Source organism: Bos indicus, chromosome 8, assembly GCF_029378745.1.
Source record: "Bos indicus isolate NIAB-ARS_2022 breed Sahiwal x Tharparkar chromosome 8, NIAB-ARS_B.indTharparkar_mat_pri_1.0, whole genome shotgun sequence".
In the NCBI taxonomy this organism is placed as follows: Eukaryota; Metazoa; Chordata; class Mammalia; order Artiodactyla; family Bovidae; genus Bos; species Bos indicus.
The window spans coordinates 58,825,054-58,964,974 of NC_091767.1; the positions used below are offsets into that span (position 1 = coordinate 58,825,054).

The 139,921-nt window shown below is 40.7% G+C and overlaps 1 long non-coding RNA gene and 1 other non-coding gene across 2 annotated transcripts; both read right to left on the reverse strand.

The window, feature by feature from the left end:
- Nucleotides 1–31,606: 31,606 nt before the first annotated feature.
- LOC139184559 (uncharacterized) lies at nt 31,607–121,590 on the reverse strand. The gene is made up of 3 exons (XR_011568092.1): nt 121,345–121,590; nt 121,078–121,163; nt 31,607–39,369 (listed from the first exon to the last, which is right to left on the reverse strand). It is a non-coding gene; the product is annotated as an uncharacterized lncRNA (long non-coding RNA).
- LOC139184706 (small nucleolar RNA SNORA2/SNORA34 family) lies at nt 90,374–90,509 on the reverse strand. The gene has a single exon (XR_011568271.1). It is a non-coding gene; the product is annotated as a small nucleolar RNA SNORA2/SNORA34 family (small nucleolar RNA).
- Nucleotides 121,591–139,921: the final 18,331 nt, after the last annotated feature.

Sequence of the window (139,921 nt, forward strand, 5' to 3'; positions counted from 1 at the left end):
TATTAGGACAACAGTGCTCTGGGTGTCCACACGCATGCCCCTTTCTAGCCTTGGACAGCTGCCAAGGATGCTGTCAGCAAGCCCAATTCTAGAGTTACCCCAGGACAATAAAATCTGACTCTTCTCCCATTGTGTCTCTCTCAAAGTCACTTAATTTCCCCCTTTTTCCCACTAATTCACATTATAGAAACATTGTTCTAGTTTAGGTGGAATTTTTTTCCTGCTTCATTACACTTGCTTTTTTTTTTTTTTTTTGGACTTCCCTCCGCTATATCTGCAATGAGTACACACCACCTCCCTTGCAGCCTCTCTGCTTTTAGCAATAATTTGCACATAATGGAACAGCCAGAGGGGGTTTGATCAATGACCTCTGTCTCGGAGATGCTGTTCCTAGGGAAACACATCTGCCAACATAAAGTATTGGAGCAATCACAGCTCAGTGAACGCAGTAATAAGCAACTGTTACTCTGGCGCCATCAGTCATGTTCAGTTACAGACCTGAAAGGAAATGGCACCTCAGGGAGCAATGTCCTTCCATAAATTTGGGCAACAATGAAGAATGATTTGCAATCAAGTAATAAAAGGCCCCAAAAAGGTCCACCATGCATACTAACATCCAGTATAGCTGACAAAGGAAATAAAAAACCTTGGCATTGTTTGCTCGTTATGTAAACTACACAGCTGTCCAAGCAATTAAGATATGATTTTGGGAATTCTCTCGTAAAAATTTGCTAACAGTGCTTCCACTTGTGAAAGTGACATTCTTCTTTATCAGTAAAGTGCATTTCATTAAGGTAATGCAATTTCATCAAGCTTAATAGTAGGAATTGCTTAACCTTATGGCAAGAGTACGTAAACAACATAAAATTAATGTCACTCCTCATGTGGGGGAATAGATCTGCATCAGTGACAGTGCTGATCCAATAATAAAGAAAACCAATGGCAGAGCCTTCAGGTCCAGGGGCTCTGGGGGCAAACAGCTGCTCCCTAACTCACATGTTGGAAATCTGCCCCGGCAGTACCACAGTTAAATGTTAACCTTCATGCACTGTGTTAAGCTAGAAGGAAAGAAACTACTGAAGACTGGTGAGAAAAAGGGGCTGACTTTAGAACAAACAGGGCACTGATCTTACCAAGAAGAGGCGCAGGCTTGCTAAGCAATCAAAAGAAATGAAAAGGAAAGTAACATTCCCAACCGAACTGAGTTACATCCGTCCAAGAGATAAATGACCCCTTCAGTTTGTTGTAGACCCCACAGCCATTGTCTCTTACACTGGAGGTCTTCTCTGGACACTGGGTAGTGGATGGAAATAGGAAGTCCTTGCCAAGAAGAATTCCATTTGGACTCTTCACTTGCACCAATTCAAGCTAAGCTGAATTTCCCCCTCACAAAGCAAATGCTATTATAGAGTTCCCACAGGAGAGCTGGTACTTGAAAATCACTGTCAATAGAAGAAAGAGCCCTTCATCTTCTAAACAGAGCCCAAAAACATGGTTACCTTGAAAAGTTTCAGCCTTGTCCTCAATGTGTACTTTCATCAAAATTGTTTATGATAAACACAATTGATTCACTTCAAATCTCCTTCTCAAATTTCCATAGCAAAGGAGTGGGGAAGTAGAAAAAATGAAAGCAAATAATCTAGATTATCTCCAGATTATGCAATTAACAGCCAAATGATTAGATACTCATCCTGCAAGGAAGCTCACTCCCTCTCAACTGAATACATAGTCACTGCTCACTATGTGTTTCCAGATGTGAGAATGACGGAGGCCGTGCCTTCAGGAAGCAAGTGGTCTGATAAGGAAGACAAGCATGCAAATAAAGAGAAGGTTGAATAAAATGAGCGGCACTTTGATTTGGTATCAGCAGTAGAGAGGAGTGCAGTTTTAATTTTGACTGTGGGGTAAGATTGTGAGTCTCCATGACCACGGTAGCATTTGTTGATGAGCAGGCCATCCCAGCAAACGATGCTATCATGGAGTCCTTTGAGAAGAGGGTAGAGATTGTTAATGAGATGCACTGACAGATGTGGCTGGATTGAGAACTGAGCCAGATTATGGAAAGCCTTGAATGACTCAGGGTTCTTTGGGAGCCAGATGGCACATTCAGATGAGATCATCAAGGGAAGGTCAATAATGGGACATTTACAGAAGTGTGGGCAGGATTAAGGGAAAGTAACATGGGAAAGTGAAATAGTTTATAACTACCAAATACAGGGAGTCCTTATCACCCTGGAGGATACTGAAGATGGAAGAATTCAGAAACCTAAAGAAAAATTTATAGCTGTAGCTATCAGATTCAGTGTCCCAGAGAGAGCTGCGGTCTTAGAGGGATAAACCCAGCAAGGAGGAATGCACAGGAACAAATACTTTGATGACTCTCTCTCTCTCCCAAAGGGAAGCCAGAAAGCAAGGGAGCCCACAGTTTCAGTCAATAAATGCCAGTCCCAATGACAAAGCACAGGGGAAAAAAAAAAAAAGGATAGTGAGTTGGTCTAGAGAGGCACATGGTAAATATCTGGCAAAGCCTAATTACCATGATAAGAAATTTAGACAGGGTTTAACCACTTTGGTTATAATTCTGGTATTAATTCTATGTGAGTAGGACTGTAAGATTCTCATTTTAGATTATGAGCTATTTAAAAGCTCATAAATAGCTTTTCAATTTATTGTGTCTTTATCATCATTTTATCCCCTGCATCTCATGTAGGCAGGCACAAGTAGCAATGTGAGAATATTAGTGACTAGCAGTTAAACAAGACCAATACTGTCAAGCCTCAAATACCACAAAGAATTTTTGCTTATGGACTCAGGAAACTCACAATAGTTCCCTCAACAAGAACAACAACAGTATATGGATGTCAAAATTCATGGCATGCTACTTTTGCAGTACAATTTTAGGTCAGCCCTGAGTATATGACCAAATCCTGAATGGACTAGAGTTTTACCCTGGCCATGAGTCTTCTATTGCAAAGGGAAACCAAAAGCAAGTCACTGGGCTCTAAGGCCACCAGATCATTAAACTCTATATTGTATGCTATGCTTAACATCGGTTTGGGTCCACAGAGAAGATGAAAGCACACTACACCAGCTCCCTCTGCCTGCAGAGAACTGGAGACAAGGGTCACTTTTCCCTGGAGATGAAAAGGGAAGAATAAGGGTAGCAGCCTTGTAGTACAAAGAGCCTTGGGCTTGTTATGAGCGGCCCCAAGTTTGGGGCCCAGAGCCACAGTATATGACTAACATGACCATCAAGTCTCTGAACCTCACTGAGCTGGAGCTGCTCACAGGTCAGGTCAAGATAATTCCTACAACCAAGGTTGTAGCTAGCATAAATGAAATACCATGTAGGAAAGTGGTTTATAAACTGCCACGCAGCATGCAAGTAGAAGGTATTATTCTGGCCACTGCTTCCTAGCATTCAACAATTATTCAGCCTCTGCAGAGGCATCCTATCAACTCCTCTTCCCCCAGTAATAAGTAAAAGGGTAAAACTAAACAATCTGGGGGTTAACAACTTTTTCTTGGACATTTCTTTCATGACTTTTACAGCACATAGGAGAGAAAGTAATCAGATTTTTCAATTGTATTTTATTTATTCTACCTATAAATGAAGCCTGTTGTCTATTGTTTGATTTATTCAGGTTACTCTGTCAGTTTTGCTAAATTTTCCATCAAATCCACGTGGGCAATGAATAGCTAGCTACCACTTTTAATTTGTCATGAATGCCCACAGAATGCTGTGCTTCAATACTCTGTACTAGGATTCTCAAGGCAGTCAAATGATGGAGATGATGGACAATAAAAATATAGCTGTGGGAGATAACAATACTATGGGAAGTTTCGTCAAGTATGTTGTATGATCAGGGGCACTAGAATGTTAAAATGATGGAAGTTCTTTGTCAGAAATGTTCAGTCAATGCTATTTTTGTTTCTGTTTTCACTGAGATACAGCTGACATACAACATTGTATTAGTTTCAGATTTATGACCTAATGACTCAATATTTGTATATATTACAAAATGATCACAATAAGTCTAGTTAACACTTGTCACCATACAGTTAACAAATATTTTTCTTGCAATAAGAATTCTTAAGATCTACTCCCAATAACTTTCAAATATATAATACAGTATTAGCAACTATAGTAAATAAACACACTGTGTACTACATCCCCAGGACTAGTTGATTGATTTGTACTTACTTATTTTATCACTGAAAGTTTGTACCTTTTGATCTCCTTCACCCATCTCACCCATTCACCCATCCTCTGTCCCAGCCTTTGGGAACCACTAATCTTTGTAGTTAAGAGCTTGGTTTGGTTTTTTTAGATTCCACATATAAGTGAGATAATAAAGGATTTGTCTTTCTCTGTCCAATTTATTTCACTTGACATAATGCCTTCAAAGTCCATCCATACTGTTGCAGGTGGAAAGATTTTATTCTTTTTTATGGCTGAAATACACACATACACACAATTTCTTTATCCATTCTTCTATCAATGGATACTTCGGTTGTTTCCATATCTTTTCTACTATAAATAATGCTGCAATGAGCATGGGGATGCAGATATCTTTCTGAGATACTATTTTTGTTTACTTTGGAAAAATACTCTGAAGTGTTTTAAATTCTCTCCCCCTCATATGCTTCCACCACTATGACTTAGCTGCTGCTGCTAAGTCGCTTCAGTTGTGTCCGACTCTGTGTGACCCAATAGACCTTAGCAGTCAGCCTTTAATAATGGCAAATCTGTTGATTTTGCTTTCATCTTGATATCTGTCTTTATGAGGCAGAATAATGTAGTTTTAATAATTGTTCCCTGGAGCCATATGGCCTAGGTTCAAATCCTGTCTCTGCCATTACAAGTCACATGACCACAGAAAAAAGTTATATAACCTGGTTATGCCTTCATTTCCTCAAATGTAAAATGGGAATAATAAGAGAACCCACTTCATAGGGTGTTACAGTGCCTAGCACATGGCTTTACAAGTACTTTTTAATTTAAAAACTGCTTATGATTTTGAAAAATAAACATTTTTGACAGTTTTCTGGATCTCTGTAAACAATTCCTCTATTTCTAAATAAGAACTTGGAGACCTTCTTTATAAATCAGTGGTTTAATGCATAGTTCTCCAGGTATGTTGGTTTCCAATTCTAATGTTGCTAAAAAATTTGCTTCTAAAAATTTGTTCGTGGACTTTAATGACCACCATGGAAAATTCTTTCACCAAATCCACCAACAACTCTGTCAAAGACCTAGACTCTAGGCCAAGATCTCTAACATGGGGAATTGGGTCACTAACTAGCATGTGTGAGAAACTCATTTAACTTTTGCACTTGAATGTCCCTAAATTCAACAACACTGAAAGAGGAGGTGCTGGGACTTGGAAGCAAACCTATGAGTGCTTTCAAGGATTCAGACACGAACAAAAATGTTCAGAGATGACAATGGGTTTTGGAATTCCCTCATTAAAAAGTCAGCAAGACCAACAACGACCTACTGTATAGCACAGGAACTATACGTAATATTTTGTAATAACTTCTAAGGGAAAAGAATCTGAAAAAGAATACATATATATGTAGTTGTTTAGTCACTAAGTCGTATATGACTCTTTAGCGACTCCTTGGACTGTAGCCCACCAGGCTCCTCTGTCCGTGGAGGAGGTTCTAGGCAAGAACACTAGAGTGGGTTGCCATTCCCTTCTGCAGGGGATCTTCCTGACCCGAGGGTCAAACCTGCATCTCCTGCATTGGCAGGCAGATTCTTTACCACTGAGCCACCGGAAAAGCCCAAATCAGATCAGATCAGTCGCTCAGTTGTGTCCGACTCTTTGCGACCCCATGAATCGCAGCACGCCAGGCCTCCCTATCCATCCCCAACTCCCGGAGTTCACTCAGACTCACGTCCATCGAGTCAGTGATGCCATCCAGCCATCTCATCCTCTGTCGTCCCCTTCTCCTCCTGCCCCCAATCCCTCCCAGCATCAGAGTCTTTTCCAATGAGTCAACCCTTCACATGAGGTGGCCAAAGTACTAGAGTTTCAGCTTTAGCATCATTCCTTCCAAAGAAATCCCAGGGCTGATCTCCTTCAGAATGGACTGGTTGGATCTCCTTGCAGTCCAAGGGACTCTCAAGAGTTTTCTCCAACACCACAGTTCAAAAGCATCAATTCTTCGGCGCTCAGCCTCCTTCACAGTCCAACTCTCACATCCATACATGACCACAGGAAAAACCATAGCCTTGACTAGACGAACCTTTGTTGGCAAAATGTCTCTGCTTTTGAATATGCTATCTAGATTGGTCATAACTATTCATAGGGTTGGCTAAAAAGTTCATTTGGTTTTAAGTAAAACTAAAAGACACACTTTTCATTTTCGCCAAGAACTTGATTGAGCAACATATTCACTAACTGAATGAACTTTTTGGCCAATCCAATCATACGTGTGTGTGTGTATGAATTGCTGTGCTATACACCTGAAACTATCACATTGCAAATCAACTATACTCCAATAAGTAAATAATTTTCCCTCCTCCCCTCCCCCCACAAAAAAGACAAGAAGACATTTCTGCATAGCCTACCTAAATCTTCTGGGTAGAATCGCTAATTCAACATTATTATGCCCAGGTACTTCTCTTGCTTTACATTTCAGAAAGGATGACTAATATGGGATGGACAGAAGGGTGAGGGAAATAGCCTATGAGAGCAATTTGATTTGAAGGCCCTCATTCTTCTCTGCGTTTCAACAAGCAATGAGAAGTCATTCACTATGAGACGCATAGCATGATACCCCTTTCTGGGTATCCCTGCAACCTAAAAGAATAGAGAAGATACCCAGAAAACTCTTAACTGCCCTTAATAATGGAAGCACCAATGTGGAAGGATGTTAACCAAACCTGAGGTTATCGGCTCATTTAGGACAGCAGCCCTTAAGGCAGTCTCACCACAGGCTCCTGCTCCTGGGCAGCTCCAGTCCACCTAGAAGCAACTGTGATAGAATATAAAGGACACTGGACAGAGACTCAAAAGACCTGGATGTGAGGCCAGTCTCACAAGTTCACACAACAGAAAAGTATTTTTCAGAACTTTGGAGTCTAGAAAAAAATGGATGGACAGACTTGGACATAAAAGCTATGCATCTGAGGGTCTGTGATCCCTGCTGACTCAGCTTTATTCAGAGCTATCTATGGTATCATTGGGCTTCACTGGTAGAGAACCCACCTGCAATGCAGGAGACCTGGGTTTGATCCCTAGGTTGGGAAGATCCTCTGGAAAAGAGAGAGGCTACCCACTCCAGTATTCTGGCCTGAAGAATTCTATGGACTGTATAGTCCATGGGGTCACAAAGAGTTGGACACAACTGAGCAACTTTCTGTTCAAATTGATGCTTTTGAACTGTGGTGTTGGAGAAGACTCTTTAGAGTCCTTTGGACTGCAAGGAGATCCAACCAGTCCATTCTAAAGGAGATCGGTCCTGGGTATTCTTTGGAAGGAATGATGCTAAAGCTGAAACTCCAATACCTTGGTCACCTCATGCGAAGAGTTGACTCATTGGAAAAGACTCTGATGCTGGGAGGGACTGGGGGCAGGTAGAGAAGGGGACGACAGAAGATGAGATGGCTGGATGGTATCACTGACTCGATGATGAGTTTGAGCAAGCCCCAGGAGTTGGTGATGGAAAAGGAAGCCTGTCGTGCTGCAGTTCATGGGGTTGTAAAGAGGTCGGACATGACTGAGTGACTGAACTGAGAGACTTTCACTTTCACTTTTCATGATATCATTATTCTCATTTCTTAATCAAAGATGCTGCTGCTGCTAAGTCACTTCAGTCGTGTCCGACTCTGTGCGACCCCATAGATGGCAGCCCACCATGCTCCCCCGTCCCTGCGATTCTCCAGGCAAGAACACTGGAGTGGGTTGCCATTTCCTTCTCCAATGCATGAGAGTGAAAAGTGAAAGTGAAGTCACTCAGTCGTGTCCGACTCTGTGCAACCCCATGGACTGCAGCCTACTAGGCTCCTCCGTCCATGGGATTTTCCAGGCAAGAGTACTGGAGTGGGGTGCCATCGAAGCACAAAGACGAGACAAAACACAGGCTGACACATTAACAGGTATGGGGCATTAGGATTTGGACATCTTTGGGGGGCTATGATTCTTCCACACCAGTATTACGTTAGGGTGAGAGGGATGTTTAACAACCTTTCACAAAAAGTGTCAGACTACCATTCAGGGAGGTCTTTCTGCAAATCAGGCTACCGGTACTAAACACCTCTCCTCCACAAGGAGATACCAAGGGTCTCTCCCACTCCCATCATCAGGACACTCAGAACTCAAAGCCAGGAATAACAAGCCAAAATAGAAGAATTCAGAGAAATCAATGACTCACAGACAGTTAGTCAAGCAACTAGACTTAGGAACACATATTGAGCTAAGCATCCATAAGTTCTAACTAAAGACTATCTCCTAGCAAGTGACATTAGACAAAAGAATCTGGGAATATAAACCACCCCACCATGTCCTAGATTAATGCTAACCCCCTGACAACACTGTCAGTTTTATCACCCACTGCCTTTTTCAACAAAAACTATAAAGTGATCACCGATATGAAATCAGTGTAGTATTATTATAGTTCCAGAACTTAATATCCAACATAGAATGGATGCTCAACAAGCCTACAAAAAATACTGAATGAATGAATGCTATTTGGGGGCCTATTCTCTCATAGCTACACAAATGATAATATTTTATATGAGATTTTTTTAATTTCTATAATCGCACAATTTTTAATGAAGATCAGCAACCACTGTGATGAAACATATGCTATACATTAATAAAGCTGTACGTTCACATCATGGGATAATGTATACATGTCTAGATGTGTGTCTGTGTGTGTGTGTGTGAGTATTCATAATGTCATTAAGGAACAGTTAAATCCTGCTCTGCTGTATAATAAATGACTAACACGCCTGCAAATAGGCCAGGAGTTTTAAGTTCACACACCTATAGAGGGCAGACAAGCAACAAAGGCAGGAATCAGGCAGGACAGAAAGCAAAGCTGCCAAGTGTTTACTTCTCAACCAGACCAAGCTGGTCTCCAATAGCAATCACTGCACAAGGTTGTCAAAAGGATACAGAACCATAGAAAATGCTTTGCTAACCAGCTAAAATAGACAACAGAACACCTCCCTGGACTCTGTAAACAATATTGCATAGTTCCTTTACTCAGACCAGGAGAGGGGTATTGTCTGGGGTCCTCCCCAGACATCCTGTGATTCTAAAAAGAAAAGAGTTCTCCCCAAGTGAAAGCCAGCAGAGTAACAAGGGAAGTGGTAAGACAGGTGATTAATTCTTTTTAAAGCAGTAAACCAACAGATCTAGGGGAAAACAATCTGTAGTACCTAATGATCCACCAAAAAAATGGTAGCGATCTATTATCTATCAAGGGAGTAGAAGTGGAAAGTAACGTAACTTGTTTTAATTATGACAATTTAATTTTTACAAGGCAATAAAGACTATAGACAAAACAATTATTGAAGTGTAGTGCATGCATGCATGTGCATGAACACACCCAATATCATTAATTTATATAATGATACAGCAATGAGAATTTTGTTTTTGAGGGAGGAGACATTTAAGTTGTTTTTTTCTCCCTGTAATTTTACAATTTAGGACATTAGCAATCTAGGTTCTGAGGTGAAGATTTTAAATAATGGTCAATGCTACTATAAATTTTTCTCAGTCACTTATGCCATAAGTTAAGATATTGAATATTTGGGGGAAATTTGCAACTAAAGATCAAAATCTTCCAAGTCTCTGTACCTAATGAAAGAAGCTAAATGAGAAGGGTTTTTACTAATCAAAACTTACCTCCAAACCATTTATTCACTCACAGTCAAGTTTTTAACTCCGACTCTGATTATAGATGGTAAAGTGTCTGTCTGCAATGTAGGAGACCCGGGTTCCATCCCTGGGTTGGAAAGATACCCTGGAGAAGGAAATGGCAGCCCACTCCAGTATTCTTGCCTGGAAAATCCCATGGACCCTTACCATCCATGGGGTTGCAAAGAGTCGGATACGACTGAGCAACTTCTCTTTCACTTTTCTGATTATAGAATTTTTTGTAATTTTTTTTATTTTTAATTGAAGGTAATTGCTTTACAGAATCATGTTGGTTTGTACCAAACATCAACATGAATCAGTCAACTAAATCAAAAGGTTGATATTGTCTCTCTTTACAGTATTAGCAATTCCACCCACCCCTGGTATTAGAGACTATTTGGAGTACAGAAAAACTGAGGCCACTCATCTTAGACATTTGATCTTTTAACAATGCAAATTAGTTTCCAAAGGATTGTCCTTTAGGGTACAATGCAGTGTTTTCAATTAATTTGGTATCTATAGAAATTTGGGGACTGTTTGTTGCTTTTCCTATGACAAAATAACAAAGCTTTAAAATGGAAAGCTCTTCTGCTAAGACCCCATTTCACACTACAGTGCCGAATGTTGCCAGTCTTTGATGATGCGCCATTAGTATTTCTTTCCCAAACACAAAGCTATATACAAAGTACAGCCTTTATAAAATGTTCAAAAAATTTTTTTCATTTACCAGTAACTCATGACCCAGCTGATCCATGAGAAAAATGGCTTATCCTGGAAGAAACAAAAACAAAAATCACAACAAAAACCAGGGTGGTTTAGAAAAGGCAGTTTCAAAGCCTGGAGTTTTAAAAAGAAAAAACGCACACACAAAACAAAACAATTAATACATCAGAGAATTCAGTCAGGGTTTTGTAGCATTACAAGTTTTCTCAGCTATAAAGAAACATATTGAATGTTTAGAGCACAGCCCATTCTTCACTGCTTCAGTTGTTTCCTTTTGTTTACAAGTCTCTGCCATCCTTCTTTGTGAATTGAATGCTAAACTATCTCTGGAGAGATGTTATATTGCTTACAGAATGCTTCAGCAGATGGTGCTTCCTGTTGCAACAGAAGGCTGTGATTATACCTGAACTCTTCAAGAACTCTAACACCGAAAAACAAGATAAATGAAAGTCTTGAAAAGTTTTATCTCTTCCCTCCCTAGCTATATAGATGCTCAGCCAACCACCGGTCCTTCTTTGTCAATTACCAAATAGAAGCAACTCTCCCCACCTCATCCCATCTCCTCCAAACCAAGGAAGCCTTTTTTTTTTTTTTTTTTTTTAATGGCTTACATCTCCTATCAGCAGAGTTTGTTTAAGAATTATTAAGAGTATTGCTGATTCAGATGCCTGGTCACTGTGCATTCAGATATTTGAACAACCCATTATAAACAATAAAGAAAAGGGAATAGGTCTTCATCAGGAAGTGTCTATAAAAGTAAATTGAAATACTGAGAAGGCCACCTGGTGCCAAAAATTCAGGGCTATTGAGAAATTTATCTCCACACATTTTGAGAGAAATTGTCCTCTTCGAAAGACTCTTGTACGCATCCTTTGCAGTAATGCCGTCATCTTTGAAACTGAACAGCACTTCTTGGTGAGTCTCAAGGACCTGTCACTTTACCCTTGAACCTCTTTTCTATTTTTCTCTCCCTAAATGTCTTTCATGCATTTCCTGCCATGATCCATTTAGTTCACTGTCCAAAGTGAAGGGTAATTCCTAATTTGTCTTATCCTGCCTCTGCATTCAAAGGAAAAACGTCACAATATATAATAGAAGCAAGAGGGGAGAAACTATATACACACACAGTTACTTCATAGATATAAACTGGAAGATAGCAGAGTTCCTCTTTAGAACTCTGCTGATACACAGCATCCTGAAGCTTTAAGCCCTTTATTTGTATGACGCCCTGATCTGGCCTTCCGTTATCTCCACAATTAACCCATGAGCCAAAACTCTTACCTCCTGTAACACAAAACACTCACTCTTAGGGCTCTGCCTTCTCATATGACAATGGATGAGAAAGATTCAGGCAGGTTGTAGCCGAAGTGAAACGCAGCCTTCTATGGAAATTCATCATGTGGAATTTCAGAGCTGGAGACTATTCAAACAATCATCTCATTCATATCCCTCATCTCAGAGGGGAAATAAAACCCAAAATGTTTATTGATTTGCCCAACACCATATAAAGAGCCAAGACTGCCCTAGAACTTAAGTCTAGTTATTAAACATATCACCAGCCCTGGTCTTAAATATGCAAAATCTCACAAGTGCTGGAATGAGTAAAGCATTAAAAATTTCAATTGATCTCTGGGTTTGGTGCATCAGTACATCTAGCTACCACCTTTATGCACCTTTAGCTGGAAAAATCAACCGGCAGACCCTTCTTGAGTGACGTCACTATCTGCTTGCATCCAAGGTCACTGTTAAGGTCAGGAACTGGAGACATGGTGATAGTCTATTTATTTATGTTCAAGGAGAATAACAATTTCTATTAATATGGTTTACCCCAGTTAAGACTAGCAATATTTCAAGGACTCAGTAGCCATATTTGGGTAGTGGCTACTGTGTTAGCACAAGTCTGTAGACTTTGAATAACAGTGTCCAAAAGTTATAATGCTTTGTTCTGATACATTTTTTAGCTAGTCATAAAAAAGCCAAAATATGCAATGTCTGTGCTTTTCTTTTTTTCCTGCTTATCCCAATATGTCCTGGCCTTATGCCACCTCATGGTTTAATACCATACTCAGAGTATTTAGAAATTAAATCTTTTATTATTTTTGTGCTACAGAAGTTTTGCTTCCCTTTCATTATTGCAATAAAGTAGAAGGCTTTCCATTCCTGCTACCACACATCTTAAATCTTCTATCCCCTAAAAATGTATAGGCCCAGCGTGTGCATGTTGTCAAGCAGACTCTGTGCCATTAGAGCCTGAGCCAATAAAAAGGAAGTTTATTAATAACAAAGGGCAACGTGGCAGATGGGAGAATCTAGGTTCATCCAACTTGGAAACTAAAGACCAAAAGAAATGTCTTATGGGGCATGTTGGAAAAATGTCTCCAAACTACACCAGCTGACTTCCTTCTGTTCCCTGGTTCACCTGAGCTGCTGACTGAATGCGAAACTCGAGAGCTGCACGTTGGTGAGAAAGAGCTCAGGCTAAACCTTCTGTATTCATCGCAACTGCAGGATTCTCAAACAAGAAACTGTTAAATATCAAGGAATGAAGAGGAAGGGGCATTGAAGAATAGTGAGAAAGAGTGAGAAAGAAAGAAAGGAGGGAAAATAACAAGAAAGGATATAGAGAAATGACAAATAACGCAAAAAATACATCTCTAATCCAGAAAACAGTTATCTTTGCAGTACTGCCACCCAGCGATTCAGGGGACCTGCCCTAAGCCCCAGTACTTAGAGGCCCCTGATCTGTAGGCTTTTGGCTGTAACATCCCTCAAAGGAAATATCTGTGAGCCCATAAGGAGAGCCCACCTGAGACCCACCCACCTTCCTCCTTCCAGATAATGCTGTGTGTATTCAGGAGCCTAGAAATCCTTGCCGATAAGACCCTCAGGTGCCTGGAGGGTTCGTGAGGGCCTTTTCTTCTGTCTGCATGATGATGATGATCCCTGAGGCTGCTCAGGAGTGGCCAGAGCAGCTGTCTGGGTGGAGGAATGAAAGGGGGCTTGACAAGGTGGGGGCATCCCTCAGCGAGCACGCAAAACAGCTCAGGATATTCATGTTCTGGACCCACAATGTTAGGGCCTGGTGACCTTTTTCACTTAAGTCAGTCAATCCAGTCATGCAGTATTTCCACATTTCTCATTGGGAGAAAAAATATGCTGGATTAGACCTTCCTGTAATATTTTTTTTCATGGAAGGGTCTTTCTTTCACTTATGGCATCTTACAATTACAGGCTGCCCACCTGGATCTGCTAGTTCTAACTTCGATACACGGGTGAAGCGTGGGCACCAGTGTCTGTATTTCTCCTTTCATTGTCAGTGTGTAGTTTATGCAGAAAGGGTGAACCAAGCCAGGGAGCATTCCTGGTTTGAGAGCCTGAAATCACAATCAAAGAGCTACCCGAAGTCTGCATGAGTCCAATCACAGTAGTCCATAGACTGCACAGCTCCACTCAGAATGGAGCTAGAGGGGAAGAAAAGTTAGGCATTTATGCGGCAAATCTGTAGGAACCACTTAAGAGATGCAAAAAGAGAGCTATCTGAATCAGACAGAGAAAGCTGAAAGACCATTTTTATTTGGTGAATTACTTTGGCTTTAGGGATACAAAGGTAATCAAAAAAAAGATGGAGTCTTGGTGATTTAAGCATATGGAGTTCTCAGACATACATTCATTTTAGGGTTTTTTTCCTCCTCCCACATTTTTGGAAAATTTATCCTAGCAATTGCTTTCTTGATGGAGACATGAATTATGCTTTCTGAATAGTGATGAGTAAATTTAAAAGGGTTCAGGGCTGAATGCATGAATACTCAGTCAGCTCCTTCTTCTTAACTCATAATTTCAGCCTTCCCAACCATTAAAATCAAATGGGTAAGCTTGTAAGAATAGGCTTGCTTAAAATACAGTCAGGACTTCAGTCCAATTTGGCTTGGACCAGGTACATCATAAAATTATAAAAGAAAGAATTAAGACAAAAGTGAACCTCAAAAATATCTCGTTTAAAAGTTAAGATGATTGGTTAAAAAATTTTAAAGTAGGACTGTTAATCTCTAAGAAATAGTAATTTGATCTGCATGATATTTAGTTTGTAACAACTAAATATTATTCTGATTTTCACTTTTCTCCTTCAAGTTTCATATGTAAGAGAGAAAATACTGCATATGAAGTATTGTAGTATACTCCATATACTGCAGTATAGTAGTGTGAGTGTACTATTATATATTAGAGGTACAAGGTAAGTAAGACACCAGTCTTTTTACACACAAACATGAGATTTTTAAACCGACTGACATTCAATCCAAATTGTTTACCTACCACTGACAATGAGTTCATCGCTTATTGGCAGCCTAAGGAAAAAACTTGAATATCATTTGTTACCTGTCTTTTTAAATGTTCTGACAGTGTATGTTTGTGTGTACTTATCTCTGTAATCACTTTTGTGTGTCTTTGTTTCCCTCAGAGTAACTCTGCATGAAGGTAAAGACCCATCACCATAATCAGATCACCACTTAATCATTTTAAGTTCTACTTCATACCTTTACACTAACATGTCAATATGTGCTCGGTTGCTAAGTCATGGCTGACTCTTTGTGACCCCATGGATTGTAGCTGGCCAGGCCCCTCTGTCCATGGGATTCTCCAGGCAAGAATACTGAAGTGAGTTCTCCAGAGATATTCTCCACCCAGGGATCAAAGCTGCATCAGCAAGCAGATTCTTTACCAGCTGAGCCACCTTACACTAACATAGTTTCCATTCATCACTAAGTCTCCAGACAATCTAACCAGACTTGAGTTCCATCTTTATTAAGTTCAGGTACTAACAGTAGATACATGGGCGTTATTGTATGTGTGAAATGACTGACTCTAGTCAGAAAGAAAAGGGAAATTCTCAATTTAGAGAACAGGGACAGAATTAAGTAGGTATTACACACTTCATGGAGTTTATTTGGTTTCATTATGCAGTATCTACAGTTAGTCACACGGGAGAAAGGAATAAAAGAGGAGTGTGAGTTAGGTGTTTAAATTTGTTCAAGTATTACAGTAATGAGTTCCACAATTTACCTCCCCCCCCCAAAAAAAGTACAGTAAAACACTGCTCTAAAATAGCACAGCAAGCCCCATTAGTCACTGTGGGGAAAGCAAAGTGCTTTAATTCCTTCCAAACTGTCAAGAAGACAGTGAGAGATGGAGCACTTAAAAGTGCCTTTGTTAAGGATGTTATTGTTAACCCATCTAGAAATAAAGGTGGTGCTGGGCTGGGGGAACATAAAAAATAATCCTTTCTTTGTACATCATGTTATCTTTTCTCAAATGGGACACTCTATTACCACAAACTTGGTGGCTTGAAACAACATACGTTTATTCTCTCACAATTCTCAGGGTCCTAAGTCACTTCTACAGACTTAAAATCAAGGTGTCAGTGGGGCCATGCTCCCTCTAGAGACTTTAAGGGAGACGCTGTTTCTTGTCTCTTGCAGCTTCTGGACACTAATGGTATTCCCTGGCTAGGGTCACATCGCTCCAGATTCTGCCACCATGGTCACATTGGAAACTCCTCTATTCTGCATGTGCATGTGTGTGTGCATGTGTGTGTATGTTAGATCACCCTTGGCCTCTCTCTTATTTAAACACATGTGTATTTGCATGTAGGGCTCACCTAGAAAATATAAAATACTCTTCCAGCTCAAGATACTCAATGAATTGCATCTAAAAGAAAGTAAAAGTTGCTCAGTCATGTCTGACTCTTTGCGACCCCATTTATTGTAGCCTGCCAGGCTCCTCTGTCCGTGGGATTCTCCAGGAAAGAATACCAGAGTGGGTTCCCATGCCATTCTCCAGAGGATATTTCTGACCATGCGATCAAACCCAGGTCTCCTGCTTTGCAGACAGATTCTTTACCATCTGAGTCACCAAGAAAGCTTTTTTCTTTTTCTTTTCTTTTTTTGTTTGTTTTGTGGGGTTTCCTTTGCTTGGTTGATTTTTTGGTCATGTAAGGTCACATTTACAGGATCCAGAAATTAGAATGTGGATATCTTTAGGGAGTCCTTTTATAGCCTACACAGACACCACTGAGGTGAATGGTAGTATCTCAAGTCCTTGAGGGTGGTCTCCAACACCCAGCATCAAAATACTAAAGATGACAAGGAATAATTCCCTTATCTCTGCCCCCCAGCAATTCTAATGAAAGGACAACATGGGCAAGGGTACAAACACAGATCCCTGTACCCACAGCCACCTTACGTGGCCCAAAACAGCATCTCCTTCCGTAAGAATGTGACTCTAAAGGGCTTTCTGACAAGCACAGGTTTTCCTTACCTTGACAAACCATCTCTTGTGATGATGCCCCTTCGCATCGCCATCTTATTTAAATCCTCATTTTCATGTCTACATTTTATCACCGCCCACTCACTCCTAATTCTCTAAATTGTTTTCCATTTGTCTTCCTCCCTCAACTGAAATAGTTCTTCCATGTCCTCTAAGACAAGTGGCAGTCCTGGTCCCTGTCTTCCTCACCCAGTCCTGACCCTCCCCCTCTTCCATTTCCCCACTCTCCTCTCACTGGCCTCCCTTTTGAGTATGAGCTTGGACCTCACACTCTCATACACTCTTGCCGCTCTCAGAACTCTTAGTCTTTTGTGGCTCTTGAATTGATATCACCAACTGCTGCCCCTCACGTTCTCATCTGGTGACCCACAAGTACCTCCTAGAAAGCCTGATAAAATGCATATTCCTGGATCCCATCCAAGTTTCTAGCTCAATAGTTCTGAAAAGGAACTCAGAAATTCCATCTTACATGCACTCAAGTGATTCTGATGCATGTGGTCTGGAAGCCAGGGTTTAAGAAACGCTGTTCTGGAACCATATTACTATTGCCTCATTAAACCACTGAGGTATTTGTTCACCACCAAAAACTAAACTTACATAAAAAGCAAATATGACCTCACCAGACTGACCTTCCTGTTTTGTTTCCCTTAGTGACATTACCATACTTCCAGACATTCAAGAGGACATCTTTGACTCTCTCCTTGGCCCCACTGTACCCAGATTCCAATCCACATCTAGAATATTACAATGAACACCCTGGACACCTCTCACAGACTACAGAATCATAGAATTCTTGAGAGAGGAAGCTCTGAGAAGTAATCTAGCCATCCCAGTTCTTCCAGCTGTCAGGACCTTGAAGCCCAGAGAGGTTATATTAGAAGCTGCAAAGCATCTGAAAATACCCCTGGGGTCAGAGGTTCATAAAAGAGATCCCACAGCCCAGATTTTCTGAATGAGCATGCTCTCTGAAGCCAGACTGCTTGGACTTAAATCCCCAGCTCAGCCACCTACCAGGTACATGATATATGACACAGAAAAGTAACCTAACTTCTCTGTGCCACCATTGCAAAATGGAGATAATAGTAATTCCTACTAGTTTGCTGTGAGGATTAGTGGGTCAACATATAGAAAATGCATAGAACAATATACGGGCTTAGTTGCTCAGTTGTGTCCAACTCTTTGTGACCCCATGGACTGTATAGCCCTCCAGGTTCCTCTGTCCATGGGGATTCTTCAGGCAAGAATATTGAAGTGGGTTCCCATGCCCTCCTCCGGGGATCTTCCCAACCCAGGGATTGAACCCAGGTCTCCTGAATTGCAGACGGATTCTTTACCAGCTGAGCTACCAGGGAAGCCCCATAGAACAGTATATAGGTAATGGTAGTTAAGTGTCAGCAATCACTATTATAACCATAAAGCCACCAGGAGTATCTCTTAAATTAAAGTTTGACTTCCATTTCCAATACATGTCTGCTAACTCTATAGTTTTGCATCACACTTGTACTGCTCAGTCTAAAGGACATCATTTGATTGAGAAAAAGGTTGCAGACTCCCAGCTGTCACAATTTTACAGAAATGAAGAACATGCAAGCCACAGGTATCAAAAAAATGAGGTGCAGCTCCACCATTTGCCTGAAAAATAAAGGTTATCTATGACACATACTATATAGCTGGCATGCAGCTATTATTATAAAATATTCATTGGCACTACAAAATGCTGCAGGCACTGCACAAAATATAAAGTAACAATCTCTCCAGGCCCTAATTGATTATAGGCCATATATTTTTAAGGGAAGATGCTACTGAGTTACTTAACAGAGAATGAAAGACCCCAGGCTTTTAGGCAAAGGAAAAATCATATAGTCTTGAAGGACAGTGACGATTTATGGTGTGTCTAGAGGGTGTATCTGTGTTTCTTCTTCAGCAGCAGCACATCTGAACTGTCCACAGGCTTTGTACAAAGCAAGTGCGGTGCTGGTCCTTACACTGACCCAAGCGCAGCTTCCAGTTATAGGATTATCACATAGACTAAAGATCTCTCCTATTTGAAGTCAGACACAGGGGTACAAGACAACATTATGTGTTACAAATATCGGATCACAGCCACAGGACCACAAAATTTTCAATTATGTTTGCGTGGGATATGTTGGAAGGAAACAAGATCGCAGCTGAAACAAAATAAAATATTTGAAAATGAGTTTTCACTTGGGGAATTTCAAAGTCAAAATATTTCTACTCATTGTATCATTACTACTCTATTCTTTAACTGTGCTTTTCATCCCTATCCTTTCTCTTTCCTTTAAAAGAAGAAAATGCCCTTAAGATAAAATTTTGTGTAAATAACAGTAAACCTCAGGACAAGCCATTCAAGGCTTAATTTTTAAAAAACTAAAATCTCATGTCTTTTTCCACGAGGCCCCTGAACATATGTGCAAACAGCGCTCTTTTCAGCTATCCTTAAGAGACAATAATCCCCAAAGTCAGAGAAAATTCTTAGTTGACAACCTTGTCATTTGAAAGTGTGTATATGCATGTGTTCCACAGTCTTAAAAATAGCCAACACTAAGAAGAAATAACTGGGGAGAGGAATGCTGAATGTAAAAGTGTCACCTTTTTCTCTTTTCCTTTTCCATTTTACCTTTCATTCAGTAGAAGTTCACACAGTGACACCTAGTGCAGCTGGCGAGGCTATGACAGCCTAGGAGAGTGAATGAGAGAAGCTGCTTGGCAAACTCCAGGTTTAATTTCAGCTAATTCAGTAAAACTGAAAGGCTTGCCTTTCGTCTTAGACCCCAATGTGCATGCATATCCTAATTATCATTTGAATCTATTTAAAAATGTATCATGCTTATGGACCATAATTCCAGCTCAGTTCATTTCCTAACAGTTAGAAATGCTGGATCATTAATATCCATAATGAAGTAGAACTGCAATTAAGGGACTCAGCAAAAAAAGCCCCCCTCTTTCTAAGAGGCTTGCCAAGATAAGCTCGGCGGGTTTTGAGGACTCTTCCTAAGCATTACTATGGTGTTTTCTCCTGAAAGATCTCCCTTCCTCTGAGTCTGTTACAAGAAACCCGCCAGAGACCGGCAGACACTGTGTGCCACATTTTGCAAAGCAGCCTTAAGACATTCTAGTCAACTGATCTCTGACTCAGATGACCTTCTATATCAGAACAATCCAGAAACTCCCTCAGCGAGGTTTGAGGCTCTTCAAGTGTCAAGATCACACTGCCCAACCTTGGCATCCCCCCAACAGCTACGACAGCCTACAGCCTTACATACAATAAGTGCTCAATTAATTTTTGCTAAATGGATTTTCTTTTGTTCTGTTTCTACTAAGGGCTGCCTCTTTAAATTTCTCTCATTCCTATACTTCTGTGTCACCCATGTGCATTATTTTCTACCAGTTCTGTTTGGAGACTGGATAACAGCTAAAGAGAATCCAATGGTGAGAAATACATGCCACACACGTAGCTTTAACTTCTGCACTTGGGCGGGGGCGTTTGTCAAAGCTCCACTACTTACACTGACAGAAGGTAATGGGTGCAAGATGAAGCCATCTCCCCAATACTTGAGAGTAGGATTGCCTGAGGAATCTTTATCAAAAAATTTCACTGTTACTCACATTAAGTTTGAGTCCATAAGCTAAGCTTCCCCAAGACATAAATTCAAAATGCCATGCCTTTCCACAAAGGAAATTCAACATCTCAGAACGAATTCTAAATATGTACATAAAAATAGGTCTATTCATTACAGCTGATTCATCATAGCAAAATTAAAAGGATACAACTTAAATGTCCAATATTATCCATCCATTTAATTAGTGTGGCTGATTATCTACCCCAGTGTCCTGCTCCAAGTCCCAGGCCTGCCCTTCCCACTAAGTTCACCAGCTGTTGATACAGAATTCCCAGCCCCTGGCAGTTTCCTATCTCCGGTGCCTCTGTCTCTCTTGCTTTTTTGTCAGACAGCTCTCTCTGGCACCCAAGAAGGGCCAGGGAGTCAACACTCCCAGAGGGTCACTTCAAGGAGTGTGTGGTGAGAGACCACGGACATTCCACATGGTGTCTCTGTGGATCTCCAGCAGGACTGCCCTGCCCCAACCCCCGCTGGTGACCCCGTGATACTCTCATCAGTGTACTCCCTTCCCTGCCTCACTTTCCCCATTTATCAACTGTGGTTGTTGGGATCAGCTCTGAATACTGCCACACCCAAGTCCTTGTCTCAGGTCTGGAGAGCCCAAAGTCAGTCAATTAGGCTATATGCATAAGTGAATATGTAGTAATAAAAACTAATGCCTACGTGCCAGATTCATACTATTTCCAGAGCTCGAGTTGGTGACTGTGCCCACAGCTGAAAACCAAGGTACCATGCACCCTGATTTTCTAAAGGGACCACAGAGCAGCCACACAAAGTCAGAAGCCAGACGTTGTCTCATCTGGTTTACACAGAGGCAGCAGAATCAGCCCTTCTCCTCCCAGCTTTTCCCTCCCAATGTCCCTATGAAGACAGCTGGCAAGGTGGGACCATCCTTAGCCTCTGGGTGAGGTGCTGAGTTCATGCTGAGATGCTGTCTCCTCCCCTTCTGCAGGATGCTCCTTCCTGCCCAAAGCCAAAAGATGAAGCTCCAAAGGAAAACCTGTAAGGGTTGCAGGATGTCCTGAAGGAGGAGAATTGAGAATCTTGCTTCCCTGCAGGAAGGTTGCTGAGATGCAGCAGCCAACAGCTGCATCTGAAGCCAGGGAGAACTGTGGGAGGGTCAGCACGTGCTCTCTGAAGATCCAGACACAGTGGGCGCTGGAAATGGTGCTGAGTCTGATGGGGAGACTTCTAAAGGAGGAGGTGCCTACTGGAGTAGCCAAGATAGTAAGGCTCAAAGAGCCCAAAGTGCAACCTCTTAGGGAAGCCAGCAGGGCGGGTCCATTTATAAGAGTGTTCTGTGGCCTTGGAGAAGGCAAAAGTCACCCTCAGCAATTCCTATGGCTCCTCATAAAGGGGACCAAGATTTGGGGAAGGCCTGGGCTCTTGAGGAAAAAGAGGCTTACCTAAGAGAAGGCATCTGAGGCCTGGATAGCTTAGAGATCAGGCCCATGGAGAAACTGTACACAGCTGTCCCTCTCAGGAGGCTCCCAGGGATGGAGGGCAGAATGAAGCCAAATACCACCCCAAGGAAACTATCCATAGCCCCTCACTCAGAATAGACACATCCATCAAATCAGATGGAACCAGAAAGTGGTGGAGACCATCTCCTCAGCAGGCACCTTAGGACAGTACTCCTGCCCCAGGACCTGAAGTGACAGCCTGGGATTGGGCAGGAAACAAGGACTAGAGCCCGGTCATTCTCCCCACTGCCACCCCGGCTTCCCAGCACTAGGGTCAAAGAGCTATCCTGTTCTGGAGAGGAAATGAGCAAAGCTTTGAAACTTGAAGTGTTGAAATGAACACAATTCATTCAGCTTTAAAGAACTGAAAACAGGACTGTTACAGTAAGAGAAAGCAATGGGAAAGTTGGAGAATCTGACCAGGATGTCATTAAGAGCTGAGACCCCAGGAGGAGAGGAGTTTAAGCTAAAAACAGTGACGGGAAGTAAAACCATGTCACATGTACACCCAGAACACCGACTCTTCAATAAACCCATTACTTTTATGAAAAATTCTCAATGATGTCACAAAATACTTATGTATATAGAAAAATAGAGAGATATGTATAGATAGTGAAGGACAGGTAGGCCTAGCATGCTGCAGTCCATGGAGTGGCAAAGAGTCAGACGTGACTTAGCAATTGAACAACATATCGTAAAATACAAAATATTAAGTGAAAAAGTATATAATATGCCATTAGAGGTGATGGGAAGGAAGGAGAGAAGGAAATAGATGGATTGGTAAAGAAGGAGACACACTCACAATTTTAAGCAAAGTTATTTTTGAAAGTTAAAATTACAGGTGACTTTATTTTCTTTATAATACTCTATTGTCTATAAATTTCTTAAGGCAAGAACTTCTGAAATTATAACTTGTGAAACTAGAAGAAAACGTTAGAAGGATAAATAAGAAAATAAGTACCAAGATACAGTCTTCTTTTTAAAATATAAACTTCAGCTCCTGCACCTCACTCTACTTGCAAACTGGTACCTGCCCAGGACTAATGACTGACCACAGGCTGCCAACAGCCCTGAACAATGCTCTTGTCCCCTGCTCACCTAAGTAATAAAATTCTCACAGGGACCATGATTCTATTACTCAATATGTATTAAATAAAAGGTTAAAAACAATAAATTAGTGGGGGAAAGAACATTAAAGGAAAATTCCTTAACCTTATACTGTATTTACATGAATAACATTTTGTTACTGTGGACAGTCCTAAGAGGGAGGGAAGAATTAGATAGAAGACCCCCACTGGGTAATATGTTTCAAACCACTGTGTCCCAAAACCAATTATCCTTTGTGTTTTAGAGAAAAACCAGGGACCTTGAATACAATCCTAGACAAGACACCGAGGCAGAACAGCACAGTGCTGTGGACACTGCTCTGGAGCAAGGTCAGCCTGGGTTGATTCAAGTTCTGCTACTTCTTGGCTGTGTGACTTTGGGCAAATGACTTAACCCCTTTGTGTCTCAGTTTCCTTATTTAAAAGGGTTCTGAGGGTTAAATAAGTCAACACATGAAAAGATCTTAGAAGAATGCCTGATGCTCAGTGAGTGGTCCAGTGAGCCTCATGGGGGTAACTGAACCACAGACTCCTATTAAGAAATGACAGCTTTCATTCATTTAGGAGTGTATCAACCGAACAGTGAAATTTTCAACTTCTCTTTCGTCTGTCTTTGGGAAGCTCCATGACTTCAGCAACTTCACCCAGAAAAACAAGAAATCCCAGGTTCTGATGTCACACAAATATCACTGTCATTGTCATACAAGTAGTAAAGTCACCTTTTAACTGTGCCTTGGTCTCCTCATCTCAAGAGTGAAATGACTGTTGCCATTTGCCCCACCACTTTCACAAGACTGTCAAAGAGCAGCAAGCGAGAGAATGTATGTGGAAATTATTTGAAAAAGTAAAAAGCGCTATATAATACAAAAAATTTTAAATAGACCAATAATTAAAATATGAAGATAAGACTAAACTTGGGCCTTCCTAGTTCTTGAGAAGAACCCTCACAAAGACTAAAATCTAAATTATGTCTAAATTTTATCATTCCAGGCTTTCTGGGGTTATTGTTGCTATTTATTTATTTTTATTTTTTATTGAATATAGTTGATTTACAATATTAGTTTAAGATATGCAGTATAGTGATTCAGTATGATTCATTTATACATTATGAGAATATATGTGTATAAAATAGATAAGCAATAGGATATATTATACAGCCATTATCATGGCCATTATTTTGTAATAACTTTAAATGGAGAGTAACTTTTTACTTTTTGTATATGGCCACTAGAAAATTTTTAATTACATGTGTGGCCCACATAATGTTTCTATTGGGAAGTGCAGCCTTGGCCAATAACAGGTCCATTTGTAAGAAGGACTTGGAAACACGGTCTCAGTAAATGAAGTACCTGGAAGCACGTGAGATGGGAAAGAGCAGGATTCTGGCACTTACGGTTTTGTACCACGTCTTCCCTTTGTTACTAGTTGCCTGAACATTAACTCATACTAGAAAGGTAAATATAAATTCTAGTAGGCTGAAAAGAAACATTAAATTACATGACCTTTCTTAGACAGAGTTGCTATGAAAGAATCACAACCACAACCATGAGCATGCACTTGTGGTTCCATAGAAGTACCTGCCGTGCGCCGAAGACCACAAAGCCCCCAGGTGCGTCCAGTGTATGCCTCAGTTACTACAAAGCATGCCTGAACAGACATGGGAGTGCATCTGAGCCAGACATTCAGGGGCTACAGAAATCACAAGCCCCCGTGATGCCTTTTATAGATGGTGTGGTCTGAGAGATGTCAACTTCATAGAACAGAATGAGGAGATGCATGCCACATGCTGAGTTCTAAAAGAACATTTTGGAAGGACAAGACCAAGAGCAGCAGGAAAGGGCCTTTCTTATCTATTCAGTTCTGTATATATACACCAACAACTGTGGAGTTTCTGGACCGTGGGCAAACAGAACATAAAAATAGTTTGACTTTAGCCAACAAAGATCCTGGCGCCAAAGAACCAGCCACATCTCCATTTCGGGTACAGTTTACGTTTGGTGCCGGCCGTCTGAGTTCAAGGCACAGGCGATAACTAGACTGTAGAGGGCTTGGCTGCTTGCGGTGGATGCATTTGAGGCCAAGTGCATGATGCGTCAAAGAGAACAAGAGATGAAGATTCAATACAGTATGAATCAATTTAAAGTATATTTAATGTTCCATTGGTTTCCATAAAAAGAGGACCTAGAATTAGTAATGACTATTGATTTCCAATTATTGGAAGGGAAGAATTCAACAATTAAATGAGAAGTAAATAACTGTCCCACATAGACCTATTCTGAGCAGAAAAAAAATAGTACACAGAGCAATTACAAATATAAATTCAGAGAAATGTATTTTAAATGTTCAGTATCAGTAGTCAATTCTTAAAAATTTATCAAGGCAATATCCTTCTGGCTTATAAACAGACAATACAATTTGAAAAGAAATCATACCTACAAGTATTTAGAATTGAAACAAAAAATGACCGTTAAATATCCCATCCTCAAAACACTGAAATTTTATAAATATCTTTTAAAGAAATTCCAAGTGAAGTATCTTTAGTGCTCTTCTACCTTAAATTCTTAGCTTTACATGAAAAGTAGATTAAAAACAAACTGCAAATACTGGAGTACACAAGATGTCAATGCTGTACAACTTGTAAGGAGACCACTAATAAAGAGAAAGGCTATGGGAAATTCATTTGAATTCAGTTTTTTGTTTTTTGTGGGTTTTTTTTTTGTTTTGTTTTTTTGAGCCAGCCAGCTTGTCAGCTTGCCACAATTTTTTTTCAGTTTGTCTTTTTGGGATATTGGCAGGAATGGTCAACAAATTTCATCATGAAGGCTACCCAAGCTCTGTGATGAGAGGGACTCTGAGGTCATGTCTGTGCTCAGGCTCAGCAGGAAGGAGTACTGCCATTGATTAGTGATGTGTGACTAGAGGGGAAGTGGCTATCCTTGGGCCATATCTTTGCTTTCCCTCCAAAGGAAAGTACAGCTGTAGAAACACCTTTCCTACCTGCAATTCTGATCAGTGTCAGTTTATTTAGATGAGATGATTTCACAAGCTAATGATTATAGAATCAGACCACTCTACCCAGAAAAGCAGGGTGTAGGAAATATTAATTCCTGAGCTCACCTTTCTACTCTTCTGAGCCTCATTTTTACAAAAGGCACTTATACTTGCCCATTATCCCTCTTTTAAGGGCACGTTAACCTCTTTATGGTGATCCTGCATGGCTCAGAGGGTAAAGCGTCTGCCTGCAGTGCAGGAGACCTGGGTTCGATCCCTGGGTCAGGAAGATCCCCTGGAGAAGGAAATGGCAGCCCACTCCAGTACTCTTGCCTGGAAAATCCCATGGACAGAGAAGCCTGGTAGACTACAGTCCATGGGATCGCAGAGAGTCGGACACAACTGAGCGACTTCACTTTCACTTTCACTTTCACCTCTTTCACCTCCAAAACACAAAGTTCTTCTCCAACACATGAAAATTTCTTTGCTGTGTATAAACCAGGGGATGATGGAAATTCTGCAAAAGCAAAAACCTTCTGTACCCTCCCCCACCAACAAAATCCCATTTACCACCAATATAATGTTCTCTTCCCAAATTATTCAGGCCTAATTTTTTGACTTAATTAATGCCAGCGCTGCCCTTTCGCTCACTGCCATCTGCCAGGAGTCATCTCCCAGGCAGAAAGGTCACAGTGCTGAGCGTGACACGGGCACCAGAGACACGCGGGATCCAGGCTTCCCTCGCCCTGTCATTCACCTCTCCCGCACCAACACCAGCCAGCGTCAATTATCACTGCCAGTGTCGGACAGTCACATATCATCAATTAGCGGTGGCAAAAGCTCAGCAGCTTCTGAGCTTGCCCTAAGAAAAGCATGCAGATGCTTGTACCCACTTGGCAAAACAACTAAAATGTGTAGGAAGGAAAGCACATCTTTTCCAATTAGAATGCTATCTGTTAATGCAGACAGCACAGTCATAGATTGAGCCACATGGAACTGCCGTTTTTCTAAGCCAGTGACAGTCAATTACTAGCAATTCCAGATGGTTCAGACTAACAAGAGTACAGACGACTGTCTGCACCAGTTTGGCACGTACTTAACTCGGACCTGAACTGAGTTTGTTACCTGAGACATGTAACATGATAACCAAATATCTTATTTCAGAAGCATTTCAGGCTGTTACAATTACCTAATGAAAGGAAATATGCTTCTATGAACAGAATACCTATGTCAGGCTCTGCAATGGGTATCCAGTGATACCCCTGTGCTAGTGGAAGAGACAGATACATGAGGAAGGATCTGTGAGAGGGAAGCCAGGGTTCATAGGGAATACATCAGAGATCCACCCAGACTCCTCTGGAGGGGTCCAGGCAGGCTCTTGGAGGAGACAGCATCTTGGCTGGGTTTTCAAGGATGTGTCAGGAGAGCCAAACTGAAGTCCAAGAGTCGGTGGACTGAGAGAAGGGGGTGGTGAGGACAGAATCAACTTCTAGGCAGTCCCGCTTCCAAAAAAGTTTGGCAAAGAATGTTTCCATTCACAGCATCTCTGGCTTGTTTCTGCTATTCTGATTCATTATAACTGTCTTTTCCAGCATTAACTCAGGCCAGTGGTTGCAATGAATAAAGAGCAACATTAAAATACCACCAGGAAAGATTCATCATTTTCAGCTTCTGACTGGGAAGAGAAAATGTCTTAAAGCTTCATAGGTGTTTCTGTTTAATCTGGGGACCCATGTCATATTAACTAACTAGATAAATACCTGGGGTACTCAATCTTGCTACTAACATTTTAATCCCTCCCAGTCCCATTTAAATTGCGCCTAATATCTGGTGACTACGAATAACATAAAACAGATCTAAAATTCATTTTCAGGGGGGGAAAATGTGCAAGGAGCGAGGTCCACCTCTGCAATAACCTTCTCATTACAGGATTGCCATTTGAGATTGCTCGGCTGGCATTTGATTCCTGCAGTGTGTGGAGTCCCCTCTCTTGCTAATTTAGCTGCAGGTCAGACCTTGCTCTGCTTTAGAACTGCATTAAGGGAATTGTCTTCTCTGGCTGGGAAAGACCGCTCGAATCCAGAGAAGGAAAAACAAAGGGCGCCCTCCTCAGAGAAGCTGCCAAACGCTCAGACCTTTCATGTTGAATTACACTTGTCACCCTGGGATCTGTGTTGCTGGCCTCTTTCCCCTCCCATCTGCAGTCGTCAAACCCTCCCCATTCAGAATCCACAGCGAGCATTCAACTGCTGCAACCCAGGGAGAAAATCCAATACTTTTTCTACATCTCATTATTAAAGCAAAAATGGAACAGTAGCTGCCCAATTCAGCTTATGTAAGAAACTCAGTGAATTACATTGCCATGAACTAAAAAAACAAATCCAAATGTTAGCATCTCTGGGACTGAGACAGCAACAAGAAAGGTACCTTGGGCAGAATCATAGACCTCTGCACAGGGAGCCCAGCCTGGTATCTGAGTGATCCTGGCAAGGATCTTATCTGCCCCTCCTTTTTTTCTCGCATGGTTCCTTTTGCAACTTTTTCAGCCTTTGGGACCTTGATCAAGGAGCAGGCAGATCTACTTTGTCAGCTAAACGGAGCTAAAATTACAAGCTAAGATGTACATGCACTCCTCCTTCTAAGCTAAAGATCTCCTTTGGGTGAGGAGTGTGGAAGTTGAGGGAATAACGGGCAGAGTGTTAGGTCATTCCCCTGCTGGGACAGTTACAAAAAATCTTCTGACTGAGGCATAACACACATGCGAAGAAGGGCACAAATCATATGTGCTCAGTGACTACCCTTGTGGAACCTGCACCCAGATTAAAATCAGAACATTATGCCAGAAGCCCCTCCCTGGGATCCCATCCTGCTTCTCCCCACAGCCAGGGTATCCACTCTGTTGACTGCTAACACCATTGATTTATTTGACCTCAAATTAGGATACTTTTAAGAGATCCATGCTGAAGCTGAAGCTCTGATACTTTGGCCACCAGATGTGAAGAACTGACTCATTAGAAAAGACCCTGATGTTGGGAAAGATTGAAGGCAGGAGAAGAAAGAAGGGGACGACAGAGGATGAGATGGTTGGATGGCATCACTGACTCAATGGATATGAGTTTGAGCAAGCTCCAGGAGTTGGTGATGGACAGGGAAGGCTGGCGTGCTGCAGTCCATGGGGTCACAAAGAATCGGACACGACTGAGCAATTGAACTGAACTGAATCATGCTGGGACAACAGCATAAACCAGGCTGTCTGTGACCAACCCAGATGTATGTTGTATAAACATCAGTCACATCTGGTCTGTTTCCCAAGGCACTTTACACTGACCCCTGTTCTAACACGTGTCACATTCTGCATAGTTGCCAAGTTTTGCAACAAACTCCCTGCTTCTGGAGGTCAAGGTCAAGTCTGAGTCTTCTCTTTTTTTCTCCCAGTATCATTCAGTGACTGTCTCATGCCACCTGATGAAGGGTCCAATAGCACTTGGGTTTCCAAATTCCTATCCCTCATTAGTAGGTTGGGCAGAGAATATACCATTTTATCTCCATCCTGGCCTGATGATGGGGTCTTCTGGAGGAAGATTATGCCTGAGCAAAGTTTCCTGTCAGCCAAGAGTCTGTCTGGCCCCTTCCTTCAATCAAACCATCATATGACCTGTGCTCTCAGCCTGCCCATTTTTTGTGCATACCCACCACCACCCTCCCACCTGTATGTGTGTCTGGCAGGGGAGGGAGGAGGCGGGAGAGAGGGGAGAAAAAGATCCTGTCCTTGATTGTCAGGCTCCTCTCAGCCCTCCAGGCCTCAACCTGCAGTGTCCATCTTTGTAGGACCCACACTGCCCAGTTTTAGCAAGAATCTTGTTAGGTCAATCTAAAAAGAACACCCACCTTCAATACCTAACAATTCTCAGTGTCTGATCAAACTCCTCATCCACCACCCTTGGTACCTGACCACCCTGGCCAGCCTTCAGCAAGCATCCTGTCCAGTCCATTTAGCCGCAATGCCCCATACTCCTGATGTTTCCTCTTAGCAATTTTCCATCCATCACCCCCTGCCCTGCTCCTCAGCTATAAATCCCCACTTGTCCGTGCTGTACTTGGAATTGAGCCCAGCTCTAAACTGAGGTCTCTTTTCCCTGATTGCAATAATTCCTGAGTAAAATCTGTTTTTATGCTTTAACTACAGTCAGACTCTGGTTTTCTTTGGGAAGGAGGGCACATGCTGTGCACACATGTGTGTGTTTCTTCTTCTTGTTTCTGCTGCCACTGGTCTATGTTAAAACAAAAAGCTTCCTTTCCAGCCCCTACCCCTCCACTCCTCACATCCACCATTTGACCTGCAGGCAAATGAAGCCATTCAAATATTTGCTCATCATGTCATCTATTCCCACCCGACCTTGCAATTCCTGTCATGCCCCGCATGTCAGTTTGAAGCATAACGTCATTAATACCTCCAGTGCACTAATGGATGCTTCACACATGAACGCATTAATGAAATGTGTTATTGTTTTCCCTCACAGGACATTAACAATCTACCTCACGCTGGGTCCCGGAGCCCCTCAGAGTTGCTGAAAACCACTAGCTATCAAATGAACCCTCAGTTCCGCCTCAGTAACTTTAAGTTCAAGTTTATCACTGAAGCATCATTCATGTGAGAAGAAAATACAAGCCTCTGAGGGCTTTGGGGCCCAGCTTCAATTACCATAAAGAGTAACAGGCAGTCATGGCTGCAGGATGGGTGGGGGGAGCCAGCGCCCCATGGAAACAAATCCTGTCAAAATGAAATAGGAAAGATCTGGGTGTCACTGGCATGATTTGTTTCTTGTTTCTCCCTTTTGTCTATGGGCTGATGGTTTGAATAATGAAGATGGTATTAGTTTTCTTCCTGAGCTTGCTGGCACAGGAGGTCTGCTTTTCTGACGCACAGCTGACATATTAAGAGGGATTAAAGTTTCTGTACACAGGCAATGTTTAAATTAGCTTCCTTAAGCCCCAAAGAAATCTTTCCAGCTGATTTGCAAAATGAACCCCAGCACGGCCCGCAGCCACCCTGCACTGGTTGCCTAAACAGAGCCTCGGGTTTCTATTTGGCCAGCTGTTTTGCAAAATCGGAAGAAAAGGAAAGGTAATTCCCTTTCAACGTTGCCTCAGCCAGTATTTCTTCCGTAATTAAAATTGAAAGCTTTCCCCAACAGGTTCTTAGAGGCTCTCCTGGAGAAACAGATTTCTCTTTTCCTATATAATTAAGCGCAAATTGTAAGGTGTGGGGCTTTGCCATTGCGGAGGGATGGATGGTCAAGAGGTGTTCCATGCAAGGCTGGGGGACAGCTTTTGTGTTTGGTTAGCTGTTAGGAAATGCTAATTGCCTTTTCTCTTGCCATTAGGCACTAATCCCCTGCTGTGCCAGAAATTTTTTGCAGGCTGGGGCCAGAAAGGTGGAGGGAGATGTACAGCACAAACACCACACAGAGAATCACCTGCACTGGGAAATTGCTGCTCGGCCAGGAAGGTGATTGTTCGCCCAGCGTTTGTGCCAACAACATGCCCCCAAATTTCTTTTCTTCTTGTCCTTGGGAGCAGGCTTAAGAGTAGGTACGAAATCCAGTCTCTGAATGTTTCAGGTCACTAAGCGTGTACCCTACACTTAAAGCTTCCAAGAGCAATTAAGCATCTAATCAAAAACTCCTGGCTCAGGAACAAAAGTCAAGGCTTAACTCTTTCCTGAGCTTCTGACTGCAAGGAGATCCTTGTTGCCTGCCTGTCAGAGCTGTGTCCCTGCATCCCCACATCTATCCTCTGAAGGGGAGACAGCACACAGCCAGCTCCCAGAGTCCCCCAGCACAGCCACCTAGAAAGTTTAGGAGGCCAGTGTGTGTTCCTTCTCCCTCCCACAAATACAGGCAAAATGGGCTGGACCCACATCACCCTAAACACCTCTGCCTCTGCAGGTCTCATCCCAGAGATGCCTTTGACTTTTAAAGAACCAGAGCTGTGAGCACAGATGACAATTTTCTGTCATTTTACTTTAGCCCTATGCAAAAAGCCTCCAGGGCAGCCCTAAGACTCTGTTCCCCTGGTGTTGACACCCTGTATGGTCATCACCTCCCTCAGCATAGACAGAATCTGTGACTTTTTTCTAAACAATTGAGTATGGCGAAGGTGAAGGAGTTTGGCAGATGTTATGAAGGTCTCAAATTAAAAAGGTATATCAACAAAGGAGATTATCCTGTGGGGCCTCGTCACATGAAAACTCATCAAAGAGGAACCAGGCCTCCACAAGCCAGAGACCCTCCTTTCTGGCTGGCTGAACTAAGCAGCCACACTGAAGAAGCCTATGGGGAGGAATTTCAGGGCCTCTAGGACCTGGGGGGCCTCCAACAACAACCAGCAAAAAAGCTGGGGACCCCAGTCTTAGAGCAACCAAGAAATGAATTCTGCCAAGAACCTGAATGAGCATGAAAGTGCATTTCTCCCCAGGCCAATGTCCACAAGACAATGTGGTCCTCCCAACAGATTTATCAGAGCCTGGTGAGACCCCAAGCAAAGGACACAGTATCTGGACTCTTGACCCATAAAATGTGTAGTTTTAAGCCACTAATTTGTTACCCAGAAAATAGATAACTAATACAAGTTGGATACATTCAGATCCAACATTTTTAAATGACTACTGATTCAGCTATATTGCAGCCATGGTCTTCATTAATATCTTCAAATCACCAGGCAATTAATATGTTCCTTCTATGCACTGCCGTCTGGGGGCATGCTGCATATTTTGAGACCACTGTGTGAGATATTCTATCAGTCATTTCTCATTTCTTCTCAACCTTGCCTTTTTAGTCCCTGAGACAGCCCATGTTGCAAAGAAAGACCTTAAAGCAGGTGGAAAACTACATTAAACAAAAAGATATGGATTCTATGCTTGACACACATACATTGCAAAGATATATTCTTTTTCTTTCAAGCTTTCACATGTACAAATAACGAGAAAATCATATTTTATTCCTGTTTGTCTTAAGCCTCACTTAGTCTTCGGTTCATAAACTTCTGGACAACTTTCAAAGTTCTCAAACAGCAAGTATTGCAGTTCAGATCATTTTAGAAATCAACTGCCATATACCAACAGGACTTTTTCCCCATGAAGCTTGACAAGCTAAACCTATTTATATAGAAAAGCAGACCAAGAAAGATGAAGATACTTTTGAAGACTCTAAATATCGGATACAGTGATAATTTATAGTATATTATAAAGTGTGATACTTGCACAGTGATTTAAAGAAATAATAAACCAACAGAATAGAAAGAAGTGCCTAACACAGGCCCATGCATGTACTGAAATTTGATATATAGAAGATAGGACATTACAAACCAGAGGGAAAAAATATCCTGCATAGTAAATGGTACCTGATGATAGGTTTCCAATACAGAGGTGGGGATGACTAAATTCCTAAATGGAGATTTCTTCCATTTTCTTCCATTTCATTTAACCACCAAACAATGAAGAGAGAAGTAAAAAAGGTACAAGCCAATATTTTTAAACTATAACACAGAAAATAGTTACATAAATCATGTTACTTCACTGTATTTTGCAACCATTTCATTATTATCTTAAAATAATCTAAGATTCAGTGGGGCTGACTGACCTTTTAAAAAATATATTAATTACTGCCTATGATTCAGCTCTTAACACACATGCTAAATTTGTGATTGAGAAAGGGGATTTGTTTTCTTAAAAAACAGTTTTAACATGCCTTTGGCCTAACAAAAGCCAAACATAGGATACATTTCAAAATCGCAGGATTATGAAGATTTGATAGGATTATGAATGCAACAAGATTGGTCATAAATTGTTAAGTATTGAAGCAAAATAATGGGCATCTAGGGCTTTATTACGCATGTATTTTTAAACTTCTCCACAACTTTTTTTTTTTAAGGAAAGAAAGAGTATTTGATAAAGCATCTCAAGAAAGTAAGCTATACAGAACTTGTGTGCTATGATTTTAAGAAAATACACATGTATATGTGTGCATATATATAATATGGATATATAGGCATACTAAAATATATGTGCATAGAAGTTATGCTATATATACACATACATATATACATAAGTAACATAACTTTGGGGAGTAGGCAAGTCTGCATTCTTATGCCTTTCTGTTATAGGTAAGGATCCTAAACCCTCCTGGGTGGTTATCTTCTGTTTGCCCTCCAGATCCCCTCTCCACCCTTCTCTGGTGTCCTGCAAGGGTGAGGCTTACAGGATCCCAGCCCCTCTAAGTGGGTCTGGGCTACGAAGAGCATTAGAGAGACATAGGGCTTCCCTGATGGCTCAGCTGCTAAAGAATCTGCCCACAATGCAGGATACCTGTGTTCAATCCCTGGGTTAGAAAGATCCCCTGGAGAAGAGAAAGGCTACCCACTCCAGTATTCCAGCCTGGAGAATTCAATGGACTGTATAGTCCATGGGATCACAGAAAGTCAGACATGACTGAGCAACTTTCACTTTCAGAGAGACATATGGGAGGGAGGTGGAAGGTAAAGTCACAAGATTTGTTACCCTGACTCTCTCCCCACCAGACAGCCTCCACATGGGCTATAACCTTCCACTGAAGGTTACCATACCTCTCAAGAAGACCAGTTCTACAAGATCACTTTCTGCTGGGTTCCTGAAACTGATCCCTCTTTTCTCCTCTGGACATAGAATTTGCTTCAGCTCAGCTTCCACTATTCCCAGATTCCTGTACAATCCCTTGTATGGGGTTATCCTCACACCTTCATAATAGTTTTGTGTGCCATCTGTTTTCTTTAAGGACCCTAATTACCATACTCTTCATTAAACAATAGATGGCACACAGTTATGATGAATAGAGACGGGGAGATTTTATTCTCTACATGTGCAAGTATTTCCAATACTGCAGTTATATTCTAGGTGATTCCCAGGCTGAACACAGCATAGGTAGGAGTAAATTTTAAAAATTGTAGAATTGGGGGTATCGACTAGATATTTACTGGTCCACAAACTAGTTCCCTTTGCTAACAGACATGAAAGGAACTAGGGAACAGTCCTTTCTCTGAAAAGCCCAAATTGTGAGAGTAACTCAGCTCTTCTAACTTTCCCCATATTCAAACCTAGACTCAGTGCTATAACATTATTAAAGCACAAATATTACACTATAATTACCTGAGTACACGTATTTTTCTCCTCCAGTAGGCTGTAAGCAATTCAAGGAAAAGAGTCTATTCATTCAACTTTATATCCTCACCATCTAGCATAGTGTCTGGCACATAACAGACACACAGTAAATGTTAATTGAATGAATAAATGTCTGCTTGAATAAATGAACGCCATTGGGGCCAGTGTGTTCCATAGCAGGGCTCTAAACAGGGGCTCTTCTCACCTTCTAGTTGCCATCTGGCTTCCAAAAGCAGCAGCAAATCCAAATGTGACCTTCATACCATGGAATAAAGAATCTTTCTCATCTGAATCACTCCCATCTGCCTGGCTACAGTCAATGTAAGGTCTTGAGGCTGAGACACACCTTCATTCGTTAAAAGGGGATGGGGGAGCAGATGGCAAATGAAGGTACTAAAGCTCATTAATTCCTAATGGAGGCTTCCTCCTGGATGTAATTAGAACAAAAAGAAGGAAGAGCCAAAGGAGGAGTGTTTGGGAGATAAAGTGGGCAGCTGGAAGAGGTTTATGAAAGGTATAAACCCTCAGGGAGCTTTCCATTAGTGAGGATAATAATACCCACACTTCACAATGGCATAGTTTTCCATAACCAGCAAAACACGTCTGCATACATTATTTCATCACAGTCTCAGGAAAGGATTGTGAGACATCACGGAGAGTTTTATTTTTCCAATTGCATAGATTTAAAAAGTACTCAGAGAAGTTAGGCCACCTGCCCTGAGTAACGTGGCTAGAAAGTGATAGAATAAGGATGGATTTAAAACATTCTGATGCTGAATTTGGTCTCCATCTATTCTATGGCTATAAATGGAAAGAGACCCCCAGACCAGTTCTGAAAAGCAAGTGACACTCCACCCAGTTCAGCTATTGCATACCATGGTCTTCTTCCATGCCCATTACCAATCACTTAAAGACATCCCGTTGCCTTCTATTTATGATTGGCAAGTGAAACACAGGAGTTCTTATGGGCCCACAGTTTTTATTTCTTGATGTCCCCATGGAAGACCAAGACAAGAGAGAAAGGAACTCTTCCTATTAGACCTAGTTAACTGACTCCATTTATTCCCATTGTTCCCAACACAAAATAAAAGTATTCAAATATACAGTTGAATAGAAATTAAGAATTACATATTGTACTTAGATCTTATGGAAAGTGTACAGCATAGGTCTGAGATATCAGCATTAAATGCAGAGACTTTATTATCAAGGGTTTGCTAATCATACTCAACATCAGTTTATCCAAAAAAGGATTACATTACTTGAAAACTGACTCTTTGCATTAAAGTAAACTTGCCCCTTGAAGTCTTTTTCTTCCTCTCTCAAAGGCACACAGCTGACAGTTCAAAAGCAAGCAGAAGCGGAAAAGAAAAAGGAAGATGTTCTATTTAACCAGCATCAATTGCTTATAGCTATCCTGTTCTCAATATCCTTTCCCCTCAAGGAAGCATTCAGCCAACATTTTTATTGGACTGATGCCCAGATAGCTCCATTAATTCATGCAACTACCTTTGTTGGAGCACTCCAGGCATTATTACTCATGAATCCTACAGAGCACAAATATATCTCTAGAAAAACTGTCATTTGTATTACATATGACCTTAAAGCATCTTCATAAATTATACCTTCAAAGCAAACTAGAGAGCACCACAATCTTTTGCTACGTTAGTCATCTTAATTTCACAAGACCTACTGTCTTTTATTTACATATACAATGTAATTAAACTGGTTTCAGTGAGCTAGGTCTTTCGGCTTCATCAATATCATAAGGTACTTTTGATGATGTATGATCTTTAAATCTGTAATGGTATCTTTCTACTCTGTGGGTTTCATTGGTTCATACTTGTCCTCTAATTATGCCATCCTGTGATGTATTCTAGCTATGATGTGGACTTATAGGCTGTGGTTTACTTCTGATACTACATCTAGCATGTAACTGAACAAGAAAAATCATACTTTGATTTCATATACATTGGACCGTTTAGCATGAAACCTGTCCATTTTCAAAGATTTTTGGCAACAGAAATATAGTCAATTATTATATTAGTTACCTTATCCTAAAGTGTCAGTAGCCCACCATGGTAATAAGAAAATTCTTTCCCCAAATAAGTACCATTTTATTTCTAACTGATTATAAAATGAGCACTGTTTTTTACCCAAAATTTCCATAAAATCTTTTAATAAATATTCTTGTTTCACATTAGGAGTTTAAATGAATAAAGCATTATTCACATAAAGGGAAGATGTACTTTGACCTACTACACTATTTTCTAAAAGAAACTGGAATCACAGTTCATGTTAATATCCTGAAGATGATCTGGGACATACAAAAATTCAGTATTATCTGTGAACACTTTAGCAAAACTTTTTTGTCTGCAGACAGAAAGCAACGATGTCATTCAGCTATTTACATATGGCCCAGATATTAAAAAGGAACTGTTTCCTGCTCTCTGTGAAGGAAAACTATGAATAAATATCACTGGGGTCATTATCAACTGCACACAAGGTAACAGGTAGCTTGCAATAAAGTAGTGTCAGAAAAAAAATGGATGTGGAGCAAGAAAATCTGTCTTAAGGCATGATGGGGGGAAAATATTAACTAAGGATAAATATTTGTGTTGCCTGGCAAAGTTCCCCAAGTTCCCAGATGAGGAAAGTTCTTTCACACAGATATGGAGTTTTCCAGGAGAGTTCTAGAACCTTTCAACCTTAGAATATATCTGGCCTGTCCTCTTTTCAAAAGTTAAACTGGTGTGATCTTGGAGAAATGGGAGTTGAACCAACTCTTAGAGCTCTTCAGAGAACAGGAATTTCAGCTTCCTGACTTAAGCATGTTGCTTCTATCTATTTTATATGGCCACATTTACCACACTTAAAATGCAGCCCAAATCCACCTGTTCTTTTTTTTTTAAGCAGCATTCACTCATTTATTCAATAATTATATATTGAGCACCTCTTACATTCCAGGTACAACTTTAGGAGCTGGGATTAAAAAAGAAACCAAATTCTTCCTTTTGTGGTCTTTATTATTCTAGCAATAAACTATTCAGTTCCAGTAACAGCCATATTTCTTGTATGACATTGGGTCAACTACTTTGATCAAAACTAGTTTTGTTAGAATTCCTTTAACAAAAAAAACTCAGCTACATGAAAACCAACATTAGGTTTATACTCACAATTTGACCACATTTGGGGCTGGTTCTTTTCTATTATTTGTCATCCTCGTGTTTCCTAGAGGTGTACCCTGAACTGAAGAGCTGTTTTCCCTCATTCTGGAAGGACACCCAGTTCAATCCTATATGCCTCTCTGAAGGAACACAGGTGGATGGAATGTGAAGAAAGAGGGTGCCTAGCCAGCTACCGGCCCATTCAACCTTGGGAAAAATGGGATTGTCCTTACACCAAGTTTCCCAGGAAGGATACAAGGAAAGGCTGTACTGTAATTACTACTCCAGCTAATGTGTAACGACTACTACTACTACCACTGTGCTTTGACCTCACAAACATTAGAACACTTATGCAACTTCAGTACTTAGCAACTCCTTGAGGAACAGATGAGGAAACAGGCCAGAAAAAGATAAGTGACTTGTCTACAATTAAGAACTCTGGTAAAGGGTGGTGCTGGGATCCAAACTTGGGCCTGTCTGATTTCAAGGGTCCCCCTCTTATGAAAAACTTATTTTGTTATTTATCTAATAAAACCACAGAAAGGAATTATCAAACTTTAACCATCACTATTTCACATCCTATAGAATGACATAACCCAAGATGAAAATACAGAGTTTAAACATCAGTCATGTATTTTCAGTTCCTTCTCTGAATCTTAGCTATGAATCTATGCTTATTTTGAACATTGTTTTGTATGCAATCTCATAAGAAGACCATCTATGTCTGTATCAATTAAAATATAAAAGAAACAAATATTCAGTGCAGATATCTGGTTCACTTACCTTGAACAAAGGAGCTTCCAGTGCTTCCACTTTTGAAGATGGGGAAAGATCAGACAGGAATGAAGTTCACTTTAGTTTGGTCCAGGAAAAACAAAGATTCACAGTTCTGGGAATAAAGAAAGAATCAGACCTTGTCAGGACACTTGGTTCTAATTACTAGGGACAAAATATTTCTACAACACAACTACATAAAAATAGTTGAGTCATTTGAGCTACAGAAGGTCAAAAACAATGATTACGATCCAGATATGATTATTATTGCATATACTTTTGATTCTTGGGAATGAGTCTTCCTTTCTCTTCTCCTTATTAAAATTAAGATTTTATGGTTTATCAGTGTAAAGTTGATAAGTAAACAAGATAGTTTAATATTATGTTGATAATGAAGCATATTCTTTGTAAAACATAAATTCTCTGGAGTCTTAGTCTCTCAATTCCCCTTGCTCTATCCCAACAAAGCTTCCTCTGTCTAGCATCTAGCCATAGCTTTGCTCAATAAAGCAAAACAAAACACAAATCATCTAATGATAGCCATTAGAATGAAGACCTGGCTCAGAAGACAAAAAAATGCCATTTGACATAAAACAATAGCACGTCGTGGTCTAAACTACTCATCTGGCATGTACCATAAATCCCCGAGCACCATTAGTTAGTTGTCTTTTCAGATAAACTCAATGAAAGCTTATTGAATAATTTTCCATGTGCAAGCACTGTGCTAGATATTAAGAGCAAGGAGGCAAATAGAAGATTTATCACTGAAGAAAGGGATATATGCAAACAATCCTGACATCAAGTGATAATTTCAGGGATAGACAGAAATATAGCATACTTTTGAAGAATAATGCTAACTTGATATGATATTTTTTCTGATTTATTATAAATCCTTGCAAGCCATAAACTTGTATTTTCCAGGATCTTTGCATTCATGAGTGTAAGGACAGAAAATGCGATATATTCTAAAGTACATGTGTAACCTGATATCGGCTTCAGACACAGGTAGATCAGGCTTTTTAAAGAGGACATAAGAATTTCTTTATCTACTCCTTGGCTCTGGTTTTCTTTATATTGGCTTCATTCTTCAAAGATCCTCTAATAGTGGGATTAAAGATAGCCCCAGAAATACTGCACCTGGTTAGTAATCTTGGGAGAAAGAGCTTCTCTTCCCCATAGTTTAAGTCAAAAGTAATGGAATTCATTCCTAATAGACTGTTTTATGTTGTATGTCCATCACCATACAAGCCACTGGGGCCAGAGGGATGGGATACACTAACTGGCCAATCTGAGTCATGTGCCTCCTGCCGGAGCTCCTGGAAAACCCAAAGCACATGACTGAGAGCTGTAAGGGGAGGTTCACCTAAGGGAAACCTAAGTGTAGTTATCATACTAAGGGGAAACCTTTCCTGAGCAAGGCAAACACCATGCACCCACCACAAAAGGTACTCAGCAAATATTTGTTAATTGATGAATTGATTAGTAAGCCTGGGATAAGTGAGATGATGGTAAATACTATGTGTGAAAGGAAACAGAGCCTAGATAAATTGTGAAATGAAGCTACAGAGGTGGGCAGTATCCTGCAAGGCCTTTTGGAAATAAATCAACAAAAAGGAGCCGATCTTGACTGTTTTGCACCATTTGAGAATTAGCTGAGTCTGTAATCAAAAAACAATCCTTGATTTGCGGATATTGAAGAATCCTTGCATCCCTGGGATAAAGCCCACTTGGTCATGGTGTATGATCTTTTTAATGTGTTGTTGGATTCTGATTGCTAGAATTTTGTTAAGGATTTTTGCATCTATGTTCATCAGTGATATTGGCCTGTAGTTTTCTTTTTTTGTGGGATCTTTGTCAGGTTTTGGTATTAGGGTGATGGTGGCCTCATAGAATGAGTTTGGAAGTTTACCTTCCTCTGCAATTTTCTGGAAGAGTTTGAGCAGGATAGGTGTTAGCTCTTCTCTAAATTTTTGGTAGAATTCAGCTGTGAAGCCATCTGGACCTGGGCTTTTGTTTGCTGGGCTTTTGATTACAGTTTCAATTTCCATGCTTGTGATGGGTCTGTTAAGATTTTCTATTTCTTCCTGGTCGAGTTTTGGAAAGTTGTACTTTTCTAAGAATTTGTCCATTTCTTCCACGTTGTCCATTTTATTGCTATATAATTGTTGATAGTAGTCTCTTATGATCCTTTGTATTTCTGTGTTGTCTGTTGTGATCTCTCCATTTTCATTTCTAATTTTATTGATTTGATTTTTCTCCCTTTGTTTCTTGATGAGTCTGGCTAATGGTTTGTCAATTTTATTTATCCTTTCAAAGAACCAGCTTTTGGTTTTGTTGATTTTTGCTATGGTCTCTTTTGTTTCTTTTGCATTTATTTCTGCTCTAATTTTTAAGATTTCTTTCCTTCTACTAACCCTGGGGTTCTTCATTTCTTCCTTTTCTAGTTCCTTTAGGTGTAGAGTTAGGTTATTTATTTGACTTTTTTCTTGTTTCTTGAGGTGTGCCTGTATTGCTATGAACTTTCCCCTTAGGACTGCTTTTACCGTGTCCCACAGGTTTTGGGTTGTTGTGTTTTCATTTTCATTCGTTTCTATGCAAATTTTGATTTCTTTTTTGATTTCTTCTGTGATTTGTTGGTTATTCAGCAGTGTGTTGTTCAGCCTCCATATGTTGGAATTTTTAATCGTTTTTCTCCTGTAATTGAGATCTAATCTTACTGCATTATGGTCAGAAAAGATGCTTGGGATGACTTCTATTTTTTTGAATTTACCAAGGCTAGCTTTATGGCCCAGGATGTGATCTATCCTGGAGAAGGTTCCATGTGCGCTTGAGAAAAAGGTGAAATTCGTTGTTTTGGGATGAAATGTCCTATAGATATCAATTAGGTCTAACTGGTCTATTGTATCATTTAAAGTTTGTGTTTCCTTGTTAATTTTCTGTTTAGTTGATCTATCCATAGGTGTGAGTGGGGTATTAAAGTCTCCCACTATTATCGTGTTATTGTTAATTTCTCCTTTCATACTTGTTAGCATTTGTCTTACATACTGCGGTGCTCCCGTGTTGGGTGCATATATATTTATAATTGTTATATCTTCTTCTTGGATTGATCCTTTGATCATTATGTAGTGACCTTCTTTGTCTCTTTTCACAGCCTTTGTTTTAAAGTCTATTTTATCTGATATGAGTATTGCTACTCCTGCTTTCTTTTGGTCCCTATTTGCATGGAAAATCTTTTTCCAGCCCTTCACTTTCAGTCTGTATGTGTCCCCTGTACACACACCCCTGTATGTGTTTTGAGGTGGGTCTCTTGTAGACAACATATATAGCGGTCTTGTTTTTGTATCCATTCAGCCAGTCTTTGTCTTTTGGTTGGGGCATTCAACCCATTTACGTTTAAGGTAATTACTGATAAGTATGATTCCGTTGCCATTTACTTTATTGTTTTGGGTTCGAACTTATACACCGTTTTTGTGTTTCCTGTCTAGAGAATATCTTTTAGTATTTGTTGGAGAGCTGGTTTGGTGGCGCAGAATTCTCTCAGCTTTTGCTTCACAAATCAATCAATGTAATACACCACATTAACAAATTGAAAAATAAAAACCATATGATAATCTCAATAGATGCAGAGAAAGCCTTTGACAAAATTCAACACCCATTTATGATAAAAACTCTCCAGAAAGCAGGAATAGAAGGAACATACCTCAACATAATAAAAGCTATATATGACAAACCCACAGCAAACATTATCCTCAATGGTGAAAAATTGAAAGCATTTCCTCTAAAGTCAGGAACAAGACAAGGGTGCCCACTTTCACCATTACTATTCAACATAGTTTTGGAAGTTTTGGCCACAGCAATCAGAGCAGAAAAAGAAATAAAAGGAATCCAAATTGGAAAAGAAGAAGTAAAACTCTCACTATTTGCAGACGACATGATCCTCTACATAGAAAACCCTAAAGACTCCACCAGAAAATTACTAGAACTAATCAATGACTATAGTAAAGTTGCAGGATATAAAATCAACACACAGAAATCCCTTGCATTCCTATACACTAATAATGAGAAAACAGAAAGAGAAATTAAGGAAACAATTCCATTCACCATTGCAACGGAAAGAATAAAATACTTAGGAATATATCTACCTAAAGAAACTAAAGACCTATATATAGAAAACTATAAAACACTGGTGAAAGAAATCAAGGAGGACACTAATAGATGGAGAAATATACCATGTTCATGGATTGGAAGAATCAATATAGTGAAAATGAGTATACTACCCAAAGCAATTTATAGATTCAATGCAATCCCTATCAAGCTACCAACAGTATTCTTCACAGAGCTAGAACGAATAATTTCACAATTTGTATGGAAATACAAACAACCTCGAATAGCCAAAGCGATCTTGAGAAAGAAGAATGGAACTGGAGGAATCAACCTACCTGACTTCAGGCTCTACTACAAAGCCACAGTTATCAAGACAGTATGGTACTGGCACAAAGACAGAAATATAGATCAATGGAACAAAATAGAAAGCCCAGAGATAAATCCATGCACATATGGACACCTTATCTTTGACAAAGGAGGCAAGAATATACAACGGATTAAAGACAATCTCTTTAACAAGTGGTGCTGGGAAAACTGGTCAACCACTTGTAAAAGAATGAAACTAGAACACTTTCTAACACCATACACAAAAATAAACTCAAAATGGATTAAAGATCTAAACATAAGACCAGAAACTATAAAACTCCTAGAGGAGAACATAGGCAAAACACTCTCTGACGTACATCACAGCAGGATCCTCTATGACCCACCTCCCAGAATATCGGAAATAAAAGCAAAAATAAACAAATGGGACCTAATTGACCTTAAAAGCTTCTGCACATCAAAGGAAACTATCAGCAAGGTGAAAAGACAGCCTTCAGAATGGGAGAAAATAATAGCAAATGAAGCAACTGACAAACAACTAATCTCAAAATATACAAGCAACTCCTACAGCTCAACTCCAGAAAAATAAATGACCCAATCAAAAAATGGGCCAAAGAACTAAATAGACATTTCTCCAAAGAAGACATACAGATGGCTACCAAACACATGAAAAGATGCTCAACATCACTCATTATCAGAGAAATGCAAATCAAAACCACTATGAGGTACCATTTCACACCAGTCAGAATGGCTGCGATCCAAAAGTCTACAAATAATAAATGTTGGAGAGGGTATGGAGAAAAGGGAACCCTCTTACACTGTTGGTGGGAATGCAAACTAGTACAGCCACTATGGAGAACAGTGTGGAGATTCCTTAAAAAACTGGAAATAGAACTGCCTTATGATCCAGCAATCCCACTGCTGGGCATACACACTGAGGAAACCAGAAGGGAAAGAGACACGTGTACCCCAATGTTCATCGCAGCACTGTTTATAATAGCCAGGACATGGAAGCAACCTAGATGTCCATCAGCAGATGAATGGATAAGAAAGCTGTGGTACATATACACAATGGAGTATTACTCAGCCATTAAAAAGAATTCATTTGAATCAGTTCTAATGAGGTGGATGAAACTGGAGCCTATTATACAGAGTGAAGTAAGCCAGAAGGAAAAACACCAATACAGTATACTAACGCATATATATGGAATTTAGAAAGATGATAACAATAACCCTGTGTTCGAGACAGCAAAAGAGACACTGATGTATGGAACAGTCTTATGGACTCTGTGGGAGAGGGTGGGAAGATTTGGGAGAATGGCATTGAAACATGTAAAATATCATGTATGAAACGAGATGCCAGTCCAGGTTCAATGCACGATACTGGATGCTTGGGGCTAGTGCACTGGGACGACCCAGAGGGATGGTATGGGGAGGGAGGAGGGAGGAGGGTTCAGGATGGGGAGCACATGTATACCTGTGATGGATTCATTTTGATATTTGGCAAAACTAATACAATTATGTAAAGTTTAAAAATAAAATAAAATTAAAAAAAAAACAATCCTGAGGGCTTGCTAAGGTGAGTGCTGCCTTCCGTGATATGAAAAACATGTCATAGGTTTCAGAAGGTGAACATGGCTAACTATGATTGCCACAAAACAAGAAAAATAAACAGAAATCTTAATGAGTCCTTGAATCACAACAGATACAATTATGAAAACTAGACTATACGTTTACCAGACTTTCATTTTATTACTTTAAAAGACTTCCCTAAAAAGCCACAAGGAAAAGATATCTCTTATTTGAGTCATGGAATGATCTGAAATGGCAACAAACCATTGCTTCAAAAGAAAATCAATTAGTCCTATAAAAACAGTGTCTATAAAAATGCACATAACTTTGATAATGCATTATATTTGCAAGGTAGAGGAACCTTTAAAAATGCATCAGTGACTTAAATGACTTTTCATTGTTATACTACCTTGAACAAATCTTACTTAATGCATTAAAAGCTTTGTGCAGTTCTTACTTTATCCAACCAGGAACTAGAACATGTTTCAAGAGGTCTTCAAGTCCAGCCACCTGCCTCCAAGAAAAGCTACACATACAGTATCATAGACAATGGCCTCACATGTCCATGCTGGCATCTCATAATTCATGCCACTCGCCCAGGTCTTTGCAAAAGCCCATTTTTACATGGAAATAATTCATTTAGTATAATTAGAAAGCCATAAGTTTTCACTTATTCATTCAGAAACGATTTCTAGTTCCTATAAACACTGTGCTAGAAAATAACATGGAAAAATGAATGAAATACCTCTCTTGCTCCTAAGGAACTCACAGGCTAAAGACACCAAGGTGAGCCAAAGATCACCATACAGTCTGATGAGCACGGTGCAGAAGGAAATGGCAGCCCGCTCCACTGTTCTTGCCTGGAGAATCCCAGGGACAGAGGAGCCTGGTGGGCTGCTGTCCATGGGGTCGCAGAGAGTCGGACATGACTGAAGCAGCTTAGCATGCATGCATGCGTTGGAGAAGGAAATGACAACCCACTCCAGTATTCTTGCCTGGAGAATCCCAGGGACAGAGGAGCCTGGTGGGCTGCCGTCTATGAGTCGCACAAAGTCGGATACGACGTAAGAGACTTAGCAGCAGCAGCACCATGATGAGCACGGAGACAGGGAGACACATGCAAGGTAAGAGGGGCTACAAGCCCTCTCTGTACCTGGTCACACTATTTAAAAAGTTGGAGGAAAAAGTTGGCCACTCTGAAATAATTCTGCGTACATTATCTCCAAAGATTTATATGTTCCTAATTTCTCCATCATTTCCACACTAAGGAATTCCCTAACTGTCCCAAAACTAGAGTGTGTTTTATATGGAAAAACTGCTACAGGCAATCATTATTAACAGCGTTTACTAATATAATACCCAACCAGAGAAACTACTCTTTGCCATGATAAGTTTTTCAAACTATGAGGAGCAGTAGGGCTGAAATGAATCTAGTCATGAATGAAAACAAAATGATTGAATGAAAACAGTTTGTTTAAAAGTATACACTTGACATTTCCACTCCAGACACACAGATTAAGAGGCTGTCTATCAAGGTAAATCAATTTGAAAGTTGAGCCTGACTCTCTCCACCCTCAAGAAGTGATTTGCAGGTATTTGTGGCCTTTCTTTTTGGTTTGACTGTTATTTCATGTTTTACTGGTAATTCTTCTTATGGAACACTAAGAACATTTATTTGTTCTTCGGTCAGGTTTACTGAGGTATAATTTACAGTCAGTAAAATGCACCCTTTCTAGCACACAGTTCTGAGTTTTGACAAATGTATATAGTCATGCAACCACCACCACAGCAAAGATAGAGAATAGTTCTAACATCCTGAAAATTTTTCCCTGCCCCTTGGAAGTCAGCTTCTACCCCTCAAAAACCATGGTAAATAAATAGAAGCCCCTGTTTGGCAACTTTTAGCTATTCAAGTGCCACCTTTAATAATTGCACCTCTACCTGCACATCACCCATATCATTATTTATTTAACAATTATATGGCTTGCAGTTTTATTGAGAAATTTATTTTCAAATGGAAATTTATTCACTATTTTAAATGAGAATCCCTTGCCATAAATAAATAAAACTATGAACAATATCCAACAAATAAAACTCTATATGAGTAGAGGTACCTCCCCAGATCCTGAGTTCTTGAGTGTCCCTGGTGGGGCCAGTATACACACCTACGCATGCTTTTGGAAACACCAGTGATGGTAGCTATCCCATGCTCTAAATGCTTTCTCCTTGGCTGTGTATTCTGTGTATCCTCTAAGAGTCAGATTAGAGCTCAAATAAAGCATTAAAACCTATTTAAAATTACAAAATTAAAATCTATTTAAAAATTTAAAAACTATTAAAATTGCAACGTCATTCTATCTACATCAGGCCTTGCATGCCTACTGCTTATTTGCCAAACAGGTTGCTGCTGCTAAGTCGCTTCAGTCATGTCCGATTCTGTGCGACCCCATAGATGGCAGCCCACCAGGCTCCCCCTGTCCCTGGGATTCTCCAGGCAAGCACACTGGAGTAGGTTGCCATTTCCTTCTCCAATGCATGAAAGTGAAAAGTGAAAGTGAAGTTGCTCAGTCATGTCCAACTCTTAGCGACCCCATGGACTGCAGCCCATCAGGCTTCTCCGTCCATGGGATTTTCCAGGCTGGAAAATTTGGAGTGGGGTGCCATTGCCTTCTCTGCCAAACAGGTTACCAAGGCTGATTTTTATGGAAATACAGACAAGATGGACCTTCTTCCTCATCTCTTCAAAATGGTCCTTTCTAAGCAAGACGAAGGCCAGTGTGATTCAGCAACACCTATTTTTGTTACAGTTGACATATGGTATCTCCTTACTCTAGATGAAAAAATGGAATAGAACCTTGGCCCCCAAAACACTTAAACAATTTATTCACCAATTCTTATCTTTGTGTGAGTATTATCTTATATACCTGGTGATTGCTATAGGAATCTATGTAGATAATCACATTTTTAAAGGAAATACACTATTGAAATTTCTTCTAACCCAGGTCACTATGCTCCTTGACAACAATCGTTGACCTTCGTGATATTAATCATCTCTTCTGTCTGAAAGGGACTAAAATGTTTGTTCTGCTTCCTGTTTAATAAAGCCATAAGAAGGATTAATGAGGGAAAACCTCTAGAATACTCCAAGCACTTTCCAAAAAGGCAGCAGTAAAACAGCAGGTGCCTCTTGTGAACACACATTTGTCATCTTCCTGTAAACTCATCCTGAAGGACATCAGGCTTCCAGCTTATATTTAATTGGCTGATTATGTTGTCACTCTTGAGCTCCTTGCCAAGTTACAGGGAAGAGTTTTCTTGGAAACCATAGCTCCCCAACTTTCTCCAGCTATGCAGTTTAATTACATCTAGCAAAATGACAACAGAGCTCCTAATTAGCCTGGAGATTAATTACTGCTGAATCAGTCCAAACACCACAGCTACCAAATTCAACACAGGTGCTTAGATGAAGGGAAAGAGTTTTCTCAATACCCAACAGAAGGTGGACAAGGAAGGTGTGCTCTACGACTCTCTTCCTGTGAGCTTAAACACACAACCTGTGCAAAATACCTTGTGTCTTTAGAGCCAGGATACCCTGAAGTATTTGAAAAAGAACTAGACTCAAAAACATTTCAAATACTGATATCACATATTCTGAAATGTGCATACTTTCTTGCTACACAAATTTATGCAAACTAGAGCTCCATTTCCCCTTCTCATTTTACTGAGGAGTCTAAAAATCCTACATAATTCATCTACTTCTTCAAAACTATAAATGAAAGAGTGATATAGAGAAAATAAAAAGCAAGCAAAAAATTGTGCTGTATCTTGTGTTAATCTTGTGACTTCTAAGAGTGTCTATAAGCCTGTAGAGTGGATACCACAATACCAGGGTGATAAATGCATTGTCATATCAAAGTCTTGAAAGCCAACCACCACACAGTGGAAACTCCTATTTTCAATGGGAGAATGCCTGAAAGAGGAAAGGGCTAGATTAGCTAGGTAGAGAAAGGAAGGAGTTGATTCCACGTACAAATGCTATCCATTTCTTCTCTTTATGTACAAGTCACTTGAGGTATGTTTAAATATATATACACCTAGAATCCAACAAACATGAATTAAACCCCCAAGTGATTCTATATCTGGCCAGAGTTGAGACCAGCTGGTCTGGAGTAACCAAAAGTTTGCCCAGAGGGTGTAACTGTCTAAGACTTAGGAAAGTGACAAAACTAGAAAATGGAGAAGTAGACCAGAAAGAATGAAGCTACAAATCAGAATTCCAAGAGCTCAGGGACTTCCCTAGTGGTCCAGTGGCTAAGACTCTGAGCTCCCAATGCAGAAGGCCCACGTTTGATCCCTGGTCAGGGAACTAGATCCCACAGGCCAAAACTAAGACCCTGTGCAGCCAAATAAAAAATTTTTAAGTTAAAAAAAAAAAATTCCAGAATCTCATATGCAAAAGAAATTCAAGGCATGTGGAAATAGACTCATGCTTGATTCTTAAACCACATAAGAAACAAGCAAAGTATCCCCTAATTAGAAGTTGATGTGATAGTGCTGAAGAAGCACTTTTAAAGCATTGGTAGGATGCAAGTCTTTGTTGGTTTGAATTCCTGTTTGTTTCTTTGTGTGTTCAGAGGAGTTGTGGGATTTTGTTGGGAATTTAAAAAAAAATAAATAATCCTGATGTTGACTAAAAAGAAAAACTACTCAAATAACCCAAAGGGACATCCATGGGAGGAAGGAGGAAATGAAGTCTGAAAAAGACTTTGTGGAAAGATTCAAGTAAGAGAAATGTACACAAATGCATAGGCCTGATGCGTGTGCCTCACTTACACCAGGACTGGGCAAAGCTGCTGCAAAGCCATTTGCTTGCACAGGACTAGAGGAGAGAGTACATGGCTGCCAGGAGAGGAATGTTGTCAGAGCGACTTCAGAATGAGCTCAGCCACGCTCTCCAGCACTGGGAGGCCCGACCACTGTGCAAGCAGCCGCCCCACCATCTGTACAGGGTAGCTCCTCGGTGCTGGGCCAACCCAAGCTGGGCCACAAGGCCACCTCCTGGGACAGCTTCTGTGTGTGGACACACGCCCACATCCACACGTGGTAGGAAATGGCACTCAGAGAGAGGTGTCCCCGTCATTCCCAGCTTCTGTAGTGGCACTGCTCAGGGTGACGTGACTTGAAATCCAAAGATACATGTTCAAGACTCAAGCCTATATCTTACTTCCTGGATGACCGCTGGCAAATCATTTCACTTCTGTGAGCCATAGTGTCATCATTTTGTAAACGGACATAACATAGAATTTTAGAGTTCATTCAGTCTAACGGTTATCATTTCACAGCTGAAGAAATTAAGAACCAGAGAATATAAAGTGAATGCCCACCTTCAGCCAGCTTATGGATGGGTAAGCAGAATTCACACTTAAATTTTCCAACTTGAGTTACCTTTCTTCCCTAACCATTGGAATCTTCCGCCTCAGTACTTCCCCTGACTTGCAGGATGGTTTAAGAAAGGAGGTTAGGAGGGTAAGAGCTTCTGGTTCGTGATGGTGAACTGAAACCACATCTCACTTCCAATGCCTCCCCAAAAGCCCACAGAACTTATGGAAAATATTTTTTTAAAGGAGAAAGAGGAATAAACGGATGAGAAAGGAGGAAAGGGCACCAGCAATGAACTCTGAATAAATCCTAGGAGATTGCAACCACACTGGGATCGGATTGGGGGAGAAAATTTTTTTAAAGTAATAAAACAGTTTCAGTTAAAAAAAGAGTGCCTTCATCAGTGAAAACATTATTCCCCTCTCCAGGGTATCTTCCCAACTCAGGTATCCTAACTGGGTCTCCCACATCGTAGGCAGATTCTTTACTGTCCGAGCCACCACGGAAGCCCTTAAAAAGAATATATAACTTTAAACCTAATATTAATGCATTAAATATATTAATAAATATGCAATATTAAATATATGTTAATTCATACATATGATAGACTACTACTGTGCAGCATTTGGCATTCATAGAAGTAGGGAAGACCTTCACATACTGACATGGAAAGGTAATAATGTAATTTCACATGAACAAAAGAGGCATCAAAACGATACAAATAACACAAACCTATGAGTGCATGCTTTTCACTTTCATGCATTGGAGAAGGAAATGGCAACCCACTCCAGTGTTCTTGCCTGGAGAATCTCAGGGACAAGGGAGCCTGGTGGGCTGCTGTCTATGGGGTCGCACAGAGTCGGACACGACTGAAGTGACTTAGCATAGCATGAGTGCATGTCATATGTTCCTACAGTAAAAATAGAAAATGCCTAAGTGCTTGTCATGTAAATGCCTACCAGATTGTGATAAGCACCATTTTGTACATAAGGTAAATGAGAAACAGAGAGGTTAAGTAATTTGCCCAAGGTCACAAAGCAACAGTTGAGTAAAAGAAGGGGCTGGGACACAAATCAAGGTCATGTGGCTCCTGAGGTGACGTACTTCCCCGCAGCTCTCAGCCTGCAGAATTGCAGAGAGGGCTCTAAAAAGAGCTCTGGATTGAGTTAGGGAGGTAAGGAGTGAAGACTCCCCATTTTACTTTCACATTTCCCTATTGTTTAATAGTCTTCAATAAGAATGTGTTTTTCACTTTAAAATTGGCTCTTTTTTGAGGTACAGTTTTATGAATTGTAGCACATGCATGGGTTCATGTAACCACCAGCACAATCAGGATACAGAACAGTTTCATTACACCCAAAACCTCCCCATTGCTCTCCCCGCCTCAAACCCCTGGCAACCACTGACCTACTCTCCATGACTATACAGCTGACCCTACAGCAGTTACAGTTTGAACTACACAGGTTCAGATTATACATGCGGTCCACTTACAGATGAATTTTTTTATAGTAAATACTGGAGCACTACACAAGTTTGCTTGAATCTGCAGATGCAAAACCACAGGTGAGAAGGGCTGACTATAGTTATATTCTGATTCCAACTGGGAGGGGGTGGTTGGCACCCCTAATCCCTTATTGTTCAAGGGTTAACTGTAGTTCTGTCTCCTTGAGACCATCATGCTGTATGTAGCCTTCTGATGTTGGCTTCTTTCATTCTACAGAGTGCCTTTGCAATTGCACAATTAATTACATGCATCAAAAATATGCTCCTTTATATTACTGAGTAGTATTCTATTCCATGAATGCAGCAGTTAAAGCACATTTAGGCTGTTTCTAGTTTGGGGCGATTATGAATACAGCTACTGTAAGCATTTGTGTAGAGTTTTGTATGAACACAAACTTTCATTCCTCTTGGGCCAACACCTAGGAGTACACTTGCCGAGTCTCGTAAGTATGTGTCCTTCATAGACAAATGCCAGGCTGTTTTCTAGAGTTGCTAGACAATTCCCCATTTTCATCAATAATGGATGACAGTCCCTATTGCTCTACATTCTCATCAGCATTTGGTACTTTCAATATTTTAATTTTAGTCATTCTGAGAGGTGTGCAGTAAGAATATATTACTTAAACTTTTAAAAAAATGGAACAGAATTGAATGGCATAAGTATAAAACAGATTATCTCCTAAGCTGTTGGTAGGTAGAAACACAAATAAGAACTGTTTGGGGACATTCCTTTCATCCATTAAATATTTCTTGAGCACCTAACATATATGTCCACTAGGCTTTTCATACACATGTTTCAAAGGCTTAGGAATTCTCACGTACCGTATGATTTTATTTTGTCATCACTATCTATTTACTTATAATACCCATAGTCTGTGTCATATAACACTAAAATGTAGCTTTTAAAAAGCAGTAGAGCTCAAAAAAGATAACATATTAAACTCTTGTTTACATTAATAATTTGTAATTTTGGAAGACACTGTACTCTACAGATACACAAAAGGAAGTTCAGCTATAGAATTTTACCTGTTTCTTCCACCCTGAATCTCTTTGTTTTGTCAAAACAGGTAGAAGACTTAGTTTATTTCCTACCAAGGCCCTGTGAGTGCTTGACAATGAGAAATTAATTGAGAAGATATAAGCGCCAATTGATTTTCTGCTTGCCAACTGTGGACACTCTGCAGATTATTTACAAAAGCCAGAAAGAAAATAGGAAAAAAGGCAAAGATGTGTGCCTGGGTCAGAAAGCAGCAAGGGGCTGCCCAGGAATTCAATTACAGTAATCCCTGCTGGCTCAGGACTTCCCTGCAACTTTGCCACATCCTTCTTGCCAAACCTAGCCCACCTGGGCCAAAGGACTCCAAGTGTAATGCTTTAGCATCTCAAAGACCTCTTTCTCCTGGTTTGTATAGACTGTCAACAGCATCTTCAATGGTAGAGAGAGAATAGATGCAAGAAAGTCAGTTTGGAATATAAAAATCCATTACTACAAAGAGGCCGAACAACATGGCCCTGGACTGAAGGAAAATCAGGAAAAAAAATTATTCTTAGAAATTACTTTTAGCCAAAGAAAGTATTATATTCAGGGAAAGACCTGCATTTCTCCCCAGGGTAGTCTCATGTTGGTTCCTGACCCCAATTCTCCTGTGTGTGCTTAGTCGCTCAGTCATGTCCAACTCGTTGAGACTATAGCCCTCCAGGTTTCTCTGTCCATGGGGATTCTCCAGGCAAGAATACTAGAGTGGGTTGCCATGCCCTCCTCCAGGGGATCTTCCCAACCCAAGGATCAAACCCAGGTCTCCCACATTGTGGTCCAGGAAGCCCCAACTTTCCTAAACCAGGTTAAATTTAACTAACTGGCTAGAAATGCTTTTCATAATTCTTTTGTGTAGGGTCCTAATCATGGAGACCTACAATTTTAAGTTGGTTGAATATGTGATTCAAATTTTAGTTCAGATTCCACAGATGGGACCCCGAGCCATGGAGGAGCAAGAGGACAGCAGTGTCAGAGCAGAGCCATGACCAGAAGGAAAGTTTTCAGATACCAAGTCTAGAACACACGTTAAACTTACTTTACATAATTGTTCTGCCTCTTCAAGGAGAGCTATTCATATGCATTGCTTTTGGATATTACTGTTATCGCCTACTAAAAATGGTGTTCATATTGACATTCCTCGCAGATATGCCCCTCAAGAAAGGAAAAGGGGCAACAGAGGAGGAAAATCTTCAGAAAGAAACTGTTGCAAAGTAATGAGAATAACTTTTTCATTAAAGCTGGTTTTAAGCACAAATAGTTCATTCTTAATGAGATTCAGTTGATCCTAAATATTGTACAATTTTACCTCATCATAATCGTATTCTAGTCTTCCTGTCATTCCAATCAAGATGCATGATACAGCTTCAAATTAAGTTCAATTCCTCAATTTTTAAGGACTGTGAAATTCAACCCCAATACTTCAACTATCACTATCCAAGATTTACTAGTGTGGACTTGGCCTTCAAAGAGAGCAAGAATAAAAGGGACCCAAGAAAATGGATGAGATTTCTGGAAGCAAAGATAAGTAATGGATTTTCCATTTCCAGGGAGTTCATTTCTCAGGTATATAAAAATACACTTAAGTTATGCCTACTCAAAATCCTATCTAACTTTTATGTTCTTAGGAGCCTGGTAGGCTCCAGTCCATGAGGTCACTAAGAGTCGGACATGACTGAGCGACTTCACTTTCACTTTTCACTTTCATGCACTGGAGAAGGAAATGGCAACCCACTCCAGTGTTCTTGCCTGGAGAATCCCAGGGACGGCGGAGCCTGGGGGGCTGCCGTCTATGGGGTCACACAGAGTCAGAGACGACTGAAGCGACTTAGCAGCAGCAGCAGCAGCATGTGGTAAAGAACTTGCCTGCCAATGCAGGAGATGTAAGAGACTCAATCCCTGGGTCAGAAAGATCCTCTGGAGCAGGAAATGGTAAACTACTCCAGTATTCTTGCCTGGAGAATCCCATGGACAGAGCAGTCTGGTGGGCTACAGTCCATCGGGTTGCAAAAAGTCAGACGTGACTGAAGCAACTTAGGACAGACCCATATTTAAGGTCTAGAGCACCTAATATATCTGATGATGTGATCTGTCCTAGCAGAGTGATTGCCAATGCTGGTTAATGGTCCTGGTTTATCTATCTCTGCTTAAACTACCTGAATGGATACTTTTATTTCAAGACTTTACAAATAATTATTAAGCCCTAACTATGTGTCAGGTGCTCTTTTTAGCAAATAACATGTACTAATTCATTTAAATCTCAAACAAACCTATGAGATGAGCATTACTGTTATCCTCACTTTACAGCTGAAGAAACTGAGGCAATTGAGGCTAAGATACTGTGATCCAAGTCACAGTGTATAAAAGCTGGGAAATCAGCCCATGCTTGAAAAGAAGCAAAACCCATTCATGAACAAATTATGTCGAGTTTGAGAGTTAATTTAAGTATATGTGGGAATAGATAAGGATATATAGTAAATTATTAAGAATTAACATCAATGACCATGGTCTAGGTTTATTGTTAACTCCATCTCACTATTTAAGCTATTAGTGACAAGTGATAAGAATCAGATCTTTATCCTAGACTACACACATCTCGCTGAGTGTCTCGCCAGTTATATTACCTGATGCTGAGTGTCTCTTCTGTTTCCGGTAGCTCCACACCTCGCACTCTTCCATACTGCCCTTGCTTGGATCACCCAGTGCCTTTTTTTCATAACAAGCAAACATACTGCAAAGAGCCTTAACTCCTTTCCTACTGTTATGCCATTTCGTCCTTAAAGCAGAGAGCTTTCTTGCCTTAACTATAAAAATTTCATGTCTACAACACAAACGAACATATCTATGAGACAGAAACAGAGAGATAGACAGAGGAGGTGAGTGAGGGAGGAAAGGATTGGGAGTTTGGAGTTAGCAGATGCAAACTATTATTTATTAAACAATAAGGTCCTATTGTATAGCATGGGGAACTCTACCCAATCTCCTGGGACAAACAATAATGGAAGTTTTTTTTAATGAATGTATGTACGTGTATAACTGATTCATTTTGCTGTACAGCAAAAGTTAACACATTATCAAATATACTTCAATAAAATTTTTAAAAATAAAAGTTTCCTGTGACTGTCTACTGCTCCAGCTATTTGTTGCTCTCTTCACCAGCACTGAATGCATAATTCCTTCCACTGGCATGCCCTCTTTAAATGCCTTCTTAGAACCTGTTAATATCCCCTGGGTTGTATAGGTCTCCCTGGCTTTGACAGCACCCAGTTCAAGGACTGCCCATAGACTAGAGCTTCTTAAACCCAAATGTTCGTATGAATCAGCTGCTGTTATTAAAATACAGATTCCATCTTAGTATCTCTGGGGTAAAGCCTCAGATGCTACATTTCTAACAAGCTTCTAGGTGATACTTATCCTGTTTCAAAGACCACAATACAATCAGCAAGAACCTCACAGACTCGTCACCTCTTCCTTACCAGTTTCTTTTATCCCACCATTCAGTTCAGTTCAGTCACTAAGTCGTGTCCGACTCTTTGCGATCCCATGGTCTGCAGCATGCCAGGCTTCCCTGTCCTTCACCATCTCCTGGAGCTTGCTCAAACTCATGTCCATTGAGTCGATAATGCCATCCAACTATCTCATCCTCTGTTGTCCCCTTCTCCTCCCACCTTCAATCTTTCCCAGCATCAGGGGCTTTTCAAATGAGTCAGTTCTTCACATCAGGTGGCCAAAGTATTGGAGTTTCAGCTACAGCATCAGTCCTTCCAATGAATATTCAGGACTGATTTCCTTCAGGATGGACTTGTTGGACCTCCTTGCAGTCCAAGGGACTCTCAAGAGTCTTCTCCGACACCACAGTTCAAAGGCATCAATCCTTCCTTGCTCAGCTTTCTTTATAGTCCAACTCTCACATCCATACATGACTACTGGAAAACCATAGCTTTGACTAGACAGACCTTTGCAACTACCTAGTCACACAACCTTTGGCATAAGCCCTCTTGGACCATTAACCCCACTGTAGAGCTGCCAAGCAGACGACTCACAAACTGCAGAACAATTATACCAAAGAAGTTCTCACACTGTTAAGAAAGTTCTAGGACCCACAACAAATTTCCCAACCTGGGGATCTGGCAAAGGGACTGAGAATTCTCAGAGAACTTGACTTTGGAGGCTGATGGGACTTGATTACAGAATTTACACAGAACCAGAGAAACAGTCTCTTGGAGGACACAAACAAAACCTTGTGCACACCAGGACCCAGGAGAAAGGAGTAGTGACCCCACAAGAGACTGACCCAGACTTGCCTGTGAGTGTCCAGGAGTCTCCAGCGGAGGTGTGGGTCAGCGGTGGCCTATTGCAGGGCCGGGGCACTGAATGCAGCAGTGAGTGCATGGGACCTTTTGAAGGAGGTCACTATTATCTTCATTAACTCCACCATAGTTTGGTCTCAGGTCAAACAATAGGGAGGGAACAGGGCCCCGCCCATCAACAGAATGCCACTATTAATGCCCCAGTATCTTCCTTCCATGGAGAAGGCAATGGCACACCACTCCAGTACTCTTGCCTGGAAAATCCCATGGATGGAGGAGCCTGGTAGACTGCAGTCCATGGGGTCGCTAAGAGTTGGACACGACTGAGCGACTTCACTTTCACTTTTCACTTTCATGCATTGGAGAAGGAAATGGCAGCCCACTCCAGTGTTCTTGCCTGGAGAATTCCAGGGACTGGGGAGCCTGGTGGGCTGCCGTCTATGGGGTCGCACAGAGTTGGACACGACTGAAGTAACTTAGCATAGCATATCTTCCTTCCATCTCCTGCCTGAGCTGCAGCACCTGGGTTACACATAACAAGTGTCAGAGTTTTTTTCCTCCTGTTTCTATGGTCACTAAACATGTATGTTTCTCAGTTCTCCCAAGAATATAATCGACCAAATAATCTAGAGATTTTCTCATTCAGGGCAACTGAAAGAATGAGAAAAACATCACCAGCACTACCCTTAAAATTTTAATTCATAAATAGATAGGCTGCAAAGCTGCCTTCTTCTTAGCTCATATTTATTCTCCTCTAGCAGCTGGAAGTCTAACTTATGAGGAAATGGAAAATAGATGAGAGGAGGGCTTTGCCCAAGAGAGCTTTCATCAGTAAAGTACCAAAGTAATTACTGCACCTGACAAATTCCTACTCCTTGTTTTAGCCCAGTTTTAATAAAAGAAAGATTCAACAATGGTTTATATTACCTGGCATTGCCTTTAATTTCATCAAGCTCCAGCATGAAGACTTGCCACATTTACACTAAACTTCTTTTTACTCCTGAAGTTCATTTGTGAAGGCAGCTGCTGGGGCTTTAATCATCTTTTCTTCAATCTTTCATTTCTAACACACTGTGAGTGATAATGGCTCTCCCAGGCCCCCCTGCAAACTAGGCAAATTCTCCTTCATGTCACTCCCAGGTAGTCAGTGGTACAGAAAGCATCTACTAATTAAGAACTGAAAGGCCATTTCAAATGCTCTGGCTATAAAGACTTACCATTTCACATTCACGGTGGGCCCCATGCAAAGGTAAGGTCCTCCGACCTGCTGGACCAGGCAGTATTTCTCCTAACTTAGGAACAGCAGGCAAATTCTTGGCATTTCAGAGGTTCTGCAGAAATCTAGGGTAATGAAATGCTGCTCATGTTTGAGAGCACAAAGCCCTTAGAATAACCTTGTCAGTATTAAGTAGATCACAGGAGTTCAAATCTCAATCACTGAGGCCCCAATGTCTCAAGGAGTACTTAGAAAAACCTCGACAATGTTTTATGCCTCCAGGGTCATTCTTTTCACACTGATGCTACTTAAAAAGTTTATTTCCTATGATTTTCTCTAAAAACCTGTAGGCTGCAAGCTGTTGCATGATTTGAAGAGTGTTTAAAATTCCATCTGGCTCAGACTGTAAAGCGTCTGTCTACAATGAGAGAGACCTGGGTTCGATCCCTGGGTCAGGAAGATCCCCTGGAGAAGGAAATGGCAATCCATTCCAGTACTATTGCCTGGAAAATCCCATGGACAGAGGAGCCTGGTAGGCTATAGTCCATGGGGTCGCAAAGAGTTGGACACGACTGAGTGACTTCACTTTTTCACTTTAAAATTCCATCTAGAAAAGTTACTGTTCAAGATGGCAACACAGGAAGATCCCAAACTGACCTCCTCCCATAGACACACTGAGTTTAGAGCCACATATGGACAAGTTTTTCTCTTAAGAAAACCTAAAGTTAGGCTGAGTGGCAAACAAGAAACCACCCGCTCCCCACACAGCTTGCCACAACCAGAAGAAACTCAAAACCCAGGATTTCTCCCCAAGAGGAAAAACTTTGAGCCCCACATTGGACACCTTACCTTTCAGTACCTGCACCTGAGAGATGAGCCCCCAAAAGCTCTAACTTTGAAAGCAAACAGGGCTCACATCCTGAGACCCACAGGACTACAGCATCCTGAGAGCATGCTTTTAAAGGGTGCACGTGCTCAGCTCTACCCACTCCAGGACCCAGCTTGGAGGCAGCCAATCAAGCCCTGAATTAACTGAAGGAGACTCACCAGTTGATAAGAGTGTTGTCCTGAGGGGCGGGCATCTAATTAACATCCACCTCTAGGAGCCTGCTGGAACTCTACGGTGAGGGAGGTGGGGGAAGGGGCCATTTTCACACTCTCCCTTTGCTCTGGAGCACCAGCATCATCCAGAAGGGAGCTTTTACCTGTGTCTGGTGCCCAGATCTCTGTGACTGCCACCAGGGGCAGTGGGTACCTCTTGACTACCTGGCTCTGGAGGCAAACCGAGCTTGCACTCCTGGTCCTGTGGGACTGTAATAATCAGTATTACCCAGAAAAGAGCTCATACCCTAATTTTTGCAGCTGCTACCAGAGGACGCGTCTGTAACACCAGCCTCTGGCAGCCAGTGGGGCTTTCACCTGTAGGTCTCACAAGACTGTAACCAAAGGAGAAAGAGTTCTTAAGTAGCTACCACTCCTCAGGGCACAGCAAGAGGTAGCAGACCCAGAAGCCTGTCTCTGGGAAGAAGTGCTTAGTCATTCAGTCATGTCTGACTCTTTGCAACCCCATGGACTGTAGCCCTCCAGGCTCCTCTGTCCATAGGGATTCTCCAGGCAAGAATACTGGAATGGGTTGCCATGCCATCCTCCAGGAGATCTTTCCCAACCATGGTACCCAGATTTCCTGCATTGCAGGTGGATTCTTTACCATCTGAGCCACCAAGGAAGCCCAAGAATACGGGAATGGGTAACTTATCCCTTCTTCAGGGGATTTTCCCAACCCAGGAATCAAACTGGAGTCTCCTGCATTGCAGGTGGATTCTTTACCAGCTGAGCTACCAGGGAAGTCCCCTGGGAAGAAGGCCTATTAGCTTATCATCATGGATGTGGCCTGAGGGGCAGGCTTCTAATTAAACACACATCCAGGGGCTGACTGTAACCTTGGAGGACAGGCACTACCTCCAGGCTTTCCTGCTGCTGTGCTCCAGGGAGCCAGTGTCTCCTGGAGGGGAGCTTTCCACTTGGCCCCAGCCTTGGCTTTTGCATCCAGTGCCCCCAGGTTTGCAGTTGCTGCCTAGGGGATGCCCTTTGATCACCTGGCTCTGATGGACAGGGGATGGGGTGCTTGCATTCATGGATCCTAATTGTGACAAATCAAAGAGCCGGTTCTTGGAAGGCAGCCAACCCGGGGACTGTGCGGACAGACTGACGCCACCCCGCCCACACCCGCCAGTCTCAGGTTTCTTGGCTTGTCCTGGAGCTCTGGCCTGAGGGGCAGGTGTGAGATCCCCCACACATCTAGCAGACTCTGGAGCGACTCTCAAGCAATGCAGGCTGTGGGTACCATCTTGGCAATCTCCTTCTGTCTTGTTCCAGCTCCCCAGTATCTCCCAGAAAGAGCTTATACAGTTGTTTGGAGCTCCAATTGTTGTGACTGCCAGATCACCTGGCTAGCAGAGTACACACTTATGATCCCACAAAAAAAAAAGTATGTATTTTCATACTTTAAAAAGCCACTACCTGAGGGGTCTGGCTTCTAAACAGTCTGAATCTAGATGCTGAGATCTTCCCCCTAGAAACACTGACAGGTCTTGCCGCATCCTCAATTACTGAGAGTTACTAAAATTATAATAGGCTGCTTGGATAAGCACAAAGGTTTGAGAGACAACAAAGCATTGGGGCAGGGTTGAACAACAAGGTTCATCTCCTACACGAGGCCACTCCTTCAGGGCTGGGAGAAGTGGTTGTTTCATCGACTGTATAGAAGCCAACACGGAGTGTCGAGCAAAATGAAGAAACAAATGCAAGAACAAGGTAAAATCTCAGGGGAAAAAAAAAAACCTTAATGAAATGGAGGTAATAGGAAGAGCAACAGGATAAGCATCTCCAAATAAGGAGTGAAGATGGCAGGGCCAGCTGACAAGAACCATCTTTCTTGACAATTTCCTCATCATCCCCATCTGGATGGGGATGTATCCTGGGATAGAACTGATCCTGGGACAATGAAAAGCCCTGATCAGACTTCTACTTCTTTGAGATTAGCTTGAGGCATCATCTGGCCTGCTTTCCTGGGAGCTCTCTGGTTTTCACAAAGGAGAGCCAAGTGTATTGTAGAGGGAGTGGACGGGAATTTTATAATGATAAGAGTCAATCCAACAAAAGGACATAACATGTGTAAATATATATGCAGCCAACATAGAAGCACTTAAATATATAAAGCAAGCATTAACAGATCTAAATGGAGAAACAAACAGCAATATAATGGTAGGGTATTTTAAAATCCCACTTACATCAATAGATAGATGATCCACATGGAAAATCAATAAGGAAACATCAGCCTCAAATGACACATGAGATCAAATGAGATTAACATACAGAACATTCCATCCAAAAGCAACAGAATACACATCCTTCTCAAGTATACACAAAGCATTTTCTAGGATAGGTAATATGTTAGGTCAAAAAACAAGTCTTAATAAATTTAAGAGGGCTAAATTCATATCAAGGATCTTTTCCAGCACAATGGTATGAAACTAAGAATTACCTGAAGAAAGCTGGAAAAATATGTGGAGATTAAACCACATAGCACTAAAAAACCAAAGGGTCAAGAAGAAATAAAGAGAAAAACTTGAAAATACCTTCAGACAAACAAAAATGGAAATATACCAAAATCTGGGGGATGTTGCAAATGCAGTTCTAAGAGGGAATTTCATAGCAATAAATATCTACTTCAAGAAACAAGTCTCAAATAAACAACCAAACTTTACTCCTCAAGGGAGCAGAAAAAGAAGAACAAAGAAACTCAAAGTTAGTAGAAGGAAGGAAATAACAAAGGTTACAGTAGAAATAGAGACCAAAATGACAGTACAGAAGTTCAAACTTAGAGCTGATTCTTTGAAAAGATAAATGAAATTGACAAGTCTTTAGCTAGACTTAACCAAGAAAAAAAGGACTCAAATAATATCAAAAATAAAAAGGAAATATTACAAATGATACAGCATAAATATGAAGGATCATAAGAGGCTGCTATGAAACATCAACAAACTGAACAACCTAGAAGAAATGGATAAATTCACAGAAATATACAACCTACCAAGACATAATCATGATTAAATAGAAAATGTGAACAGACCAGCTACTAGTAAGAAGATTGAATCAATAGTCTAGAAGGACGTCAACATCATTAATCATGGGTTCAGTTCAGTTCAGTCACTCAGTTGTGTCCAACTCTTTGCAACCCCATGAATCGCAGCACGCCAGGCCTCCCTGTCCATCACCAACTCCCAGAGTTCACTCAGACTCACGTCCATCGAGTCAGTGATGCCATCCAGCCATCTCATCCTCTATTGTCCCCTTCTCCTCCTGCCCCCAATCTCTCCCAGCTTCAGAGTCTTTTCCAATGAGTCAGCTCTTCACATGAGGTGGCCAAAGTACTGGAGTTTCAGCTTTAGCATCATTCCTTCCAAAGAAATCCCAGGGCCGATCTCCTTCCGAATGGACTGGTTGGATCTCCTTGCAGTCCAAGGGACTCTCAAGAGTCTTCTCCAACACCACAGTTCAAAAACATCAATTCTTTGGCGCTCAGCTTTCTTCACAGTCCAACTCTCACATCCATACATGACCACTGGAAAAACCATAACAGAATGTGGTCCACTGGAGAAGGGAATGGAAAACCACTTCAGTATTCTTGCCTTGAGAACCCCATGAACAGTATTAAAAGGCAAAATGATAGGATACTGAAAGAGGAACTCCCCAGGTCAGTAGGTGCCCAATATGCTACTGAAGATCAGTGGAGAAATAACTCCAGAAAGAATGAAGGGATGGAGCCAAAGCAAAAACAATACCCAGTTGTGGATGTGACTGGTGATAGAAGCAAGGTCTGATGCTATAAAGAGCAATATTGCATAGGAACCTGGAATGTCAGGTCCATGATTCAAGGCAAATTGGAAGTGGTCAAACAGGAGATGGCAAGAGTGAACGTCGACATTCTAGGAATCAGTGAACTAAAATGGACTGGAATGGGTGAATTTAACTTAGATGACCATTATATCTACTACTGCGGGCAGGAATCCCTCAGAAGAAATGGAGTAGCCATCGTGGTCAACAAAAGAGTTCGAAATGCAGTACTTGGATGCAATCTCAAAAACGACAGAATGGTCTCTGTTCGTTTCCGAGGCAAACCATTCAATATCACAGTAATCCAAGTCTATGCCCCAACCAGTAACACTGAAGAAGCTGAAGTTGAATGGTTCTATGAAGACCTACAAGACCTTTTAAAACTAACACCCAAAAAAGATGTCCTTTTCATTATAGGGGACTGGAATGCAAAAGTAAGAAGTCAAGAAACACCTGGAGTAACAGGCAAATTTGGCCTTGGAATATGGAATGAAGCACGGCAAAGACTAATAGAGTTTTGCCAAGAAAATGCACTGGTCATAGCAAACACCTTCATTAATCATCAGGGAAATGCAAATCAAAGCTACAACAAGATATCACTGCAAACCTATTAGAGTGGCTACTATCAACAAGACAAGAAATAGCAAACACTGGTGAAGATGTGGAGGAAAGGGAATTGTTGGTGGGAAAATAAATTGGTGCAATCACAATGAAAAACAGTTGAGAGGTTCCTTAGAAATTTAAAAATATAACTACCATATGCTATGCTATGCTATGCTATGCTACGTCACTTCAGTCGTGTCCGATTCTGTGTGACCCCATAGACGGCAGCCCACTGGGCTCCCCTGTCCCTGGGATTCTCCAGGCAAGAACACTGGAGTGGGTTGCCATTTCCTTCTCCAATGCATGAAGGTGAAAAGTCAAAGTGAAGTCGCTCAGTCGTATCCGGCTCTTAGGGACCCCATGGACTGCAGCGCACCAGGCTCCTCCATCCATGGGATTTTCCAGGCAAGAGTACTGGAGTGGGGTGCCATTGCCTTAATTTCACTTCTGGGTATTTGTCTAAATAAAACACTAACTCAAAAATATATTTTCACCTCCATATTCATTGCAGCATTATTTAACAATAGCCAAGACATGGAAACAACTGAAGTGTCTATCAATGGATGAATGAATAAAGAAGTTATTGGGTGTGTACACTTATATGCTTGGAATGCAACACTGTGACAGAAATAACTGAACAATACACTCCATGCCTCGACCTCTGCACAAGACCTATAGTGTCCTTCACCCCAAGTGGCTGAATCCATGGAATATGATTGGAATTCATTTATAATCTACCTAAAACAATCTAGAAGTTGTTTTTTTTTTTTTTTAATGTATACAGCAAAGGGTAATGCCTAACTACTTTAATTCTACCACATGAACTTGCAGAGTGGTACAGAAATTTACTGTATGACTATTTCCACTTTGTGCCAGTATATAAATTCTTCATCTCTCCATTGATAGCTCATCATGAGATTACATGATCACTTAACACATCAGTTCTTCAAAGGGGGCAATTTCAATTACATGGAAGCCTCCCAACATTGTCATTAACAAGGAAACATAGTAGAAGGCAAAATCCCAGGCTAGATGTTCATACGGAAGAACTAATGATTACCTCCAAAGTCCACATTTCCTTAATTATAGCATCACATTCAGTAAAGTTAAAGCTTTGTCAGGCATCTCTGTGTTTATGGGGGAAAGGAATTTGTATCATTCAAAATTGACATGTTGTACAAGGGAAGGTTACCATCAAAGCGGAATGAAATAGATTGCACTGCAGTCTTCCTTTTTAGAACAACACATTCTCCCAAAAGGGAGAAAATAAATAGAAGGGTAAATCATCTCTGTTGTTACATTATTTCTAAATTCTGCACTCTTTTGACACCCAAAAAAGAATGCACTCCACAGAGTGTATACTCAAACATGAAGCAGCTTGATTGATAGTCCTGACAATTGCATAAATTAATGACAACTCTCCATCAAGATCTAATTTGATGATGTTTCAAAACAATGTCTAAATTTTTTGCAGTACCCAGATAAGATGTAACAAATCATTTCAGTTAGTGCTTCTTGGGCTAGATGTGACAAGCTATGACCTAAATGAAAGAAATATTCTTGTTTTCTGTGATTATTTCTCCTCTGAAGGATAAACTAAATCTAAATCTAGATCTTTTACAAGATACATTATTAAGCTGGACTCAATACTGCCCTATAAAATGGAGAAGGTTGACTCATGGGGTTAGAAAGTAGTGAAGAGGTGGAAGTGCTCAGTCGCTCTGTCGTGGCTGACTCTTTGCGACCCCATGGACGTAGCCCACCAGGCTCCTCTATTCATGGAATTTCCCAGGCAAAGAATACCGGAGTGGGTTGCCGTTTCCTTCTCCAGGGAGAAGTGAATGAGAAAGAGAAGGGAAGTACATCCTACTGACAATGATGGGAGAGAAGAAATTATCCAATCTCTCCATGTTAGTACCAGGTGACCTGGTCACTCAGCTGACCTATATTTCCTTTCCAGGTTTGTGAAGGGAGTGAGGAAGGCGAGAAATATTTGCCAGGGAAAGGATTCTAGCTAACATAGTGTTAGGTAGTACAGTTAAACAGAAAATGATATCAGCCTGAATCTGAGGAGTCTTGATACCTATCCCAGCTTCACTACTGATTTTGTCCGTGGCTTTGGAAATGCCCCAGTGCCTCTAGTTCTCCATTTTATCATCTGCAAAATGGATCATCTCTCAACTATTGCTCTCCAGAAAATGTACATAGTAGCACAAATGATTTATAGAGAATGCTATGCAAAGAATATTATTCGAGCTAAGTGATGCTCACCAAGAGAAAACTGTGTCCACCTCTCTATTTGCATTTATGATTTGATCATATATTTTTAATAATAAGGTCATAAGTTAAATTGGCCAAGAGGCAAATGAGTTACTCTAAATGTTCCTAATAAACCTGTATTAGAATCAATTTTTCAGGAGGGAAAAATCAAACAAGTTTTTCGATCCATCTCAATTTCTCTTTCTAGAGTCCCACACTTTCCACCATCTTCCTAGTTACAACAAGCCGCTGTCACACCTCGAGTGTGAACCAGCCAGTATGGCTCATGCTAGTTTCTCTGCCCTCTCCATAACAGCCCTTTACAAAATATCTTTGGAGGGGAGACCTCATTCCCCACCTCCACATAATCCTAGAATGTGCCTCTTACGTCCAACTTTCCCCTCTCCCCAGTGTCTTTCCCAGTTTCTCCTGCAGAATCAGCCTTCCTCGGGATGTCACCCCCACTCCCTCAGCACACACCAAACTATCCCCTTTGGTGCTCACCCCCAGAATGACAGAGTTCATCCCATGTCCTCCCTACAGAACTGTCTTTGGAGTCCACTGGTATTGATGGAGGCCTCTGCAGACATTCCATGGGGTTGCAAAGAGTCAGCCACGACTGAGCAACTTCACTTTCACTTTTCTGCAGAGTTAGTCTCAAAGAAAGAGTGTATTCTTTGTGGGTGGAAGGGTGCAATGAGCTCAGCTCATCTCTCTACAGCAGCGTTGCTGGGTTGGGGGCAGTGAGTCCTCTAACTGCAAATACAGCTGTTCTCCATTATAAGTCATCACGTTCTGGAGGATGTGGGCCCTGTGGATCTGAAGCCTAACCTCTCTACCTACACCCAACCTAGGAAGCAGTTCCTAAGACTGCTTTTACAAAGCCAACTTTAACCCAATGTCCAGAGTATTCCCCTGCTACATTATCCTGAAAGCGCTTTTGCTGCTTTCCAGGGTCACTTTCACCTACAGAAATTCGTATTAACTCCTGGAGACAACACAGATGTGGACTGGTACACAGTTCACTCCAGCTCTCCTATCACCAAATTTCTGCTTCTGTCATGGGGAAAGGAGCTTCAGTGCTTCCACAAATGAATCATGTGTGTGTTTCATAAGGAAGCAGATGACTCAAGTTACGTGAATATATAAATTAATTCCCCCCAAAGACCTAAAATGGAAAAAAAAATCTATGAATTCTCACAATACCTGGTGAATGGAGAGTCCCAGTGGGTTCAGCAAGGATGGGAATGGGAATCTGGGGACCCTACGTCCATGGTATCTCCTTATGCCCTGCCTGCCTGAGCTCAGAAAAGACTCTCTCTCGCTAATCTTTCATCTTCCCCATCACCAAAATGATGAGTCAGATTTGCTGTCCCTCAGTTCCCTGCCGACCCAGACACTTAAGGATTTCTATCATACTCTTTTCTTCCATAAACAGTGAAAGCAACTGCTTCATTTTACCTTACCAGCTCACTTTTTGTAGTCAGATTTCCAATGGTAGCCCAGAATTATTTCTATATACACTAAGTTGGGAAGCAAAGAAAACACTTACTTTTTTTCCTCATTATAAAAAATTCCACAATAAAATAATATGGAAATGTAACTTAGAAAGAGATAGTAACCCATTATCTTACTTCTCTTGGAAAATAAGTTGGTTACCGTTTCTTTCACAGTTTTATAAGATAAACGTGCATTATTCTTACTATTAATATTTTAATAAAAACAGATTTACACTAAATAGACTTATTACAAAATTGTCTTTGTGTTTAGAAATCCTTTTTTGTCAGCAAGTATAAATCTCTCTCTTTCTTTCTTATCAACTGCATTAGATTCCTCTGTGGGTCTGTACCATAATATGGTCATCCTTTTAATAAAATTTTTTGTTCAATTTCCTAATCACAAATTTCCCAAACACACAGTATCTTTATACATGTAAATGACTATTATAGAATAATTAAACCGAGACTGGAGCTTACCAACTCCTTTTAGGTTGTGTTTTGGTTTATTAATAAACCAACATGTCAGCATCCATCATTTAGTCAAATATGGCACAATACACTATCCTGGAAGGCAAATAAGAGGTAACCAGAATGTAAGTTATTATATATGATAAAACTTAATTAGCCATTTGCTTCAAAATGATTATATCTCTTTTAAAATGTCTGCCTCCTTTGTTTGCTATAAATATTCATTTAGATACATAAAATATACTAAGCAGCATTTTGTCTGCATCCCATCAAGCAAATTCACTGAGGCGTGAGGGCTATATAAGCAGTGGAGCAGAAGACCATGCTATTACATGGATAAATGCTCTGGAGTTACTGAAGCAAGACAAAAACAATCACGGGAACATGGATTTGGAATATGCTGAAGCAACCATGTTTGGGGGGATGGGGGAAAAAAGGAGAGTTGCTCATAAATAAGAAAATACAGATGTCATGATATTCCATAAAATTGAGTGTGTTTAGTCTGATTCAGACAGATTGTTACTGTTATGCTATCTGCCTATCAGATATTTTAAGTTCATCAAGAAGCCATGGTCAGTTAACAGACCTACATAATGGAATGTTTTATAAGATGATTTTCTTTTAATCACCCAGAGGTCTAATAGGGTGGTTGGCCTGCTTCCCTAATAAAATTTAAATAGCTTTGCCTCAGGTCAAAGTGAAGTCGGCCATCCTACAAGGAGTTCATCTGTGACATCCATAATAGCTGCCCAGTCTCAAGGGACCATTTGAGGTTACTGCTTCTGTCGGAAAATAGTCACACACACACACAATGCAAGCAGCAGTTTCCTGGCCAAAATGAATTTCAATCCATAGTCTATGTCTTTGTTTTTAAGGGCTGAGTAAGCAGACTAACCTCATTCTCTATCTTCCTGGCCCAGCACCCTTCATGACTTCCTCCTCACCTACTGCAGAGTTCCGAGATTCCCTGTGGCAGGTACCACAGCCAGAGGCCGGCAGTACAGCGCCTCTCTGCAGGCCCCATTCTCATCCCTTGGGCTATGGCCTTGGCTCTCTAGTGGTTCTGTGGCCTCCCCCCCCATTTTCTGCCCCCTTGCTGCATCCATGCCTCTATTGTAATTTCTGCTTGACTTTTAGTGGTGTCTTCAGCCTTGGGCCCATTCTCTAATGCTGAGCCCAGATCCCAGGGCCTAAGGCCCTTAAATGGGAGGAGATTGAACCTACACAGTTGATAGGCCTTTAACTGGTAATTACACATGGCACACATGTGCAAGGGCGTGCACACACACACGCACACACACACACATACACATGTTAATAAATGTATCTAACCACGTATGGGTAAACCTGCCCAGTTACTTTAAGTAAAGCTCAAAAGGCTTCCCAGGACTTGAGTTCTCTCCCTACATGTCTTTAAGTCCATTTTCTCTTTGTGGGTAACCTTACTGTGCACACATGGTAATAAGGTGAGATGACCATGGCAGCTCTAGTCCTTCAAGATCAAGCCCAGGAAAAAAACATCTCTGCCTCATCCTTGAATTCTCAGGCATACATTTGATTGTATTTTACTGGCTTTCAGTCTGTCTCGTGACATTCCCTGAACCAAATGTTTTCTGGCCAGAAAATCGTAAACAGGTGCCTTCCAAACGCACCTGAAGCACAGGTTAAGGACTGGAGAGAACCTCCAGAGATTCTGAAGATTTACTGCTGAAAGAAGAGAGAATGAATGTTGGGGTGAATGATCAAGTACCTGGACGTTAAGATAACCAAACCAATTGCTTCATATTTTTGTGCCAATTATATAAATTAAGAAACAGTTCAATTTGAGCTCACAGGCTCAAATACTAGGACGACTTAGCAATCACGTAGCTCCTGGTTATTTAAAATGTGCTTCCTGGACCAGCAACAATAGCATCACCAGTTTTAGAGTTGCAGCATCTCAGACCCCCTGGCCCTGCTGAATCGGAATCTGCAGTTTAACAAGATCTGCAGTATATACAGTAATGTTGAAAATGAATAGTCCAAATTTAACTCTCAGTTTACAGATATGGAACCTGGGATGAGGCAGATGAAGATCCTTGCCCAAAGTCATACATCCAGTAAGTGGGATATTAGAATCCAGGTCTCTTGTCATATGTGGGAGGCTTTACTCCAAATTGACGCTACTTTGCACTGTCAATTTTTCAACCAATCACAATTATATTTTCAATGATGTATTTGTTATTAAAACATACAAATCAGGAAAGAAGTCAGCATAGCATAATGGTTCAGAAGTACAACTCTGAAATCAAAGAGGTCTGGATTCAAATCTCAGCTCCAGCATTTATTACCTCAGAAATTTGGGAAAGTTATTTGACTGCTGTAAAATGTGGCATCTCAACTACCTATCTTACAGAATTATTGTAGGAATTAAAAAAGGCATATATATATATATACACATATATACACACATACATATATATGTTAAAAACTTAATCAGCATGTTAAGCATGTGAAGCTTAAAAATATTATCTTTAACATTTTTCATAGAATAACATTTTCCATCCATTTATTCTATTCATCTCTGTCTTCACAGGTATCAGCAATACAAACATGGATAAAAATGAGTGCCTGCCATCAAGAAGACTACATTCTATCAGAGGAGGTAGAGTAGCAACAAACTAGGTTGTGACAAATGCTAAACCATCAGCACGCACAAAGTGCCACCAAACCACAGAAAAGAAGCAATTAATTTTGCCTAGCAAAGGAGAAGGCAATGGCACCCCACTCCAGTATTCTTCCCTGGAAAATCCCATGGACGGAGGAGCCTGGTAGGCTGCAGACCATGGGGTCTCGAAGAGTCGGACACGACTGAGCGACTTCACTTTCACTTTTCACTTTCATGCATTGGAGAAGGAAATGGCAACCCACTCCAGTGTTCTTGCTTGGAGAATCCCAGGGACGGGGTGGTGGGCCTGGTGGGCCACCGTCTATGGGGTGGCACAGAGTCGGACACGACTGAAGCGACTTAGAAGCAGCAGCAGCAGCAAAGGAGAACAGGCTCCTCAGAAAAAAATCATATAGCTTGCACCTGAAGGGGGCCTGAAAGTGCATCAAGGTATTCAATTGCAGTGAGTTTTTGAGGAATTAACATATATGTGGTGTTGAGGGTTGAGGGCATTAAAAAATTAATAAGATCCCCAACAGCATCATAAGATCATCAAGTGCAGAGCTATATGTGACTGCTGTTGGAGGCTGTGAGGCTCAGCCAATTATCTCCCCACACCCTTGCCATTATATGGGGCCATGAAATTAGTTGTAACAAAGAAGGGGTAGACATAATGTGTATCTGATCCAGAGCAGAGCATGGGAGAGAGGGCCCGAGAACACACATTCCATCTGGTGCAGTTACAAGATGGTAGAGCTTTGTTCATTGGAAGGACTGATGCTGAAGCTGAAGCACCAATACTTTGGCCACCTGTTGCTAAGAGCCAACTCACTGGAAAAGAAAACCCTGATGCTGGAAAAGACTGAAGACAAAAGGAAAAGAAGGCAGCAGAGGATGAGATGGTTGGATAGCATCACTGACTCAACGGACTTGAGTTTGAGCAAACTCCGGGAGATAGTGAAGGACAGGGAAGTCTGGCGTGCTGCAGTCCATGGGGTCACAAAGAATCGGACACGACTTAGTGACTGAACAACAACAAGAACTTTGTGATGGCTTCACAATAGAGTTTCCTGCTGCCCGAGTTAGTCATGCTGTGTGGGCTAGAAATACACTTTGGTGGAGTAAATCGCTCTGACTTGGGGGTTGCTTATTATCATAGCATAACCCAGAACACCTGACTCACGTGGGATGATAATATTCATGAAGGTGACTCCAAGGAAACTATGACTTCAGAAGGGGTAAAGGGAGGGAACTGGCTTCAAATCAAGTGTGTTTTGGGGGGTGAGAGGGGGGGCCAGAGGAAGTTTCTTACTAAACCTATCAAAATGTGTTACTAAGTAATACCTGCTAATCATATTTCCCTGCTCAAACAACAGTATTTTTCAGAATTTCATCTTGAAATCCTCCTCAGGATGCACCCTCTCTCATGACTAGTGAAACCACCATACGTCACCGGGTCATCGTGCATGTCAGTGTTACAAAAACAGCTATGAATCGCTTTAAACAAAGCAAATCCATCTGTCCGTCTTTCCACGCTACTTCAAAGCCGCCCGACCATCTAAAGTCAAACTTCTCTGGATTAAATAGGCTACAAGGCTAAAGCCCAGCAAGTGTCTCTTTTAACCTCTAGCAGATTTTCACAGCCCAGTGGCAAACTCCTCCCAAACAACATTTCTAATGGGAGGCTGACAGACTTCTAACTAAAGCAGTTCCAATGTGCCGCTATAATAACCTACTTCTTTTGATTGCATTTATTTTTAATGATTATTTTCCCTGCGTGCCAATCCAACCTGTGCTTCCAGCCCAGAAAGAGGGGGGAGGGGAGGAAGCCAGGACCGAGAACGTTATCTTGGGCTGCACTGTCACCTAGAGGTACTGCGGAAGAACTGCCGCATTGCTCTTCTAAGAGCAGTGGCCGCTGTTGAAACAAAGCGGGACCTTCCTCCCTCTGCATAGGGTTGGGTAAAATAACTGAAATGAGCCCCTCAGTTTCGCTTAAACAAAATATAATAAAACAATCATAAAATATATAATAATTTTTCACTAAACACACCCAAGGTGGTCCTAAAGAGGGAGATCCTTTAAGAAATGGTTCTGAGGAGCTCTTAGAAAAGAACAGTTTTCAGTATTACAACAGTTAGATTTGATTTGCAGCTTGAACTGCATAGATGGAAAAATCATTTGGAAACGGATTGTTGCCAAAGTCTGAATAGGTCTATCTGGTCAGAACTACACTTCGATTGCAAAACTGAAATTTATTCAAAAGTTATTCAGGCTCAAATCAGAAGCCAAGGAGTATCATGGAGATAGAAAAAAGGACAAGGCTAATGATGTCTTGATTACTGAAGTTCTGCAAGTGACAGAACTTGACAGGTGCATTCCTAATTGTCATTATTTCAAGGGCAAAGTCAAAAGTTTGTTGTTGACAAGGTCTTTGACGTTCTCCTTAGGCAACATCAGCGTGTACACAAACACAAGCTATTTTAAATAAACCTGAAGAACTTGTATTTCAGGAGGATGTTATTTCCAAACGATTAGTACAATGAACACACAAGTTCAGGGAAAAGATAATTTGGGCAGGCTTCGGGAGAGGTAATGATTTAGTCCACATTAGTAATGGCACTTGCAATGAAAGAGGGGCAAAAACCTGAGATGAATCATTCAAGGGCTTGGAGATTTTCAGCTGCAATCTCTCTGTGACATTTTAAGCCAGGAATGATGGGCTGTTCTTTGAATTTAATGAGCACACACACATTCAGGAACACATCCCAGGACCACAGACTGTGTGGTTCCCTTCGTTTGCATCACTTCTCTGCAATCAAAAAACTTGGGGTTTTGAAGTTGAAAAAACAAGAAAGCAAAGAAACAGAAAAGGGGAGAAAAAAGTTATTTTGCAATGCAAAAAGCCTATTACCCTTACTAGTACAAAATTCAAAATTAGGCAAATTATCAGTTCCACTCACTGGAAGAGGGTTATTTTGGGAAAGTCAAAACAGCTCAGTTAAAATAACTGTTTACATTTTTGAGTACTTAGAATGGTCCTGGTGCTATCTTAGGGCTTTACTCATTTAGTCCTCAAACCACCATGTGGGGTGGATACTATCACCCCATTTACAAATGAGGACAGTGAAATCCAGAGAAGTAAAATAAGATCAAAACCCAGGCAGTTATTCTGACTCCAGAGTATCCATTCTTAAAAACCATGCTATTAAGCTATCTCATTAAAGAACATTTTCTATAGGACAATGCAAGAAACTACTGCTTTTTCCTGTGGGATTTTTCAAGACGGTGCCTCTTGATGACTTGATGAAAGTCATTGCCTTCCTGGACCATTCCCGCTGCCACTCTGTAGGTTTCCTTTCCTGCTCAATGCCCATTCAGGTCAGATCACCTCACTAATAGAAGAGGCCATAACCCTGTTAGTGTTCAGGACCTAGTGGCTTTCCCTCTTGGACCCTTCTCTGGTTGGAGCTGAGCCAGCCCGTTCTTCAGTCACCCCATGAGGAATTTCCTTTTCCCACCCAGAGTCCACATGTGCCCTCCCCTCCCAGGCCTTGGGTGAAGGTGACTTTTCTGAAGTCAATCTGAGGTAGGTGTTCAATAAACAGTTGAATAGGATCGATGGAGGTATTTCCGAAGCTTAATCAAGCTGGAGGCATTTTTCAATATTGATGGGGTTCCTGGCAGCTCTTCTAACCTCACCCAAGATCCCTGATGGCTAAAGGTAGAAAGTGGTCGATGGTCTACAGACATTCTTTGCTTTCCCTAAGATGCCCTCTGAAAAAACTGGAACACTGAAAAGCCTCAATAATAAGGATTTTTATTGGTTCAGGAAAAAAAAAAATCAGCCAAGAGAAATAAAACTCGCCTGCAAATGTCATTAAAATGAACATTTCTTTGTTATAGGTCATTTCCAGTGAGCATGAAAGGAAGGTCATTTAATTGTAACCCCCAGAAACTGCCTCTGTTAATGTAACATGTTCAATTGGTTTAATTATTCAGTCTTTTGCTATCAGAATGTGATAAAACCTAAATTATCCATGCAATTGGGGAAAAGGAAAAGTAGAGGGAAATGAAATTCCCAGGCACGTCTCTAATATTAATTCCACTGAATCATAGCTTGTTTCTCAGGTTCAGAAGTATTGAACGAATGAATGAATAAATGAACCAACAAATCAACCTTTGAAGAAACAAGTGAATGAAGAAACCAAGATGGCCCGGGCTAATCAAAGGTAAAATGTCACCACAGAGAGCCCCAGTAATACATCTACACAATGGACAACCGCATAGACCATTCCTTCCCTGTGCCTCAGCAGGGTCTGTGGCCAGGAGACACATGTTGTCTAGTGACCTGGCTGGCCTGGCCAGGAGTCAGCTGGCTCCAGAAGGCTGAGTCCCACAGAGCCAGAGAACATGCAAGAGAGAGAGCACCAGAGATGGAAGCCAGAGGAACCTGTCTGAAATGGGTTTTCAGGACAAAGGAGGCTGGTGGTGGGTATTGGGAGTCAGGAGAGAGCCAAGGTGAAGATCCAAGAGGCCAGTGAGTCAAAGGAGCTTGGTCCAAGCACATTAGACTAGATGAGTGGGATCGCTGTTAGTGCCAGCACTGAAACCACAAGAATTATATTTGTTTGGCTGGCCTTTCTATTTGCTTTGTGTTTATTTTTTCTAAATAGGAAATACATGTACATTAAGCAAATCTCCAAAAAGATTCCAAAGGGTATACTAAATGGTAATCCCACTGTCACCCTTGGCTCCCAGCTCCCCAGTTCTCCTCCCCTGAATTTCTTCTGGGTCCTTCCATAGGTAGCCTGTACATATATAAGCATAAATGTATTTACATCCTATGTATCACAAATCATATCATATTATACTTATCAGTTCTTTATCTTTCTTTTACATTTACCAGTACATCTTAGAAATGGTTCCATAAGTATATGGAGAGCTGGTTCATCTTGATGGCTGAGTAATATTCCTTTGCACAGACCCACCAAAATTAATCCTGTTAAAATGTCTATTTAGCTCCTCTGTGAACTTTGCTATAACAGAAAATGCTGCAGTGATGGACATGTTGGGCACATGTGAATATATGTGTAAAAGTGAAAACAGGTTAATAAAGTTCATTTTAAGTTTTGATATGTATTGCCAAATTATTCTCCAAAGAAGTGATACCAATTAATATTCCAAACCATACTCTGGTATCCAAGACATCTGGGTTTGGAGTCTGATGTTGATGGACAGGGTTTGATGGAACACCTACTACCTGCAGACACACTTGTCCCTCACAACAAGCAGGAACTTGCTCTTCCACAGTGTATTGTTTATCAGAGAAAAGTTGGTTAAATGGTTTTTCTAAAGCTACATGACAAAGCTGTGCAACCTTGGGTAAATGATAACTTACCCAAGAGAGGTCTCAGGTTTCCCAAAGAATTTGTCAAAAAGCTGGAGTCATTATCTTCTAGTCTTCCAGTTCCCAGTCTGCAGTACCTTGTAATATGGCAAAAATTCAGATGTCCCATAGGGAAAAGAAGAAGGCAATGGCAACCCACTCCAGTACTCTTGCCTGGAAAATCCCATAGGTGGAGGAGCCTGGTGGGCTGCAGTCCATGGGGTCGCAAAGAGTTGGACACGACTGAGCAACTTCACTTTCACTCTTCACTTTCATGCATTGGAGAAGGAAGTGGCAACCCATTCCAGTGTTCAGGCCCAGGGACGGGGGAGACTGGTGGGCTGTCATCTATGGGGTCGCACAGAGTCGGACATGACTGAAATGACTTAGCAGCATAGGGAAAAGAAAAGCTAAGGTCCTGGCTCATGAACATGCATTAACATAACCAGCACAAAACCAGAGTCACTATGGATCCCCTCCTCTTTTATGACCAGCTCAACTCTTCATATGAAACAAGAGCTAGGGAAATGGTCACAACTTAACTCAAGCCAACCCAGTAGGAATTTACCATGTACAAGAGGAGCTGGGAAGGGGTGATGCTAGAGCTATGTGGGTCCTCAGAAGCTGGTGGCCTCTGCACCATGTTTCCCCCTTGAATCCCAGCTCAAAGTATTTTCAGACAGAATTTTCTTACCCTCTACTCTCCGATTTCTTCATCTTGGCGAAGAACCTCCAAACAACTCCAAACAACTCTAAATACTACTGTTGTTCTTTCAGTGGTTGAAAATTCTGGCCTCAGTTCTCATTGAGGCTGACCTCAGTGATGGCCTGACTCCCAAGACTCACTAACATCTCCTCTCCCAACAGTGTTGCCTGCAATCACTTCCTGCATGGAAAGTGTAACACACAGATGTCACCATGGATGTCACCTGTCCTTAACTGCTGTTCTGAAAAGTGGATAAACCTGTGAATGGGATGGGGGCATCACTAAGGTTCCTAACAATACTGCCAGACTCTGAGTGCCTGAAAGTAAAAAAAAAAAAAAAAAAAAAAAACTGTGAATGGGATGGGGGCATCACTAAGGTTCCTAACAATACTGCCAGACTCTGAGTGCCTGAAAGTAAAAAAAAAAAAAAACTGTTCTCTGCATCTCTTTGGTCCTCTCTTCCCCACCATGCAGGCTTCTCAAAGCTTCTAGCTCTAGCAGGGATTCTGGAAATGTCTGAGGACTGTGTTTGTTTCCAAGGGTAACTGGAACAAATGACCACAAACTATGTGATTTAAAACAACACATATGTATGCTCTCTCAATTCTGGAGGTCAGAAGTCCAAAACCAAAGAGTTGACAAGTCCAGGCCCTCTATAAAGGCTCTCGGGGTAAATCTGGTCTATGCCTGCCTCTTAGTTTCCGATGTTGCTGGCTATCCTTATGGTTCCTTGACGTTGCAGCTGCATTGCTCTCATCTCAGAGTCCATCATCGCATGCTGTCCTCCCTGCCTGCCAGTCTGCCTTCTCTTCTGATGCGCATGCCAGTCACATGGGACTAGGAGTCACCCTAGTCAGGTATGACCTCATCTTAGTTTGAGTATATCTGCAGGGACCTTATTTCCAAGTAAAGTCACATTCATCAATACTAAAAGTTAGAATTTCCACATATCTTCTGGAGGGGATACAATTCAACCCACAACTGTGGTTTAATGGAAAGTGCAAGTACATGAGCAAGTTCGTACTTTGCAGAAAGAAGAAAGGAAGGAGGAAGGAAAAGAAGAAAGGAAAAAACTGAATTTTTCATAAGATACACATGATAAGAAAGTATCATAATTTATGTATCTAAGTACCACATCAGGAGGAAAAAAAGGCCATTTTAACTTGGTTTTCTGAATTTATGTTCTGCAGAGTCATTATGTGATTTGTAGTCCTTTATATAACTGAGGACACATGAACAGATCTTTTCCTCTTAGTTAATTTCTTCTTTTGCCTACTAGCTTGCTTATTAAAAAAAAAAAAATTACCTGACAGTGAGAGCTTTGCATTAAATACTCTGAGTATTTTAGGTTAAGGTCTTAAGGGGGAAAAAATTACTTCTAAGTTTAACAGGGGCTTCCCTGGAAGCTCAGTTAGTAAAGAATCCACCTGCAGTGCAGGAGACCCCAGTTCAATTCCTGAGTCAGGAAGAACCACTGGAAAGGGGATAAGCTACTCACTCCAGTATTCTTGGGCTTCCCTGGTGGCTCAGCTGGTAAAGAATCCACCTGCAATGCGGGAGACCTGGGTTCAATCCCTGGGTTGGGAAGATCCCCTGGAGAAGGGAAAGGCTACCCACTCCAGTATTCTGGCCTGGAGAATTCCATGGACTATATAATCCATGGGGTCACAAAGAGTTGGACATGACTGAGCGACTTTCACACACACGTGCGCGCATGCACACGCTCAACAGGGGAGTCACTAATGATAGGGCCATATGATTCTAGTTGTCCTTCTTTCCTTCTGGGCCTGAAACAAAGCCCCCACATGTCTTGTGCCTTTACCTCCACACTCAAGAGAAGGAAGGGAGGGAGGGAAGGAGGGAAAAGCCAGCCCCACTCTCAGCTCCCAGTCCTGCAAAGGAGGAATAAGTGTGTTGGCTTGAAGACAGGAACCCTGGGCTCTCCATCTGGCTCTGAAACCACACCAAACCATCACAAGCTGTCCAGTTACTTCACCAATTAAATACAAAGTGCTTAGGATGGATAATCTCTAAAATCCCTCTCAGCAGGGCATTCGTTCTATCCTGGGTGTCCACTCACTGGATTAGGTCCATGGAGAGGTGAGTGTTTCTTCTGCTCAGCATCCAGTTGAGAAGTCATGAACTGGTTCTTCGAAGAACTTGAGAGCTTCCAATACTCAAGAGGGAGGGAGAAAAACCCTATGGAAACCAGTCATTCTAAAACAAAACAGCAAGAGACCTGGCCTGCCATAGGGTAAATGCCATTGAGATGACTCAGAATGTGAATCTGAGCAAGGGTCACATTATAGTCTTTTCCCTCCTTCCAAGGAGTCAAAACAACAGAAAGCTGTTTCCTATCATTTTTAAGACATATGTATATATATATACATATATATATACATACTTAATAATAATTAAGTAGTGAAATATTTTCTTCTCCAAAATCATCTGGACTCAGTAAATCCAGTATTCTTTAACACACATTGTCTGAGGCAGGGTGCTATAGTGGAAAGACTCAAACAGGCCTAGGTTAAACCCTATCACTACCCTCAGGCCCTCAGTCAACTGAGCTAAATCACTCACCTTGGTTAAGTGTGTTTCCTCTTCTGTTAAAACAGGGGTTCTTGAAAGGATACCATGAGAAGATTTGTGGAAAGTTTGTGGGACACAGTATTTAGGAAATACTCGTTTTTCACACTAAAATAAGAAATATATGTCCTCTCCATACCTTGCCCAATCTAAGCGAGCCGCAGTCTGGCTGATGCTCTGCAGTACCCTCTGGTATCACTCCCTTTATGATAGTGCATCTGCACAAGGTCAGCCGAACACGCTGTGATGTGTATTTTCAGTTGTTCATCTGTGTACTTGCCCAGTGCTCCCACTGAAATCCCATCGAGTCTACAATCTCCAGAGTTATAAACTCCTCAAAGGGCCATATCCATTTACAGCCATTTGAACAGCCTCTAAAATGACAAGAGGCGCAGAGTACACATTAACCCAGTGGCTAGCGGAGAAGCCCATGGGAACGCACATTCTCTCAGGCACTGCACAGCTGGGATTTATCAATGGCTCCATTTTCTCCAGCGCAGAGGAGATGGCCTCTTCTGTGATCTTGTCAACTAAATGACATGTTCCTCAGGAATAGGGAGCATACTTTTGTTTTCTTTCTGCCCAGGCTTTCAGAGAGCATTTCCTCTAATCGATGCTTATGTAAGTGTTTAGTTGGCCAACTCTAAGTCAGGTTGTGTTCATTTAGATGAACTTTATGTTTGAAATGATAAATGCTCATTTCCTATTTTCAAAAAGCATCCATGAATTTTTAAAAATCACTTCACATGTAAGTATTAAAATAGGTCTCAAAATGTTTGGTTCTGTGCTTCTATTTACGTTCTCAAAATTAGAAGATGAAAAGGCAAACTATGGAAGAGTGTAAAAGCATTCTTCCTTTATAACATTTAAATCACTTAATAACTTACAAAGAAAAAAAAATAAAGGTACAAAATTATTGTGTTGTGGCAGTAGTGAGACTAATAGCCCACCAAACTACCAATCCACAGAAACTGTAATATGTTTTTACCTTACTGGCAAAAGGATCTTTGTGGGTGTGATTAATGATCTTGAGATGCAGAGGGCATTCTGGATTATTCAGGTCATCTCAAGAAAATCACAAGGATCCTCAGAAGAGAAGGAGCAAGGGAGGAAAGTCAGAACAAGAAAGAGATGTGAAGGCAGAAAAGGAAGTTGAATGATGTCACTGCTGGAGGGCAGGGGGAGTGATGTCATGCCAGGAGGCACAGAACGTGGGCAGCCTCTAAGGAGCTAGAAACAAGGAACAGATCCTCTCTGCAATCTCCACAAGAAATTCCATCCTGTTAACATTGTGATTTTAGTCCATGAGACCTACTTTGTACTTGTGGCCTCCAAAACTGTAAGATCACTTTATGCTGTTTTCAGTCATAGGGTTTGTGATTATTTGTCAGATCAAGAAGAAAAATAAGATGAAATACATATACTAATTATTAGGGGGAGTTGATACCAAAATTAGGAGGTGTTACTTGTAAACAAACTAGAAAGGTTAATGGATTAATTGTATTTACATCTTTTTAGTATTAGCAGAAAATAATCTTATCTATAGGCCTTGGGTAACTCATAGGAAGTGAGAAGGCTTAAGTGCAGATTACAAGCAGATATCAAGCAAGGGGAGCTCAGTCCTGGGGAGTACAGCCACGGCCATGCCCCAGAGGGTCCAGGGTAGCACCCCCTCTACCATCACTGTGGGGTGAGTGATTTAATAACTACCTTTAAGTCTGTATCACTCCTTTAGAGATAGGTACTAAGTCGAGGTTGTACACATAAGCCTGGGTTTTAGGAGATGCAGAGAGGAATGTTTGTTCCTTTAAATTTCTCTCAGGATCTGTGGAGTTCTGCTTCCCACTAACATCCATGGTGTGGGATTCCAGCTAAAGAGGAAGGGTACTCAGATGCTGGTAGTATAGAAAGTGACAAATGGCTGTCAGAGAGTCTGATAACCTGAATTATCTAGCACAGTACTTAATTAAGAAATTTAAAATTCTATTGTGAAGACCCATTTGTCTGTAGTAAGGAAAAACAGAGGCAGATGAGTAAAAAACTTTTGAATGAAATTCAAGTATCTAAATTAGAGAATATTTGAAAATTGTGTTCCATGTAATACTAATCCACCTCTTCCATCCCTCCCTTCCTCTTTATTTCCTCCCTTTCTTCCTTTCTTTCTTCCTCCCTCCTTCTGGATACATCAGTTGAAAGTCCAATGAGCTACTCTCTGGAAATAAGGCTCACTAGAGATGCGCAATCTGGGAGGATCTAGTGAGAGTGGGCACAGAATGTCTGTGGCAGTATAGGAAGGGAGAGTGTACAGAGCTCTCTTTCCCTCCCTCTCTCCTTCCTTGCTTCCCTTCCTCCCTCCCTCCTTCTCGCTTTTGTTTTATAGTCCATGCAGTCTCCCATCAAGAGGCAGAAACAGAATAATCCTATGAGGCAGAATGAACAGCTAATCTAAACAGCAGGGTATGAAGGGAAGGAAGCAGGACTCCATCAGCATGTGGAGGCAAGGACAGGAGAGCACAGCTGAGATAGAACTGGGGTCAAGCTCTCCCCACGTTCTGTCCTCAGACAAAAAGATGGTGTAATGGCGCTTGATGATGACATTTTCTCTTTTTTTATTTTAAGTGGACTTTTGTGGGGTTTTTTTCCCTTCAGTATTATTGAGATATAATTGACACGCATTGTTTAGGCTTGCAGTGTACCGCATAATGACTTGACTTACATACATCATGAACGTCGTATCACAAATTTAGTGAACGTCCATCATTTCATTTAGATAAAAAAATTTAAAAAACAGAAAAAAGTTTTTCTTGTGATGAGAACTCCTACATCTTCTCTCTTAACTTTCATGTATAGCATTCAGCAGTGTTAGCTATATTTAGATTACAGCCTTCTTAAGTCACACGGCTCCAATTTGGACCAGTATCCTTTTGCACCTGGCAAAGTCTCCCTTCCTGGGATCTCCCTTCAGTATCTTTCTCAGAATATTCCTGTGCTGAATCTCTTATGTCCTGTATTCTGTGTCACTTACTCTTCCTTTGTTGGAACAAGTTCTCCAAGCACTTCTTTTAAAAGCATGTATAGTGTATGAAGGAGTTTTCTGAGATTGTGAATGTCTTGAAAATGTCATCATTAATGACATTTTACTGACAGTTTGGCTAGGTACGGAATTAAAATTTAGAAATTATTTTCTTTCAGAAATCTGAAAGCATTGTTTCCCTGCCTTGTGCTTCTGGTGTCTCCATTGAAATGTGAACAGCCATTCTAATTCTTGTTTCCTAATTTTATTTCTTCTTTTCTCTGGAAACTTGCAGAGACCCTAGGCATAGGGTCCTAAGAACCTTGTACTCTATCTTCATTCCTTCTGATTTCTAGATAGGCTGTTTCAGTCTAGCAACATGTTTTTTGGTTCTGAAAGTTTGTCTTGAGTATTTACGTCATTCTGATTTTTCTGCTGTTGCCTTCTGGAATAGCTATTTTTGAATGTTGTCCTTCCTTTCTCTCCTGGTTTCTCTTTGTGCTTTTCTTTCTGAAAGACTCCTTGAATCTGTATCCCAAACTCTGGTGTAGATTGTTTACTTTTTAAAACGTTTACTGTCATATTTCTAAGAGCTTATTTTTGCTCTATGAATGTTCTTCATTGATAGTACCTTGTTCTTATTTCATGGCTGCAATAGTCTTGTCTCTCTCTAAATATATTAATGATAGCTTTTTTCTCTGCATAAGCTCTATTCCCCCCACCCACCCCAGGTTGATATTTTTCTGTTTATTTGCTCTCAATTTTACATGTTAGAGCCTTTCCATAAAAATCCAGTGACCCTTCAATTGTTCAGAAGATCTAAAATCCTGATTGAAAGCTCCAAGTAATGGGAGCAACTTGCCAACTTTGAACTTTACTGTAGGGTGAAGAGGACAGGGCCTATTTCTTAGAAAGAGGTCTTTCCTCTTAGCTGACCAGTATTACAGGGAAAAGTCTTTCAGTCTCTAAAGATAAAGGCATCGGTGTCCTGAAAACTGAGTGCATATTTTCAGCTTTTAGCACTGAGCACTCAGATAGTGTCACTTAACTCTTCTGCTTTTTGAATAGTACCAACACAGTCAACAGTGCCCGGCCTAGCCCCTAATCTAGCATCCCTCCCTTTCACTCCAGAAAATACATCTCCAGACTTTGGTCACAGTAGTAGTGGCACAGCATGGGAGAATATTTAAGAATAGAACTGCTTCTCAAACTGCTTTCCCCTGCCCACCTTCCCTTTTAAACCCCATGCTTCCACCAACTCCTGAGCTTTGGGAGAAATCTGCAGTGTAAATCTAGAGTACTCTCAGCTTTCCCCCACTACTGGCCTCAGATTCAGCTTTCTTGGGCTGTTAGCTCATTTCCAAACTTTAATCTGCTCTCCAGTTTCATAACTTTGTTGCTATTGTCTTCTGTCTTTGCAGGTTTGTACCTTTAAAAGAAATATCCATTTGACTCTAGTTTCAATGGAGGTTTACAGAGAAGAAAAATTATATACCATCTCACCCCAGAAAACATTCAATATTTCTGACTCTTAACCCAGTTATCTTCAATCTTTAAACCTTCCTTACTTCCTCAGCCCATGCTCATGACTGTAAGAGGGATGATTAAATCAGGTTAGTTTCAGAGCTCCAGTCTTAAGGCAGGAGTAGACTATACAACACATTCCTGCAAGGGCCAACACATTTTATCCTTAAACTTCAGCACACTTGATGGTCAAGAACTACTGGCCACATGCATCTTTTTCTTCTTTGAGATTTAGCTTGCTAACATATAAAACAGCATATATGGTGTGAGCACCAGGCTCCCCTTGCTTGGAGCCTCAAGGAATATCTATGTATTAGCAGTAAGCAGTAAATCAGAGGTGCAGGACAGAGCAGGGAATCAAGCCCTCCTTCCCACAGCAGGCTTCCAGGCTGAAGCAGCCCTGAATGAGAGCTTATAAAAAACTAACATCTCTAAATCAAATTTGGAGTTTTGATTACTACATGGGAATTATCATCTGAATATACTAAATTTGCAGCTTCTCACTCAGGGTAGGGGTTCTTATAATACTTGCGGTCATGGTCTCATTGGGTCTATGGATAAAAATCCCTATTTCTGTCTCAGATGGGAAAAAAATTACATGTTTTTGATCAATGCCCACAAGAATGTAGTCTGCTTGAGAATCTATCTTACCGCTACACTTCCCCAGTGTCTAGAATCATATCCAGGATATAGTCGAGCTCAATAAACACAAGTGAATTAGTGAGGGAACAGTTAGGAGGGAGATCACCAAGGGCCTGAGAGATCATGCTAAAAAGTTTTGGGGTTTTATCTGAGACAAAATATCTATTTCTGGAATAACCAATCAAGAAGAGATGATATTTTTGGGAAATTAATGGACATGGAACAGACTGGTTCCAAATAGGAAAAGGAGTACGTCAAGGCTGTATGTTGTCACCTTGCCTATTTAACTTATACGCAGAGTGCATCATGAGAAACGCTGGGCTGAAAGAAACACAAGCTGGAATCAAGATTGCTGGGAGAAATATCAATAACCTCAGATATGCAGATGGCACCACCCTTATGGCAGAAAGTGAAAGAGGAACTAAAAAGCCTCTTGATGAAAGTGAAAGAGGAGAGTGAAAAAGTTGGCTTAAAGCTCAACATTCAGAAAACGAAGATCATGGCATCTGGTCCCATCACTTCATGGCAAATAGATGGGGAAACAGTGGAAACAGTGTCAGACTTTATTTTGGGGGGCTCCAAAATCACTGTAGATGGTGATTGCAGCCATGAAATTAAAAGACACTTACTCCTTGGAAGGAAAGTTATGACCAACCTAGATAGCATATTGAAAAGCAGAGACATTACTTTGCCAACAAAGGTCTGTCTAGTCAAGGCTATGGTTTTTCCAATGGTCACGTATGGATGTGAGAGTTGGACTGTGAAGAAAGCTGAGCACCAAAGAATTGATGCTTTTGTACTGTGGTGTTGGAGAAGACTCTTGCATGTCCCTTGGACTGCAAGGAGATCCAATCAGTCCATCCTAAAGGAGACCAGTCCTGGGTGTTCATTGGAAGGACTGATGCTAAGGCTGAAACTCCAATACTTTGGCCACCTCATGCAAAGAGTTGACTCATTGGAAAAGACTCTGATGCTGGGAGGAATTGGGGGCAGGAGAAGAAGGGGACGACAGAGGATGAGATGGCTGGATGGCATCACTGACTTGATGCACATGAGTTTGGGTGAACTCCAGGAGTTGGTAATGGACAGGGAGGCCTGGCATGCTGTGATTCATGGGGTCACAAAGAGTCGGACACAACTGAGTGACTGAACTGAACTGAACTGAACTGAAAGAACATTAATTTTACTCCTAAAACCACACTGGAACTACTCATAAGACTCCCCGTGCAGAGATCTTTATCCGGCTCCTGAGTTGTATCCTGCTGCACAGCAATGGGATGATGTGCCAGAAAACTGGGGTTGAAAGGTTTTTAGAAAGCCAAAATCCTAACAACAGCATAGGACTCTATGAAAATATATTTCAAATGCCATGGAACATGGTTTATGCACTGCCACCCTGCAAGGTCAAAAGTTAAAGGGTCTTACAACTAAATTTCCACTCTCTGAAAATATTTAAGAAACATAAATTCACAAATAAACCTGATACACAGATGCAGAAAAAAAAATTTTAATAAGTAATTAATCCTAGAATTTTGCACATGAAAATTTATCTTGCCCTGCAATTTTGAGTTGAAGCATTTGTGCCTCTTTTCCATTTTCAGCTATGAAGACATATCTTAACATCTAGATCTGGATAGAAGAGATGTTATTTTTACTTTAAGGCTTGCAAAACAATATGCTTTGCTAGGGATGTATTCTCATTTTGTGGTGTTTTGGGTATATCCACTGGAGATCCCTGTTGACAGGCTACATCCTATTATTAACATAAAGGTTAACTTCCATGTAGTTAGAAATCACCACCACCATTTACTGTCATTTAGATTCAAAATCTTGGTCAGAAGTCTTGTATATTCTTAATCCCTTCAACTACTTCATCTAATCAGCCCTTAATAACTGGAAATTCCATACTTATAAGTACTCCATTCACAACTTTACATTCTAACTCCATGGGCCTCATTTTTCTTTGTGATTTCCTTCTCTTTTAATCCACTCTACACAATATCCTATCCTGTATGATACACCAACTTTGTGTCCATCGAAACACCAAGAATATATGTGAGAGGTGAATGAACTTATGTCACAATGAATCCTCTCCAATGCCCCATCCCCCAGGTAACACGGTAAATTTCAGGAGTTGTCATGTACTTATGGTAGTACCCAGGGTCCTGAACAAGACAAATGCAATCAATTGTGCTTCATATTTTTCTTTTTTAATTGACTGATCAAAGTGCCAGGTACTGTTCCAAGCCCTTTTCATACATTAACTCATTTAGTCTTCATATTGAGAAAGCTGTTATCATCACCCCTATTTTACCAATGAAGAAGCTGGGATACACAGAGGTTATGCCCCTTGCTCATAGTTACCTACCGGTAAGTACATGGGGCCAAGTTCAAACCATGCAGGCTGGCTGCAGAGTTCATGCCCATGGCCACTACACATGCTGTCTCTTATTTATACTATTCTTGTCCACTGTGTATGAGTGTCTCTGTGTATGTGCCTGCAAAAACTCTGTAAATCCTGCCTTAAACAGTTCATTTTTGAAGGACTGTGTAAAGCAGAGTGGAAGCAGCAGCAAGCAGGGATAAAGCTCAGGGCATATGTCTAGCTGAACAAATATAAGAACAGTGAGGATGTTGACCAGTTGGAAAGGGTGCTACACAAAGATAGCAGGCGGCATCATCCTGGTTTGGGGTCAAGAGGGTAAACTTCCTGAAGGAAGTGATGTTTACGCTAAAGCAAAAGGGGACTTCCCCAGTGCTCCAGTGGCTAAGAATCTGTGCTCCCAGTGCAGAGGGCTCAGGTTCGATCCCTGGTCAGGGAACTAGATCTCACATGCTGCAACTAAGAGCTCACGGGCTGCAGCCAAGACCTGGCTCAGCCAAATAAAAAAATAAACATTAAAAAAAATACTAATACAAAAGGATGAATAAAAGCTATCTGGGGGACACGGGGCAGGCAGTGGAGGCGGGGGAGGTGGGTCAGAGAAAGGGACTAACCCCTGAGATCGTGAGGATGACCAGAGCACATCCTGAAACTTTTCTATGACAGCCTCACTATTCCTAACCATCACACTCCAAGCTGGTCAGCTGGCTGAGATGACAAGGCTATGCCACAGCACTGCAGACCATACGTTCATCCTCTTCTCACCCAGGCCAGAAAACAACAGTGCTTTAAGGCACGGTTTCCTGAAGGCACATCCTAGAACTAAAACTGCTTCAGGGATGCCTGCAGCCATGCTGAAAGGGAACACCCAGAAGGCCCAAGTAAGCATGCTGTACTGAATTTATAATGCAGAAAACATTTGTAGTTCCTTGGACATTTGCATTGCTATAAAAATTATACTTTATGGGATAATTATTAATGGTTTGAAGAGACATAAACAGTACAAACGAAATATAGCTGATACTATGAAAATGTAAACCATGTAAATCAAAATCATAAAACAATTATTCAATACTCAGAGGCCTACTTAATATATACATATGAAATTCTTACACACATATGCAATAAAAGCCCACAAAAACCATCACTCTAAAGTCATTCACTATACAAATATGAAGATAAATCTTTATCTTTAACCTCAGTTTTATCTTCAGCAAGAGGGTTGTGTGGTTTGGCTTTATGCAAATCACATTTAGTATTAAATAATCAAATGTCACATATGTCATATAAAGCAGCAAGTGGAAAAAAATAAATTATGAAAATGTATGAGGCTAAAAGTTAACAGTGAAAAATGTCTCCATATTCAATGTTCTTTTCCATGATGAAACTAAAATATTATCCAATGTATCAGGATACATAAAAGAGTGTAGCATAATTGTGATTTTAAAAGCTCTCAAAGGAAAAATTGAGCCAAGATGAGTTACTTGCACAGAACTATGCAAATGTATTGAATTAAGTCTAAGTTAAAAACATTAGATACTTTTGTTCTTACCAAAAACATTATTTAAACTTGTGAACACCTTCATGAAATCAAATGTTGGTAATAATCTTGATTCCATTGCAAGGCAACAGAAAGAGCTTTTGTTTCAACAAGATTGCTAACTGGAACTTTAAGTCTCTAATTTGGATTTTGTTGCAAAAATATTTATCCAGGTTCAAATAGTTAAAGATGATGGCTTTGTCTATCAGAGGTACCGTTGTAATCTAATCAGTTTGGGTAAGCTGGTGGTAAAACCCAGAAGCAAAGAACAAGATGATTCTTCTATATCAAAGGTACATTCTTATATATAAATTGTAAGACAAATATTGACACTTTGCTACATGGAACTGTTTTAATTCAACAAAAAGGGATGTTCTTAGATTACTTAGTACAATAAGTAAGAACTATTATTTCTGTTTTTCTCAGCAAGCTACTTGGCCTGGCCCTATGAACCAAGGTAAATTCAAGTCTCTGTCTGGGAATAATTTGATTGGTTCAGGTCACTGAAAACCAAAACCTGAATACCAGGCCTCAGTGAGCCAGCCTGGGGTCAGGCGTTGACTCTTTCAGCTCTTAAAGACATTTTGGTGGGGAAGTCTGGGAGGCAACATAGCTTCCAGCAAGCAGGACCCACCAGGCTGTGTGCAAGAGTAAGTCATCAGTCACCTCAGACAAAAGACTCCAACTTGCCTGTCCCTTAACCACAATACCCCTTCAAAAGAGATGACTTTCCAAAACCACACAGAACATTTTATTCACTGTTCATTATTTAAGAAATAGAATGCAGGGAGAGTTAGGAAATTTGCATTATATTGGAGATTATGCTTCTAAACCATGGAGAGATTCAAGCATGCATACTTTCATTTGGCAAGATGTTAAATCATTCTAAGTACTAGTGTATTTTTTTTTCAGTCAGTTCAGTTCAGTTGCTCAATCGTGTCCAACTCTTTGCGACCCCATGGACTTCAGCATGCCAGGCCTCCCTGTCCATCACCAACTCCAAGAGTTTACTCAAACTCATATCCATTGAGTCAGTGATGCCATCCAACTACCTCATCCTCTGTCATCCCCTTCTCCTCTTGCCTTCAATCTTTCCCAGCATCAGGGTCTTTTCCAATGAGTCAGCTCTTCACATCAGGTGGCCAAAGTATTGGAGTTTCAGCTTCAGCATCAGTCCTTCCAATGAATGTTCAGGACTGATTTCCCTTAGGATGGACTGGTTGGATCTACAAGGGATCCAAGGGACTCTCAAGAGTCTTCTCCAACACCACAGTTCAAAAGCATCAATTCTTCTGTGCTCAGCTTTCTTTATAGTCCAACTCTCATATCCATATATGACCCCTGGAAAAACCACAGTCTTGACTAGATGGAGCTTTGTTGGCAAAGTAAGTCTCTGCTTTTTTTTTTTTTTTTTAACATTATTTTAATTTTAATAAAAAGTTAAACCAGGGATCTCTAAATTTTGGAATCCTAGTATTAATCAACTATAAATAAGTATTAGCCCCTATCACTAACGACTGAGATGTTTCTTTCTAATGAATTGACCATTACATTTCCAAGATCTGAAATGGCCAACAGACCATAGAAAGAGACTTCTTTAGGCTCCTGTTTGAAACCAACAGCTTCAGCAAACTGCTGGCCTTGATTCAGGGCCAATGTCTCTGCTTTTTAATATGCTGTCTAGGTTGGTCATAACTTTTCTCCCAAGGAGTAAGTGTCTTTTAATTTCATGGCTGCAGTCACCATCTGCAGTGATTTTGGAGCCCCAAAAAATAAAGTCTGCCACTCTTTCCACTGTTTCTCCATCTATTTGCCATGAAGTGATCGGACCAGATGCCATGATCTTTGTTTTCTGAATGCTGAGCTTTAAGCCAACTTTTTCACTCTCCTCTTTCACTTTCATCAAGAGGCTCTTTAGTTCTTCTTCACTTTCTGCCATAAGGGTGGTGTCATCTGCATATCTGAGGTTATTGATATTTCTCCCAGAAATCTTGATTTCAGCTTGTGCTTCTTCCAGCCCAGCATTTCTCATGATGTACTCTGCATATCAGTTAAATAAGCAGGGTGACAATATACAGCCTTTTCCTAATTGGAACCAGTCTGTTGTTCCATGTCCAGTTCTAACTGTTGCTTCCTGACCTGCATACAGATTTCTCAAGAGGTAGGTCAAGTGGTCTGGTATTCCCATCTCTTTCAGAATTTTCCACAGTTTATTGTGATCTACACAGTCAAAGGCTTTGGCATTAATGAGATATAATTCACATACCATAATATTCACCATTTCAAATACACAATTTAGTGGGTTTTAGTATATTCACAAAGTTGTACAATTCCAGAGCATTTTCATCATCCCCCAAAGAAACTATACCCATTAGTAGTCACTCTGTTTCTCCTTCACCAGCCCCTGGCAGTCACTTGCTGGTGTGTGCTTTTTAAGTGAAATGTGACAACTTTCCTGCACATTATGCTTTCAGTAGTGTGTTGCTTTATATGTTCTCATCAGAACTTTTAACACAGAATTCAAACCATGAACTTTACAAGTATTCTGAGATTTAAAAATACCCTCTTCTATACACAAACTTTTTCTCTTGCAAAAATATTTTCATTCTTTATACATAAAAAATAGATTTTTCTGTCTCCACTGAAGTTTAAAACATTACTATTTTTCCTCTCAATTAAATTCTGTTCTTGTATAAAAAGTGAGAAGAATAAATGCTCCAATATTTAAAAAGCATGAAGGACAAGAGTCCTTATTAACTGTGGCCATCATGCTGTCCTTCCCGCTGCTATGAGCCAAGAGGGTCCAGGTCTGAAAGGCCATGCTGCCTGCTTACAGAGGAGGAAAACGGATCTATGTGGGCTGGTGACCACAAGACTAGTTAACAGTGCAGCTAGGCTGGTAACCCCCATTTCCTAGTTTTCCAGTATTGAATGTTGGAAGTAAATGTTATAGGTTATCTACAAAGTCAGCAATCTTCTATAGCTTTGATCTGAGCATATGATTTTTTTTTAACCACTTTAAAAACATTTACATGCCATCTGGTAAGATTTTGTAATGACAAGACAGGTATATTTAACCAGAGGGTCCAAATCATTCATTGAAACACAGCAAAAAAAAAAAAAAAAAAAAAACACAAAAAGAGCCAAGGTTCTGGAGGGACCCCAGAGCACTGCTCAGATTCCACACATGGTAACTCTCCACATGACAGTGTCCACAGGATTGCACCACTCTACATAAGAAGCAAACAAGCCACATACATTCAGTTCTCTGAGAACAAAGGCTTCACGGGCTAAGGATGTTTGGGATTTAACCACTGCAATGATTCTTATCTGGGTTGACTTTTTGGAACTGGTCCCACTCAGATTGGTAATTGTCATCCTCATTTTCATCTTTTTTTTTTTTTTTTTACTTCTCTGGAGAGAGAAAAAGAGAGAGAAAGATTACTGAGGTATAAAACTGAACCATAAACAGAGAAATAAAATAGCACTGCTGAGCACTTACTATGTGCTACCCAGACAGCATTCTAAATCCTTTGTAGGTCCTGACTTATTCCTTGCAACAGCTATGCAATTTTGTTGTGACCCACATTATATGTGAGGAAATGAAAGAAAAAAAAGTGAAGAAATTTCCCTTGGGTCATAAAGCTGGAGAAGTGGCAGGGCTGGGATTCCAACCATGCAGGTGGATTCCAGTGCCTGCATTCTGAGCACCAGACCACACACTCATGCATGCATGCACACACACACACCCAAATGCATACATACATGTGTACACACTCACATGCACACACAGGCTACTCCTGCCCTCTCTTGTGGTTTCACATGATTTATATATAGTCTGCCACACACAGCTCACTCCTTAGGACCCTGGAACATGGCTCCCATTCCCAGCTAATGCTTATGATAAAAGTCATTGCTTTATTACCATTTATGATCATGGAGATAACAGATGTTTAAAATTCAGGGGGAAAGGTCTTCCTCTTGCCTCTTCCTAAATTTCTTGCAGAATTAACTTCTAGAGGCAATATTGGACCAAAAATATCCAAAATCTTAAGAAAAAGAAGTCTCCTACCCCTGGGGATGCATGGGAAATACACCCTCAGACAAGCTGAACCACAGTCTCTGGGTGAGGAGAATGTGACAGCTCGTCCCCAAGAGTTTTCACCTCCCTGCAGTGTCTGGCACTTCCCACAAAGTGGTGAAGCTTCTGCCGCTCCCCCATGGCCAGTACCTACCTGCTCTGTGACTGCTCAGACCAGTAGAAAAGTGAGGAAAGGCTGTGCTGACACTTTCAACCCAGGCATTAGTAAGGTCTAGAGACCTCCCTGGTGACCAGTGGCCAAGACTCTGTGCTCCCAGTGCAGGGGGCCTAGGTTTGATCCCTGGTCAGGGAACTAGATCCTGCTTACCACAACTAAGACTTGGCGTAGCCAAATAAATAAATACATGTTTTTTAAAAAGAGGTCTGGCTACTCTGAGCTGCGATAAAAGCAGCCCAGGGATCTTCACTGGAGAGAAGCCAGCAGAGAGGTCCCGAGGGCTGAGATGCACAGGGAGGAGTATCCTGGCAGCAGACAGGCAAACCACGTCTAAGTCCCTGTTCATCTGACTGCAAACACATGAGGGAGAGGAACTGTGGACACTCCAGTGAGATCCAGTCAACTCCAATAATTATAAAAACTAAAAAGTGGTGCTCTAGGCAACTACAGTTTGGGCGGTTTGTTACAGAGCAGTAGATGCTGATTCCTAGGACAGTGACACTATTGAAGAGGAATAGACTGTAATCTACAAATGTCATTACAATGTTTCAGCAGCCACATCCAAAATGTAAAGAGAAATAGGTGAAATTAATTTTATTAATATATTTTAACTCAGTATTGCAAAGATATTATCATTTCATCATGTTACCAATAAAAATATCAATGAGTTATTTTACAATGTTTATACCATCTTCAAAAGCCAGTATTTATTTAATACATCCAGCACATCTCAGCTTGGATCAGCCACACGTCAGGCAGCCAATGGCTACTAAACTGGTCAGCATAGCCCAAGAAGGAGCTGATATGCGCTAATCTTTGAAAACCACTGCCCTGTGAGTAGGGGAAAAAGGAAAAGCTTGTTCTTACTCTTTAGTGTTCATAAACACTATGCTACTATTTTCACATATTCCTTATTTAATACATGCAAAGCACACCCACAAAATCCTGATGGGTAACAGATGAGCATCAGTCTACTTACTTCACAGATGAGGAAACAAAGACTCAGGAAAAGAGAGAGTTGAACCTTCTTCACAGTTCAACCCATAAACCATATCAGACTCAGTTCAGAATTTTAACCTCCAGAACTGTATGATAATACATTTCTATTGTTTAAACCACTAGGCCAATGGGGATTTGTTACAGTGACAATAGAAAATTCACCCAACTTTCCAATGCAAAATAGCAACCATTTGGTCATTAAACAAATGTCTGATTTATGCCAAGCTCTGGGACCCTCAACCAGTGAGCTTTGAAAGAGAGAGAGACAGCTGTCTTCTAAATAAATCATTAGCATGTGCCTGAAAGAAAGTTGCTAACACAAAAGCACAGCTTTTGCAGGAACACAAAGGGTGCACTACAGCCATGCTGGGGTGACGGGAAGACAGGCTTTGTGGAGATGCAGTTTCATGGAGACTTTGCCAGTGGAGCAACCTCTTGATGGGATAGGAATTCACCTCCATTTAATGAGGGAGATCCTAGGTGTAGGAAACAGCACGCATGAGGCAAAGAGGTATAAAAGAACGTGGCCATGACAGGAAGCAAAGTTTGCTGTGTCTATAGATTATCAGTCATTTGGGAAGCAAGATAAGAGATTCAAACAAAGGTAGGTGATGCTGGGCTCTGAGGGACTATTTGCCACTTGCTAGGGAACTTGCACTTTCTGTTGTAGGTAGAACACCAATGTCGGGGTGCGAGAAAAAAAAGTATGAACTGGATTTTCACTTATAAAGATTACCCTGATTACAGGGTAAAGAATGAACTAATGTTGGAGAAACTCTGAGGCAGAAACTTAGGTGCCTCCTGAACTAACTGGGGTAGGAAATTCTCAGGCCTAAAGAAGAACAGAGAGAGAGAAAAAACATGGACAGATTCAAGAAAGATTACAGAGAGGTCACTAAGTCAATAGGGACCCAGAGCCCACTAAAGGTAGGTGATGGAGAAAGCCAGGAAGGAGTCAAGACTGACTCTGGGTGACTATGTTTTAGTGATAATGCTGGTAGTTCCTGAGAAAGGGAATGTAGACTGAGGAATAATTGTAGAGAAAAATGAACACTTTAGATTTTAGATATGTTGGCGGCAGTCATGCCTATGGAATTTCCATCTGTTGGTGGGTGGGAATGTGATCATGGAATTTTTTAAAAGATGGAGATTAAAATACAGAAAAATACAGAAATTGGAAGTCATCAGCTAGACAAAATTCTAGAAACCATGAGGGTAGAAAACAGTCAGAGAGAGAGAGTAAAGAGGAAGAGAGAACAGAATCTTCAGATTACCAACATTAAAGACAAGCCAGAGGTTCAGAGTAGCAAAAAGTCCCAATTTTGCCACTTAGTATTAGGTTGCTGCAAAAGTAATTGTGGTTTTTCAATGTTGAACTTTGCTGTTTTGATATTGGATACATTCTTAAATAAATGCAGCTCTGTTATACATCATTTTAATGTGCATTTCTCGCTTTATGTTTTTTACTAACCACTTATTACTTGCTGTTTATTTTATATTTATTTTAGACTATAGAAATTATGTTAGACAAAAAGCAAATTCAAGTGATTTTCTTATTCGAGTTCAAAATGTGTCATAAAGCGGTGGAGACAACTTGCAACATTAACAATGCATTAACTGCTAACTAGCATACAGTGCAGTGGTGGTTCAAGAAGTTTTGCAAAGGAGTGGAGAGCCTCAAAGATGAGGAGCCCAGTGGCTAGCCGTCGGAAGCTGACAACAAATTGAGATCATCTAAGCTGATCCTCTTACAATTGCACGAGAAGTTGCCAAAGAACTCAATGTCAACCATTCTACAGTTGTCTGGCACCTGAAGCAAATTGGAAATGTGAAAAAGCTCGATAATTGGGTGCCTCATAAACTGACCGAAAATTTAAAAAAAATCATTTTGAAGTGTCATCTTCTCTTATCCTATGCAACAATAACAAAACCATTTCTCAATCGGATTATGACATGCAACAAAAAGTGGATTTTATAATGACAACCGGTGACAACCAGCTCAGTGGTTGGACCAAGAAGAAACTTCAAAGCACTTCCCAAAGCCAAATTTGCACCCAAAAAAGGTCAAGGTCACTATTTGGTATTCTGCTGCCTGTCTGATCGACAACAGCTTTCTGAATCCTGGCGAAACCACTACATCTGAGAAATATGCTCAGTAAATTGATAAAATGCACTGAAAACTGCAATGCCTGCACCCAGCATTGGTCAACAGAATGGGCCCAATTCTTTCCCATGACAACATTCAACCGCATGTCACACAACCAACACTTTAAAAATTGAACGAATTGGGCTATGAAGTTTTACCTCATTCACCATATTCACCTGACCTCTCACTAACCAACCACCACTTCTTCAAGCATCTCAACAACTTTTTGCAGGAAAAACACTTCCACAACCAGCAGGAAGCAGAAAATGCCTTCCAAGAGTTCAGTGAATCCTGAAGCAGGATTTTTACACTACAGGAATGCGTGTGTGTTCAGTCACTCAGTTGTGTCCTGACCCTTAGTGACCCCATGGACTGTAGCCCACCAGACTTCTCTGTCCATGGGGTTTTCCAGGCGAGAATAGTGGAGTAGTCTTCCTCCTCCAGGGGATCTTCCCGACCCAGGGATCGAACCTGCATCTCTTGTGCCCCTTCTTTGTCAGGTGGATTCTTTACCATTGCACCACCTGGGAAACCCAAACTACAGGAATAAACAAACATTTCTCGTCGGCAAAAACTGTGTTGATTGTAATGGTTCCTATTTTGATTAATAAAGATGTGTTTGAACCTAGTTATAATGATTTAAAATTCACGGTCCAAAAGTAACCACAGTTACTTTTGTACAAACCTAACAGCCATGTCAGTTTGAGCAAGCTGATTAAGCAGTCTAATTTCCCATTTTCTTATGTACAGTGGGTATAATAATCACAGCATCCTCACAAGACAACTCACATCTCTCCCTTAGGCCTCTATCAGCTACATATCGTATGATTGCCTGGTCATATAGTTTCTTTTTTCTCTAATGTTAAATTACATGGTCTATCTTATATACCCCGATATACAGGGCTTTCATGCCACATAACTCATAACAATGGAGACATTACTGAACCTGAATGCAAACATAAGAGAGAAAAGTACCCATATTGTTCACCTGGCCTTCAGTTTCTTTAATCCACCAAAAATGCGAGCACATTCCATTTTAAGAAAATCAGGAAGACACAGTTCTAAACATCTAAAGCAGGTTAAGGCTGGGAAAATTAAATTACCTCACCAAAAAATACCATATGCTTAACAATTGCATTTTAAAAGACTCACTCTTACAGACAGATTTACACCCAGTGGGGTCAACAATGGAGCTCCACTGATACCTCCTCCAGATTTTTTTTCTTTTTTTCAAATTTCAGGTCATTGATCAATTTAATGCCTGTTGAACTTGAATTTACTGCAAAATATTGAACATTTGTGGCTCCAGTGACAGCATATGTACTTACAGTGGTTAGGATAAATGTCCTATTAGCCATACAGGAAACTGCATTTCAAGGAGAAACTTTCCCTGGGATTGAGATGTTTTCCAGGAAAAAGCAGTGTTCAGGTTATTAAGCAAACATGTATGACTTTCCTTCCAAAATGAATTCTGTTTCAGACAGTGAAAATCTTCAACTCTTTTAGTTCAAGTTCTTTATGACATGACATGGTAGGAAGTATCTTATGAGATCTTATGAGATCTAAATCAAGAAATTAACATGTTTTCCATTATACATAAAGTTCTAAAGGCTGTAAAACTTTTAAATGGTAAAGTTACCTGTGGAAACTATATTGTTTTCATTTAAGAAAATTTGGGTACTTTGCAAGTAAATCTGATGCCACAATAATAAAGCAAATTAAAATCTTTACATGACTATTTATTTTTAATTTTCATATTTAACACATTGTTAACATAACTTAGAGGCCTCAAGTCAGGCCATAATACCACAACAACAATTTTTAAAACTCCTGGATAAATGGTTCACAGGAAGTGCTTATGTTACCAAAACACTTCTGCATAAGGTGTTTTAGGTAAAGAAACGTAAGCCTGGGTGGAAGCTACACTGTAAACAGCATGGCTGCCGAGCTAACCCAATTCACCCACAGGAGCAGGTGAGGGAAGGGCATAGACAGCCTCCAGCTCTCCTATCTTTATGATATAATAAAGAGGATTGATCCTGCACTCTGGGTATGACAATGGCAATCTGGAGTCATTTAACTGTAATATGATTCCACAAGACAACTCAGTGTTAAATAGCGATTATGTTATTCAGTGGAGTCCAGGCTGTTAAACATACAGAAGCATACACCATCAGAACTAGAAAGGGCCTTAGGCACCATCTTCTTCAGCCCCTTCCCTCACTGTACAGATTCAGTTCAGTTCAGTTCAGTCGTTCAGTCGTGTCCGACTCTTTGCAACCCCATGAATTGCAGCACGCCAGGCCTCCCTGTCCATCGCCAACTCCTGGAGTTCACTCAAACTCATGTCCATTGAGTCAGTGATGTCATCCAGCCATCTCATCCTCTGTCGTCCCCTTTTCCTCCTGCCCCCAATCCCTCCAAGCATCAGAGCCTTTTCCAGTGAGTCAACTCTTCGCATGAGGTGGCCAAAGTTCAGAGATACCGAAGGAATGATGCTAAAGCTGAAACTCCAGTACTTTGGCCACCTCATGTGAAGAGTTGACTCATTGGAAAAGACTCTGATGCTAGGAGGGATTGGGGGCAGGAGGAGAAGGGGACGACAGAGGATGAGATGGCTGGATGGCATCACTGACTCAATGGACGTGAGTCTGGGTGAACTCCGGGAGTTGGTGATGGACAGGGAGGCCTGGCGTGCTGCGATTCATGGGGTCACAAAGAGTCAGACACGACTGAGCGACTGAACTGAACTGAACTGAAAAAAGACTAAGAGACTTAGTCAAAATTGCACAAGTGTTCAGGGTAGACTTTAGACTGGACTTTGAACCTCCTGACACCACACTCCTCCAACATGCTGGGCAGAAGCCAAGGGCCACCCATAGGGCCTGACCTGCAGCATCCTTTCCTGCTCAGTAGGGGCAGCAATTCAGCAACCCCAGCTTGAGGCCAAGGTAGCACTGAGCCCCTTATTCTACTAAAGTTAAGATTCTGATGAAACCAGAATCTCAGAAATAATCAGGGGAAGAACTACATGCCTAAAGTTACATTTTTGCTTTGTCAGCAACTAAAGATCACTATGCACGGATGTGAGAGTTGGACCGTAAATAAGGCTGAGTGACAAAGAATCAATGCTGTCAAATTGTAGTGCTGGATAAGACTCTTGAGAGTCCCTTGGACTGCAAGGAGATCAAACCAGTCAATCCTAAAGGAAATCAACCCTGAATATTTGATGGAAGTACTGATTCTCAAGTTCCAATACTTTGGCCTCCTGATAGGAAGAGCTGACTCACTGGAAAAGACCCTGATGCTGGGAAAGATTGAGGGCAGGAGGAGAAGGGGCTGGAAGAGGATGAGATGGTTAGATAGTACCACTGACTCAATGGACATGAATTTGAGCAAACTCTGGGAGATAGTGAAGGACAGAGGAGCCCGGAGTGCTGCAGTCCATGAGGTCACAAAGAGTCGGACACAACTTAGCAACCGAACAAAAACAAAAAGATCATTAGCCTAGATTTTGTTAATGCACATTTTTTTTATATTTAATTCTTTTAGACCAGCAAAGACTCATCTTTTCATTTGTGACAGAAAACTGTACAGAAGAAATAAATCCAACATAAAACACTGCTATTAAAAAAACAACAACACTGTTCTTTCTTAAGAATACTGCAAGGATTAAAGTATAGTTAAATCCAAATTCCTCAATGATGCAATTTTCATTCTAATCCACATCCTAAAATGTTATTTATTATTAACACCATTGCCTTAGCTTAATAATTACCTGAGTAATAATTTAAACAAAGTGCTTCCAACTGGCATGATATACAATTTGCTTTATTGAGTTTTTTCCTCCCTTTATCTTGGAAAATGTCATAATAGACAGTTATATTCATAGTAGTCTCTTGTGTTTAAAATCTAGCTCCTGGAATTGATTCATACACATCAACTATTAGCTTTGTGATGACATTTGCAGAAATGTCAACGATTTCTCAGATGCACCTGCTCTGTTTGGCAGCAAAGGTATCATATTTTGCCAGAGTCCACAGTGAACAAGCAGCACCACCAGTTTTTATAAAAACTACATTTAATTGTTTCTCCAACTACTACTGAAAGACTAGACAGTGTTTTCTGGTGCAGACTCATGTTAGGGTCAAGAATCTTGGCACATGCAACAGCTAAGCGAAAATTCTATCTTGCATCCAGTTTTCTAAATACAAGGTAAAACTTTACCAAACTCCCACTATATTCAAACCATCTTTTAGGCTGTTTTACAAAATAATGCCCCACAGATCTATAAATACACATACACACACACACCATTAAGTGAAGGCTTTGATTAGGTTTCCTGGAATGTTAGCTTTTAAAACTAATAAAAGAAAATAAAAATATTCTCCTGTTGGGTTTGGTAAAACAAACACTTAAGAAATCGGATTCAATTTTTTACTTAAAAAAAAAAAAAAAAAGGTTTGAGCCTAGTTATTCCAGGAACAACTCCTAACTAGATTTTTATTTGTATCAAAAAAAAAAAAAGACCCTATAGTACAAAATTTCGTGATTTAAGCTTCTTACTTCTAAGAGTCACCCAGGCTACCAAGTGTTCTCTACCAATAATTTGAGAGAGAGAAAAATGATAGCTTAAGGGAAGCACTGAGGAATTAAATGTCCTTCAAAAGTACATCTTCTCGTGGCCAGAAGCTAACACAACCTCCCCCTTCACCCTATCATCCCTATCATCGTTTTCTATCAAGATTCAGCAGCCTATGTTGCTGCTGTCCGGTCCACCATATTTCAACCTCCCCCAGGGGTTATGCACACGATCATCCATCATACTATTCTCCTGCTTCAAACCCTTTAATGCTTCCCCCATCCCGCTCAAGTAATGTTGAAATGCTTACTCAGCTGATAAGGCCTCACTTGTATGTGGCCCCAGCCAACCTTCCAGTTTTATCTGCCACCTCTCCCCCTCACTCACAAGGCTCAAGTTACCCTGGCTGTCCCCCATCGCCCCAGTGCTCCAAATTCCCTGCCACCTCAGGACCTTTGTACCTGCTGTCCCCACTATCTAGGTTATTCCCTGCCCCCATAACCCCCTTTACCAGGCTTTTACCTACCTTCTAGATTTTTAGGTAATCCTCTCTTGAAGTTCAGTGTTTTCTAACTCTGAAAAGCTGATATTAGATTTTCCTATTATTAAACATCTTGACTTATGTATTTTCCCAGCACAACTGTAACTGACAAAGTTATTCATGTGTGTTTTTGTTGAATCAGCTGGAGATAATTTCCCTTAGGAAAGAAGAACTGGGTGTGTTGTGGGGCCGGGTGTGGCTACACAGTCCAGTGTGGGAGATGGGGAGGGTGTGGTAGGTGCTCTGGAGCAGGGAAAGAGGGAAGAACCAGGTAACAGGGACAGACTACTATGAAACCTCTATCCATGAGCCCCCAAATCCATAGAGAACCTTAAAAAACTGAAACGAATGTATTTCTAGTAGAATGGGTAGTGCTGCTAAGTTTCACAATCAATATGCTATGGGGTTAAATAGAGACCCCTTTGAAGATGCAAGAGGGTGGAGGTCAAGAGATGCATAATAACCAAATCTGAAAAATTGTGGTTAGGGAATAAAACTGGCATGTAGCCAGGAATTACAAGATCTCTAGGGGGACATGTGCATTATATGAGTTTAATATCTGTCTGCCCCTGAGAGCAAACCATGTGAGGGCAAGGACAGTCTGCTTTATTCTTTACCCTCTGTTCAGATCACACTGAAGTGCTTTTCATGTGGTGGATACAATTAAATATGTGCTGAATGAATCTGTTCTGTATTTCATTGCCTAGTTTTTGATTCTTATTATATCAGGTTCACAGTTCTAAAGCTTAAAACAAGGAATAATTCCAACTTAAAATAGTGAACTCAGAACTTCCTTTTAAAGTTCATGGGTATATACCACAAAGCGGTCTTTTCATGGTGGTGAGGACAGACATCAGTGATCACATCAGGTCAGATGCTATATTATGAACTTCTTATTTGACCCATCTGGTTCCTTGTTCAGGTTGTTGTTCAGTTGCTCAGTCGTGTCCAACTCTTTGTGACCCCATGGGCTGCAGCACACCAGGCTTCCCTGTCCTTCACCATCTCCCAGAGTTTGCTCAAACTCATGTCCACTGAGTCAGCAATACCATCCAACCATCTCATCCTCTGTTGTCCCCTTCTCCTCCTGTCTTCAATCTTTCCCAGCAACAGAGTCTTTTCCAATGAGTCGGCTCTTCAATCAGGTGGCCAAAGTATTGGAGCTTCAGCATCAGTCTTTCCAATCAATATTCAGGGTTGATTTCTTTTAGGATTGACTGGTTTGATCTCCTTGCTGTCCAAGAGACTCTCAAGAGTCTTCTCCAGCACCATAATTTGAAAGCCTCAATTCTTCAGCACTCAGTCTTCTTTATGGTCCAGCTCTCACATCTGTACATGACTACTATGGTTTATAGCTTTGACTATACGTACCTTGTTCAGGTAGGACAAGTCATAAGAGACCCACGTAGCATTCTGACACAGTGACATAATAATAACAAGAGAATAAACACTGCTCACAGTAATAATGGGGACAGAAATGGTATTCAACTTCAATACAAACACATAACCAAAAATAATTGTATACTGTTCCAACTGAGTACGAATCCTGGAGAAAAGAACAAGTTTTCCAACTCTCTTCACCTCTTTACCAAGATGATACACTGCACCATCTACTGCCCCCTGGCACAGAGATCTTCCAGAATCAAACCCATCTTTTCCAGATAGGATACCCATTATTTTTCCTTTACCTGGATTCCAGGGCAAGAAAAGAATTTCAGAAACGGGAAGAGCGAGGAGGAAGATGGGATAATTTTGCCTCCTCTTTGTCATTGATACTCAGCAGGGGGAAAAGATCATGTGATGGTTTTATCTCTACAAGGGATTTAATTCTTGGTGCAATTACTTACCTTCACGGGGCAGAAGGGGGCCACTGGGAGTACTGCCTGTATAAGGACAAAAGACCCAACAAACAGAGTGGAGGTTTGTCAAACAACCTCTTCAGTAAAGTTAGACAACAGTGAAAGACCCCTTCCAGTTTGGACCCACTCTCTCTCTTATCACAGCCAGTTTTTCTCCAAGGTATACTGGGACACATTTTTGTCCCTCTGCTTCAGCAGCATCATGAAGATCAGCCTTGTTTCATGCCAACACAGAGGAATCCTCTCATGGGCTACATCTTACCTCAAAGAGAAGAAAAAAACTGTGCACATGTCGAACATTTCATAAGTTACCAGGATGATGATGACAACAGCTACCATTTCCAAAAGCCCTTTATGTGCCACTTGATTTATAGACAATATCTTCAAACCTCAAACTATCTGTAAAAGGAGCCCAACTTTTTCCCACTGCCAGGTGAGTTAAATAAGACCTTGTAAGGCCAGGACCAGGGTCTAAACTGACTCTATCACCCCTGCCACTGCACAAACAATACAAACTCAAGAGGCGTGCCCACAAAATTTTATTTGGCTGCAGCACCCACATAATTTTGAACAATTTTCACTCCAAATAGTGGTGATTATGAGTCAACTTCATTATTCCAGATACAAAACACACAAGAATTCCCTATGATGGGGCAAAATTGGAGTTTGAAAGTTCCACACTTGCTGTTATCTGGTTTATAACAAAAGCAAAATACAAAGGCCCTAAAGGTCAACTTTCTCCTTGTGAGGAGTCAATGAGCAATCATTCAAAGCTACAGATTCTCAGGATAATGCTCCCAAATCAGCACTGCACTCTGTCCCTCAGCCCTGGCATGCACAGAGGAGCCGGCAGCACAGCGGGAAAATGTGAGAGGCGGAGTTAAGCTGGAGACCCCGCCCCTCCCACCACCTCGCGGCTCACTGGCTGTGTGAAATCAGGCAGGGGTCTTCCTGTTTCTGCCTCCATTTCCCTATGTGTAAAATTAAGGCGTCAGTAAGGGCACATTCTCCGCTCAGCAAGCGGGATGAGAACAGAGGACAACCTGACTAGAAAAATAGGTTTCTGGTGTCTGAACAAGAGAGGCAGCAGCCCTGACTGAGATGTGGGGAATGACTCTTTGTGGTGCCAAAAGGCATCCAAGTGCTCATCTACTCTGGTGCCACACCTGAGACAGCATCAAAAAATAAGCCTCAAAAGCAATGAAACTATATTCGACTTCCTTTCTCTTCAGACCATTTTCCTCCAATGGAAGGCACCAGAGTGAAGTAAAAGCAAAGGGGAGAAGGAAATGAATGGCCTCCCCCAAAACTAGATCCCCTACCCATTAATGTTTTAAGTAATTGCATTTGGTGGGGAACCACTCAAGATCCAAGGGGGCATCACATGGAAGCCATGAGTCAAACATTCACTTAAGTGAGCCAAAAGTCTGTGCGTCTAAATGACTTCCCACAGGCATACAGGTAAAATAAATCCTGGCACCTCCTCCAAGTCCTGACTCAAATGTCACCTTCTGGTACGGCTACCCGTCAGGGGCTACACTGTCTTTAGCCCACTGCCTCACTATGAGGCCTGTCACCTTTCCCTCTTTTTGTTTCTATAACATTGATCACTTTCTATCATTCTATGTATTTTACTTATGTTTGCCCTGTGTTATGTCTCCCACACTGGAGCATAAGCTCCATAAGGGTAGGGCTCCTTGCTTTGTTAGTGGATATACTGCGAGCACTAGCCCAGTACATGCACAAAACAGGTATCCCAAAAATATTTTTAAAGATGTAAAAGTCAGAAAGATATCTCACATAAATATTCAAACAATAAATTATTCATGACAGGTAAGTAAATGGCCTTAATTTTATTGTAAGATTTTATAACTTGGTTGTTTTCAATCAAAGTGTATTAATTATTAATTCAGAGGGTCCATTCACCACTAACATTCGACAGCTTCTCAATCCTCTGGCCTATCCCAACGATCTCACCATGAGTTTCTACCCACTTATAGTGACCATACAAATCATCCCAGTACAACTGCCTCAAATCAGAAAATTTAAGCCATGGCAAAGTTTCATCGTGATTAGTGAAAGTCAAATGCCAAGTGGCATCTAATTTTTTCTCCATAACAAATTCAAGAATTCATTTTGAATACAGTTTTCTTCCTTTTCAGACTATATGAAAGGTAATACAAATAGCTAAAAAGGTCACATCACATGTAGATGCTTATTTAGCAAATTATGGCAGTGGGGCTCCTGGTACAGGCCATGACAGCTGGTCACTCAGGGCTATTTCAACCCAGGGGCTGACCCTGTCTTCTGTGCCTCCTTTCCTTGAATATAATCTAAAGTCTTAAAATGAACCAACAGTTTCAGCAATAAAAGGTTTTGCTATAAAGCTTATATATCTGTGGGTATGAGTGAGCAAGAGTTATCCATTCTCACTGGGTTCTCTGAACTCACTCGTCTATCCCAGGAAGGTCTTCTATCCCCTCGGGCAGATCCCTCTCAGCTACACACTAACGACCTTGGAGATCCTTTCTTGATAGCAAAATCTGTTTTTTTCTTAATCTTCTGCATATTCATGTTTAATCAAAGGAGCAACCAGTATTGAATCAGGAGGTCAAATTCCCCCTTCCACCCCTAACCTTTCAATAACCAAAAACAAGTGTCATACACTTTCTATGCCTCAGGTTTCTCATAAAAAGTGAGAATAGCATTATATTTCTTACTTTCTTTCTCATACAAGTTACAGAGATGAACACAACATGGGGAAAATTATGTGAAATAAAATACAATATAAAAGTCAACACACTTTCATTGTATTTACAATCATTTTAAGTCATATTTCAGTTGAACAACATGCATTATTATTGCCTGAATCTTATCGTTAATTTCAACCAGTCTTTGCTTTCCTTTTTTTTTTTTTTTTTAATTGGCCATATCTCAGCATTTGGGATCTTAGTTCCCTGACCAGGGATTGAACCAGCGCCCCCTGCAGTGGAAGCACAGTCTTAACCACTGGACTGCCAGGTAAGTCCCTGAACCAGTCATTTCTTACTTCTTTAGTTAAAAAGAATACTCATTCCAGTGTTTCACAGGGTATGAAACAGGACCAACTGAAGAATCTAGAGGCTAACTTGAGATCAGATAGCAATCAGTTCTCCGTTCAGCCACCTCTTCACTTAATGCCTGTTAAAAAATTACAGACAATAGACTTACTTGAAAAATTGTATTAGCCACGGGGTTTGGTTTTTTTCCCAAGAGAGTATGATGAACCATGGCTTGAACTCTAGTTTTATAGTGATTAATGACTGTTGGTAGCACACTAACTGTGGTCAAAATCATTTCCTACTTTAAAAAAAATATTTACCATGAAACCAAAGGATATGAAAGCCTCTCAGATGAAAGACACCATCTTACCAGAGCAAAAGAAAGCACAGATAGTCACCCACATATCCTTAAAATACCAAAGGTATTTCAGTGGTACCTTGGGATGTGTAAATCACCCAAATCACTACCTCAAAGAATAAAATTGAAAACATGGCTGTTATGGAATCTGGACCTGGCACAAGCTCACACCCAGGGAGCTTTTCATCTATGCTTCCAGCACATGTGGAAGCCCCTATTACACCTCCAATCACACTCCACACTCAGCCCCACTGCCCCCTTGTTTGTGAGAGGTGCTGCTCCTTCTTGGGCTGCCTGAATTTTTGCTTACTGCCAATGGGATTCTGATTTTATCTATAAGGAAATTAAGAAGTTATTTTTTTTTTTCCCCAGAAGCTCACTTTAGTAGCGTCCTTGGCTCTGTGGGAACTTCCCCAGCTACTAAGGCAGAGGTCAATATGGCCAGATGCCCCTGGGAACCCTGCTTCTCACACCCAATTCTTTTTGATAGTCTGGATCAGTGGCTTGGAATCAAGTTCATTTTGACAAAGGAAAAAAATAGCATTCTCCAGGACAGCCTGTAACTCTCCAGTGTAACTTTTTTGCTTCTCTGTTTGATTTCTCACCTCAATCATATCTACCCATTCTTGTACATTAAGAGAGATTTTCTCACACATAACATCATACACCAGCAAAACACCATCTGCACTTCTGAAGTAAGACTTGGCAATACTTATGAATCTGGAAAACAGAAAATCTCATTATGTAACAGTTCTAATCAATCAGTTTGGTGCTGCCTCATTCTTCATCTCTTTTATGCTCACTTTTTTTTTTCTCATCTTCTAAAATAAGCCCTGATTGAGAAGAATCTAATGGCAGCCTATTATTGTTGAACAGCCATCCCTAAGGCCTAGAGTAACCTGGTGAAAGGGAACAGGATAAGAATCTGGGCTACTGATTTAGAAGAGCCATCATTCTCTCCACCAAATAATTCCAAGAATATATACAAACCCCAAAGCATAACTAGAACAAGGCTGAAAGCACAATTTTTAAAAAACTTTCAGCCTCAGCAACAAGCTGGAGAAGGCAATGGCACCCCACTCCAGTACTCTTGCCTGGAAAAATCCCATGGACGGAGAAGCCTGGTAGGCTGCAGTCCATGGGGTTGCTAAGAGTCGGACATGACTGAGCGACTTCACTTTCACTTTTCACTTTCATGCATTGGAGAAGGAAATGGCAACCCACACCAGTGTTCTTGCCTGGAGAATTCCATGGACAGAGGAGCCTGGTGGGCTTCCGTCTATAGGGTCGCACAGAATCAGAGACGACTGAAGCGACTTAGCAGCAGCAGCAAGCTACCAGATCCCATATGTGGGACACAGAGAAAGATGGAATGAGATGCACATCAGAGACAGATTATTTAGGGGGTGGTGGGTAGGGAGTATTGTGGGTGGGGGGAAGAACTAACCATGTGGAAAATCACAGGGCACATGCACAGAGTATGGGACGGGGCGGGGGGCGTCACCAGAGGAAGGACATACCTCCACCCACATTTCCTAACTAAACCTAGTGCAGCATGTCACAGGATCTTAAACAGGGCCATGTCAACCACATGTATTTTTTTTAATTGGAGGATAATTGCTTTAGAATGTTGTGTTGGTTTCTGTCATACAACAATGTGAACGAGCCACAAGCGTGTGTGTGTGTGTGTGTGTGTGTGTGTCCCCTCCCTTTCGAACCTCCCTCCCACCCCATCATCCCACCCCTCTAGGTTGTCACAGAGCATGACATTAAGCTTCCTGCATCATATAGCAAATTTCCACTGGCTATCTGTTTCACATATGGTAATGTTTATGTTTCAATGCTACTTTCTCAGTTTGTCCTACCCTCTCCTTCCCCCACTGTGTCCACAAGTCTTTGCTCTATGTCTGCATCTCTATTACTGCCCTGCACATTGATTCATCAGTGCCACATTTCTAGATCCCATATATATGTGTTAATACACAATATTAGTTTTTCTCTGACTTATTTTACTCTGTATAATAGGCACTAGGTTCATCCACCTCACTAAAACTGACTCCAATTCATTCCTGTCCATGGCTGAGTAATAGTCCATTGTGTATACGTGTACCATGATTTCTTTATCCATTCATCTGTTGATGAATATCTAGGTGGCTTCCATGTCCTAGCTATTGTAAATAGTGCTACAGTGAACATTGGGGTACATGTGTCTTTTAGAATTGCGGTTTTCTCAGGGTATATGCCAGTAATGGGACAGCTGGGTCACATGGTGGTTTTGTTCCTAGCGTTTTTAAGGAATCTCCATATTGTTCTCCATCATGGCTGCATCAATTACCTATTCCCGCCAATAGTACAAGAGGTCCCTTTTTTCCACACCCTCTCCAGCATCCACTCCAGCATTTATTGTTTGTGGATTTTTTGATGATAGCCATTCTGACCGGTGGTGAGGTGATACCTCATTACAATTCTGATTTGCATGTCTCTAATAATGAGCGATGTTGAGCATCTTTTCATGTGTTTATTGGCCATCTGTATTATTTCTTTAAAGAATTGTCTGTTAGGTCTTCTGCCCAATTTTTAATTGGGTTGTTAGTTTTTCTGATATTGAGCTGCATGAGCTGCTTGTATATTTTGGAGATTAATCCTTTATCACTTGCTTCATTTGAAATTCTTTTCTTCCATTCTGAGAGTTCTTTTTTATCTTGTTTAGTTTCCTTTGCTGTGCAAAAGCTTTTAAGTTCAGTTAGGCCCCATGTCTTTATTTTTATTTTCATTATTCTAGGAGGTAGGTGAAAAAGGATCTTGCTGAAATTCATGTCAAAGAGTGTTCTGCCTATGCTTTCCTCTAAGAGTTTTATAGTTTCTGGCCTTACATTGGGTATTTAATCCATTTTGAGTTTTTTGTGTGTATGGTGTTAGGAAGCATCCTAATTTCAATCTTTAACACGTAGCTGTCCAGTTTTTCCAGCACCACTCATTGAAGAGACTGTTTTTTCTCCATAATGTGTTCTTGCCGCCTTTGTCAAAGATAAGATGCCCATAGGTTCATGGTCAACCACATACATTTTTTAAATGGTTCGTCTGTCTCAACAGAACTCAAAGCATCTTGCCTATCCTGCGCAGTGGTATCCCAGCATTGCAATATGGTTCTTCTATAATAAGAGTTTTCATTTGGAAATCAGTTTCTAAAAAACTATTCCATTGGTTTTCACTTTCAAGCTCTCTTTGGATTAGACAAGGGCCAATAAGTCAAAGTTCAGTGAAGTAGAGAGGAATGAACCTGGCTTTCAAGAAGAGTGACCTTCACAAACTATATGTCAGATCACACATGTACACACAGACACACATCTGCAGGCTGGCTGACCTAGGGAAGGAGTTAATCTACAGATAAAAGGAAAATCCATGTTCTATTTGTCCATGTTATTAGATGGACTCAGTTATATCTGTGTGTGTACATGCACATAAACATGTCTATGTGTATACATATAAATGTATATATGCAAGAATATTCTATGTATATATGTACATGTATATGATACGTATATATGCCATGCTCTCTAGCAACTGAACCAGTATCTTTTCACGAATTAAATTGAAATGAACTTTCAACTTTGGTATCTTGAAGGATATAACAGGGAACCACAAATTTACAAAAATACCCGTTGTGAAGAGGATAATCAATCTGTTCTAACATTTCTGGTTATCAAAATAAGAACTCTTTAGATGAGAAAAAATAAATGATAATTTGCATATTTTCAATGCCTTTTTCAGATTATGCAAATTTGGGAAGTCAAGACAGTACTTTTTCCTGGTTCTGAGAGGTATTACTCATATACCCCATTGTAAAGAAGTGGAAGGAACATACATGCAGCTACAGTTTTGACCATAATGGCAAACTGGGCATCAGTAAGATAACATTACCAAGAAAAGATGACACCTGATCACAAAGTCTTTCCTTAGGCACCCTGTGTAGAACTATACCTCTCCCAAACTTTATTTTTTTAATTTGCTTTTCATCCAATTCCCTCCTTTGGGATGTAAGTTCCTTTCAGCCTAGGATTTAGCCAACTTTGTTTATTGTGCATCCACAGTCCTACAACAGCACATGACTCACAGGAAGACTCAGGGAGTGCTGCTGCATAAGCGAATCTGTCATCTCGGGCTCTAAATTTGGTTTGGTTGATCTCACTGGGTAAATATATATCTAAGTTATTTGTCAGTCTTCCTTTCCCCAATTTAGGCCTTAGCCAGAACAGAGGAGGACTATTCTATACACACGCCCCTACTTATATACACATGTATCATACCAAGAGAAAAAGCAAGACCGGTGTATGCATGCATGCTGTGCTTAGTCCCTCAGTCATGTACAACTCTTTGTGACCCCATGGACTGTAGTCCGCCAGGCTCCTCTGTCCGTGGGATTCTCCAGGCAAGAGTACTGGAGTGGGTTGCCATGCCCTCCTCCAGGGGATCTTCCCAACCCAGGTGTCGAACCCAGGTCTCCTGCATTGCAGGTGGATTCTTTACCACCTAAGCCACCTGGGAAGCCCATGTATCATACAGAAAGAAAAAGCAAGACCTGTGTATGTGTGTATATAATCCCTATAGAAAACAGAATCAAGCTAAAGAAGGTCTTCTTCCCATTATTCACTGAAAAAGGAACCGTACCCAGGGTGGCACCTGTATTTCCTCAAAGTCATCCTTGCAAAGTCTCATGAGGAAACTTGGCTTCCCCACTGCAGCAGCCCCAGCCAGCACAATCTTGTGAGGCTTCTGTGAACCACAGCATTTGTGGTTATCATCCACCATCCGTTTAGGGAAAGAAAGCCACCATGGATGACAAAGGTAGTGTCAGCTTTCTTCCTAGTAAGTTATGTGGCTCAAAAATTAAGTGTTCATGAATACAAGTGCCTGCAAAACCAACTACCTGTGATGAAAGAGCTAAGATGAGCTTTCTTGAAGAGCTAACAGCGCTGTCTTCACTGGCAGATCCCAGGGCTTCCAACCCAGGATGGAAGCTGCACCTTCTGATCCATACATCTCTTCATCCCTTATATTCAGGAAGCTTTTTTTTTTTCTAATTTTTAGTCAGCTATTATAAAACAGTCTTTCATTACACATATATATCACAAAGTAAAAAGAAGAAATATATGTACCTGAATCTACAGTCAATGATGTTATGGAACAAAATGGCCCCAAAAGGAAACCCGTGAGTTTTCCCTAACTTGGTAGAGAAAAACACACTCCTGTGTTTCATATGTATAACCTTTAAAACAATGCCCATGACAGATAAAGGTCAAACAGGATGATACATGCTTTTCTACTGAAGATGGAACCTAGGTAAGCAGTGATTTAAGGGCTTATGTCTGTGTCTCAAAATCACCTTCAAAACTCTCCTGCAAACCCTGTGATCTCTGGAATCCCCTCTGGTGCTGGTACTCCACCTCTGAGTCCTACTCATTGTAGTCTCTCAGGGTAGACAGCCTACTGTCAAAGCAGTTTTTGGGCAGGGTGTCAACGTCACAATTCATCCTCTGCATGGGATCCCAGAGGGCCAGAGAGCCACAGTCCTCACCCATGCAGGGAGACAGAATGACCTGGTGACAAAGGAGAGGACCTTTGTACCTGAAGGCCAGCAATGTTGAAGACAACACAGCAGTGAAATCAGACAGCAAGGGAATCAAGAAGACTGACATTTTCATTCTTGCCAAGAGCCACAGTGTATTCCATGGTTAAGCATCAGGGGAAATAAAATGCTCAGAGCAATATCAGTTCATTCTATGCAACAATCAATTAAGATAAAGACATTTAAATCAAGCAATTAATAAAATAAACTATTTTTTTTAATTACCTTCTTTATTTCCTGATACAAAAAGAATTAGAATGTCCAGGACATAAATGCAATCTCAAATTGTGTAAGAAAAAGGCACACAGAACATATGAACCTTTCTCCTCTAATGTGATCAGACCATATTCTGAACAGCTATCCATTTCTGGATATTATTTCTACTGAAAAGGGATGCCGAGAACCTGGATAAGAAACTCAACTGATGACATGATACTTAAAGCCCTCAGGTCAGTGCACTGAGTTTAAATTGTAATGGTTTCTCTCTCCAAATACCTGAAGAGCTGACACAGAAAGAATACACTGCCTCAGGCTGCACAAGACAAAATAAGGGTCAACTGAACCTTTCTGGGAGTCACATCTCTAATCAACATGGTAAGAACAGCAGGCAATTAGAAATGAGGCTCTGGAATGGTTTGACATCTGAGATGAGTTTTCTGCCACTAAGTGGTGACGTGTGTGGAAGACTCCTAAGGGAGAGACTTAACAGGGAGGTGCCTCACGCAGAGGCTGGAACTCCTAACTTCTAGAGTTGGGAAATTCTAACATTTTATAAGTGAGAGAGAAGTTAACATCAAAGAGGAGAATAAAAGAATCAAAGAAACTGCATTTTTTAAATTTACTTTTGCTTTTCCATTTGATTCCCATAATTAAGTTTATATTGAAATAAAAACAATGGCTACAACTTATTTAGTCCCCAGTACACACTGGGCACCATCCTAATCAGCTGGCATACATGACGTCATCAGAAAGAGGCGGGGTACACAGGTCTCCAGATATAATAGTAAGACATGGGTGTTATTAGAGAAGAGAGGGTAAATTAGTTCATTGGTATCTTTTCTTTTAGAATCCACACATAAGTGGTATCAAATGATATTTGTCTTTCTCTGTGTGACTTCCTTCACTTGACATGATAATCTCCAGACTCATTGACTTAGGGAATGAATTTATGGCTACCAGGGAGGGGTAAGGATGGAGGGGAGGGATAGACTGGGAGTTTCGGATTGGTATGTACATACTGCTGCATTTAAAACAGATATACAGTCCAGGTTCGATGCATGATACAGGATGCTTGGGGCTGGTGCACTGGGATGACCCAGAGGGATGGTATGGGGAGGGAGGTGGGAGGGGGTTTAGGATGGGGAACATGTGTACACCCGTGGCAGATTCATGTTGATGTATGACAAAACGAATGCAATATTGTAAAGTAATTAGCCTCCTATTAAAATAAATAAATTTATATTAAAAAAAAGGAAATATTTTACTTCAGGAAGCTCTGGAAACAATGTTTTGATATTTTGTTTCATTTCAGTTATTCTTCCCATGGATTATTTTTATACTTATTAAATTCAGAGTCAAAGGAAAAAAAACAGATATACAAAAAGGACCTACTGTACAGCACAGAGAACTCTGCTTAATATTCTGTAATAACCTAAATGGGAAAAGAATTTGAAAAAGAACAGGTACCCATATATGTATAACTGAATCCCTGTGCTGTACACCTGAAACTAACACAACATTGTCAATCAACTATACTCCAACATAAAATACATTTTTTACAAAGTAATAAAGTAAAAATAAGCTAAAAAATAAAAGAGGGTAATCTTAAATATAAGCCGTATAAATCTAAGTCAAAAGTATTTTGGTGCCATTAGCTAATGTTTAAAATTAACTAAAAGGGTAATGTAACCACCAAACTCTCTCTAAATATACTGCTCAATTTTAAAGTCTTCATCCCGGAACAGGAATTTCATATCATCTCTCAATCTACCTAGCTAACTCCATGTGTGCAAGTTTCTGTACATTTTTTCTGTTAGTCTCATCATTTATGAAACTCTCTTTCTGAAACTGATTTTAGATCAATCTGTAAGAAACCTAAGGAAGTCATTCTACTACAATATAGTACAAATTCAGCTCCATGTCATTACTAGTCAGAATTTTATTTTTTTTAATCTATTCATATTTTTGATAGGGAATGAAGGAGAAAAAATCCTGAATTGAAAAATCAACTCTATTAATATATAGAATCTAAATTAATAATATAGCTATAGATCAGATTTTCTCAAACTCAAATTATATAAATACCCTTTTAAAAGTAAACTATTCTTATCTGCCCAAAGAGTACTTTCATTATAATTAAATACATAAAAACATAAAATAAGTTATATTTTTGCTAGCGTTCTTAGAAAAAGCACAAAACTAAAACAAACATACAAGTTAAAACCCAGTAAGTCCACAAAAGAAATAAAATTAAACTTACAAGATGCTTTTAAGTTTTTTAAAATTTTATTGTAGCAGTGGAAACAGTGTCAGACTTTATTTTTGGGGGGGGCTCCAAAATCACCGCAGATGGTGACTGCAGCCATGAAATTAAAAGACGCTTACTCCTTGGAAGGAAAGTTATGACCAACCTAGATAGCATATTGAAAAGCAGAGACATTACTTTGCCAACAAAGGTTCGTCTAGTCAAGGCTATGGTTTTTCCTGTGGTCATGTATGGATGTGAGAGTTGGACTGTGAAGAAGGCTGAGCGCTGAAGAATTGATGCTTTGAACTGTGGTGTTGGAAAAGACTCTTGAGAGTCCCTTGGACTGCAAGGAGATCCAACCAGTCCATTCTGAAGGAGATCAGCCCTGGGGTTTCTTTGGAAGGAATGATGCTAAAGCTGAAACTCCAGTACTTAGGCCACCTCATGCGAAGAGTTGACTCATTGGAAAAGACTCTGATGCTGGGAGGGATTGGGGGCAGGAGGAGAAGGGGACGACAGAGGATGAGATGGCTGGATGGCATCACTGACTCGATGGACGTGAGTCTGAGTGAACTCTGGGAGTTGGTGATGGACAAGGAGGCCTGGAGTGCTGTGATTCATGGGGTCACAAAGAGTTGGACATGACTGAGTGACTGAACTGAACTGAACTGATATATATTATATAAATGATAGGTATACAATATAATGACTCACAATTTTTAAAGGTTATACTTCATTTATAGTGGCTTCCTTCATAGCTCAGTTGGTAAAGAATCTGCCTGCAATGCAGGAGACCTGGGTTCGATCCCTGGGTTGGGAAGATCCCCTGGAGAAGGGAAAGGCTACCCACTCCAGTATTCTGGCCTGGAGAATTCCGTGGACTATACAGCTGCAAAGAGTTGGACACAACTGAGTGACGTTCACTTTCCATTTACAGTTATTGTAAATATTGGCTATATTCTCCATGTTGTACAATATATCCTTGTAGCTTATTTTATAACCAGCAGTTTGCACCTTTTAATCCTGCCCCTATATTGCCCCTCCTCCCTCCCCTCTCCCCATGGGTAGCCACTAGTTTGTTCTCTATATCAGTGAGTCTGCTTCTTTTTTGTTACGTCCACTAGTTTCTTGTATTTTTGGGATTTCACATATAAGTGATATCATATAGATTTTGTCTTTCTCTGTCTGACTTATTTCACTTAGCATAATGTCCTCCAAGTCCATCCATGTTACTGCAAATGGCAAAATTTCATTCTTTTTATGGCTGAGTAATTTTCCATTCTATATATATTTACATTCCCACCAATAGTATATCAGGGGTCCCTTTTCTCTAGATCCTAACATTTTTTATTTGTGGTATTTTTGATGACAGCCATTCTGACAGGTGTGAGGAGATAGCTCACTGTGGTTTTGACTTGCATTTCCCTGATGATTAGTAATGTTGAGTACCTTTTCATGTGCCGAATGGCCATCTACATTTATTCTTTGTAAAAATGTCTATTCAGTTCTTTACCCATTTTTTATCAGGTTGTTTGTTTTTTTGATGTTGAGTTAAATGAGCTGTTTATATACATTGAATATTAACCCCTTACGCATGCTAAGTCACTCCAGTGGTGCCTAACTCTCTGCAACCCTATGGACTGTAGCCTGCTAGGCTCCTCTGTCCATGGGATTCTCTAGGCAAGAATACTGGAGTGGGTTGCCATGCCCTTCTCCAGGGAATCTTTTCAACCCAGGGACTGAACCCACATCTCTTACATCTCCTGAATTGGCAGGTGGGTTCTTTACCACTAGAGCCACCCCTTATAAGTTATACCATTTCCAAATATTTTCTCTCATTCAGTAGGTTGCCTTTTTGTTTTGTGTGTGGTTTCCTTTGCTATTCAAAAGCTTTTAAGTTTGTTTCTTTAAAAAGGAAGAAGAAATCATTGGAGGCTTCCAGTTCAGTGTGGTGGATAGAACACATGAATTTGTCTTCTTTCCCTTGTGAGATCATTAATATGGAATTCCAAAGGAAATAAACCAATAAAATTTAAAAGAATGGGAGAGGAGTCCATCAGCAGTCAAGTGACCTAACACATTGCTAGAAAAAGGAAACTGGATGGCAATGTGCTAACAAAGGGAGGAGGGTTGGGGAAAAGGAGATCCAAAAGATGTGTGTGGAAGGTTCTGCTGTAGAGCAAAGAAGAAACAAATGGTCATGTAGAACCCCAGAAAGTGAGAAGGAGTGTTGAAAATAGAGACTCAAATTGTATAGTAAGGCACACTGCCTCTCCAGCCCATACCTGCTCTTACTCTATAGAAGAGCAGATAAGCCAGAGCTGATTCCACAAGAATTGATGCTTTTAAAATGTGGTGTTGGGAGAAGATTCTTGAGAGTCCCTTGAACTGCAAGGAGATCAAACCAGTCAATCCTAAAGGAAATCAGTCCTGAATATTCATTGGAAGTACTGAAGCTGAAGCTCCAATACTTTGGCCACCTGATGTGAAGAACTGACTCATTAGAAAAGACCCTGATGCTGGGAAAGATTGAAGGCAGGAGAAGAAGGGGCCGACAGAGAATGAGATGGTTGGATGGCATCACCGACTCAATGGACATGAGTTTGAGAAGACTGAAGGCAGGAGAAGAAGGGGCCAACAGAGGATGAGATGGTTGGATGGCATCACCGACTCAATGGGCATGAGTTTGAGCAAGCACTGGGAGTTGGTGGCACACAGGGAAGCCTGGCATGCTGCAGTCCATGAGGTCACAAAGAGTCGGACATGACTGAGTGACTGAACTGACTGATTTCAAAAGCAGCAAAACATTGTTTGTCTTTTTAAAAAATAACTGAATGATTCCCCAAAGGAAAGCTAAGGCTTCTCTTTGAACATCTATGCCCCATGCGCCTAGTAATCAAGGTCACAGCTTCACGCACAGAGCTCTGAGGAAGATGATCTTTCAAGGAGACACCTTGAGCTAAACAGATCTATTTGCCTAGTTAGACAGGAATCTGTATAGTACTTTACAGCCAATAAGAGGCTCTCACATGAATCATCTTTGACTCTCGCACAACCTATCAGGCAGGCAGGAAGTCAGGAACAAGCAAGAAAGCACTAATTGTGTAAAGAGAAAGACAACCCATTGCTCATTAGCTGAGGGACTTTGAACAAGTTATTAAACATGTAACTCTGTCTTCAGCTATAAAAGAGGAAAATTTGTACCTTCCTCAGGGAAAGTTTGAGAATTTTATTTTTTTAATTATGAAAAACAGCATAATTAACTACAGTCAATAAAATGTCAATTATGGTAAGATAGGACAGTTTATTATTAATCCCTTTTTACAGATGAGACATTAACAAACAGAATGATGAAAACAACTGTCTCACATGTTACAGGCAAAAATTAGCATAGTCTTAATAAGGACTCTGGTCTTGTCACCCCTGACTCTTACTGTTAAGTGCCTATATGGTCTTCATCATATGCTGTATCAAGGCAAGAAATTCTGTGTTCTCTTGCAAACATTCTCTTAGTCTAAAGATTTGGGATGATGTTGAAATAAGTAAAAAGTGTCTAGGAGCACCAGTGACTCTAGCATAAAGCAAAGAATTGGTTCAAATTCTGTAATAAAAGCATAGTATGTATAGTCTAATGACCTCTGGAAATCAGATATAAGGTTGACATTGATAATTTTCCAAGGAGGATACTGGGAAGAATTTTTTAAAATTCCAGAGGTTTAGATGGCAATAGCCCACAAAATGTACTTAATTGTCAAAACTCATTCAGTATGAACACTGGAAAGAGCACTAAAGATTATATTATGAACAACTGGGAAAGCAAAGTGAGGTACCCAAATTTTACAATGCCACTTTCAGGGATGATTATTTTTTAAGCACCCATTTTCATTTTAGCTGAGATATTTCCATTAGTTATAGAGAAAATCCACATGCAGAAAGTGAATCCAGTTCTGTGCCAGAGCCAATGTGTACCAGCAAGTGACAGCCTATTTATTTTAAGCATCTCTTCCCCAACTCTACATTCAGTGATGTCAGCTTGGTAGCTTGAAATCAGAAATGGTGGAGTAATTATTCCATGGAAATTGTCAAATACTACAAATTCCTCCTTCCTTTCTCCCTCTCTGCAGAGCCTGTTGGTAAACATCTACCAGCACAGCAGAATGAAACCAACCTACTCATGAGAAACCAAACAGAGCAAAGGCCAAAACCAATCACGCTTTTGCTTTCACTTCAACAGGTTCTCTCCCACTTCTTGCTGATCAGGGATCCTCTAGATCTGGAACTTTCACAGGGAAAAGAAATATTCTTTTCATTTAATAAATATTCACTGAATACATGTACCTCGCAGTAAGCTGGGTGTAGGGCTACATGACTAGGAAAGACGGTGTCCCTGCTGTCATGAGCAGACAATCCACTGGACACCTAGGGCCTAAGGGTAGTTGGTTGGTAAAGACAATAAAAGAAAACTGAGGTCTGATGGACAACTGTTCAAGGGTTCAGAAATATCTATTCAATTCAGTTCAGTTCAGTTCAGTCGCTCAGTCATGTCCGACTCTTTGCGACCCCATGAATCGCAGCAAGCCAGGCCTCCCTGTCCATCACCATCTCCTGGAGTTCATTCAAACTCACGTCCATCGAGTCAGAGATGCCATCCAGCCATCTCATCCTCTAGCATCCCCTTCTCCTCCTGTCCCCAATCCCTCCCAGCATCAGAGTCTTTTCCAATGAGTCAATTTTTCGCATGAGGTGGCCAGAGTATTGGAGTTTCAGCTTTAGCATCATTCCTTCCAAAGAATACCCAGGACTGATCTCCTTTAGAATGGACTGGTTGGATCTCCTTGCAGTCCAAGGGACTCTCAAGAGTCTTCTCCAGCACCACAGTTCAAAAGCATCAGTTCTTCGGCACTCAGCTTTCTTCACAGTCCAACTCTCACATCCATACATGACTACTGGAAAAACCATAGCCTTGACTAGACGGACCCTTGTTGGCAAAGTAATGTCTCTGCTTTTCAATATGCTCTCTAGGTTGGTCATAACTTTCCTTCCAAGGAGTAAGAATCTTTTAATTTCATGGATGCAATCACCATCTGCAGTGATTTTGGAGCCCAAAAAATAAAGTCTGACACTGTTTCCACTGTTTCCCCATCTATTTCCCATGAAGTGATGGGACCAGATGCCATGATCTTAGTTTTCTGAATGTTGAGCTTTAAGCCTACTTTTTCACTCTCCTCTTTCACTTTCATCAAGAGGCGTTTTAGTTCCTCTTCACTTTCTGCCATAAGGGTGGTGTCATCTGCATATCTGAGGTTATTGATATTTCTCCTAGCAATCTTGATTCCAGCTTGTGATTCTTCCAGCCCTGCGTTTGTCGTGATGTACTCTGCATAGAAGTTAAATAAGCAGGGTGACAATATACAGCCTTGACGTACTCCTTTTCCTATTTGGAACCAGTCTGTTGTTCCATGTCCAGTTCTAACTGTTGCTTCCTGACCTGCATATAGGTTTCTATCACACCTATGCAAAAGGTAGGCTGGTACCCCAATGTTCATTGCAGCACTATCTATAATAGCTAGGACATGGAAGCAACCTAGATGTCCATCAACAGATGCATATATAAGCCATGGCGTGTGTGTGTGTGTGTGTGTGTGTGTGTGTGTGTGTGTGTATAAAATGGATTATTACTCAGCCATAAAAAGGAATGAATTTGAGTCAGTGCTAATGAGGTGGATGAATCTAGAACCTATTATACAGAGTGAAGTAAGTCAGAAAGTGAAAAATAAATATTGTATATTAACACATATGCATGAAATCTAGAAAGATGATACTGATGAACCTATTTGCAGGGCAGCAATGGAGATGCAGACATAGAGAACAGACTCGTAGACATGGTGCAGAAGGAGAGAGTGGGACAAATGGAGAGTATCATGGAAATATATACATTACCATATATAAAATAGATAGCCATTGAGAATTTGCTGTATGAGTCGGGGAACTCAAACTGGGGCTCTGTGACAACCTAGAAGGGTGAGATAGGGTGGGAGGGAGGTTCAAGAGGGAGGGGATATATGTTTGCCTATGGCTGATTCATGTTGATGTATGACAGAAACCAACACAATATTATAAAGCAATCATCCTTCAATTAAAAATAAATACTTTTTTTTAAATGGTAGTCTTCCCTTAGAAACAGAAAAAGAAATTAGAGGCCTTTAAATTTTTTTTCTTGCCAGGGAGTCCAATTTGATTCTGAAATCTGATCCATCCACTGCTTCAATATGATTACATATGTTTTAGGTTGCTAATAATTCATACACACTGAAATATCCTCAGAGTCCAGCTGCCCTGTACCTACCTTTTTGAGTTTCTTTATCATCACTGTAGATATGTCAGTTCTGTTTTATACAGGTCACTGAGGGCTTCCTCAGCTTTGCATTTTTCCTGAAAGAAAAAGATTTTTTTAAAATAAATTCTTCAAAACTATGTAGGTGAGAAACATATTGTGTCAAACTAAGGCTGATGCCAAGTCTCCTATAGAGATAGTTTTCCAGTCTTTCTGTTTAATGCAAAGAGAGACCAAAAAAATATCAAACTAAAATTAAAAAAAAAGAAATTTTCTTACAGTTTTCTTGAACACATTTCTTCTTTAAAACAAAATGCTGTTGATATCTTCAATTTTGACATTTCAATGGTTAAAACCCTTTGAGAGTGTCTTGGTCTCATTCAGTGATGCCTGGGGTGTATTAATATTTTCCACAAGGTAGAAGTTTCCTGAGTTACACTTCACTGCTCATCAACTTTGCACTTCACTGCTTCCCCAGAAACCTGCAGGAAAGTTTAATTACTTTTTCATTTGATTTTCTGAAGAACCGAAGGGTGATTTTCTGAAATGTTATTTTAAAAAGAAAGTAGCCAAAAATCCTATTAAGACCTGACTTTTTCACATTATACCAGGATCAGTTGCCCTGAAAACTAGTCCACTTTTAAGCTCCCAGAGCTACACCTCACTAAAACAGCACACAATCTTCAGATTTGCAAACACTATGTCCTGAAGTAATCTGACCTCAAACCTCAGGAAAGCTAAGAAAAGAAAAGTCAGTCTTGGGCTTCCCAGGTGGCTCAGTGGTAAAAAGAAAAATCCACCTGCTGATGCAGGAGACATTGGTTTGCTCCCTGGTCCAGGAAGATCCCACATGCTGTGGAGCAACTAAGCCCACGCACCCATGTGCTCTAGAGCCTGGGAGCCACAACCACTGAACCCACGTGCCACACCCTAGAGCCCAAGCTCCTCAACAAAAGAAGCCACCACAATGAGAAGCCTGTGCATTGCAACAAAGAGTAGCCCCCCCTCTCCACAACTAGAGAAAAGCCTGCACAGCAATGAAGACCCAGCTATTGATTAATGAAATTATTTTTTTAAGTCAGTCTTAATTGATTCATCACTTAATTCACTGGTTCATCAGATAAGGAAAAGGCAATTTCAATCAACTGTGTATTTACATTTATCTCAGTTTACATTTTTCATCCCAATCCTTTATTCTTCCGTGGTTTCCAGTTCTGGGTCCCTGAGGTATGAGTTGCCCTCTCTCACCTGTGTGGATAACATCCTTCTGGGGCAGTACAACTGGTTTAAAAGCTACTAATCAAAACAGAAATAAATGCAGAGTGGTTTCTTTAAAAGCAAGTGGTGCTAAAGAAGGAGCTGTAATAAAGTTAGTACAGTAATCTTGAATGGACAAGGAGAACCCACAAAGTGGTAGTATGTGTTTCCCTCCACGTATAGTTTCTGTAGCATTTTCTCAAGACTCAGAAAAAAAAAAAAAGCATTAAAAATAATTTCAGTGACCAACCATTGCACTGAGGGCCCAAGACACAGAAGCAAGCCCGAATCTTGCCAGACTCTTGTGGCTTCATATCAGCATAATACTATGCCCACTCTTGGCCAGACAACTACTTCTCACATGTATTAGTGATACTATAAATCCATGTTTCGTGTTGACCTTTTGAAATGGCATGATTTCTATAAAGGTAATTTAGAACTACAGTGTCTACTTTGGCGAACTTTCAAAATGAACAAAAGAGGGAAAGGAGTTAAAATATACATCAAAATGGAAAAGGAATAAAATGGTTAAAAATAATAATAATGATTTCAAAATGACGGCAGTACTCCAGTCATCTGAAATTCATGTATTTGGTACCATGAAGAATCCAAAAGCAGACTGAAAATCAAGAAAGAATGAACAGCAGCCTGTGAGATATCCCTCCTTGGCACAGGAATAACAGGGATTAAAATACAATTCTAGTATACCTGATCATTTTGCTTTCTGAGTTTTCAGGTACCCAGGAAGGAAAGAAGGATTGACCATCATAAATTGTAACACAGTAGCCTGACAGCAAGAACACAAATGAAAATGCACACAAGAACTCAAAAAGCCAAGCTGAACTACCATCCCCACAAATCCTGGGGATATCACTATACCACAGCCCAGGATGAAACTCAGCTTCATAATGATGACCCTAAGTATACAAGGAAAGCTGAAGTTATTTTAACAGTTATTAAAAGCAAGGCATCGAGTGACTCCATATGTTTACCAAAAGATGTATGATGGACTGCCCATGGCAGCACTATATGCAACAACCACAAAGTACCAAGTACCCAAATGGCCATGAACAGTAAAATGGATAAATGAATTGTGGTATCTTCACCCAATGAATATCTATAGCAATGGAAATGAAAGATCTACAAAAGTTCACAAGCAACAGTTTTGAATGCTAGAAGCCAAACCCATGTAGTAAGAAAAAGAACAGGCAAGAGCTTGTGCACGGGGACAGAGAAGGGCTATAGTGATGGGAAGGGAGCATGGGGGCTTCTAGTAACATGCTGTTTCCTGATCTGGGTGCTGAGTATGCAAGTATGCAAATCTTTCCATCTGGAAAGACTAGGCAAGCTGTACACCAACTCTCTGTCCTTTTCTCTATGTGCATTTGTCTCTGAAGAACACATTCACAAAATATTACACAATATACTTGGAAATATAAATTTCTTATCTTCATGGTAAATCCAATCATGAATACAGATTTCAAGTAACCAGAGGCAACCCTCTGCAAAATCTGAAGCGCATGATTTATCTTTCCTACCTCAGTTCCACATTCTCTTTCTAGGGCTTTTCTACCTTTTGAAAAGCAACTCCCAGCCAAGTGTGGTCACATACCACACCCTCATTTCTCATTTCCTCAGGAGAGTTTAACACACAAATCTCCAAAGATGCTTCAGTAGGTCTGTGGCAGGACCTAAAGCCTGCATGCCTAGAAAAGCTCCCTGCTGTTGCTGCTGCTGCTGCTGCTGCTGCTAAGTCACTTCAGTCGTGTCCGACTCTGTGCGACCCCATAGACGGCAGCCCACTGGGCTCCCCCATCCCTGGGATGCTCCAGGCAAGAACACTGGAGTGGGTTGCCATTTCCTTCTGCATGCATGAAAGTGAAAAGTGAAAGTGAAGTCGCTCAGTCGTATCCAACTCTTAGCGACCCCATGGACTGCAGCCTACCAGGCTCCTCCGTCCATGGGATTTTCCAGGCAAGAGTTCTAGAGTGGGTTGCCATTGCCTTCTCCCAGAAAAGCTCCCAGGGGTGGCTAATACTACTGGTCTTCAGAGCCTGACAAAAGATGCAACTTAAAACCAGTGTCTGCCAAGCTCCTGGGACCTGAGAAATGCCCCATCCCAGGAATCTGAGCATAGACATTTTAGGACTCATACCTCTTACAACATTCTGGGCATCCCTATGCCTCTCTAACTGCATCCCTGTTCAGTCAGTTCACTTCAGCTGCTCAGTCATGTCCAACTCTTTGCGACCCCATGGACTGCAGCACACCAGGCTTCCCTGTCCTTCAACCATCTCCTGGAGCTAGCTCAAACTCAGTCAATAGAGTGGGTGATGCCACCCAACCATCTCATCTTCTGTCATCCCCTACTCCTGCCTTCAATCCTTCCCAGCATCAGGGTCTTTTCCAATGAGTCAGTTCTTCACATCAGATGGCCAAAGTATGGGAGTTTCAGCTTCAACATTAGTCCTTCCAATGAATCTTCAGGACTGATTTCCTTTAGGATGTACTGGTTTGATCTCCTTGCTGTCCAAGGGACTCTCAAGAATCTTCTCCAACACCACACTTCAAAAGCATCAATTCTTCAGCACTCAACTTTCTTTATGGTCCAACTCTCACATCCATACATGACCGCTGGAAAAACCACAGCTTTGACTAGAACCTTTGTTGGCAAGATAATGTCTCTGCTTTTTAATATGCTATCCAGGTTTGTCATAGCTTTTCCAAGGAGCAAGCGTCTTTTAATTCCATGGCTGCAGTCACCATCTGCAGTGATTTTGGAGACCAAGAAAATAAAGTTTCTCACTGTTTCCCCATCTATTTGCCATGAAGTTATGGGACCAGCTGCCACGAGCTTAAGTTTTCTGAATGTTGATTTTAAGCCAGCTTTTTCACTCTCCTCTTTCACTTTCATCAAGAGACTCTTTAGTTCCTCTTCACTTTCTGCCATAAGGGTGGTGCCATCTGCATATCTGAGGTTATTGATATTACTCCCAGTAATCTGAATTCCAGCTTGTGCTTCATCCAGCCTGGCATTTCACATGATGTACTCTGCATATAAGTTAAATAAGCAAGGTGACAATATACAACCTTGTCGTACTCCTTTCCCAATTTGGAACCAGTCCATTTTTCCATGTCTGGTTCTAACTGTTGCTTCTTGACCCCTGCATCCCTGTCAGCATCCACCAACTCAAGGACAAAAATGAGCAGTTGGGGACAGCAAAGTAAGAACTAGTTCCTTCTGGAGGGAGTTTTGTACTATTTCTCATTAAAATGTCACCTTTGGACTTGTTAGATAGTGTCTTTTCCAGAGTATTTGCAGAAGGAAGGATGGAGAAGGAGGGAAAAGAAATGAGCAAGCAAGCAGTTAGTCTGCCTGGGAAAGTGCAGCAAAGAAAAGTGCTGGCATGACTTGCCAGATGGCTGAGGCTTCTTAAATCCAAGATGTCTCTCCTGTGAGGGGGCTCAGTTTGAAGTTAAGGATATGTGATAAGTGAGATTGTAGAGTGAGAATGGAGGGGTAGACACCAAGATGAGTAAGCCCTCTTTTCCCAGGGTGGCATCTCAAAGTCATGAACACAGGTAGGCCAAGACTTTTCTTGACAGATAGAAAAATGTTAATAACTTTACAACCACCCCAGAAACTTGGTATGTGGTTCTGAAGTGTTTAGGCATTTGGAAGGGGTGCCAGGGGAATATAACATATATACAGGGATTTTTCCCAGATTCAAATAAATATTTGAAAATTTTCTGGTTCATATTTTATCAGATGGAAGCAATTTTTTAAAAAATGCTCTCTGATCTCTCCAAAACTGATTCCTATAACATAGGAAATCTTAAAAACAGAGTATCTGAAAAACATTTTTTAGCAGCTGCAAGGGTTAATTTTATGTGTCACTTTAGCTAGGCTGCAATGCTTAAAATATTTGGTCATCCATGTCTAGATGGTGCATGAGACTAATAGATTGTACATGAAATTTATAGGTTTTGAGTAAAGTAGATTACCCTCCATAATGTGGGTAGGCCTCTTCCAACGAGTGGAAGACCTTTAAATGAAGACTGACCACCCACAACAGCAGGAATTCTGCCAGTCCACTGCCTTTGGACTCAAACTGCTATTATCAACTCTTCCCAGGGTCTCCAGTCTGCCGACCCACCCTGCAGATTTCAAACTTGCCAGCCTCCACAATCATGTGAGTCAATTTCTTAAAATAAATCCAGCCCCCACCTCTATATACTCACACCCACTCACATCTTCTTAGTTGTTTCTCTGGATAACCCTAACTAATATAATTAGTTATATATCATTGTACTTTCACTGGAGTTAATTACATAAACAAATGTACCAGCTTCACAGTGAATATATGTTAGCACTGCTTAAAAGAGTTGAGTAAGATTATTCAGCTTACTTACAGTTGAATAAGTTGAATTCAATAAGAACTGAATTCTTACTTGGCTGCTGAATAAGAATTTTAATTTTAAATATCATTCAACAGAAGAGGTCACTTTTTAAGGGCCTAAATGCTCACCTATAACATAACATTTTAATTCTTGCCAGGGTTCATTAGGATTGTAACAGCCTGTCTAATAGCTATAAAGACTTTTGTGGACAGGTTTTATTAGCCTGAAGACAGCTTATTCTCTGTAATCTTTTAGGAGAGAGGCAATGCACTATCTATTCAGACCAATATAAATCCTCCAGATCTGTACACACAGAATTAATCTAACTCTCATTTCTGGCTTGATGCCATGCTTTAGCCTCCCATGAATTTGGACTGAAGACTAGGACTGCTCAGACACAGTGCATGTTCCTACAGCATCAATTAGCTTGTCCCCTAGGTCAACAGGTGAATGATGCAGGAGTGGAAGTTGCATTTCCCAGCATTTCAATGCTCTGGGCCCAAGTAACAGCCACCCAATACAAGCCCATTACTACAGCTGAATGCAGTCAGCTGAAAGTGAACACACAGTGCTGAGCTCAATGCCCACTCCCTGGGCACTTCCTCCTGGCACAGACTGTCCACAAGCTTTGTCTTTGGGCATGCTGTCCTTTTCCCAATGACTCGGTGGTCACAGTCCATATACCTCCATCCATCAAATTACCTTCACTTTAAAAAAGAACCCACAAAATCCTATATTTTTGCTGTTTAAAACATCAACAGTTGAGGCTCGAACAAGATGGCTGAGGAGTAGGTAGACAAATACATCTCTCTCCAAGGATACATCAGGAACACACCTTCAGATATAGAAATGCAGGCAGAACACCAGCTGAGAGCAGACCAGAGTACCTGAGCAGCGGAAAAGAATATACAGAACCACACAAAACTTGGTAGGACAAAGGAACTGGGGGAAAAACAGGAGTGTTAGTAGGACTGGACCTTCCCTGGGAGGCTGGGGGAAACTGAAGCAGGGGTCTGATCCCCACATTGGGGCAATCGTCTGAGTCAGAGGAGAAACATTCAAGGCTGAGAGTGAAACAGCTGATCTGTGGAAGCTTAAATGGAATGAGAATCAGACAGTCCTTGCTGCAGCCACACATTTGCCAGACAGGAATGCTAGTCTCCTGGAAGGCGCAACAGCTGGGAGCTGGAGTTTAGGGATTGTGGAGCAATCCCAGGGCAAGCGCTGCTGTTGACTGTGGAGAGACAAATTGAGGGGATGCGAGGGAGGAGATCCTGGTGGGAAATGCCAGTGGAGGAAATCAGGCAGCCATGGAAGCAAGGCGATACCACTGAGTCATGCATAGGGGATACAGCCATCACCATAGCCTCTCACTCCCCCCACACACCAACATCAGCAGCTGAACAATAGAGAGGCTGGCCCATCAAATGCCGGATGCACTGAACTAGAGTAGGACCCCACCCAAGGTGCTCCTTTAAGAGATTGATGCGCCACCCCAGGGGCCCCCATCTAGGTACCTGACACGCCAAACAACAGAAGGACCCCAGGCGAGGGAGCCCGCTAAATGCCTGAATGGGAGGAGCTACGGAAAAAGACTAGCCAAAGAGGCCTTCTGATAGCCAGCTACAAGAGGCTCGAAAAAAGACTCTGATAGGGCCATAACTCCTGCAGTAGCAGTCCATGTCCCTGCACACTTGGTGCTGCCAGAGTCCCCACAAACCAAGCAGCTGTGCCACCTTCATGCTCAACTCTCACTGGGGCAGAGCTGCACAGGCAAAAAAAGTCTTGCATCTATGTGCACAAGGTTGCTTCAGTCATGTCCAACTCTTTGCAACCCAGTAGACTGTGGCCTGCCAGGTTTCTCTGTCAGGGAAGGGAGTTCTCCAGGCAAGAACACTGGAGCGTATTGGCCAATACTGGTTGCTATACTCTTCTAGAGCACTATATATCCTGCTGCTCTAGCCACCAACTCCCCTGAGTACCTGGTGCTTCCAGAACCCCTGTGACCCAAGAAGCTGCACCACCTCCACACCTGGCCCTCACAGGGGCAAATCCAAGTCCTGCAGGGCAGCCTCAGGAGCAAACCCCAGTGGAAAAACCACATGTAGTGGTGGAAATAAAACCACAGTTGAAACTCAGGGGAAGTATGGCTAAGGAAGAAAATGCAAAACCTTCCCACCAGCTGTATTAGCTGCAGATTAAATCCACACAATCAACTAGGCAGACTGTGTCTATGGAAGATATAAAAGGTCATTGAGAGCTCCCACGAAAGAAAACACAGTAGTTTAGATAGCTGTGGACATTGGGGGCAAGAACGCATAGGAATAGGATGAGATTAGAATCTGAGTTGCCCCCACAGCAGGTCCAGAGATAGCAGTGTTAGAGGGCACCCTAGGGAAGTAAGGTGGACTGGGACTCCCGATGAGGGAAAGGACTCTGGCAGCAGTGACTCAAGAAAAACTTTTATTACTCTTATTTTTTGACTGTTCTATAGATTCTTTTGGATTTTCCCTTTTTTCCCCACTCTGTTGTCGTTCTCCATTTTATAGGACTATAAAATCCAACTAAGCCTTTGAGTTGTTTTGGTTTTTTTTTCACAGTCACATTTTTTATTATTGTTATAAACCTCTGCCCCTGTGCTGGGCATTGGCAGTTCTGTGGAGTTTTCCTTTTTTATTTTCTTTTCTCTTTTTTTAATTTTAATTTTTAAATTATCTATTATTATTTTATCTACATGTATTTCTGTTAGTTTTCCTACTGTTCTTATCCCCTTGCAATTAATCTTTAACATATATATCTTCTTTATCTACCTCTATTTAACTTTGCATATCTATTCTTTCTTTTCTTTCTCTCCTTCACCTCAAAATATTTGTTGGTTTTATTTTCATTGCTTTATTCCCCAACTGGCACTTTGCTTTAGTTTTGCTTTCCTGTTTCTGCTTTAATTAGTTTTGCTCTGGTAGATATAATTTTTTGTTTCCTTTGTTTGCCAGGTCAATCTATTGTACTTTATTTTTGTTGCACTATTTTGATTTTGATTATGGGTGTATATGTATACGTGTATATTCAGTCACACTTTTTATTGTTTCCTCTGTCTCTACATTGGGCTATTGCAATTCTGTGGAGTTTTCCTCTTCTTTTCCTTTTTTCTTTCTTCTTCTGTTGTTTTTTTTTTCCCTCTCTTTCTTTTTTATAATTTTAACTTTTTTAATTTTTTAAAACCTATTGTATTTTTTCTACACTTATTCCCTTGTTTGCCTTTCCTACTGTTCTTTTCCCCTTGCAGTTAATCTTTAATGTATATAAATCTTTTTCATCTACTTTTATTTAACTTCACATATCTATTCTTTCTTTTCTTTCTTTCCTTCCCTCTCAACATATTTGTTAGTTTTTATTCCATTTCTTTATTCCCCATCTGGCGCCTTGCTTTAGTTTTGTTTTCCAGTTTGTGCTTAACTTAGTTTTGTTCTTAACTCATAAATATAATTTTTTATTTCATTAGTTTGCTGGGTCAATCTACTGTACTTTATTTTTGTTGGACTATTTTGACTTTGTTCATGGATGTGTAAGTATATATGTATATTCCATTATTTTAATAATTATTCATCTGATATTGTAATTGCCATTTGTCTGGGGTTCATCTTTGGTATCTTGATTTTGGATATCTGTTTTAATCTCACTTAATGCCATAACAAACCACTTGTGGAATCTTCATTCCTGACCAGAGATCAAGCCCTAGGCCTTTGGAGTGGGAGCACTGACTCCAAGATCCTAGACTACCAGAGAACTAACCCTAGGGAGTATCAAATAGTGAGAACTCACACAAAAGAAACCACTGGAATGCAAGACCCTGCATCACCCAACCACCAGTAGCACCCTGTGCAGGATGCCTCATCTAAACAACAAAAATACAAACCAAATCATCAACAGACAGGATTACCACCTCACTTAGCCTTTCCCATCAGAGGAAAAACAAACAAACAAACAAAAACCTATATGAAGCTTACACAAACCACTGGATCAACCTTACAAAAAAACAAAAACAAAAAAGTCTCTCAGTCGTGTCCAACTCTTTGCAACCCCATGGACTGTAGCTTACCAGGCTTCTCCATCCATGGGATTCTCCAGGCAAGAATACTGGAGTGGGTTACCATTTCCTTCTCCAGGGGATCTTCCCGACCCAGGGATTGAACCTGGGTCTCCCACATTGGAGGCAGACGCTTTAACCTCTGAGCCACCAAGGACGAACCTTAGGAGGGCAGAAACCAAAAGGAAGAAAGAATTCAACCTCCTTTAAGGAAAGAATTCACCTTTCCCTGAAGCCTGGGAAAAGGAGACCTCAAACACAATAACTTCTTTTAAAAAAAAAAAAGGAAAAGGCAGAGAAATACTACGTAAATGAAGGAACAAACTAGAAACACAGAAGTCCAAATAAATGAAGAGGAAATAGGCAAGCTCCCTGAAGAAGAATGAAGAATAATGATAGTATAGATGATCAAAAACCTTGACAACAAAATGGAGAAAATGTAAGAATCAATTAACAAAGACCTAGAAGAATTAAAGAATAAACATACAGAGACAACACAATTACTGAAATTAAAAATGCTCTAGAAGGAATCAATAGCAGACTATCTGAAACAGAAGAACAAACCAGTGAGCTGGAAGATAAAATGGCGGAAATAACTTCTGCAGAGCAGAATAAAGTAAGAAGAATGAAAAGAATTGAGGAAAGTCTCAGAGAATCTGGCACAATATCAAACACACCAACATTTGAATTATAGGGGTCCCAGAAGAAGTAGAGAAAAAGAAAGGATATGAGAAAATTTTTGAAGAGATTAGAGCTGAAAATTTCCTCAACATGGAAAAGGAAATAGTCAATCAAGTACAAGATGCACAAAGAGTCCAATACAGGATACACCCAAGGAGAAACATGCCAAGACACACACTAATCAAACTAACAAAGACTAAACACAAAGAAAGAATATTAAAAGCAGCAAGGGAGAAGCAACAAGTAACATACAAGGGAAACCACATATGCTTAACAGCTGATCTTTCAGCAGAAACTCTGCAGGCCAGAAGGGAATGGCAGGATATATTTAAAGTATTGAAAGGGAAAAATCTACAGCTAAGATTACTGTACCCAGCAAGGGTCTCATTCAAAACTGATGCAAGAATAAAAAGCTTTTCAAACAAGCAAAACTCAAGAGAATTCAGTACCACCAAACCAGCTTTACAACAAATGTTAAAGGAACTCATATGGTCAAGAAATAAAACAGAAGAAAAAAGATCTACAAAATCAACCCCAAACAATTAAGAAAATGGCAATAGGAAAATATATATCAATAATTACTTTAAATGTAAATGGATTAAATGCTCCAACCAAAAGACACAGACTGACTGAATGGATACAAAAACAAGACCCATATATTTGCTGTCTACAAGAAACCCACTTCAGACCTAAAGACACATATGACTGAAAGCGAGAGGATGGAAAAATATATTCCATGCAAATGGGAAGCAAAAGAAATCTGGAGTAGCAATCCTCATATCAGACAAAATAGACCTTAAAATAAAGAAGATTCCAAGAGATAAGGAAGGACACTACATAACAATCAAGGGATCAATCCAAGAGGAAGAACACAATTGTAAATATCTATGCACCCAACATAGGAGCACCTCAATACATAACACAAACACTAATAGACATAAAAGGAGAAATTGACAGTAACACAATAATAGTAGGAGACTTGAACACCTCAATCACACCAATGGAGAGATCATCAAGACAGAAAATTAATTAGGAAACACAAGTCATAAATGATACATTAGATGAGATGGATCTCATTGTATCTTTAGGACATTCCATCCAAATGCAGAACACATCTTCTCAGGTGCACATGGAACATTCTCCAGGATAGACCACATCTTGGGTCACAAATCAAACCTCAGTAAATTTAAGAAAATTGAAATCATATCAAGCATCTTCTTTGACCACAATGCTATGAGGCTAGATATCAATTACAAGAAAAAAACTGTAAGAAACTTAAACACATGGAGACTAAACAACACATTTCTGAATAACCAACAGGTTACTGAAGAAATCAGAAGGGAAATCAAAAAGTATCCAGAAACAAATGAAAATGAAAACATGACAACTCAAAACCTATGAGCTACAGCAAAAGCATTTCTAAGAGGGAAGTTTATAGCAATACAATCCTACCTCAAGAAACAAGAAAAACATCGAAAAGACAACTTAACTTTACACCTAAAACAACTGGAAAAAGAACAACAACAACAAATAAAAATTAATAGAAATAAATCATAAAGATCTGAGCAGAAATAAAGGAAAATGAAATGAAAGAAACAATAGTAAACATTCATAAAATAAAAGCTGGTTCTTTGAGAAGATAAACAAAATTGATAAAACTTTACCAAACTCATCAAGTAAACAAAAGAGAAAAATCAAATCAACAAAATTAGAAATTAAAAAGGCGAGTTTACAACAGACAATGCAGAAATACAAAGTATTATAAGAGACAATTATGAAAAACTATATGGCAATAAAATAGATAACCTGGAAGAAATGGACAGATTCTTAGAAAAGTTCAGTCTTCCAAGACTGAACTAGGAAGAAATAGAAATTAGGAACACCCAATTACAAGCACTGAGATTGAAGCTGTGCTCAAGAATCTCCCAAAAAAACAAAAGCCCAGGACCACATGGCTTCACAGGAGAATTCTATCAAACATTTAGAGTAGAGCTAATGCCTATCCTTCTAAAACTCTTTCAAAAAATTGCAGAGGAAGGAACACTTCCAAACTCGTTCTACAAGCTCACCATTACCCTGATACCAAAACCAGACAAAGACAACACAAAAAAAGAAAACTACACACCAATATCACTGATGAACATAGATGCAAAAATCCTCAACAAAATTTTAGCTAACAGAATTCAGCAACACATCAAAAAGCTCATACACCATGATCAAGTTGGATTTATTCCAGGGTTTCAAAGATTCTTCAATATACACAAATCAATCAATGTGATACACCATATTAACAAATTGAAAGACAAAAACCATACGAAAATCTCAATAGATGCAGAAAAAGCCTTTGACAAAATTCAGCACCCATTTACGGTTAAAACTTTTCCAAAAATGGGCATAGAAGAAACCTACCTCAACATACTAAAGGCCATATATGATAAGTCTATAGCAAACATTATTCTCAATGGTGAAAAACTGAAAGCATTCCCCCTAAGATCAGGAACAAGACAAGGGGGTCCACTTTCACCACTATTATTCAACATAGTTCTGGTTCTAGCTACAGCAATCAGAGAAGAAAAAGGAAAAGAAATAAAAGGATTGGAAAAGAAAAAGTTAAGCTCTCACTGTTTGCAGATGACATGATACTGTACATAGAAAACCCTAAAGATGGTATCAGAAAATTACTAGAGCTAATCAGTAAATTTAGCAAAGTTGCAGGATACTAAAGCAATACACAGAAATCAATTTCATTTCTATATACTAATAATGAAAAATCAGAATGAGAAATTAAGGAAGCAATCCCATTCACCACTGCAACAAAAAGAATTAAACATCTAAGAATAAACTTACCTAAGGAGGCAAAAGAACTGCACACAGAAAATTATAAGATACTAATGAAAGAAATCAAAGATGACATAAACAGATAGAGAGATATTCCATGTTCCTGGGTAGAAAGAATCAATACTGTGAAAATGACTGTACTACCAATCTACTGATTCAATGCGATCCCTATCAAATTACCAATGGCATTTTTCACAGAACTAGAACAAAAAATTTCACAGTTCATATGGAAACACAAAATACCCTGAATAGCCAAAGCAGTCTTGAGAAAGAAGAATGGAGCTGGAGGAATTAACCTTCCTGACTTCATATTATACTACAAAGCTACAGTCATCAAGACAGTATGGTACTGACACAAAAACAGAAATATATACCAATGGAACAAGATAGAAAGCCCAGAAATAAACCCACGCACCTACAGGGCCCTTATTTTTGACAAAGGAGGCAAGAATATACAATGGGACAAAGACAGCCTCTTCAATAAATGGTGCTGGGAAAACTGGACAGCTACATGTAATAGAATGAAATTAGAACACTTCCTAACACCATACACAAAGATAAATTCAAAATGGATTAAAGACCTAAATGTAAGACCAGAAACTATAAAACTCTTAGAGGAAAACATAGGCAGAACACTCGATGACATAAATCAAAGCAAGATCCTCTATGACCCACCTCCTAGAGTAATGGGAATAAAAACAAAAGTAAACAAGGGGGACCTGATTGAACTTAAAAGGCTTTTTCACAGCAAGGGAACTACAAGCAAGGTGAAAAGACAACTGTCAGAATGGAAGAAAATAATAGCAAATCAAACAACTGACAAAGGGTTAATTTCCAAAATATACAAGCAGCTCGTACAACTCAATACCAGAAAAAAAAAAAATAATAATAATAACCAATCAAGAACTGGGAAAAAGACCTAAACAGACATTTCTCCAAAGAAGACATACAAATATCTAACAAACACATGAAAAGATGCTCAATATCACTCATCATTAGAAAATGCAAATCAAAATTACAATGGCACGTCACCTCACACCAGTCAGAATGGCCCTCATCAAAAAGTCTACAATAAATGCTGGTAGGGTGTGCAGAAAAGGGAACACTATTGCACTGTTGGTGGGAATATAAATGGATACAGCCACTATGGAAGACAGTATGGAGATTCCTTAAAAATCTAGGAATAAAATCATCATATGACCCAGCAATCCCACTCCTAGGCATATACCCTAGGGAAACCAAAATTGAAAAATACACATGTATCCCATTGTTCATTGCAGCACTATTTACAATAGCTAGAACATGGAAGCAACCTAGATGTCCATCAACAGATGAATGGATAAAGAAGTTATGGTACATATACACAATGGAATATTACTCAGCCATAAAAAGAAATGCATTTGGGTGAGTTCTAATGAGGTGGATGAACCTAGAACCTATTACATAGAGTGAAGTAAGTCAGAAAGAGATAAATATCATATTCTAATGGATCAAGACCATTCCCATGGAATAGAAATGGAAGAAAGCAAAATGGCTGTCTGGGGAGGCCTTACAAATAGCTGTGAAAAGAAGAGAAGCGAAAAGCAAAGGAGAAAAGGAAAGATATAAACATCTGAATGCAGAGTTCCAAAGAATAACAAGAAGAGATAAGAAAGCCTTCTTCAGTGATCAATGCAAACAAATAGAGGAAAACAACAGAATGGGAAAGACTAGGGATCTCTTCAAGAAAATCAGAGATACCAAAGAAACATTTCATGCAAAGATGAGCTCGATAAAGGACAGAAATGGTATGGACCTAACAGAAGCAGAAGATATTAAGAAGAGGGGGCAAGAATACACAGAAGAACTGTACAAAAAAGATCTTCATGACCCAGATAATCACAATGGTGTGATCACTCACCTAGAGCCAGACATCCTGGAATGTGAAGTCAAGTGGGCCTTAGAAAGCATCACTACAAACAAAGCTAGTGGAGGTGATGGAATTCCAGTTGAACTATTCCAAATCCTGAAAGATGATGCTGTGAAAGTGTTGCACTCAATATACCAGCAAATTTGGAAAACTCAGCAGTGGCCACAGGACTGGAAAAGGTCAGTTTTCATTCCAATCCCAAAGAAAGGCAATGCCAAAGAATGCTCAAACTACCACACAATTGCACTTATCTCACATGCTAGTAAAGTAATGCTCAAAATTCTCCAAGCCAGGCTTCAGCAATATGTGAACCGTGAACTTCCAGATGTTCAAGCTGGTTTTAGAAAAGGCAGAAGAACCAGAGATCAAAGTGCCAACATCCGCTGGATCATGGAAAAAGCAAGAGAGTTCCAGAAAAACATCTATTTCTGCTTTATTGACTATGCCAAAGCCTTTGACTGTGTGGATCACAATGAACTGTGGAAAATTCTGAAAGAGATGGGAATACCAGACCACCTGATCTGCCTCTTGAGAAATTTGTATGCAGGTCAGAAAGCAACAGTTAGAACTGGACATGGAACAACAGACTGGTTCCAAATAGAAAAAGGAGTACGTCAAGGCTGTATATTGTCACCCTGTTTATTTAACTTATATGCAGAGTACATCATGAGAAAAGCTGGGCTGGAAGAAGCACAAACTGGAATCAAGATTGCCGGGAGAAATATCAATAACCTCAAATATGCAGATGACACCACCCTTATGGCAGAAAGTGAAGAGGAACTAAAAAGCCTCCTGATGAAAGTGAAAGAGGAGAGTGAAAAAGTTGGCTTAAAGCTCAACATTCAGAAAACGAAGATCATGGCATCCGGTCCCACCACTTCATGGGAAATAGATGGGGAAACAGTGGAAACAGTGTCAGACTTTATTTTTCTGGGCTCCAAAATCACTACAGATGGTGACTGCAGCCATGAAATTAAAAGACACTTAGTCCTTGGAAGGAAAGTTATGACCAACCTAGATAGCATATTCAAAAGCAGAGACATTGCCAACAAAGGTTCGTCTAGTCAAGGCTATGGTTTTTCCTGTGGTCATGTATGGATGTGAGAGTTGGACTGTGTGAAGCTCAGTGAAGAAGGCTGAGCGCGGAAGAATTGATGCTTTTGAACTGTGGTGTTGGAGAAGACTCTTGAGAGTCCCTTGGACTGCAAGGAGATCCAACCAGTCCATTCTGAAGGAGATCAGCCCTGGGATTTCTTTAGAAGGAATGGTGCTGAAGCTGAAACTCCAGTACTTTGGCCACCTCATGTGAAGAGTTGACTCATTGGAAAAGACTCTGATGCTGGGAGGGATTGAGGGTAGGAGGAGAAGGGGACGATAGAGGATGAGATGGCTGGATGGCATCGCTGACTCAATGGACGTGAGTCTCAGTGAACTCCGGGAGTTGGTAATGGACAGGGAGGCCTGGCATGCTGCGATTCATGGGGTCGCAAAGAGTCGGACACGACTGAGCGACTGAACTGATCTGATCTGATCTGAATGCATATATACAGATCTAGAAAAATGGTACTGAAGAATTTATTTGCAGGGCAACAGTGGAGAAACAGACATACAGAATAGACTTATGCTCATGAGGAGAGGGGAGGAGAGGGTGAGATGTATAGAAAGAGTAACATGCAAACTTACATTACCATATGTAAAATAGATAGCCAATGGGAATTTGCTATATGGCTCAGCAAACTCAAACAGGGGCTCTGTATCAACCTAGAGGGGTGGGATGGGGAGGGAGATGAGAGGGAGTTTCAAAAGGGAGCAGATATATGTATACCTATGGCTGATTCATGTTGAGGTTTGACAGAAAACAACAAAATTCTGTAAAGCAATTATCCTTCAATTAAAAATAAATTTTTTAAAAAAATCAACAGTTTATTCTGCACTGGTATTCTGGATTGTTTTATGTCTCTATTAAGAATGTAACATGGGACTTTTTATTGTGCTAACATCTTATTAGGATGGTTACTATTTTTTGAGTATTCTGGTTGCAAAGCTATACAGATATGGAGAGACTGGCCCCATTCCTACTTTTTTCCCCCATTTGTCCTATGTGTGTTTGCAGAATATTAGGTTTTTCTGGAATGCATATACTATGTTAGAGCAGAAATTCATGTACTGTAATACATTCATTAACATCCCCAAGCTAACCATATCTGCCAAACTGAAGTACATGCTATGCCAACAGATCCCAAGAAGGAAAAGAAAAACTGTTTGCATCACAAAGGCTAACACTAGTTTATGGCATGTTTGTCTGAAAACATGACCTATGAACATCCTAAACATGGATTTTTCTAAGCAAATGTTAGTTGACTCCTCACAAATTCTTATACCTCAGCCAGAGTAGACTGTAACTCTATTTTACAGGAACGAGAATTATGAGGTGACTGTCACATGAAGGGATGAACTGTACAGCCGCCACACCTAAGGGACTGGCAACAAGCCAGCCCATGCTGCCACAACCTCCTGACCCTCCACCTGGGGACCCTCCACCTGGGGATCAAGGAGGCTGCTGGCAGGGGAGACTTCTACCACTGCATTCAGGTTTCAGAATGAATAACTCACTTGCACTTTTTTGTTTTCTGGTCAGACATAATACTCTAGGTCAGAGATACCATTATGATAAAAAGGCCACTTAGGTAGGCTCCATAACTGTGTAGTTATAAATGATGACAAGCAGGTACCATGGCTCATATGTATGTATGTGCTAAGCCACTCAGTCATGTCCAACTCTTTGCAGCCCCATGGACTGTAGGCCACCAGGCTCCTCTGCCCACAAAATTTTCCAGGCAAGAATACTGAAAGGAGTGTCATCTCCTTCTCCAGGTGATGTCCCCAACCCAGGGATCAAACCTGTGTCTCTTGCATCTCCTGCCTTGGCATGTAGATTCTTTACCACTGCACCAACTGGGGTGCCCATGCCTCAAAGGAAAACACACACACACACACACACACACACACACACACACAGGTGTGAGTATCTTTGAAGGGCAACCCTTGGGACTTCTCTGGTGGTTCAGTAGTTAAGACTGTGCTTCCAATCTGGGGGGCCCAGGTTCAATCCCTGGTCAGGGAACTAAGACCCCACACGCTACACAGTGAGACCTGAGAAAACAAAGGGGCAACACTTGGTGGAGCCTGTATTTGGTACTGACCCAAAAAGATACAAGACACAGATCTTTTGTGGCTATCCAAATTTCTTATCTCTATAAAAAAGAAATTTCATATTTCCATAATGTTTGCTTTTCTTGTGTTTAAGAAATATATAATGTGATACCTACCTTCTTAACAAACTTGCAAATATACAGAAACATATAATGTGATACCTACCTTCTTAACAAACTTGCAAGTATAAGGTATTGTCACGTGCACCATATCACATGGCAAACCTCTAGAGCTTGTTCATGTTAAACAACTGAAACTATAAACTGCTGAACAGCAACTCTTCATTTCCCAATCCCCTAGCCTCTGGCAACCATCATTATACTTTCTAAGAGCTGGCTACTTTAGATACGTCATATAAGTGGAATTACACATGATTGGCCTTCCTGTGACTAGTTTATTTCACTTAGTATAATGTTCTCAAGGTTCACCCATATTGTCACATACTGAGTGATATTCTATTGTATGTGTAC